Genomic DNA, 121,896 nt, shown 5'->3' with positions numbered 1-121,896 from the left:
GGTCCTGGTGCCATTCTGAGATGCCAGCTACCAGTGGGGAAGAAAGTAGGCACAGGTGGGCTCTCCTTGCAGAACCCACTCAACAGGACCTGGGCTGAGCCTCCTCGTACCCACACAGTCAGACCCAAACACCCAAGCCACCCTGCACACCCAAGCCACCCTGCACATCCAAGCCGCCCTGCACACCCAAGCCGCCCTGGCCCAGGCTCTCTGCCATCCACCGGCTCTCTTGCGTCTCCCCGAGGCGTGCACTCCCACGGTCCATGTCCATTTACTTGCTGCCTGGCACAGGGCCTGGCACACAGTAGACCTTCACCGAATGTGCAAACGAATGAATGAAAGCCTACCATGTACAAGGCCCTGGGGGCCAGAGGGAGCCCCGAAGCGAGGATGATGGAGTGAGGCAGATGATGGATGGGTGATGGCCAGGTCCACAGTGAGATGAGATGCTGTGCTCAGGATGACAGAGGCCAGGTGGAGGTGATGAGAGCCCGAGATGACCGGCCCACGGGGAAGGGTGGGCCGGGACCCAGGACTTACGGCGTACAATAAAGCAGTGCTGGGTGAGGGGAGCCAGGCTGAGGGGCCCATGGTGGCAGACATGCATGCGATGGACCCCAAATACTAGAGGTGGGTGGAGGAGGAACCCAGGACCCACAGACTGGGCCTAGAAATCTCTGAGGCTCAAGATGGGACCGGGAGTGCCAACTAACACCCCTGCCCACCTGCATTAACAGAATACCCATCTTGTACAAAGCTCAGAGAACAACTACCAAGCTGAGAAGCTTGCCAGTGAGGAACAGTGGATGCCCTAGAGTGGGGGCACTCCCCATGAAGGAATTTTGAAAAGCCACCTAATCCCCCCTTCCCCCAGCCCACTTTTAAATTGGCAACAAAGCTTTCGTGTCAAGCTTACAGAGTTGCAGTGATGTGACTTCCTGGGTATCACATAATATTTATGTGATCAAAAAGCACAGAGCTCATTGGATTCATCCACTCTCAACCTCACTGGCAAATCAATCAGACAAAACAGACTTTCATCAGCAAAAGTCTGGCGTTTTTAGCACCTTCAATCCAGACCAATGCAACCCTAAGCATTGCAAAGACAAACATTACCCTTCTGGATTCTGAATCTCAGGTACACGCATCCCCCAGATGAGAAGGGAATGGCGCACCTGGGACAACCAGATGGGAACTGACCTGGATGGAGCAGCCTCTGGGCTGAGTGCCGGGGTTGCAGGCATCGTCCAGGTCCGAGGCTCTGTCGAGGCCGCAGTGCGGTGCCAACATCTGGGTCCAGAGGTCCTGGCCAGCGCCCGTGGGTGGCAGACACCCCAGGCCGTGGCCAGGGAGGCTGAGCAGGCTGCAGACACTGGGCAGGACCCAACATGTCCAGCTCAACACCCTATCCCTCCATCCAGGAGGTGGCTGGACAAATACTGTGAGCTGCTGGGGAAGCTGGGGTCTTGGGGCTGGCCTGGGGGAGCTGATCAGAGTTCCAGGAAGGGAGGAAGGAACTGGGGGGCTGCAGGCGGGGGAGGCCCCACTCGGGAACACAGCTGGTGAGAGGGGGCATCAATAGCTCCTGGGGGCAAGACTGCCAAGGAGAGGCACTGAGGTGGGCTGGGGGGCACGGACCGGGAAGGGTAAGGGGCGAGGACTAAGGATGCCACTCTCATGTTCATGGTGGCAAAGCTCGTTGACAGGTGGGCTGGCGGGGAACTACAGGGGGCTTGTGGCAGGGGGTACTGCAGAGAGTGGGTCTGCGAGGGAATGGATGTGAAGTTCAGATTCAGGGCATCGGAGGCTAGGGAGAGACCCACTGTCTCTCATTTCCAGTCACTCTCCACCGTCTCTCTCGCTCTCTCACACACACATGCACACACACATCTGCACACGTGCACACACCCATGCACACACAGGCAGGCTCAAACACATCCATCCCCCAACCGAGGCTAGGGCCCCCCTGCACCACGAGCACCATCCCCCAGGGTCGGGAGAGCACTCGAGACTAACCTGGGGCAGCCACCCAAGTACCTATCTGATGCTGGGGACAGTGCAGGAGCTGGGGTGAAGGGGTGCAGACTGATCTGAGTCAGGGGTTCCAGGTGGCAGGAAATTTCAGAAACAGCCCCCTTGTAGGTGGCATGAGTCTGGGCTGCATGGGGAGTGTTGGCTAAGACCCTTCAAGGTCACATCCAATTCTAAAGAGGCAAGTTCCAGCTTGGGTCATTAACCCCAGATGACCAGGCAGGGGTGCCCTGGGGGCTTTGCTCCTAGCAGCGTGGCCTGATTCCTGGGCACCGAGGCCCTGGCCAGAGTATCTCAGAAAAGACCGCTCCTGGGCCCAGCGCCCTATGGACACGGGAGTATCTGTCTCTGAGCCCTAAGGTCTCCCCTGTGACATGCGGGGCCCAAGGGGTACCCAGCCCCCAACAGGCACACATCCATCCACTCCTGCCACCATCAACCAACACCAAGCAGACAGATAAAGTGCTTTGTGAAGTGCAGGTATATAGGTAACGTTCCACAACGCCCTGCCAGCCCCCTCCCGGCCCCAACCTCCCCCACTCCCAGGGCCACTCGGAGCCCAGAGAAGCTCTGGCCTTGGAGGCCCCACAGCCGCGGGGAGGCAGCGGACTATGGGCTTCTGGCAAGTACCAGCTACCAAATCAGCCTGATATAAGTCTCCCTGGGGTGGGGCTCCCCCTCCTCCGCCAATCACTTGAGTAACACTTGGCTGGAATTTGGTCTGACTCTAGACCAGCTGGCTGCCGTCTTGCCCCTCACTGCCCTGCCCATCTGTCCTTCCAACCCGCCTCCACCCACCCACGAGTGGGCCCGGCCTCTGTAGAGTCTTTGCCGCTCCTGGGACTGACTTCCCTGAAGGCTCAACCTGGATGCAGGGTGCAGGGCTGAGGGTTAGAGGCCAAACTTTCTCCTGAGAAGTGCTGGGGAGTCGGGGGGTGTCCTGCCTCCCACCGGCCTGTGTGGAGCACACCCCTCCATGTGAAGGGGGCTTGAGAGAAAGCTTTCTGCAGGCTGCTGGCTCCTGTCTCACTCCAGCCCCCCAGCTTCCCCAGCCGCCAGGGCCTCCCAGGGGGCACTAGTGGTAAAGAACCCCCCTGCCAATGCAGGAGACTTAAGAGAGACCCGAGTTCAATCCCTGGGTCAGGAAGATCCCCCGGTGGCGTCCATGGCAGCCCTCTGCAGTATTCTTGCCTGGAGAATCCCATGGACAGTGGAGCCTGGTGGGCTAGGGCCCACAGGGTCACAGAGAGTCAGACACAACTAAAGTGACTTAGCACACACATAGGGTTGCCACAGAACACAGAGGATGCCCAGGTCAACTTGAACTTAGGTAACGAGATGGTGGCCGCCAGTGTGGATAAGAAGGGAAGATTACAGTCATCTGGGGGAAAATGGCAGCCCAGGGCATCTTCTGGGTTATTGCTTCCTCTAAGAGCGGAGCTGGCAGCATCCACAATACCTGGGGCACGAGCCAACCGCTCCTGGGAAGGAAGAAGGCCGTGATTTTCATCTCCCTCAGGGATTGCCTGCCTCCTCGCCATGGAATCCATGTCACCAAGTAGTCAATACTCACTCACCAAAAGTGGGGGCTCCCATTAAAACATTCCTCCAAAAAGGAGGAGGAGGACAGAGTGACTGACGGGATAAACTAAAGCCCCATAGGAGAGTCAGAGACAAACAGTGGCTGAGCCTGGCTCCCTAGATCCCCAGAAGGGGGTCTTCCTGTCCCATCACTCCATCCCGCCGAGTAGCCTCACTCCCTCTGGCCTGGTCTTCCAGTGTGGCGCTGGGGCTGGGGTCCTGGAGCACGGGTGCCGTCACAGTCAATCTGCCCGAGGAGACAGGAGCTCTGGCGCCAAGTCTTCCCACTTCTGCTCTCTTGATGGGCGTCTGTGGGCAATCTGTTCAGCCTTCCGGTCTCTTCCTGAATCTCAGTACAGTCAGAGGCAGTCTGTTGTCTGGAAGATCTGACCTCCAGAGAGAGAGGTCTGGTCTAAATGGACATCGAGTAACCAATCTGTCTCTCAGCCTCAGTGTTTCCATCTGTAAAATGGGAGCTGACTGGGAGACCACCATGGACCTGATCAAAGGGGAGCCCTCTACACTGAGACCACAGCAGCAACAGCACCTGGAATTTAGTCTTTTGCACTTGGAGGGCGGGGACTGAATCAAATCTGTCTCTTTTCCCAGTCTCAGCACAATACCTAGCACACTCCAGAAAACCTTCGACAGTTCGACAGCCTTTCTGGGAGGGGCTGTATCATCATCTTCGACCTGCGTCAAGTCTGGAGGCTCTGCCCCCTGGTCCAGAAGCTCCCTCTGTCCTGACTTCCACCACCTCCGTTCGACTTTGAGCCTTGCTTCCTGCAGCTGAAGATGTCACAGAGCAACTTCACATTTTTTTCACAAACATTATGAGCCCGCTGGCACACCCGTTTCACATTTGGCTTAAGAGACTGTTGTGAGGACTTCTAGGAAATCAGCAAGGAGTGATTCTAATAATTGCCTGTTCTTGGAAATCTCCTAAAATAACTTGGCCCAATGACGGTGAGGGGTGGGGCAGTCCTCTAAGACAACATTTCTCCTCCATTCCAACCCAGGTCTCGAGTTCCAATTACTCATAAAAGAAGCTCTTGTGTGCACAGTTCCAGATTCGAATGAATTTCCAGGAAACATCACCAAAACGATGCTGGCATCGTTAGGATGTGTTTTCCAAGAATGCTCGCTAGCTGCTCCCTTTTCCTGCAGACTCCAACTGCAGAAAATAAGTCAGTTTCTAGGATATATCATTGTAGCTATGTCTGAATGGCATAAATGATGATATCAGATTCTCAGAACCTCCCAGTCTACAGATTTTAAAGTCAGCACATGCAGAATAACACTCAGCATTCTCTTCCCACAATGTTGACACTTTTCATCACTTCGACTGTGTCAGCCCACAACGTTCTTAGGGTTTCTGAGCAAGGCAGTGTTTTTGGCCTCATTTCATTCATTGCCACCCCTCTTTGGTTTAGTGGACAGACTGGGGTCAAGCCAGCGTCCAAGGGATCACGGTGACCATCCAGGTGCTGGGAGTAGGGTCCCAGTTCAAAACACAGCGGCACGTGCAACCATCAAGTCCCTGTGTTGTCTGGGGCCTCCTCTGCTGTCCACGCCATCTTCACCACCCATGGCGATGGCCTGGCCCCCTCGCAGCCCCAACCTCAATAATAAGCTTCCGTTGCTGGAAATAGGCAACCAGATCTGACCAGCCCCAAGGTCTCAGCCTCACGCTGGACTGGCCAGTGGGCGTTTAGCACCTTCCCCCGGGAGAGGAGCTAAGTCAGGGAAACGAGCTTGGGTTACATTCCAGGGTCCAGCCAACTTGGCAGCCCCATGGGTCAAGTCTGGTGCGCAGCCAGCCATGAGTCCAACACGACTGAACAGTGCTCTGCTGCACACTCAGGGGCGGGCTTCGGCAGCAGGACCCACCCACGATCCATGACTTCTGCGGCTGGGCTCGTCCTCGCCTCCTCCGCCGCCAGCAGTCCCTGCTGCACCTCTCTCCTTACGCATCTGGAACCCAGCTTCCTACGGGATGCAAAGGCTACCTCCGGCGCTGCTAGTGAGGAGTCTGCAGGCCACACGTGGAAAGCAGAGTCCCCTCTGCCGCCTCCAGTCCAGTCAAACCTTGGCCACATCAAGTCCTGCCCAGGCAAGCCCACGGCCTTGAGACTTTCTCAGTTCCACCTGTCTGAGCTTTATCGGAAGCTGGAGCTAGGGTCTCGGTTCTGAAATATCAAAGTGGCCCCCATTCTGGATGCCTGAGGTTCACTAGAGGCCAGAGCTGGAGTCTCAGTGCTGGAACATAGACAGGGGTCATTCATCACAGACAATGTGAAGTTCATCAGAGGCTAGAGCTGGGTTCTTAGCTCTAGACATCACAGGGGCCCTCAGTCTGGATGACCAAGGTTCACGGGAAGCCAGTGATGAGGTCTCAGCTCTGGAACATCAAAGAGGTCCCTCATCACAGACAGCTGAGCCTCACTGGAGGGTGGAGCTGGGAATCTCAGCTCTGGAACATCAAGGGGACCTTCCTTCTGGATGTGTGAGCTTCATTGGAGGGTGGAGCTGGGAGTCTCAGCTCGAGAACATCAAGGGGACCTTCCTTCTGGATGTGTGAGCTTCATCCGAGGGTGGAGCTGGGCTCTCGGCTCTGGAACATCAAGGGGACCTTCCTTCCGGATGTGTGAGCTTCATCCGATGGTGGAGCTAGGCTCTCGGCTCTGGAACATCAAGGGGACCTTCCTTCTGGATGTGTGAGCTTCATCAGAGACTGGGACTCTGCCCACTACAAGCAAGACTCTCCTGGACTCTCAGCTCTCGCTTGCCCAGGCATAGACTCATCTGGTGGGCACATTAAGAGGCGGTCTTCTCCTCATCTCAGTGTTGCCTGGACTGTCCACATCCCCTTCAGGGACTGGGGTCAAGCCTCCTTGGCTGAGATATGGCCACAGTCCAGAGGTGGTGCTTTCTCTTTGCAAAGGGGCCACTCTCAGCCCCGTGCAATCACGGTGGGACTTGCCTGTAGTTCTCCTGAGGCACTTCCTCATGAGGAGGGGAGGGGAGGGGGAGGAAAAGGAGGACGGAGAAGAGGAGGAAATGGGGAAGGAGGAGATGGCAGGGCTGGTGGTGGCCTTGGCGCTGCCAGTGGCGGTGCTGGTGGTTTTGGCGTTGACGGAGGCAGTGGCAGTGGGCAGCCCCTCTTTCCCGCTGGGTGAGGGTCCAGATCATCTGCTCCAGCGAAGCCAAGCGTGCTGTCCCAGGACTCCTCGTGGGCTCAGGTCCGAAGCTCCCTAGCACTTGTCCCCCTCTGTCCCCATTCGGCTCCAGCCATATACTGCTGGTCAATAGTCTGACCTTCCTGAGCTGAGCCATGGGGGTGCAAGGGGTGCCCCCCTGCCAGAGGGCAGGGGCTGCAATTCAGGAGCTACTTTTTCGGGCCCTTGAGACCTGCTCAGAAGCCAACTGGTGGGATGAATGTTGGCCCTGGGTCACAGCCCGGCTGGACCGCATGGCAGTCCACTCACCATTGGTTTAAGCATTACGACTGTTCTACCAGGCCCCCTGCCAGGGCCCTGGCGGTGTGTGAGAAATGGGAGGAAGAGTCACAGCCCTGGAGTGGCACCTCCATCTCCTGTCTACATGCCTTTCTAGAAAGAAACCTGGCATCTTCAAACCAGCAGAAGAAGGGGACCAGCCCAGGTTAGTCCATCCCAACATGCATCTGTCTCAGGAGCCCAGCAGGCCAGCTTTGCTTCTGGGCCTCCCATCGCCCCTGAGTGCCCGACGGGCAGGGGACAGGTGGCTTCCCGGGACCCGAGCTGGCTCCCCCACTCCCCCATCACACGGGCCCAAGGTGACAGGAAGCCCCCAGCCAGACAGCATCCCAACATTCACCCCGCCTCAGATTAGTAGCACATCCATCGCTGTTTTTGTTAAGACAAGAAACATATTTATTGAGAGCACAATGGGCCGTGCCAAGCCCCGCCCCCGCCACTGGGGGAGGGTGCTTTCCGACCCTGGCACAGGCTCCTCACAACAGCCCTGTGAGGTAGGTGTCCGAGCCCATTTCTCAGATGTGGACAGCGAGGCCCGGCGCTCTCCCAAGTCTCAGGGTTCGTGAGGGGCAGGGAGGGGGTCCGGCCCGCGTGTCTGACACTCAGATCAGTGAAGTCCATCAGTCAGAGGGAGGGGAGGCGGGGAGGACACGCCCCTCCGCACAGGGGGGTCAGCCCAGGTCCAGAGTCTTTGGGTCCAGCCTGTCCCGTGGGAACGCGTGCAGGTGTCCCCTGTGGCTGTGGAGGCTGAGAGAGACATAGGCGCAGATGAAGGCCATCCACTCCCGGGCTCACAGGCTGACAAGAGTTCTTATGCACACAGGCAGGCAGCAGGCAAGGGGCAGACACATTTAGGAGAAGGGATGCTCGGGGCCTGGACCACACAGGGAGAGGGGAGCACCCAGCCACCAGCTCCTGCCCTCCACCTGGTACCCTTCACATCACCCCCTCCCTGGTCTCCTCCTCCTCTAATTTCCAGAAGCATCACACGCTCCTGCATCAGTAACTCCGATGGTCCTCGCCTAACCAACTGAAATCTAGAAATCTTGGCCTTCGGAGAAACCACCCCAGCTCTCCTGTCTAAGCCATTACCAATTAGACCAGGGCATTTTCTAAACTACCAGCTTCCTCCCCCTCTGAAAGAGAAAGTGTCAGGCACTCAGTCGTGTCCGACTCTTTGCAAACTCATGGACTGTAGCCTGCCAGGTTCCTCTGTCCATGGGATTCTCCAGGCAAGAATACTGGAGTGGGTTGCCATGCTCTTCTCCAGGGGATCTTCCTGACCCAGGGATTAAGCCCGGTTCTCCTGTACTGCAGGCAGATTCTTTCCATCTGAGCCACCTGGAAACCTACTCCTCCTTTGGGAGTTTCTGAAAATTCTCCCTGATTCTGCCTACCTGGACCTCAGTCCCCTCCCCTCTGAACCTGTTACATCTCTGTATTGAAGAGCAAAGCTTCCTGTTCCTCACTGAGTCCCCTAGGCTGGCCGGGTGCTCCCCTGACACCCTCCACTCTGCCCAGCAGTTTCTGGGGCCACCATAGTTCCAGAAAGCACAGGGTTTCTGTGATCAGGACCCACAGGCTGCAGGGCGCTGTGGCCAACCTCAAACAGGAGGCCAGGTAACAAAGCACTGATTTTCACATAAACAACCTCCTCAAACCCAACAATAACCACGCCACGTAGATGTGACTATTTTCAGATTACAGGTGAACAAACCCATCCAGGCCACACACATATAGGTGCTTAGATAGCTTTGAACGTCAGACCTTGATTCTCAGGACCGGTGTACAGGGCCCATCGAGACAGGTTAGCCAGCAGCCCCTGAGCAGACACTGCCATTACGTACTCATTCTACAGAGAGGGGAACCAGGCTTGGGATGGTTCAAGTAACCCCTCAAGGCCACTGCACGGGCAAATACTGCGGCCACACCCAGAACTCCAATGAGTAAGATCCCCACCCCCCAGAGCCCCAGCTTGGGGAGACAAGATAGAGTGAAAGAAAGGAATTAAGGTCTGGGATCCAATCCCCCCTCATTTGCTGGGTGACCAGGCAGCATCTCAGACCAGGCATGTACCTTATAGGCGAAGGTGGTTGGTCACCAGTGGTGAGGATAAAGACTTCTCAGGTCAAAGACCTCCCCTCCCAAGAGCGAGGGCTCCTGAGACCCAGAGCGGGCAAGGGGGTGGCCAGAACACCTCTGCCACTGGGGACCTGCCAAACGCCGCATTAGCAACATTGCCTGGACCACCTACTGCGTGACACAAGGAACCGAATTCAATACCCTGTGATACAATATAGTGGGAAAGAATATGCAAACAGAATATATATGTAACACCAAGTCACTTTGCTGTACAGAAGAAAATAACACAATATTGTGTGTCAACTACATGCCAACAACATTTTTAAAAAATAACTTGGACCACAGCACATAGGAGTACATATTTTAGCCCACACAAAGTTTTATTCTAGATATAAATATTTCCAGAAACAGTCAGAAGACAGCTATTTGCATCCAGAAGCTTCCCCAGGGTGAGCCCCCACTTCAGACAGAGACCCTCAGGGTCTGCCCTGGAGAGTCTTTGCCAAGAAACACCCTCTTTCCTTACAGAGATGCATGCAGAGTCAATGTGTCCATCAGCCAACAGTCAGTTCAGCTTTTCACATCCACTAAAACCCCGCTCGCCCATCAGTGAGCATCTGTTAAGCGCCTACTACACAGGAAGCAGGACCATCAGGGTCAGAGAAGTCTAAGTCTCAGAGTCAGGGAGGGGGTTCTGAGAACCCCGACCCTGACTTGAAATCCTAACCCTCACTGAGGACCCTGACCCTGACTCGAAACCCTAACCCTCACTGAGGACCCTGACCCTGACTCGAAACCCTAACCCTCACTGAGGACCCTGACCCTGACTCAAAACCCTAACCCTCACTGAGGACCCTGACCCTGACTCGAAACCCTAACCCTCAATGAGGACCCTGACCCTGACTCGAAACCCTAACCCTCACTGAGGACCCTGACCCTGACTCGAAACCCTAACCCTCACTGAGCCTCAGTTTTCTCCCCACCCTCTGGAGACAGGGACCCAGGCCTGCCCTGCTCAGGAGGACGAGGCCCTGAAAACACTCCTCACCTCTGGGCACACAGGCCCGAGGACCATCCAGGAGCAGACACCTACACACAGACTCACAGTCCCTTGGGAGGAGGGCCCTAGCCACCTGTCTCTACCTGTGGATCCCCTCGGGAGCTTCAGAAAAGTTCTCAAGGACACAGGGTGGCCACGTGTGGACACAGCCCACTGAGGCTGTCAAAGCCAGAGGCCAAATGAGGGGTCAGGGAGGCTTCTGCAGGGGGAGGGGCCAGAGGAGACCCCCAACTCCAGCCCACCTGGAATGGAATCTGGGGGTGTTCTGCAGAACCCCGCTCTCCACATGTGAGACAAGGGCCAGGAAAGGAATTCCGTGCACTCGTGGAGACCCCTGGATCCACAATGACCCCAAGGGGATGTCTCCTAAGCAGGAAGAGGGGCAATATCTAATTCGGCCAAGTTTCCAGGTCCCACTGAAGCTCCACACGGGCACTGCTAGGCATGTGGTAGGGACAGGGACACCCTGGGGCACATTTGGGCTGGCAGAGACCAGCCGTGGAACTGGGAGGGTTTGCTTTGACTGAGTTGAGAGAGCACCCTCTGGCTTTTCATGGAGGACTGTTCAATCCTGGCTTGGACACAACTCGCTCATCTGTTAAATGGGCCCACATGCCAAATGAGCAGGAGCCTTTTCCCTAAATGGCAGAAGAGGGAGTTTTAGTCCCTAGGATGTTATCCAGAAACCCTTCCTTGGGCTCTCTCTAAACGGTCCTTGCTCCTCCCCCCTAACAAATACCCTTGGGGGACTCACAAAAGTCCCTCCACAGACCTGGCAGGAACAGTCACCTGCGCAAACAGCTGCCCAGGGCGGGAGGCGGGGAGAGGAAAGGAGCCTCCAAGGAAGGAGAAAAGCCATCACTCATTAACTGAGGCAATATTTACTCTGGACCTGCATCACTGAACACTCTCAGGCTACTTGACCTCTGTCTCACACGTCCCAGTGACTGTCGGAAATACAATCTTATTATAAGGTCAAGACCAACTTTTTATTCATTTAGAACTAGCGAAAGCTTCCCTGCTCCCTTCCAGACAGCCGCCAACACATGATCACTTTCAGTGACGGCCAGCATTTAATGAATGCCGTTAAAGTTCACCCAACCCTGAGCTCTCACAACAACCCTGTGAGGTAAGCTTTCCGGTGACCCACGGCTTAGAAAAAAGGAGACCAAAAGAAGACCAATGGTCACAGAGAAGTGCCTTGACCGGCCGTGCACAGTTAGTTACACATCAGCCAGATTCTCGTTTCTAACACAAAACATCGACTCGTTCATCGGACAGCGAAAGTTCCACCAAGTGACATCTGAAACCAGAGTCCTGGTTTCTGAACAACATATATCACACAAAGGTCCATAAGATACAGTAACTGGTTAACAGGTTAATCAGGAGCGGAGGACAATCTCTTAGTCAAGGTTATATACAATCGCTGCTTACACTGGGTTACAATTGTGTTATTCGACCATCTACTCATTCATCCTTCCAACAGAAATGGAAGGCGACCCCTACCACTGGCCTGGTACTGTGTTAGGCACCCAGGCAGCTGACACTTGAGCCCAAATGTTGAGAAGGGGGAGAGGGGACATTGGGCGGTGGGGGGTTGGGGGATGGGGGTGTAGTGTCTTTGACAACCGGTGCCTAATATTTTGCGGGGAGGATACTGCTGGGAGGGGTCACTTGTGGAGGGTAAGTGCCGCCCACAGGCCAGACACAGTGGTAGGCAAGATACAACCTGTTCCAGAGGTGGGTGCGAACGCGTACCCCAGGGGGCCAGGGCATTGCCCAGAGCGATCCCCATTCCCCAGCCTAACCCTAACCCCAAAATTACCCCTACCTACCTTTCAAATGCCATATGAATTCAGCATTCGATCCCATAATACCTGCTGTGTGCTTGCTAGAAAGACTGCCCACTGAGCTGTCCCAATCAGGCTGCCCCTCCCAGCCTGTCACCCCGCCACCCGCCGCCTACTCCCGGGGGCACGCGCACCACCCTACAGGGTCACAGTTCAAAACCTCGGTTACAGCAGATGCGCACAACAGCCCTGAGAGGCGGGCGCCGTGTTCTGCCCAGCAGCCAGAACTCGGCCGTGCCCGTGAGTCTAAACCACATGCTTGTCCAGCTCCAGGGTCCTGGCTTTGTCCACTACACCCACTGTCCAAGGCAGTAAGTCAAACGCAGACTTCCCAGGAGAGCCCCCAAGATCTATGGTGGGAAGCCCCACCTGGCTGGGAACCTGGATCACGGATACATCCCGGGGTTGCCAAGCGTCAGGCAGCCCGGATGCCCTGCTGTGCCAATAGATTGCTCTGTGCAGACCTCACGGTGGGGCATGACCCTCACCATCCAAACCAGCAATCGTCTTCCCCAGTTTTCTCTCAATAGAGCCCAGAATGAACCAATCTCCGAGGGACAGGAAGGACTCTGAAACTCGCCCTTTGTGCAAGATGAAGATGTCCTAATGACTCGAAATCCTGCTCACGGCCAGAATCAGCTGTTTGTTTCAGATCCCCCCCATCCCCACTCCAGCTATCATTCCAGCCTCTTGAGACTCTGGGCTATGATTTCTGAGCACCCAGGGAACACAGCTTGCTGATTACTAATCAACCCAGTTTGCAGAGGAACGAAGTTGGAGAGGGCAATCAAAATTTCGACAGAACTTTGGCCGAGGGGTGGGCACGCTGAACCAAGGATCCCGCCTTGTGACTAGCCCCCAGCAAACACACTCATCTTTTCTTTCGAGAGGGGGTGTCGCAATGCAACCTTGTGACCCAGCTCTAGTATAGCACCAGCTGACCTTTTCGAATGTTTGCGGGCTGGGAGTGGAGTGAATGAAGGGATGAAAGGATGAGTTACAACCGCTGTCATCTGGTAGAGGAAGTGGAGAGGCTGAGGGCAAAGCTCATGGCAGGGGCCATGCACCAGGCAAGGTGGCCTGGGGTGGGGGAGGGGACATCTCCACTCCTGGGTGGGGACAGGGGCCACCCTGGGCCCCCGGGCCCTGGATCCCTCGCAGTGTGTGATGCATGGGAATGCGCCATGGGGAAGGAAGCCGTGTGGGTGATGTGGCAGACGACATCCAGCTGGGACATGCTCAGAGCAGTGACCCCGGAGGAAGAAGCCACAAGTAAGGGCGTTCACTTCATAACCACAGCCCATGGCGCTACACAGCCTGCCCACAAGGAAAAGGTTTGCTTTCAGGAAAGGGAAAGGCCAAAGCACCAGGTTGAGAGGCCAAATGCAATGGATAGATGGATAGATGGATGGATGGATGGATGGATGGATGGATGGATGGATCCAAGTAATGCTGGGAATCATCACTGGCCTCCCAAACATGTGGGTGAGAAATCTGACACGGGCAAACAGCGCTCAGTGCTATAGTAGACGGTCGGTGGGAAGACACGGCCCTCGGCTGCAAGCAGAGGGTATTCTGGAAAGCAGGGGCAAGCTGGGTCACGTGCCCTTCCCAAATGGCCATGATGACTTCTGAGACCTGGCTACCCCTGGGGTGAACCATGAGGGAAGAAGCTCAAGGAGAATATGGGGGCCATTCTACTCTTTGGCTTGTGGAATTGAGTTGCCCCATTTCTGAAGGCAGATTCACTATCTGACCTGATCTGAAATACTTAATTAAACCCCAAAGACCACCATGGAGGCCAGTGGGACAATGGCTCACACATCAGAGGGCACTAGGAACATGAAGGGCAGCAGATTGCCTCAGCTGATTGCCCTGAGAGGTGCCAAGTGGTGATCCAAGGGGTTGTCTTCCTCAAAGTGAAATGGGGGCAGGGGGTGGAGGCAGGAAGGCCACCACTTAACTAACATTCAAGATGGCAGCACAGTTGTCTGGACCTTGGAGGGTCAAAGAGATTCTTGCACCACAAGAGTTACAGAGGGTGAGCTGAGAGTTTATAGATCATAAATGCACAAGCCCACCCAGGAGAAGCAGCCTTAAACGTCACTGGGCTGCCAAAGGGAGAATATCATCCCAATGTGCATTTTCCAGGAAGAGTCAAAGAGACCTGAAGGGTCATCTAGGCCAACCCCACTCCTACTAATTGAATCTCCTTGAAGCTACACTCATCGAGTATCTGCCTGTCCTGTCCCTTGAATGACCCCAGAGATGAAGGGCTCACTACATCCCAAGGACCCTCATTCCACCCTTGGCCAGTCTTACCACAAAGCCATGACCCAGCGGACTTGGACAAACAGTTCACAGAAGATGTAATTTTTTTTAACAAACACAGTAAAATGTTCAACCGTCATTAGTCATCAAAGCAGTGCAAGTTAAAATGACAGAAAAACACTTTTTAACAGAGATAAATTAGCAACATCTTAACAAAATGCTAATACATCCCTGGACATCATAAAATGCTACAAGCCTTCTGAAATTAGTAGTCATACAAAAATTCCTGGCCTTTCCTCAAGAAACTCAACACCAGAAAATTCATTTGTTCATTCACCACTCCAATTTATTCATCCATTCTCCCATCCTCGCCTCCAACAGCCAACCAGGCACTCACTCACACTTTCATCCATCCTCCTATCCTCTCATCTAACATTTATATCTACAACATTTCAGGCATTAGAGATACAAAGATCAATGCAACAAGCTCCTTGCCCTCAAGGGTTCACAGCCTAGCAGGAGAAATTGACATACCACAAAGCAAAGATCACTTCCAGGTGTGGGAAAATAATTCATAAGAATGAAAAAGGGGGGTGTGCTAAGTTATTAGCTGTGGCATAATTTGTAACATTAAAAAAGATGAATTATGCATAGCCAGAGTGATGATTGTAGGTTGATGTGGTGAATGACTGATACAGCCACTCAGTGAGACACAAGGCAGCCAGTGAGGTGATGAAGTATATGGAAGAAAGAAAAATGTTGACAGCGGAATATGGAAAAGGTGGGATGCAAAAATTAAAAAAAAAAAAAAAGTGTATGTGGTGGAGAATAGCAATTAGGTTTAAAAAATGGATGCTCATTTTAAAAAATTAGATGTCCATTAAAAAAACAGTGTGCTTATAAACAGAATCTGAAGGGGAGAAATAAAGATGAGTGATATGTCAAATGATGGGTGATCTGCTCCAAGTCATGTGCTATCCACACCAGTTACAGTCAAGATCACAGCAGGGCCTCTGGCCCATCTGCCCCAGAGACCCAGCCTCCGCCCTCCACCCTCTGGCAGGCCAGCCCCAAGGCCAACCTCCCTGAGTTGGGAGTCATACAGAAATCCAAGGAGACTTGTGGCTCCTGGTACCATCAAGGGAAGGATTTGTGCAAGGGGTGCCTGAAAAGGTCAAAGTCAACAGACAAGATTTGTTCTTTCTTTGAAAAGGGAAAGAGGAAGCACACACTTGAGACAGGCCGTGATCAGAGAGGAGCGCTGAAACCCAACCTTGGACCTCGTGGGTCGGGCACGGACAGAACCAGACAAGGGCCCATGTGGAATTTCCACCCCTGGCTTCTGCGGCCCTGGGAGTCCTGGGCTGAAACCCAGCGTCCCAGAACTGGAGACCTTCAGAAACCCTGACCCAGGGACCCTCAGGCCCCCAGCATTCCTAGGACAGAACTCATCCAATCCCGACCCACCCTCCCCTCGGGACATTCCCCCACCTGCCTATTTCCACCCACATGACCCTGGACAGCCCCTTGGTCCCCGGGAGAAGGCCCCTCTCCTTAGGAGTCTCCTTCTGTTCCTGTCCATCTCCTCTGCGAACTGGGCTGTGATCCCCTCCCATTCTACACCTAACACTTTCTCCACCTTCTAACCCTCAGCTGCCTTTTAAAACAACCACACTCGGGTTCTTCCAAAAGACCCTCCCAGGCTCTTCCTGCCCCAAGCTCCCCTGACCCCCACTCCAGCCCACGCGATGATGCCCGGGCTGCTTGGGGGGCTCTTTGGGGACCCTTCTCTGAGTAGCTGTCTTTGGAGTTAAGAAGTGCGCCACCCCCCACCCCAGGCTTCAGGCAGAACCCGGGCCCCCAGATTCCAAAACAGAAGAGAGCAGAGCCCTGAAGCCCCAGCACCATCTCGGGCCCGTGAAGCCCTGCTCACGTGGCCTGGACACGTGGCACTGGAGGCAGGGAAGGGTAGCTCCTGACACGTGACTCCGCGTCCTCCTCTCCTAAAGGCCACCTGTGTCCACTCAGGGCCCGCGCTAAGAGCACAGAGGTTGGGCCCGGGCCCCTGGCTCCCTCCCTGTACCCTGTCTATAGCTGCGGCTCCTGCTTCTCCGCCTCCCTGCCACCTGACATCCAAGCATGCCTGGGGCATTGCTGGGCTGGACTAGACCCACCGACTCCATCCCACCCCGACCACTCCCTGTCCCCACCCGGGGCCCAGAGTCACTCCTAGCAGAGTAATCAGCCCCTCAGCCCCACCCACCAGGCAACGCTCCAGCCCCACCTCCACCAGATTCCACCCCCGGGGCTCCCCGTGCTCCTAGCCACGAATCCTGGGTCCAGCCAAGTGGGCTCCTCACGTTCAGGGCACTGGTTAGGAATCCAATTTTTTTTTTTTTTTTTTTTAATATCCCAGACTGGAATCGAGAAGTCGAGAGGGACTTTGATCCTTGGATTGATAGACAGACACAGGCACACCACACACAGGTGCACAAATCCTACCAATACAGAGAAAAAGGGACTACACAGAACCAGGGTGTCCCTGGGATTCAAAATGATCAGTACAAACAGCCCCAGCGAGGGGCAGGGCGGGGGCAGGGCGGGAGGAGAGAAGACGCGTTCAACAACACAGCATGCAAAGGCCATTTTTTTTTTTTTTTTTCGCCAAAATACAGAGAGTACATCGCAAAACAATTGAGAAGGTAGCAAGGCCTTGAAACGGGCTCCGGGGATGCCAGGGGGACGGGGGCAGGGTCCTGGGACCACTTCTGCCAACCCCGGGCTGAGATGCACCTGCCCCAGGACACCCCAAGTTGGGAAGGGACAGCAGCCCACCCACGGATGACCCAGCTGGAGGGCTCCCGGACATGTTTCAGAAAGCTGCGGGAACAAGGTTTCTGTGATGAGGCCATGTTGGCCCCCTTCCCACCCGCCTCTCCCTTGCACGGGTCCTGGAGGTGAGGGGGGCCCCCACCCCGCCCCAGGACAGCGCAGCGGGCCCCGGAGGCAGGGGGCACCCCTACCAGGACAACGCTCTACCCAGGGCCCCTTGCTCCCTGACCCTCTGCTGCCCCCTGGCGGGAAAAGCCTCCCCCACAGGTGACCCAGGCCCAGGGAGGGGCCAGGACACCCACCTGGCCCAACACCCCCTGTTCCCGCAACCTTCTGCAGACTCCTGGGGCCCGAGCCCTTCTGCCTCTCCGGGGCTCTAGACGGGGCACTGCCAACAGGCAGGGCAGCATTTGCCCCCACGATCCACCCAAGCAGGGAGCCGATGCCATTCCACGTCTACACACGGAGAAAACAGGACGAGAGCAACGAGGTGAAATGGCCCCACAGCCAGGATGTGACGGTGCCACTCCAGGCAAGGGTCCCCCCGGGCCAGCCCCTCCCCGCCGGAAGTGCACGCCACAAGCACCCCGCATGCCAAGGGCCACCCACTCCACCCAGCTGCTGGGGACCCGGAGGCCCTAGACAGGAAGGCTTCCCCCCGCTCTCCCTTCATTTCCCTTCTTCCTTCGCCTTCTTTCCTCCCTTCCTTCCATGCAGCCATTTCTTCCACTCATTCACTACTGACTTCAACAGCATGACTTGAATCACAGCCTTTGGTTCATGAAGGTCTCCCTTATTTGTTTATACATTATTTCCATTTCTGCTTTCTTGTTTCTCTCACGCTTACTTTCATTCCTTCATTCTTACAAACTCAGGTCAAGAAGGATGAGTCAGGATCCCACATGCAACACCCCTGGTCCAAGCAACACCATCTCATTCATCCACTCAGGCCGTCTCACATCTGCCCTTCCTTTCATTCTCATCCTGGCTTATCCTGCGAAATCATGAGAGCGGTCAAAACTCCACCTCCGAAACAACCATCACAGGCCCATGTGCTTACTTGCCTTTGCAATCTTTCTTCCTCGCCACTAGTCACCTTTTAGATTTTGCTATTTATTCTTTTATTTATGGACCTCCATTGCCTATATTTTATGATATAAAGATAATAAAAGGCTGGAGGTGCAGCCTTGTCTTGGGGCTGGGTATTTGCTCTATTTTTCATTTATTCTTGGAAAGGTGTAATGCGTTTATCTATTTAAGGAGTAGTATGTAAACTAATTATCATTCCTGTTCAGACAACCTCTCTTAACGAACCATTTATCACTTTGGTGGTTGGTTTACTGTCTTTCCTTTCTCTCTCTCTCTCTCTCTCTCTCTTTTTTTTTTTTTTTTTTTTTGCTTCTTCTTTTTTAATCTCTCCATCCTCCTTTGCCTTAGAAGAGGGGACTGGGTGACCTTATCCATCATTAGGGTTGATGAACACCTCACCCCTAATCCTAACAGACCCTTCTCTCCGACACACCCACGTCTTCACTGCCTTTCTGCTGGGCCCCCCACCTTTCTCTTTCACTTAAGTTTCCCTTTTGCCTCGTTTCTTTCTCAGCTTCTCTTTCACTCTTAGGAACCTCAGGTGTCTTGGGTGAGATGAGTGACAATCCCATGGGCCGTCTCAGGCATTCCCATTACTGATTCAGTCATTCGTGGGTCCTTTCATTCATTTTCTCACTCTTCTATTTCAATATTTATTCTTTTATTTATGGACCTCAGGTGCACAGAATTGGATTAACTATCATTTGCAGTTCCTGGAGGCTTCTCGGCACCGGTCCATGTAGGGCCCCTTTGGTTCGTTAACTCCTTGTACTGGTGATTTGCAGGAGGACTTATTTAATTCTCTCAGGAGCCCAGTTTTGAATCACTCACAATTCCTGCTGCATGGTGCCTTCTCATTTTTTTTGTTCTAGCATGGCCCTGTCTCTCGTAATTTATGTACATATTTATTTATTCATTCAATATGCTTTTATTGCTAATATCCTTCTTGTCATAATTGCCTATGCTCCTCCTCCATCCTCACTGGCTCTTTTGGTATTCTTTTATTCTCAAGAGCCTCAGGTGCAGAGGCTAATTCATCAAAGTCCCCTTCCTCATTCACTCATTCACACAGCCATCCCCTTATTTATTCTTTCTTTCTGATGAACTTCAGCTTTTACTAGTTTTTATATTAAATGAATAATATGTTTCTTAAGCACTTATCCAGGAAGTGCCTTTTTCTCTTCCATCCATCCATTTCCATTTCTTCTCCCATACCTTTCTTTCTCCCCGTCTCCCCCTCAATTTTTCAAACTCATTCCACGCCGTCTCGTGGAACGCATGTGTTTATCCCTGCAGGCTTTTATTTATGCTATTGTTCTTTTTACTGTTTATCAACTTTGGGGCAGGAGATCTGAATGAATGTGGATAATCTGTGCTAAACCAGTCCCCTCTCACAGACTTCACTGACATACTTACTATCTTTTTTTACTTCTTTATAGAAACTTTTTATTTTTTTCCCCTCCCATCTTAATTAATTGTTCTTTTCTACCAGTCTTTCAGGCTTTTTTTCTTACTGCCTTTCTTTCTCTTGGAGATTGGGCACCAGGAAACGGCTGCACCCTAACACCCCTCACAACATCAGCTTCATTGATCACTGCAAATTTTTTCTCTCGGGCATTCATGCACCCATCCAGGCTTTCTCTTTGGTAATTGTTTTTACACTTCTAGATGGCAGGGTACCTGACTGGATACATGAGAATCTACAAGCAATGGATCCTCCCGCCCTGGCCTCTCTGAGGTCCTCCCTTACGTATTTCGGCTTGGACCTGCCTCCTGGTTGGGTGGGTGGTGACCCATCTCAGAAGCCCAGATGTGGATCCATCCATGCGCATGGTTCACGTCCCCTCCCATTCTTATTCCTAGAACAACCCTCTCTTATACATGCATTTATCTGTCTATTAGTGTATTCCTTTTGCTATTCGCATCTCTAATCTGGCTTCTGACTTGTCGTTTCTTTCCCATTTTCAGTTTCACTGTTTCTCGCCTTTACTCTCTCTCTCGCATTCTTTGGAGCTCAGGTGCCACGACCTGATGGAGCCTAACGTCACCTGCAAACAGCACCCCCGGGCCCTTCAGCCCCGCCTCTCAGTCACTGGTTCCTTCTGGCTGTCCTTCATTCATTCACTCATGTCAGTCTTCCTTCCTGTTTCTTTTTCTCTTTATTAGGTATTAACTCCTCTACTCATCGAGTGCCTGTTCAGATTTTGACCCATATTGATCCACAGTTTGGATTCTCAGCCTCGCCTGCTTCCAAGGATCTCCTCATTTATCGCCTTCTTTTACTCTCTTTCGTTGCAACTTTCCACGTTTCCTCCTTTCTCACTTTTTCTCACTTGTCTTCTCTCATTTTCCTGGAGCTTTGGCGTGACCACAGCCTCTCCTCCTCACTCCACGCCATCTCTGTCTCTTTAGATGCTCGCTCACTTGTTCACTGAGATATTTATTATATTTTGATAGTCCTGTGGCTTTCAGGGTCGGACTAACCACAGCCCTCGATTCACGACCGCCTATTACTCAACTCCTAGCACTGCCTTCCTCTGTGTGTTGATCTGCTCACCCACTAATATTTTTCTGGACTTCACACCCGTTACTTTTTCTTCCACATTTCTAGATTTTTATTTAGATATGTTATTCTCTTTTTTAATCCCTTCATGGAACAGACCTCAGCTCACAGGACTGGATGACTCAAAACCCTTTCTGCCATGCTCCCTTCAGGATTCAGGTATGTCCACTGCTCACCCATTCGTCCCTTCATTTTTATCTCTTTTTTTTGGACTTTCTTTCATTTCAGTCTTTACGTATGTGTGCCCAGAATTAGAAAACTTTGGGTTAAAGTTAAATCTCATCTCTGGTCCCCTGGGTCTTTTTTCACTTTTAACTGTTCTTTGAGCTCTTCCTCTGGTGTTTTCTCTTTTTTTTTCTGCTGCCAAGAGCACGTATTTGGATTAATCCTAATGCTTGGTTTATAATAACCTGACATAGTCCTCCTTATGGGGAGTATTTTTCTCACCCCCTAATTTTAAAAGCTACCTTATTTTTTACGTATTAATTTGCATCTTTCCATTTCCCTTGCCACTTTCAATCCCTGGTACCCTCTCTGCCATCTTTTCACTTTGACGGGCCCCACCATCCCAGCCTCACCGCTGGCTTACACATCCTGACTCCTTATTCCTCCTTTCTGTCATGTAGGTTTTTCTTCCCTTATGGACAAACGATAGGTGCTATGTATTTGAATTGCTCGTGTGCCTTAGTCCAGGATAACCGGATACTGGTTTCTGCATGGCCCTATTTACATACTGATTCCCTGCTTCATCAACTTATCTATTGATCTCCTATGTATCCAGCTGGATCTCCTTCAGGGTATACTTCTTTACATTACTTATTTGTTTATTCGTTCTTTCACGCCTCCATTCATTTATCCATCCACTCGCTTCTTTGGATGAGGTAACAGAGCCCAGCAAAACAACTTCCCAACCAGAACAGCAGGGCATTCACAGTATCTCTGACCTCCCACCCCCTCTCATCCAGTTGAGCACCAAGGTGCACAAAACCCACAGTCCTTGACACGTAAGCATGGCAGATGCAGGCACAGGCAGAACACACGTGAGTGCAGCGGACGCCGCCCCCCCCCCCCGGGGCCCACACCCGACACAGACAGGGGTCAGACTCCCCAGGCCCGCTGGTGGGGCAGGCGCTTCCCCAAGGACCCCTCTGAATGGTCATCCTTGTGAGAAACCTGTTTCAAGACCCAAGAGTACACAGAGGCACACATGGTATACACAACCTCCCTGGTGGGAGATGACGGACACAGAATTCATCTGAAAGCAGACGGCTTTGTCTATAGTCACACACACAAAAATATATTTTCGCCTTTCGAGGCAAATAAAAAAGGAACTACCCATCACTATTGCTAAGCGTCCCAGTCCCAAACAATGAAAAGCTTGAAGCGGTTTGGCCGGAAGCTTTGAAGACAGAAAGTCTGTCCATTTGGACATTTCAAGGGGGGAGGCAAGCGAAGATTATTGGAGCTCGGAGACGGCTTCAGAGGCTGGTGCCACCGCCTGCGTTTTCTCCTTGGCCCGTCGAAGGGCCCCCCAGCTAGGCCACTTCCATCCTAGTCTGCCCTGCCACACAAGAGCCAAAGTGAGGCTCGGTCATGAAAGGGCCATTCACTTCCTTTGTGAAAGAGGAGGAATTCTGTGCGGGTGCGGCACTTGAGGCCACCTGTAACATCCCTTTGCCACAGAGGTGCCGTGAGGAGGGTGGGGGTGCACCTCTGAACGCGAGCCCCCGAGATTCACACTCAGTTCGGCTCCCTGGGCACCCCTTTCTGGGCGGGGACCTCCGACCAGTGCTCACCCATCCCTCCCCACGAGGCTGTCGGGGCGGCAGCCCGCTTCCCTCAGTGACCAGCCTCAGATGTGGCCCCCACACCCCAACAACTTACGATTATGGAGCTAGAGGGTGCTGGGGTGGCGGGTTCGAGGTCCTGGACCACGGAGGATTCCAGATGATGGCTTCGGCTGGAACGAGAAAGCACTGGGTCACTCAAAGAGAATCTCACCCAACCGAAGCAGAGACGCCCCAACTTCAAGAGTGGAACTGATGAAATCAAGCCTTTCTCTTCTCTTTACACACACTCACGAGTGCTCTCACCTGCCAAGCTCCCCCTTTCCCAGCTCCAAGTATATCTGGAGCTGACAGGGGCTGGCGTGGACATGGCTCCTGACCCCAGGGCCCTCGGGGTGGGTTGGTGCCACCGTGATGCTAGACCTGTTTCACGGAACCCAAAGGTTCGGGGTCACTGCATGAGTGAGAGCTGCAGCTAGCCACACTCAAAGGCTGCACAGACGGCTTCCTGGAAGTGCACTCCGCCAGGGAGAAGGGCGCTGCAGGGCACAGCTGAGCCAGGGCTAGCACGCGCAGGATAGTGCGTGCGTGATGAAAGGCGAGGGCAGCAGGCCCTGGCTGAGACTAGGAAAGTATGCTGTGGACCACACCAGGGTTGTGGGGTCCTGAATGAGCAGCGTGTCCTAAAACCATGAGATGCAAGATGAAGGGACAGGGCTGCCTGGACAAACGGCTTCACCTGAACAATTACCTACGAGTTTTCACCAGCCCCATATAAAAAGCCCTGACCAGGCATGTCAAATCTCTGACGTCAAGTATTTGCCTTAAAGTTTAAAAAGAACGAGCTGAGCAGTGATAGACACGTGCCACGATACATCTGTCAAAACCCACAGACTGTAGGATACAAAGAACAACAGAAACCATGAATTTCAGTTAACAGCTATGTTATCAAGGTCAGCTTGTCAATGGCGACAAGCGCCGCACACTGAGGCCAGATGTTGACCTCGGGGGAAACGGGGGTGGGAGGGCAGGTGATGAGTATGAACTGTACTCGCCACTTACTTTTTCTATAAATCTAAAACTGCTCAGGAAAAAAAAAAAGGTCAGCCATTTTCTAAAACTATTTTAAAGGAGTTGACGTTGAACATATACCCAGGAGGCTCTGGTAGGTAAGTGTGCCCAACAGGTGGTCTGTGATGACTGAGGGAGGTTTGGTGTGTTTTTCTTTTTTTAATTTTTTATTTTATAGTGAAGCATAGTTGATGTTTACAATGTTGTGTTAGTTTCAAGCGTATAGCAAAGTGACTCAGTGATGCAAATACATTTATCTATCCTTTTTCAGATTCTTTTCCATGATAGGTTATCACAGGGTATTCAATAGAGTTCCCTTGGGCTATACAGTAGGTCCCTGTTAATTCTTTTATCTGATGACTGAGGTGAGGAGGCAGCCAAATCAAGGCAAGAATGAGAAATAAAAACTTGAGAAAAGGAAGAAAGAACAAGGAGAGCCCAGTAGCCCTCCAAGGAAACCCAAGGAAGGAAGAGGTCCTCTCCAAGCCCCCTGTCCTGACTTAAGCCATTTGGGTACTTCAACCCCCTTGCCCATGGTTCACTCACTGGGGTGCCCAAGACTTGGCCAGGGCCCCAGGGGGCTCACCTCTTGCTCCCAAGCCTCCTAAGAATTCCTTCCCCTGACCTTGAGCTTCCCAAACACTCTATTCCCCTAACTGGTTGATTTTATAAGCAAGAAACAGGAAGTCTTTTTAAAAAACCAGAGTTAATCAAGCAGTCATCAGCCCATGGGTGATCAGGGTAGACCGGTTATCTAAGGGGGCTCTGGGCCATATTGCAGACCCATCACTCAGGAGAGTTTCCAGCCCTTCCCCAGAGACCCATGAGCACCCAGGGGTGACCCTGTCATCAACACCACGGTCCTAAGAGGACGACCGGGCTCTAGACCCGGAACACACAGCAAGACCACAGCTACCGCCCTTTCCCACAGGACGAAGAGGTAGGAAAGGGCTTTGCTATGTCTTTCCAGTTTGGTTCTCTTTGGTGTCTTTTAACAGGACTGGGGAAATCAGAAGCAGCTCAGGGCATCTGGGTTTTTTACCTGCTTCTGTCCCCAGGGACCGCAGGAGCCCTCAGAGTTTCCCGGTTGTTCATAATCAACTTTCGCACAGACCCCCAGGCTGCGACTAAGGACCCTGCCCCAGCAAAGTCATGCCTTGGTTTCTGAGCTCCGTGTGTCCCAGCCCTGCGACCGTGGTGATGGATTAGCACTGCGGTGCTGGGCTGCAATCATGACAGACGAAGACACTGCAGAGATGAGTCAGTGTCTGGAACCAAAGGAAAACACAAGCTTCCTTCTAGGGTCCAGAGGAACACTTGTCGCAAGCAACTGACCGGAGACCTCATAAACGCACGTGCTGCGCTCACGATGCACACAGGAAGCCCTGCTACCTACTCCAAAATCATCCTCTGGGGCTTACGAGGGTTAGAAAACCCTAGCTCTGCTTCTCAGGAAATGTTTTCTTTCTTTTTCTTTTTACTGAAGTATGGTTGATTAGCAACATTGCTACTTCCTGCGGTGCAGCAAAGAGATACACACATTTAGTTCTTTTCTTAATATTGTTTTCCACTACAGCTTATCATAGGATATATTTTTTTTAATCGGAGGATACCTGCTTTACAATGTTGCGTTAGTCTCTGCTGTTCAACATCATGAATCAGCTACCCGTATACTGCCTCTCAAGATTTTTAAAGTTCCTCTACTTTAGGGGCAAATGGGACCTCCTTGATCTGGTGTCTGGTACAAATCGTTTGTGGATCAGTCATAATTATATGTGTGTGTGTGTGTGTGTGTGTGTGTATATATATGACTGACTTGACTTGTGTTGTAGGGCAGACGCAACACTGTAGCCAACACAACACCGGAAAGCAATTTCCCTCCGATTAAAAAATAGATTTAAAGAAATAAAATTTTAGAATTTTTCCTACTGTAATATATTTATCCTCCCAAACCTTTTACTATTTACTAATTAATCTACTTTTCTTCTATACAATAAATATTGAAATCGAAAAAAATATATATATATCATTTGTGGGTGTTGAGTGCAGGGAAAAGATGGAAAAGGACGATTTTTCATAAAATGGTGATTCTCAGAAATAGAAGCCCGCAGTTTATCCAAACAGTCATCAGCCTCGCCCTCCTACCTGTTGAGGAGAGATCACCCCCTCACAACTTTCCCCAACAGATGCAAGCTCTTGGCGGACCTCATTTCCTGTACCTTTGTGAAGGCCAGGGCCCTGAACATTGCGGGCTCATTTATGAAAATAGGAGAGGTAATTGGGACAGCTTTTGAAATCACGTCCCCCCCACCACCACCAACCTCTCGCCGGCCCCCATCAGTCCTCTGATTTCAGTTGGCCGGGGGATGGGGGCTGTTTACATACGCCTCTTCCTGGAATTTCACTCTTTGCTTCAGGAGTGGGCAATTAGAGAGAATTAGGGCCTATTTGGCGTATGTTTACCGTTAATGGATAGAGTGGCAGAGGCACTTGGGAAGGCAGGCTGCCGGTCTAATTGAAGCTGGCAATTTCCCGATCCCTCATTTCAGCTCGCAGGTATTGTAGCAACCAAGGTCAGCAAACAAAGGCTGTAGCCCACCGTGGTAATCACCGGGTGCAGGCCTGGCCTCGGGTTTGTGCGCTCTTTACTACCGTGCACCGAAGCACAGAGACAGCTAGAGATGTTTGCAAAACTGAGTCTAGGATGGGCAGCCGGGGCAGGCGGCTGATTGCTTTTCCAGAACTTTGCCTCTCTGCCTGATGGCTTTTTTAGGAAGTTCTCCACGGAGCGGGCCAGGGCACCCACAGAGGTGCCGCAGAAGGTCTCCTGACCAAAAGGCCCCAGGGCGAGCCGCACAGGAGGGTGCGGCCTGGCACACCCTCCTGGGACCGCAGCCACGGGCCAGGCTCATTACACGGCCCAGAAAGGTGTTCCAGGCTTGGCTGGCAGCCCACCTGCGTGGAAGAATAGTCCACCGAGCTGCTCTGGGCCACGAGCCTTATTAGGATCTGTGTTCACAAAGAGCTGACCGAAGGGACTGGCTGACGACTGTGAACCCTGCTGCCTGGCCACGGGCGGTGGGCTTCACACCCGGCTCCCTCAGGTCTCTGCTTTCCTTGTCTTGGAAGTAAAAGAGGGTGGAGAGACGAAGACCAGTGATCTCCAGCCCTCTGACTCTCAAGACTCAGCAAACAAACCCCCGAGCAGCTGGAAGGAACCCAGGGCCCCACGGACCCTGAGGTGACCGTGATCCTGCACTGCCCCCATTTCGTAGAGAGGAAAACTGAGGCCCACTGGGGACCAAGGTCATAGTCACAGTGGGAGCTGAGCATAGGCTGGAACCAGGTCCCCAGAGGACCAATGCAGACCTGCTGCCTGACCCTGGGGCACCCAAAGTGCCCAATCTGGACTCTCTCCTTTGACTGACCAGGCCTGAGTAGGAGGGGGTCCCTGCCCCCAGCCAGGAGGCCAGTGGGGGCCCAATTTGAACACCTGGGGACCCCCATCCCCTCCTCTGGTGAAAGAGCCCTTATCTTTCTAGTGCCGACATCCCTGCCTCATTTTACAGATGGGGAAACTGAGGCCCAGAAGCCAGCAGCCACAGAGGCACCAGCAGAGACTCAGAACCAGGACGCTTTCATCCTGTGGCAGGACTCTGCCCTGGGTTCCTCCAGAAGGGCCTGAGTCCTCGGGACAGTTGGGGGCAGCAAGGGTGCCAACTTGATTTTCTCCAGCTCAGAGGGTCCCCTTGCTCAGGGTGGCCCCGACCCTGAGCCCCCTGCTGACTGCCTGCCTCTCTCACCTTTCCTAAGTGCAAGCATCAGCCCCACGGATCTTGGAGCCACAGAAGCCCCAGTTTCCTAACCCGAAGGAATGACTTGATCCCCCGCTCCACGGAGCGGCCCAGGGAAAGAGCTGGAAGGATCAGCACGGCTGTGAGTCTGCACGGCCAGCACAGACGTGTGGTCAGTCTCTGCCCCGCCACCGACCAGCCTCCTCCCCAACTTTCCACCCTGGACTTCTGTCTCCTTCGGCTGTTTCTCGGGCATTGGGCCCGGTTTGATCAGATTCTTGTTTACAGGCAGGGCGACTCTGCTTCCCCCTCCTGAGAAACTCGCAAAGAGAAAGGCCAGGGTCGGGGGAGTCCGGGCTGGTCTGGGGTCGCACCGCCGGGGCGGCTGGTTGGACATGCTTTGTACGGCCTCTCGTCTATGCGCCTCGGAGCCCCCGCCATGCACACAAGGGCGAGGGGCCCTGCCGCAGCCCCCGGAGGGAACACACGCACACGCACACAGTTTCAGGGGGAGGTAATTGAGGTTTCCTCTTTTCATGTGAAGAAAGGGCACCTTCTATTGAGAGAATGTATTCACAGAACCTGGGAAAACTCATCTGCGCTGGGCCTCCCAATTATCCCCAGGTGGCTGTTCTCCGTGGGGGGCTCCCCACATTCCTTCTGCGAGGCCTTTGTCTCCATCTGCACCGCCCTGGGAGCTCCCAGGCTAAGTCCCCTCCTTAAACCCCTGCCAAAGACCCTATTCACTCTGCAAAGAGACGCCCGGCAGAAGGTGGTGGGCAGCCTTCCTCCCCCGCCACCCTGGCCCCCCGACTCCCAGGAAGGAGGACTTAAGAACCCTCCATCTGGATTTTTGTTGAAGCCCAAAGAAATTGGAGAGCAATTAGGAGAGTCATGACTACACCCTCCACCACTCTCCTCTCCCTTAATTAATTCTTCTCTCTCTCACACACACACACACACACACGCACACACACACACACACACACACCCTTCCCAAGTTGGGGCCTGCCCCGGCCTCGGCCGCCCCGCACCTGCTCTGCCTGCAGGCCCCTCACGACTGCCAAGGCCCTCGGTGAGTTCCCCAAAGGCAGGGATAAGGGGCCAAGTATCTAAAATCTGGAAGGCACGAGGAATTCGAGGATGTGTGGGCATTCAGAAATGAGCCTCTTGGGCACTGCTAGCATGTCGCCCGGGCACTGAGGAGGGGACCCTCGACCTCTGCTGGATCCAAGTGACCTTGAGACCCCTCCTGCTGCAGCTGCATGTGGTGTGGGGGGTGTGCCTGGCAGTGGACACTGTAGGGGGCTGACCTCCTCCCGGTGGATTTCCAAGAGTCCCTTCATTCTCTCCCCTCCTGGCCCCAAAACTCTGACTCATGAGACGCCGATAACAGAGTGCTACCTCAGCTTAACTCCTGCCTTAGACACTCCCCCCCCCAAAAATGGCCATAGGCAGGCAGCTGGGACTTGGGGCTGCCCATTGGAACTGTTGGGGGGGTGCCCCAGAGTGAAAGCCTCCACTCTCCCCTACAGACCATTCTCTTCCTTTCAACATGGGGATCCCATGCTTCAGATGGCCTCATTTGGAAAGCTGTAACTAACTCTTTTCCAGAATTTTCCATCTGTTCAAACCGGGGATGGGAGACCAAGGTAGTCAGACCCCTTTAAGTCCTTCTTTAGGACAAGGGGCAGAGCTCAAAGCCGCAGATGGAAAAAGGAACCAGTTCTTGGGGCTTATTTGCAACTTGTTAAATGTCAGTCTTCTAAAAAGAAAATGCTCCCAGCACCCCAGACCTTCTGATTCAGCTCACAATGGCGGTTTCTACATTGTCCACTGCCCTTTAACCCTTTGGGGCCTTAATTTGTTTCCCTCCACACCCCCTTCTGTGTAAAGCTGCCTTCCTCTTTTCAAGGAAAAATTCATTAGCAAGCTCATTAAAGACGGGTGATTTTTTTTCTTTCTGGAAGTCAGATTGGTCATTAAAAAAAAAACCACATTTAAGTTCCTTCATGTAAATGAATGAATAAGAAACACATGCCTCCCGTTGCCCTTAAGTCTTGCCAGTTTTTGACATTATTTGGAGAAATACGTTTGGGGTTTGAGTCATGAGTTAGGAGACACAAGGTCAGGGGCCCTGAAAGCTGCCATCAGCCCCACAAGCAACGTGCAGGTGGGAGACTGAAGGGTAAGGAAGGGGGCATTTTCTTCCTTTCCAGACGCGCGGGGGCGCAGCGATGCTCTCAGCCCCCTTCCCCATCCCCCCTCCACCATGGGGGAAGCAGGTGGGGCCCAAGGACCAGCTTTCCAGCAAGACCACCATCTCTTCCTGATACCTGCGCGCACCGGGAAGCATCCAGCTAGAGGCGGCCCTGAGGACCGGCCCAGCACCACCACAAACGGCCAGGGAACCCCTCCCACCTGTCTGGCTGGCTGGCTAGGGCCTCATTTTCACCGCTTACTGCTCAGGGATGGGCCAATCCACCAAAAAAGAATTTTCCTGAAAATGATCCTTTCTTTCAACACTGGACGATGGCAGATGGATGATGCTACGTTTCAACTTCTTTAAATGAAGAACTTGACCTATTATACCTATTACTCTATTTTCTGTGTGAAAAGTGTCCAGCTCTTTGCTGGACTCTACGGTCCCCGTAATTCTCCAGGCCAGAATACTGGAGTGGGTAGCCTCTTCCTTTTCCAGGGGATCTTCCTGATGCAGGAATCGAACCAGGATCTCCTGCATTGCAGGAGGATTCTTTACCAACTGAGCTATCAGGGAAGCCCCCATTTTCTGCATGCTGTTGCCGCCAACTCACATCAGTCGTGTCCGACTCTGTGTGACCCCAGAGACGGTAGCCCACCAGGCTCCCCCGTCCCTGGGATTCTCCAGGCAAGAACACTGGGGTGGGTTGCCATTTCCTTCTCTAATGCATGAAAGTGAAAAGTGAAAGTGAAGTCGCTCAGACAAGCCCGACTCCTAGCGACCCCATGGACTGCAGCCTACCAGGCTCCTCTGTCCGTGGGATTTTCCAGGCAAGAGTACTGGAGTAGGGTGCCATTGCCTTCTCCAATTTTCTGCATAATGACACACAAAATCCAAAATATGTGTTTGCCTGAGACTGAGCATTCACCAAAGCCTCTAAAATTCAACACAGCCCAAAGAGAGGCATCCTGAATACCGAGGAGAAGGGGCGGGGGTCTGGCAAAGTCCGGGACTGGCTGGGGATCGGCCTCCATCCTGACTCTGCCCATCAGCCCAGCCCACCTGGAGGGGGCTCCCGAAATGTCCCTGAGGAGGGAGGCATCCAGGAACCGTGGGCATTTGGCTCCGACGAATCACATAGATCTTTCTGGTAAGCTCCGGATACAACATCCCGGAGCCCGGATCCTGCCCTTTGTAAAGATCCCCTCCCGGGCTCCGTTCCACATCATCATGTTTGCAGGTGGCAAATGCCAGCCTCGGAGTAAATGTCAAGGGGCGGAGCCCGCCTGGTGCCCCCTCCCTGGAATCAGGCCTGGGCACACGCTCTCCACCTCTCTACAACCTCTCTGGGGAGTGGAAACAAGTGCACAAAGGGGTCAGCCCCCTGTATGAATACTTCTTCCCTTCTCGCCTGCTCAAAATAACATCCCCAGCCCATTCCCCATTCAGGGAAGGAGGGCAGGACTGTGGAAGAGCTGTCCCCCAAATCTGGTTGATGCAAGAGCCTTACAGAAGCTGCTGGAAACCGGAGACCCCTGGGGAGTACTGGGGTCCAGCCCTTCTGCTCACTGGGCTACAGGGCTCATAAGGGCGGGCGCACCCCAAGACAGGGCCCCCAGTTCCAACGTGGCCCCCGTTTCCTCTCACAGAGACCTGTGTGGAGCATCGAGGCACCAGGACAGGGACAGGACTGGGCCCACTTGAGCCTCCATAAACAGCAGGCGAGTTGAGTCAACTCTCACCCCATCATCCAAGCCATCCCGGCCATTTAAGTGCCTTCATTCATTCACCCCAGTGGCTACCCCGAACGTCTCAGACATGCACACAGAGCCAGCCACCTTCCACTGAGCTGCTGGCTGTGAAAACACCCCCAAGGCCCCTCCAGGAGCCCTGCCGTGGGCTCAGCTGCTGCGACCACAGAAAGCTAGGCGCCCTCGGGGGAGCCCCCCACCCCTGTCCACCGGACCTGGATGCCACACAGGCCACATCACCATACAGGACCCGCCCAGGCATCCAACTAGACCCTCTGGTCCTAAAGGCAAAGCTGGCCTCAGGCCCCTGGAGAAGAGCCCCATCCCCAGGCCCCCAAGGCTCCATTAACGCTTCTTGAATAAATGAAGGTCCCATAAACAAGTGTTGGGCCCAGAGAGCCTTGTAGAGCTTAACCCCAGCTTTCTTGTGTTCCACCATTACTGATTTTATTTAAACACACAAAAACATTCCCATCCCCGCTGCAATGTCAGGGGTGAGGAGACGAGGCCAAGGGAAGAACTCCCTCAAAAACCACTGTTTGATTAAAGGACATTATCAAAGCCTCGCACGGGAGAACCCAGCATTCTCACAGCCACTGATGTTTCCATGGTGTGTGGGCAGAAACGCCTTTCCAGCTCCAGGCGGACAGGCATGGCTGTTTTTGCATCTCCAAAGGGGCCCAGTAGCTGGGCTTTAGGCGGAGGGCAAATGTCCTGCTATTCATTTCGTTACCATGCTCAGCAAAGCTCTGTGAGGACCTACTATGTGTGTGCCTGGCCCACGCTGGTTCTCAGGAGCCCAGACCCGAGGGCATGCTCCCCACTTACCGTGCTGGTGCAGAAGGGTCTCAGCTCCTGGCGGCTTCCAGAACACCCAGCCCCACGGTCGGGGTGGCAGAGAACTTGCCCTTGGAAGTGACCCCCTCCCAAGGTTTGCATGTGGACCTCCTCGAACTGAGACATGTTTGAGTAAGCCTGATGAAATCGTGGTGTCTCAAAAAAGCACGCAACTCACCCCAATCCAGGCAGCAGCATCGCGGCTCGGGGCGGGCGCGAGACGCCGGGTGACCCTCCGGAAGACGTACTGCTCCAGGGTAGCTCCTCCACCTCCTCCGTCCAGGCGTTCACGATCCGGGGCCGCCGGGGCTCCTTGGTTGGGGAGGAACAGGCAGACGTCAGAAGGACAGCAAGGTGAGCCCCCCAGAAAAGCCACACATACATAAGACCCAGAAAAGGCAGAGAGCCTGGTCTCACCTGCCGAATGGTTTTTGGTGGAGGGAGGTGGCTCTTGGGGGTGGCAAGGACGGGAAGAGGTGTGGGAAGTGACAAGCCAGGGGGCAGCCCAGACGGGCCACAAGGCCTGGGGGGCGGGGGCGCCGAGCCTGGGATTCACCAGGACACAGCGCTTGGACAGTCAGGCCTGGCAGGATGTGATGGCAAGGGGGTCTGGGGGGATTAGGGTGGGGAGAAGAGGACAGGGCAAAAGCCTGGCTGCAGCCCAGGGTCACTCAGAGCTTGAGAGGCCAGGCCCACAGGAGGAGGTACCTGAGGATGCTAGGGGGAGGTCGCCTGCCGGGTTTTGGGGGGCTTGCGCCCTGGCCACTGGAGACCCACTGGAAACTTGAGTCACCCTGAGGGGGAAGGCCTTCTTGCACTGGGGGAGACAGGGAAAAGGCACACAGGTGAGAGGTGGGCTGGGCAGCACGCAGGCAACCACAGGTGCGGGCTCAGTGAGGAAACCATCATGTTAAGCAGAGAGTGGACGGCCGAGAAGCACAGGGTCCTGAACCCAGAGAAAGGGGCACAGGGAAGGGCACACAGATCGGATCTGGCCAGCAGAGCCGGGGGGTAGGGTGAAGCCAGAGGAGGAGCCGCCAGATAGAGGAGGAGCTGCCAGATAGAGGAGGAGCCCGGTGGGCAGCTGGGAAAGGTGAGGCCTGAAGGTCCCCTGGAGGTTCCCAGCCAGGGCCCTTGGCGGTGGGCAGGTGCCCGCCCACAAAGTGGGGGCGGCGAGCTGGATATAGTCCCAGGAGGAGGAGGGCATCCTGGAGGGAGGGGTCCAGCCTGCGGACCCCCAGCTCAAGAGGGAGACCCGGTGGAGCCAGAGCCCAAGGGGACACACGCCACGGCTGCCCTGGTCCCCTCTTCAGTCCTGAACTTCAGGGCTGGGGGCCCAGGACGACCATGCGCACTTAGCCACAGGACAGGCAGGGAGGCTGGGCGAGCAGGAGGGGCTGGCCAGCTGGGACCTGCAGCTGAGCCCTGGAGAAGGGTAGGTTCGGGGCCCCCTCCCCAGGCTTCGGATTCAAAGGGGGCCACCCGACCACAGCAAGGCAAAGCAGGCCTGCCCCTCGCACCCCCCCGCCCCGGCCTGCCTTCTCTACAGAGCATAAGCATGCTGCTCCAGCGCCTGGGAGCCGACAGGGCACCCTGGGCAGAAGCAACCCCCCGGCCCCCTACCCTGGGGAGGCAGAGGCCATCAAGGGACGCGCTAGGGTGGCAGGTGCCCAGTCCGGGGCCGAGCTATGGGCTTGCTCAGTAAGGATCAACTGTTGGATGACGGGATGGATGCGTGAGTCCAGGAAGGGGTGAGACTGGTGGGGCCCCGCTCAAAGGGGGCTGGGGGTGGGGCAACACCCACCGCCCTGTTAGCGGACGTCCACCCTCCACCCTTTAGACCTGACACTTCCTGCACTCCCAGTGACTCCCACCTAGCAGTTTGACAGTCAAGTTCCTTCATTGACTCACCTGTCCAAACAGACATCCCACATACTCTTACTGAGCCCCATTTTGTGCCAGGCTGGTTCTGGGACACCCAAAGGAGGAGTGGACTGGCCTAGGACGCCCCCCTGAGGACCAGATGAGGAAATGGGAGTCAGGGAGAGAAGACGGATGGATCACAGAAGGGGGCAGTGAAAGCAGAAAAAACTGGAATAATCAGAAGAACTGGGGGGAGCCTCCAGGATTGACTGAATGATGGCTGAGCCCGTTGGGGCCCGGGGCCCACACAGGAAGACCGGCAGGACCCCCAGGCTGCAGGAGTGGGGGGCAGGTGTCCCGCGCGCACAGGGAGCTGGGAGCTGTTTCAGTTCAGCTGCAGAAGGGGGGAGGGGGGCCGCAGAAACAAGGACACAGGTTAAAGCAGTCACCGTCCACTCAGGAGTCATGAACACAGACACCTCCCTGCCAGTGGCCTCAGAAGATGAGCTCAGTTGCCTTCCACCTCCTCCCTGGGTTCTCAAATGCTAAAATATTAACGACTCTGGGGCAGATGTTTTAATTATTGGTATGTATTTGAGGGTATGAAGGGTTCTATGGATTTTCCTTTTCCTACTTAAAATGAATCCTTCTAGAAACATCAGGAGCTCCCCTGTAAGTTTACTCTCCACAAACTGCACAGAAGAGGGCAGGTTTTGGTGGGACCCCCTATTCTCAGAAGTGCCCACCCCATCCAGTCCCCAAGTCTGGGCAACATCTGGGGTCACCACCACCAAAAGCGATGGAGTGGGCCCAGCTGGCCATCTGGGCAGCCGTCCACACTGTCATCTAGTGAACTGGATGGGAGGTGGTTCTGCTGACTCAGGAAGTGTCTAAATCTCATCCACCAACACCAGGGGACCTTTAGCCAAGAGGTAAGTTGAGGAAGGGAGGACCAGAAGTTTTCAACTAATCAAGTTTTCTTGCTCCAAACACTGCACTTCTCCACACCCCACTCCTTTTTCCACCCCTCCACCCGCCCCCCCCATCTGGGGGAAGGTCTGGCTGGAGTCTGAGGTTTAACTGGAGTGATCTAATCGTGATTGATTTGCCTTCAAGTGAGGTTAAGTTTCTGACTCAGGCACACCTTCCCTAAAGACATGAAAGGGCTCCAGGGATTTTAAGAATGAGGGCAGAGAGGACTGACAGGTGGGGCGGGGCGCAGGACATGGGAACCGTTAGGGGGTGAAGTGGGTGATGCCGGGTTCTGGAACTGGATCTGAGTGGTCCTGACAGATCGCTGGGGTCTCTCATCATATGAGGGGCTGAGTGTGAGCCCCCAGCTCTGCCCTTCTACGAGGATGGGGCTGTGCTGGGGTACCAATACCCATACACTTCCTGACCTGAGAGGGGCGTTCCAGACGCTGGCTCGGCTACAGGTGCAGCCTTACTTTTCCAGCCTTTGGAAGTCTTATAGGTTTAACACCCAGGAACCCTAAGAATGAGTCCGGGGTGAGCCTGACCCGCATCTCTGTCTCTCTGCTCCTGGAAAACTGACCCCAGAGGCCTGAGTCACCCTGGCCCATGGCTGGTCTGCACACAGGGTCGAACAAAGAACTGTTCTGCAGAGCAACCCTCATCTGTGGCCCAAAGCTGCCTGCAACTTTCTACTTCACTCCATGCACCGTGACCTGGGACAGAAGCAAAGACTTGAATGGGGAGCAGAATAAGTCCCTGGGCTCCAGCACCAAAATTAGAAGTGTGGCTTCAGACCCTCTTCGCCCCTGCCCTGCAGCCGCTGTTCACCTCATTATGATAATCAGTGTGTCTTTCCTTCTCAGACAAAGAAGGCTCCTTATGAGATGAATATTGGAATCCAGCAGCTACCTCATTAAGGTCTACAGCCTCTTCCTTGACAAGGCCCAAGATTAGCCCTGTGTTCATTAAGGGAAAAGGGCAGAAAGTGGAATAAAACTGAAAAACACAGCTGGGGGGAGGGGGAGGGCTCTTTCTGCTGGCCATTCATTCACTGAAAGGCTCCATGTACCTTCAGGATTTAATCACCAGCGAGGGGGCCAGGAGAAGGGTTTAACCAGGATGCGGGAGGTAAAGAGGTTAAACCCGATAGAAGGAGTTAAAAACCTCAAATGGGGCAATTTGATTTGAAAGCTTCCTGGGACTTGTCACTGGGATAATCAATTGAAACCTTTTTCCTGTTTACTTTCTTTTTGCCTAACCCCAGAAGGAACCTTTCTCTGGATGTGTTTTTGGGGGGTGGGTTTTCGTATTTTCTAAGTCTCCCCTTGCTTTTTTTTTTTTCCCCTTAGGGGCCCTTTTCTAGTCTTTGCTTCTTTCTCGCCCCCCTTCCCCTCACTTCTTTCTTCTCCTTTGCGCTCCTTCCTGTGGGAACTTAACCTACAAGAAAATCGGAGGGCAACCTTTGCTGTATTTTCTCATGAACACTTGACTGAATTTACTTCAAGTTCCTCGAATAGTGGGGATGTGAGGTTTTACCTGTACGATAGCCCACCTGACCTGCCAGGTAAAGATAACTCGTCTGCAACTGAGAGAAAGGTGGAAAGGCTTGGAAACACTGAGCTACCTCGAGGCCTCGGCTCTAGGTGGTTAGGACTCCAACTCAGAGAAGATGCCAAGAGGCAGGTTCTGGAAGGTTCTGGAAGGGCTGGATACTCTTCTAGGAGAGGTTAAGAAGGAGGGCCAGAGGCAGGTGACTCTGTACCATCTACATACAGGTCAGGGGGTGGAGGGGAGAGGGCTGTCTGTCAACACCAGAGACCAGGAGCTGGGAAGGCTGTGAGAGAAACACTGAATACACGTCCGTGCGTCCGGGAGCCGAAAACGTGTCCGGAATTTTAAGCTCCAGAAAAGTCATTACCTTAGAGCTGGTGGAGTTCAATGGACCTGAGGAGACCACGAAGCGGTGGGTTGGAGGGGAAACGGAAGGTGAGGAAGGAAGACAGCGGATGTAGATAGGCTGTACAGGAGGCGGGGCTGCGGAAGGAAAGAGACAGAGGCTGGAAAGGAGGCCAGGAGAGGCCCGGAGGCTCAGAAGCTGCAGAGAAAGCAAAGTTAGGAATTCGGAGGGACTCGTTTGCGGCCGAAGGGCCAGGTCTGAGACTGGAGGGGCTGGGGTGGGGGGCCTCCGCTCCCTTTACCATGTCAGACACCTCAGATGCCCTCATCTGAAGGCCGCTTGACAGCCTCTGTTCCCCGAGGAGGTGCAGGCCAGCCCGGGGTCCGGACAGGGAGTTGTGAGGTTCACATGAATTGATGGTTGCCAAAAGGCCTTTGCCAACTGCGAAGGGAGACATAAATGTCCCCTATAATTACTCACTGGTAGCAGGACGCTCAATTTTACAGCCCACTCAGATCTCACTGGGGCCTGAGTTTTCACTGACCATGAATTATGCGTCCTTACATTAAGGATGTAAAACCCAGTGGTGAAAGCTCCTGCCAGCCTTTGGAAGACAAAAGGTCCCTCCTAATAGCCTGGATTAACTCACAGCAGATCTCCGCCCACTTCATTTGCCACCTCCCAAGTCATCTTTCCACCTTCATTTGCCACATAATCCAATCAGCCCCTTTCAGAAGCCCGGGAGCTATTGTCTACACCAAGCCGGGTTTCTCTAAAGCGGCCCGAGTTGTTTTTGTCTCGTCCGGACAAAACTGGTTGGCTTAAAAGGGGACGAAAGAAAGTGCTGGTCAAACGAGGACCCCAATTAGCTTCCAAGAGACTTGTTTTCATCATCTTTGTATCACATTCCAGGCCTGGTGTGCGGGGCATATTGTAGGCAGTCCAGAAAATGTTTGTTGAATTAATTCTGTTTTTATTTCTTCTGGAATTTATTTATTGAGTGCAAACACACAGCACCTAGTGGGTGCTAGCTGTTATTACTGTGGGGGGGGGCGTTGGGGGAGACAAGGCTGGGCATGTGATAATGAGGGACAGCCTCCTGGTGTTAAGTATCTCGCAATTTCCACAGCAATTTACAAAGCACTTTCATAGTGGTTACATCATTTGGCCTTCAAAAGCGCCATGTGGGGTAGATAAATGCGGGTGTTTTTTGTGTTGCTTTTTTTTCCCCCCCTAATCCCCATTTAGGCCATGAAAAGAGCTGAGACTCAGAGAAGTTAAGCAACGCATTTAAGGTCACACCGTTATTGAGAGGTGGGACCAGCACATGGTACCAGCAGTGGGGCCACCCAAGACCCCCAAGACCACCCCAGGCAGCTGGGATTCCAAACAGGCTGTCCCATTGTCAAACGTTGGAGTGGAAATCAAAAGGCTCTTGGTAGGACTCTGGGGCGGAGGCGGGGGTAAGGGGCAGCCCCTGATGGCACCCAGGGTCCAACTCTGACCCCTTCTCTTGCCAGGAACGGGACAAAACGCTCACACTCCTCCAGCCTCAGCGACCTCACTCTAAGTGTGGGTCACTCCCATCCCACAGGGAGGGGTGCTCAGTTCTGTCTTCTTGTCCTCCACCTTTTAAAATTACTCAAATCGAGGCCACATTCTTTCTCATTTGTAAATGAGGCGGCCTCGCTCACATGGACATCTGACATAGCAACGACATAGGCTCAGAACATACACAGTGCTCGGAAATGACTCAGGGCCTGACTCAGGTCAGCCCTGGCTGAGTACGGCCCCTACCTGGTACACCGAGAGCCCTGCGGACTGGGGTTGTCCGGAGCGCTGTGGGAGAATAAACGAGAAGCGTGAGACAGGTGAGAGGGGCGAGGGGGACGTGGTCGACCAACCTGTTTGGGAAAAAACATTTACTGACCGCCTCGTCTATGCCCGGCCTTACCGGCTTCCCAGAATCGGACCAACACTCACAACACCCTGGGAGGCTGCTTTTCTCGATCCCGTTCCCCAGAAAGGATGAGGAGATCTGGAGGAGGTGGGGATGCCCCTGGCAGTTCAGTAGCATGGCCTCTGGAATCATGCTCCTTCCAGAAGCCCACCCTGGGCCTTGGAATTGCCAGGGAGATGCTGGTCGAGCCCTTGGCCCAGGTCTCCCTCCTGAGAAGTTCCCAAAGGGACCCTTCCTTTCAGACCATCCTGGGAGTAATGGCGGGGTGGACTGAGAAAGACTGACACCTCCCTGGGGATGGTGAAACCTCCAGGTTGATGGAAGGTTAACAGAAGCAGACACACATAGAAAAGCAAAGCACTGAGGCAGAAGCACATCGAAAGTCCAAGGTTAACCAGCGCCCCCTCACTAGGGCGCTGGTTTCAACACTTAGCCAAGAGGGACAGCGGGCTGGTCAGTTCGAGTCCTCTTCATCCTTCGGCGGCCTGGGGGGGGCGGTCACTGCCCGGTGGTTGCCTTGTTTGCTGGTGGGATCCAGGAACCCCTGCTCCTGGCGACCTCTGCAACAGATCAAAGGTTAGAAGGCCAAGTCTAGGTGTTAAAGTTGAAATGAATTGATTACAGCTAAACCTAATTAGTTAACATTTTAAATTGCCTTTTAATTGCTAATGGGCATGGGGGTGCTGCAAGCAGGGTGGCAGGGGTGGGGGGTCTGCCCACCGTATTGGGTCTCAATTGCCACTAGGATGGGTTGAGGTACCATACGACGGAGGTGAGCAGCAAGCACCTGGGCATCAGCTCGTCATCCACAGGTGGTCCTTGGTGGCAGGAAGGCAGACGGAAGGCGTCATCCTTGAAGACAGACCCTGGGGCAGGGGAAGGGGGACACAATTAGAAACCGTCTTGATGACCTCTAACGGCCGGCACTGGAACAGCAGAGGGAGGGAGGGGGCAGCCCGAGGGAGAGGGAGGAGGGAGTGAACAAAGAGGAGGAGGGAGGAGGAGGGAGAAGGGGGAGGAGGGAGGAAGAGGGAGGGGGAACGGGAAGGGGGAAAGAAGGGGGAGGAGGGAGGAAGGGGGAGGAGGAACGGAAAGGGGGAAAGAAGGGGGAGGAGGGGGGAGGGGGAACGGGGAGGGGGGAGGGGGGAAGAGGGGAGGGGGAAGGGGAGGGGAGAGGGAATGAGAGAGAGGAAGGGGGGAAAGGAGGGGTGACGCAAATGGGAGGGGCTGGGGAATGGGAGGGGGAGGAAGGAAAGGGGAGGGGGAGGAAGGAAAAGGGAGGGGGAGGAAGGAAAGGGGAGGGGGAGGAGGGAGAGGAGCGGAAACGGGAGGAGGGAAAAGAGCGGAAAGGGGAGGAGGGAGAGAAGTGGGAGGGGGTAAGGAAGATTTGATTGACAGGGCACAAATGATCGCGGTGTGCGCGTGCGCAACCTGAAGCCTTGGTTAGCGGGCCGAGAGCCATTTGCAGACACCGACCGCTAGGGGGCGCGCGGCCAGCACCCAGAAGCCGAGAGCAGACACCTGCGCGCACCCCAGCCTCCCGCCCGCGCCCGGCCCGCAGCTGCCAGGGGCACAGCTGGCATAAGGTGGAGGGGGCGCCCAACAGGTCTCAGGCCTAAGAAAGTGGGGGGGCAGAGCCTACCCCAGCCAATCGCGCAGGGCCGCTGGGTCCCCTAAACGCCACGCCGGCCGACACCAGCCAGAATCCACCTGTGGATTCTATGGGGGGGGCGCTCGCCCCCCCCCATTCAGGTCCTGAGCTCCTTCTGTGCCCCTCAACTGCGGGAGTCAATCTGGCACCAGAAAGAGCTGAGCATTTCAAGGGGACAGTCGCCATAGGGGTCTTTCCAGAACAAGATTCCACTTTTGATGGGTAAAAACACCGTAATCTTGGCGCCAACCTCAAGAAAATGCAATTACACACCCATTAATTAAAATTATAAAGGCCCAGTTTTCAATACACTATTTTCACACACTTATGTGTCTCTGGACACATGATACAGATACGGTACCGCTAGGAAATAAAATAAAAGTAGCCAAAACCGCCTAAAATTACCCAGACCACTACCGAGCCCCCCACCCCACCCCAAATCTCGTCTCCTTTTCTCCGCCACAGTAAGAATCTCAAGACCCCCGCACGATGGCGCCTAATTAACCGTTTTACGGCTTCTCCATCCTACTCAGATGAGCCACACCTTTTCAGACCCTCAAAACCCAAACCGGCCGAAATAAACTCATCTGTGTCCACGCTCTTCCACGACGCCCTAGGTCACGCAATCAGTGCCGACCACGGCATCGCGACCCAGCGCGAAATCCTGCAACCGCTCCCCAGGTTCCCTGGGGGTCTTAAAACATTTCTTCCCTAGGTAGATGCACCCAGAACTCTCCAGGAAATCCCGCGCCCGACCCCCTCCAGCAGGAGAACAAAGGCCACCTCCCCTCCCCGCCCCCCCAAATTCCGCAGTGCCGCGGGCGCCCTCTGGCGGCCAGCGAGAGAACCTTCCAGAAACCTGCCACGTAGCAACCCGCTCGAGCTCCCCCTCCCCAAGCCCGCCGGCCCACCGTGGGGGGGGGGCAGCGTGGAGGGGGGGGTGCTTGACAGGGACAAAGGAAATGGCAAGAGGCGGTTCGATCAAAAATCAAAAGCCCACAACACGTCAGAACCTTCCAGGGACCATCGCGCAACACCGAGAAGACCCCCCGATCCCTCAGTTCTCCGCTCCCGGAGCCCAGAACTCCCCCAACACGCCCCCCTTTTCCGTATTTCTCTCTTCCCTTTTGACCAGCCCCTCCAGACCCAAGGACACAGCCTTCCCTCCACCTCAACCCACCCCTTGCCTCTATTCTGCATGTACCCCTAATCACTTGACCCGCCCCCCCCAGCCGCCCTTATGCACGGAACCCGTCCAGGGGTGGGGGGGCTTCTGGAAGGTTTGCACTTGGGCGCCATATCTCTCCACTATTTTAATAAACCAGATGATATCAGGTAGCAATGCTACTGTCTGAATTTTGGCTGGAGTAGGCTTTGCACTAACCTGTGTACTTGGATTTGGAACCCCTAGCGGATAAGTACCTCCACTCCTGATGCCTACGGCCACCAAGAACCTGGCCAAAACTAGCGGGAAAATATGCCCGGGAGACTCTGGCTTTTGGGGTGCTCCCCCCATTTCTTAGGGAATGTGGAATGCATCCACCACCACGTCTCTCACCACTCACGATTCTCAAGGTGGCTTCAAACCCAGAAAATCTCGGTTTTGGACCGCGGTGACTGCGGCACACTGGCCTCTGACAAGGGGTTGATCTCATATTCCTCCCACTCCGTAACTGAAGCTGCGACCACCCAGCCTGCCCTCAGTGACCAGACTGGAAAGGGGCCCTGTGATTCTTTTTTTTTTCCCCCGTCCTCCAGGAAAATGTGCCTCGAGACTTTCCTTCACGACCCGATTCCGTCGCCGATGCTCGGGGACCAGGCTAAGTGGTCGCCTTCAGGAGACGGTCTCGGGTATCTATCTCGCGGCAGGTCCAGTAGGACGGAGCCCAGCCCAGAAGGGGGTGTCGTCTTCCTTTCGCACATCCTTTCGGGCAAAGGATGGCCAACCACTCACCGGGTAGGGAGGTTCTCGCGTGGGCGCCCGGGCTCTCCGGAGGAGCCGCGGCCCAGGCCAGCGGGCCAAGGCGCGCTCCATCCCAGCTCTCCGCCGTCTGCGCTAGGGGCTGGCTGGGTGGGGTTTATATGGAAGCGCAGAAGGGGTGGTCTCTGACGTCAGTGCATTCTGCTGCAATGCGCTCATTTCTCCAAAAGTGATTGGCCGGAAAAATGAGCCCCCCAGATTCTATGACAAATTGCTCTAGCCGCACCCAGATTGCAGCAAAGAAGGGAGGGAAAAATCTGCCGCAGTGCCCCTCGCCGCCATGACCAACACCCTGAGCCCGCCGGGGCTTTTTCCCTCCACGAGCCCGCGCGCCGAGCGGGGGAGATTTCTGTGCACGATTTGCTGGGAGACCTGGACAAGGGGTGGTTGTCTTCGGGCGGGCGGAGAGCAAAGCTGGGGCGCTGAGGGCGGCAGATCGCACACCTGGCTATTTCGGAACCTCTATCAGAGGATGCAGCTTAGGGAAAGAAAATGATGCTTTCTGCTTATTGTCCTGGGAAATAAAATGCCCTAGGCAAGACAAGCGGCACCCAAACGTAAGTCGGCGGCTGTCACCTCCTTCTAGCCTACTCGTCCCTTTCTGATCAGGAGACTCCATAGTGCACCTCCGAGTCAGAAAAACCGGGTTGTGAGTTCCCGGCTCTGCCGCTTACAGCCTGGGTACCCAGAACCCTGCAATGTCCCCCTCCTCTGCGAAGAGGTCCGTTTCCTCCACTTTAAAGAAAAGCGGGGGTACCCCTAAGAAAAGGAGTTGTCGTAGTCTAGACACGAGATGTGTCCCTATAGGGAAAGTACTTTTCAAGGAGGTCCGTGTCCCACCAGGAGATCCATAGGGCACCCCCCTCCAAATTTGAGATCACTTCCCCACACATACAACTTTGAACCACCACCACCACCACCCCCTCGCCCCCGGGGAAACAGGCAGCGACACATGTTGCCGCAGACCAGAGCTTCACGGCCTCGGACTCCGGGACTTGGCACATGAGATTTAATCCTTAACAGGTGCCGCCTTCGGCAGCTCTGCCGGGCACCGAGCGGCAGAGTGGGCAGAACCGTCAATCAAATGTCCTCTCGCAAAGGTCAAAATGCTGTTGAAAGGGACTAAGGATCTATCTTAGGGCGACAGGTGGGTGGCAGCCGGGAGGACAAGGATGAAGCGCCTAGTGACAGAAGAGGGGTAAGAATGAGTGATGGGTCCCTAAGGGGAAAGACAGAGTGGCTCCGCAGGAGGTATCAAGTTAGAAAGAGCTCCCATGCTCTTGTGGGGAGCTTCAGAGGCGCTTCAGAGCCAACAACACCCTCGCCCCCTCGCCCTCTCCCCGCGCGGTGGCTAGCGATCCTGTAGGTGACTATAAAACTGTCGGGAGATTCCTGGGCAGGAAAGAAGGGACTGAGCTATTTGTAAGCCCACCACAAGAGACAGGGAAGTGAAAATGGACCACCCAGTCGCACGAGACACCGAGCCTTGGGCAGGGGGCTCATTTACAGGCGGGCTGTTGGGCAGATGAAGATAAAGTGGCCTTTGGGGTCCATGGCGAGGAGCTACCTAAAAGTGTCAGATAACGTAAGAGGGGGACGAGAACCCCCTTTATAGCCTGGTTGAGAGCATGCAAGGTGCCCCAGAGACTAGAGCCCCGGCCGCAGGACTTGCAAAACAGAAAGGCCCGCACCAACCGCGGGTGTCAAGAAAGCTTCAAAAAATCATGGCTCCGAGCATCCTCGTCAACAGGAGAGCGTTTATTAGCCACGGTATTAATAGCTAGGAAACAGCCGGAGCCAGCAGGGACCAATCAGCGGCCAGGAGCCCCTGTCGTCAAGCCGGCGCGGCCAATCAGACACCCGCAGGCCCAGTTGCTAGCCTCTCGGGGGCAGAGGCGAGAGGGGTGCGCATTGTCATGGGGGCGCCAGCTCACCCTCCGCGCGCGTGGGAAGTCTGCGTGGGAGCGGAGGCGGCCACCAGAGAGCGTCAGTAGTTACGCACTAGGGGTCCCTGGAGGCTGTTCCAGAGACGGCCTCCTGGCGTCATTCCTGCAGCCCCGAATGGACATGAGCGATGCTCTGGGAGGAGCCCCCAGCTCTGGTTGGGGTGCCTCCGAGAGGCCCTGGAAAGAGAAACTCCAGATGGCCAATGCGCATCTCCGTCCTCGAGGCCTGGCCCCCGGGAGGAGAGGTGGGCCTCCCGGCGCAGAATCCGCCTCTCTGCTTTTTTTTCCTGGCTCCTTGGCCTGCTGCTCAGAGCTTCACAGTAAATCCCACTCCTCTTTTTCAAGGTCTCAGTGACAGGCCAAGGTAAAAGACCCTGGAAAGCCTGTGTTTCCGACAAAAGTGCCGCGGGTTTGAATCCTAGCTCTGCTCCCTCTTTAACTGGGCGGCTGCTGTCCAGGCCTTTCACTCTGGGCCCCTATTTCCTCATCTGGAAAAAGGAAAGAGTTGGACAAGATGGTCCCCAAGGAGCCTTCCAGTCCTGCTCTGCTTGATTTGAATGTATACATCAGGCGAGTCAAATGTCTTCCAGAACATTCTGCATGACAGTAATTAGTATCAGGTGTATCCTGCCGTCCATGTGGTTACTTCATCATGCTGCTTTTCTTTCCATTGTATTTTATTTTAAACAGAACTCCATGGCAACGTGTTTATCCTTCTGGCTTCCTAAAAGAAAGAAAGAAAGAAAGAGATAGAAGGGGAAAAAGGCAGAGAGAAAGACAGACTGCTGTAAACTAATCTCTACTGTGCTTGGTTTAACCACACACACACACACACACACACACACACACACACACACACACACACAGAGTCCATATGTTTAAATGTTTTTCCTGGCTTTTCTGGAGCTCAGAACCTAACTTTTTAAATATTTGTTGGTCCAAAGCAAAAAAAAAAAAAAAAAAGAACTTGAAAGAGCTAACTCTATGGTAATATTTGGATCCAAACTGCTTCTCAATCTGAACAATGTCATGTAAGCTTTACTTGCTGGAAAAGAGACATATGAAGGCTCAGATCATATCGATAGGGCAAAACAGACAAGGAAATCCAAGTTTGAGAAATGGCTCACTTTCTTTTTGTACATGCTAAAACCCAACTCTCCTGAAGATCCCTGGAGGAGAGCCAGTGGCCCAGACACACAGTTCAGCCTGCTGCCTCATTCTCTTTCTCTTTTTTCACGTAGATCTAATTCAAAACATACATTTTTCTTCTTTTTTAAATTCATTCTTGGGAGCCCTCAAAAGCCATGTGAGCAGTCTCCTATCCACATGTACATACTTGTGGGCAAGTAGACAAACGTCCTAAGATTCAGCCAGGAAATGAAGACAAGCTCCTCCCATAGCCATCTTCCAGGCGTGGGTAAATGTGTTCCCTTATTCAAAACCACGCTCAGGCTTCTACTGCTCAGTGACCCCTGAGTGCCTGCCCCTCTAAGCTGACCTTCTCAGTCTTCCAGGTAAAATGCTAGTGTTCCCCAGAAATCTCTCCCCGGAGCTGTCTTCCTTCCACACATCCTGAGGCTGGCCACAGTGACGGCTGATGCTTCTGCCTTCTTGATGCCAGGACCAGTGCCAGCCTCTGGCAATTCAAAACCCCCCAAATCACACATCCCTGAACCACCCTCACTCCCCCTAGACCTCATCCCAAGGCAAAGAAGCAGAAGGGCACACAGAGGGTCTTCCTATGAACCTGCTTTGTGGTGGGGGAGACTGGAATTATCAGATACCACCTCTGTGCCTCCTGTAAAGTACAAAACTGGGCATCAAGGATTCAGGGAGAATGATCTAACACAATCCTGTCTTCTGGGATGCTGGAATTGACAGTAACTCTTCTAGAACAATGGCAACCCACTCCAGTATTCTTGGCTGGAGAAATCCATGGACAAAGGAGCCTGGCAGGCTATAGTCCATGGGGTCCCAAAGAGAAGGACACGACTGAGCGACTATCACTCACTTCTAGAACACACACTCATCTGTGACTCCTACACTAACCACCTTTCGAGAACTTGATTTTGCCCTCAACACAAAGCCTGAACACTTGAAATTGGCATTTAAGGACTTATAGGAGGGATTCCCTTTTTTCGTTCTGCTCTCACTTATCCAAACACAATTCCTACGCACACGCCCTGCGAGTCAGAGTCTTGGTGGTCCCTGTGGTGTGTCGTGATCCTGTGGTTGGTAAGCAGGGAGCCTCATGGCTTCTTGATCACATGTGGATTTTCTACCCACGACCCCAATGTCAGGAGCATGCTGCTCCCTGGAAACCTGAGCTCCGGGTGCAGCCCCAACCTTTGCATAGAAGAGTTTGCCAAACTGTAGATATTAAAAGACAAATAAAATGCAGCGCCTTTCATGAAAGGCCACGGATAAAGCTGACTTCCCAGTAGACTCCTGGCCTTCCAGGCAGTGTGTTGTGTTTGACTCTGGGGTGTGTAGTGTGGGGGAGAGAGGGTGGGCTGCTCTTTAGAGATCCTTTTCATGATTAGAGCCAATGAAAAGGAGTTGGAAGGTAATACCTCCAAATTACCCCCAAACCATTAGCTGTTCTGGGCGAATAAATTCTGAGTGGTTTGTCTTCTTTACACTTTTATGGATTTCTCTACTGACATGTATTGCTTTTATTTTTCTTTGAAAATGCAGCAATCCAAGAAGACTGACCATTTGAGCCTCTTTCTGACAGGCCTCAAATAGGAAATATTTTTCTAGTAAGTAAATAAAAATCACGAGACTCAGGACTCCCCCTCCTGAGTAGTTCAAGGCACTGTCCTCGGATGGAGACATTTGGGCATGGGATGGGAGTGAGGGGTCTGGGGGCAGCCCCACAGCCACACTTGATACCTGGAAAGTCTCTCTTGATCCCATCACGGAGGTGAACAAATTCCAAGCTGATAACAGTAAAAGAAATGGAATGTCCGTGAGTACCCGTGCACAGAGGGACCTAAGGAAATCCACTTACTAGGGGACGAGGCAGGCCAAGAATGGGGTCTTGGCGAGGAAGCCCACCACCACAGGGTGGATTTTAGAAGTCACATCCTGACACCAAGAGAAGGTGGCCACGTTGCCCAGCCACGCCCCCACCCAGTCCCCCTGGCTCTGGGTGTGGGCCAGCCCGGATTCAAGCAAGGGGTTTTTTTGGCCCAACTCCATGGAAATATTTCCTTCGGTGGAGCAAAGAACTGCTTCATTCAACTGCCTGCGGCTAGGGAGGGGGCTGGCTTTGCAATGTTGACAGAACTGCAGAGGCCTGGGGAGGGGCCCCCAAGGAGAAAATGTATTCCAGGTAGAACAGGACTGGAAAGTTTGCTTTTTTTTTTTTTTTTTAAACTGAAAGGTTGCTGACAGTTGAAAAACTGCCACCCCACCCAAGAGGCCCCAGGAGAAGACATCTGTGCTAGATTTCAGTGAGGTCCGTCGCAAAGACCTGTCTCCTTAACAGCCAAGGAAAGAGGACCATTTGCAGACTCACTTTTCACTTTCAGCTTAAACATTCAAGGTCTGGATCCTTCCAAAGCCCACGGTTGGCTTCCCCGGGCCAAGTCTGCTGATACCTGAGTCTCCGAGCTCACCCAGAAGCCACTAGCTCACTAGTAGAGTCAAGGGCACCCAGAGGACCCTGTAGTTGGAGCCCGTGTGACCTCAGAGGTTGACTTCCGGGGCACACACCATCCTCCTTGGCTGACCCTAGGTGTACTGATGTCCGTGGCCTCAGAGAGATCACCCAGAAACAGAGACTCCCGCCCCTTCACCAAAAAGCCAGAAGGAACCATACTTATATGACTCCTGCCTGAGAGCAGAGCTCAGAAGCTCATCTGCAACAGTCTCCAGGGGAGAGGTGTGCCTGCCACCCACGGTGCTCCTAGGGGTGAAAGGAGATCAGAAACCAGCGGAGGGCAGAGAGCGACGTGCAGGCGGGGACCACTCTGAGCAGGGGCCGCCCTACGTTGAGTTGGTGACACTGGCCGCCTGAACTGAGGGGGCTGTGCTGTGCCACGCTCAGCTGCTTCAGTCCTGTCCGACTCTTTGCAACCCCATGAGCTGTAGCCCACCAGGCTCCTCTGTCCGTGGGATTTTCCGGCAAGAATACTGGAGCGGATTGCCCATGCTGTCCTCCAAGGGATCTTCCTGACGCAGGGATCAAACCCATCTCTCCTGCGTCTCCTGCATTGCAGGCAGATTCTTTACCACCGAGCCCCCAGGGAAGCCCAAATGAAAGGGCTGAGACCCTGTAATCACGGTGCTGATTGCTAGTGTTTGGTCCCAGCTCTTGGGTAGACCAGTAGTCTTGCCAGTGGGTGAGAGTTTGGGCTCTGAGTTTAGACTTCAGAGGCAAGTTCACTCGCTTGCTACCCACATACCTTAAGTTAGTTGTTTAACCTCGTTTTCAGAGTCTGTAGATTGGAGAGTAAATGTCTCCTTCAGGAGGGAAGATTAAGTGGACAGAAAAAACAAAACAAAAAAAAAACATACGCTGTATCACCATGTGTTTCCAATCCGTATGACACCAAGGGTGCAGATGGCAATTAGAAATCTTGTTTTCTATGTTATTTGCTTTTACTGTATAAGAAGCATGCATTTATTCTGTACTTTACAAAAATTAAATCCAACGTACGTGCTAGAAGTGAGCCAAGGTCTGTGCTGTGTGCCTCATTGCCCTGCCATGGACACAGAGATGCCCTTCCTACGTGGGTGGACAACCTTGACTCCTGTTGTCTCAAAAATGCCTGAGAGCTTGGTTGCTGCTCCTCAAAGCATGAGGAATGGGCTCTGCTGGTCCCCACAATCAGCCGGAGAGGAAAACGAAACATGCCCCCGCAACTTCAGCCTCTTTGCTGAACCCCGTGGGTTCTCTGCGGACCAGGCTGGCCACCTTGGTGCAGCCACCCGGCCCAGCACCCTCTGTCCCCACCACCAAGAGCCCCGTCTCCTCCTCAACAGGACCCCCATCCCAAAGATGACAATGTGAGATACAGTCCACAAGCTTGGTGGGAAAGAGATCGTCCAGATAAAAATATCCCCACAGCACTTGGTCTGCTTCCTCCCCCTCTTCCTGTTCTCCTGTCCCTGGTAGGACTCAGGCCCTCTGGGGTCAACATGAAACATTTGTCAAGGAGGCAGCCTTGACAGCCAAGGAAGAGGTGGGTGAGAATGCAGGCTCTGACGTCAGGCCCGACTCAAACCTGATACCATCTGTTGCTCGTAACTTGACCTCGAGGGAAGGTCTCATGCCCCTCTGTCTCTCAGTTTCCTTATCTGTAAAATGGGGACAACCATCGTGCCAGCCCCCACCCCCCAAGGGTTGTTGAGACGGAGGAGGGAGGTGTACGTGTGAAGGCCTCAGAGCAGCGCCTGAGTACCCAGTGGTGCCCTGGTAACTGAGGTGGCATCCTCCCCACCCCCACACAGACAGCCGTGCTGTCCCAGAGAGAGTTGATCTCACAAGGCCATCCTTCCCATGGGGACGCAGAGCGAGAAACCTTGGCCACAGTCTCCTGGTTCAGGAGAAATAGCTCTGGGCCTGGCAGATGAGAGCTATAAGCTTCTCCATCCTGGGAATTGTGGGGTAGGGACAGAGGCAAAGATTCTAAGGGTGACCAGTTACCCTTTATGCCAGCCCCTGCTGCGTGCCCTTCCTCAAGCCAGAGTGCAGAAACATCTTGAGGCCTCAGTTTCGCCAAAAGCTCCCCCCACCACACCACAAAGGGAGCTCCACCACCAGGTGGCTGGGGGTGACCACAGGTCACAGAGGGCCATCTCTGAGCACCACAGGTCCCCTGTTCATTGCCCTTGTCTACCCAGTTGCTCAGGCTTACGGCTCTGCAAACGCTTGGCCCTCGGAGACACGGGCTCAAATGTTCAACATACCCTTTAGGTGTTTGCGGAAAGGATGAGCTTAAAGGCGCCTGCCTTTAGGTAAACAGAGCTGCCCTTGCACATTTGATGATAAAGAAAAGCAAACAAAGGCCACCTTTCAAAGCCTGCTCCAACCTGAAGACAGCGACGCCTTTGTGATCCGGTGGGGGCCAGTGGGGGCAGAGGGCTTCGGGAAGGCTCTGGGGAGCCCAGGCCCTTTGAGTAGAGTGTTGCCCACTCACCCCACTGAGCTCTGGTTTCCTCTGCAAAAATATGGAAATCAGGGATTCACACCCCAGGTGGGCCCAGAACACAGAATGCTAAGAACTGCTAAGAACAGAGTGCTAAGAACCAAAATGCCTCCCGCTTTATTAGGAGGGTCAATGGCCACGAGGGTCAATGGCCATGCCCAGAGGTGGACCATCTGAGTCAGTCACCCGATAGGTAGGACACGTGCAGCGGAGCCCGGACACCCAGCACTGCCTGCCCCCAAGATGCACCCACCGAGGGCCCGCATCTTTAGCCAGTGCCTTGTTAACTTTGAAAGATGAATTCCAGACAGTTTGGTTGATGCATTCATTCATTCATTTATTCACCCCTTTCAAGAAACACCGATTGGATGCCTAAGGCTGGCACTGTTTCAAGTGCTGGGGGGTAGGACAGCCAGTGACGGGCACGCTCCCTGCCTCTGGGACTCACGGAGCTGAGCCTTGCACCAACTGTGCACCAGGCTCGGCTCTGGCCACCTCTGCTCCCATCTCGGATGGACCGTGTGCTCAGCCCAGGCCCTGAAAGCAAGTGAGCACCTCCCACCCTCCCTGGAAGGAGGAATCAGCAAGGGGCAGCTTTATCATTTAACTAAAAGAGAGAGAGCCCCTTAGGGGCCAGGACACCCGGGGGAAAGCTGCCATCTCTCTGCCGGGTCTGACTATCAGGAATTCTGAGCCCACGTCCTTTCCCGACAGTCTGGCGTCATGTACATTTCCCAGAAATTCTCCCTGTTTACTCTGAGGGGCCTCCCTACAACAGAAGTCGTTCAAATCCTGCTCTCGACCGTTAGTCCCTTTCCTGCTGGCTTGGGGCACCCACGTCTCAGAGCAGTATACGTATGGCCATGTGGCAGCCCCAGAGATCCAAGCAAAACTGTCTGGCTGCCTGGCCTGAGCTGACCCCGGAAGGCCTCAGTGTACCCCCCAGACCCCTGCTTCAAGGGTTCCCACAGGACCCTCACACGCTGTGAACAGACAGTGCAGACCCAGGCCCGGATTTGGGTTGGTTTCCACACCCCAACTCAAAGCCCTGATTGGGAGAAACCCCAGTGCAATTAGACAAGGGGGGATGGGAGTGCCAGGAAGAAACTGCGGATGTGTGTAAACTGCCATCTCCCACCAAGCTGGAGAGGGAGCCTGAAATACGGGGGGGAGGGGGGGGGAGCAGAATGTGGAGGAGAGAGGAAGATGGGGGTGGAATGGGCAGGGGGCCCAGGTGACTGGGTGCTCTCTGGCAAGGCCCCTCAAAGTCCCTTCTCCGGGTGAGGTTTCCACAGGGGAAGAGCATGTCCACAGCAAACCAGAAGGCTCCACCCTGCCCTGTCCCAGGACCTTATCTTTATAAAGGATGTGCTGGCCAGTCCCGCCCAGGAACAACTGTGGCAGAAGAAATATAGACAGCGAGGGGCCAGCAGGAAGGCCCTGACTCCCGAGGGAAGCCCCTCTGTTTCCCGCATCCTATTCCTGTAGTCTCAGAATAAAACATCCGCATTGAGTTCCCGCAGTCCAGCTCACCGGAGAGCAGAGGCTCAAAACAAACAGCCCTGTGATGACCGAGGCAGAAGGTGGGGCAGGGGCCCAGAGCCTGGTGGAGACACTGCCCCTCTCTGCCTAGCGAGCAACCTGAGCTGGGAGGAATGGGGGAGTCCCAAGTCTGGAGTCGTACACCCCAACAAGAGGCTGACCTGGCTCCCAGAAAGGGGAGCCCCCAACCCACACAGCTGGAGGAACCTGGGAGGCAGCCCCTGGTCGCTTAGCCCTGCCCCAGGGTCCTTGCACATCCTGTGAGTGAAGAGAAAGATTGGGGGTCCAGGAAGGCAGCCGAAAAGGCAGGGCATCTTGTGCCCAGCCTGCTCACAAGGGCAATGCCCAGACCACAGGAAGCAATTCACCCTGCTGCCTTTCAGGAGCACTCCTACCCTCCCCTACCCCCCGACCTTGTGGCAGGTCCCAGGAGGGGGCTAGGCCCTTGGCAAAAGTTGTTGCCACTTCCCATGTGGTGAAGGCAGCGCTATGCCTCCTTTTTGAACCGAACGGAGAGACAGGCTATGTGAGGGACTTGAACGTCTGCTCCCGGGGTCGGGGGATCCTGACCCCGAAGGCTGGGGCGGGGGTCTCTGAACCAGGGACTGGGGCTCAGGCTACCACGCAGCCCCCCGCGAGGCGTCTGTGCTGAGCAGAGCCTGGGTGCCAAGCTGCGTTCCCCTAGATCAGGATTCACACTTGAACCCATGTTCCCCCTAAAAAAAGTGCAAAAACCTGTCTCATCCTTTGCTCTAGGCAAAACTGTGTTCCAAGGCCACGTCGGTTTTGTGACTCTCCAGCATCCCTCGCCCCCACCTGCAGCCAGCAGAGATGGCCAGGGAGACTCTGGATCCCAGGCCAGCATTGCCCCAAGGGGGCTGCAAAGCGAAAAGGGCAATGCCTGATTTGGACCAGGCAGACTGTCTCCACAGGACTTCTGTTTGTTTAAGATCTACATTCTTTTACTAAACTATTTGGAATATTCATCATAAAATGCCACCCACCCCGTACACACACACACACACACACACACACACACACACACGCACAGGCACACACGCAGTTTCCCTCATCAACTTGTTACCACACCTGCCATCTAAATGGGCACAACTTTTCTGGAAAGCCCTCTGGCAGAAGAGAGCCGCCAACATTTAAGTGCGCAAGAGTCTGAGCCCTGCCACTTCCTCTAGAATCGATTCTCGCGGAAATGATTGTGCAGGGTGCGGAGACGCAGAGCCGCATGGGGCTGTCAGCAGGCAAACGGAAAACAATGCCGACCATGTGCTCTGCCCGGCGGGTTCTCTGAGTGCCTGTTTACTATTTAATAGCTCTTTAACCTTCACCCCTGCATTTCATCATGCCTGTCTGCAGATATGGAAACTGAGGCACAGAGAAACAGCTAGTGAGGAGCCACCCTGGGGTTCCTGCCACAAGGCGCTTCTCTCTGTTGCGCTGCAATCACCTTTCCCCACACCCCCCACCTTGCCCACCGGGAGGCACAGAACACGCCAAGGTTCAAGCCGTGGAACTCTGGTCTTGGCCATGCCGGTGACAAGGAATCCCTGGGGGAGATCCTCTGGGCAGGACGTTCCAGTTTGGGGGTTATGCCTTCTCCTCCAGCTGTGATAAGACCCTCATTCATCCTGGGGAGTGGGGCATCACTGAGCCTGGTGTGAGGATACCACACAGAAACCAGTTTGAGCTAACCCTCCACAGAGAACCTGGGGTCTTTGGGCTTCCTGGTTTCCCTAGCTGGGGAGAACGGCCTGTCGCAGTTCCCACCACGACTCCAGCAAATGCCACGAGGGCCACACAGTGGCCCCGAGGTCACTGCCCGAGCCGCCATGCCGCGTGCTGCAGAGAGTGCGGTGAAGGAGGACCCCAGCCCCGCCATCCCGGGGCTCCCTGCACTGCCAGCCGAGTGAGCCGCGGTGCTGCACACGGCGGCCCCGTGGCCAGGGGAACAGGTGTCCGTGTGTCGCCCACCGGGGGCCTCAGAGGCCGTGGGGCCCAGGAGAAGCTCGCTGAGCCGAAGCACAGCAGCCCAGGGTAACTGGCCAGGCGCACGTACCAGCCAAGGATTCTGGCCTCTTGTGGGAACACAAACAGTTCAAAACCACTGGTGTGGAGCCCATAGCATTTAAACTATCGTATTTTCCAGGCCACCAAGCAGCCCAGGCGCACACCGGCGCTTCCCAAAGTCTCGTTTGCATTTACTCCACAGGTAAATATTACTAGTAATTGCCTAAGGGGCTTCGGAAGTCTCGGGTGAAACCTGCAGGTGTCACGCCTCCTCTGAGACTCCTTGACCCTAAAGCCCTTTCCTTGGTCCCCAAGACTGAGCAGGAGGAGGGGGGAAGGGCCACTTCACTCCTCCCCCCACCACAGACCCGGTCATTTGCAAACTAGCCAGACCAGGCTGGGGGCCTGAAACTTCCAGCAGGAGAGTTCTTCCCCTTCTTAAAGGAACAGAGCATCCCCAGCTGGGAGCAGCCCCTGGACCAAAGACCACCTCCCCTGAGAAAATTCGTTTTCTTTCCCTTCCCAGGCTCAGCGGCACTATCCACGCTCCAGGCTCCGGGAGGTAACCCAGAGATCCCGTCCGTGGGCAGTTTTCATGCCAGAGCCTGGGATGGGGGTGGGGCGCTCTTTCTGGGTCCCTGCGGAACCAGTTAGGCATCTCCTTACAATGGATCGTGACTTGGGGGATCGTGCTATGACCTATGTTCCTATTTGTGCCTCCAAATCCTGCCCACTCTTCCCTTTCATAAAAGCCTCCGCTGAGGTTCCCGGCAGCCCAGAGATTCATTTGAGCTCCCCAGCTCCGATTTGGTAACTCTAAGATGAGGGCCAGACTGTCGTGGGAGAGGCTTCTGGAAAAGCAGGACCTGGGGCTCTGCTCAGTGCTAGGGAGCAAAACTGCTGCTTCTCAGAGTAACGGGGCTGGAGGCCCCCCATCTTTGGAACTAGGAAGCAGTCTAAGGCCACTTCCTGTGGATGGAGCTGGCCCAGACATACGTGTGCATGTGGCGGGTGTGGGCGTGAGGCAGATTGTAGCACATGATACCGCTCAGACTTACGCCTGGAGGAGTGTGATGCCCAGCTCGGCATCACCTCTAAGCACGTCTGGGACCCCCCAGGACTCAACCACTTCTAGACCACCTCTGGACTCGACTCCAACAGCCTAGAAGGCTGAAGTCTTCAGGCAGCAGGAGATGACCATCCCCCACCATAGGTGAATAATTCCCTGGGAACCAAGAGCCTTGGGGGAGGGAGGGTCGCCTAAGAGTCAAGTATCAGTCCTTCTAGAAAAGCGGAGTTTCAGATGGGGGAGGTGCAGGACCAGGGCCCGGAGCAATTTGGCTGTAGCCTTTCCCCTAAAGACTGGAGACTACGCGCAAAGTGGCCCGAAGACTGGATAACGCGCTGCATGGAGAATCACCGAGACCCGTGAAATCACCAACCATGGCGAATGATGGTGAATCACGGGAAGCTGTGCTGAAGGGAGATGCATCTGGGCAAAGAAGCGCCTGGAAGCCCAGGGGTCAAGGCAAAGCGGTGTGCCGTTTACAGCATCAGGCTGGCAAGTGCTGTCTCCTCTCAGACCCATGACTTCTTAGCAATCCCCGATTGAGTCTGGGGCTTGCATACTGCCCTGGCCCCCGGGCTGCCCCACAGCCTCCCCTCAGTGCACCAGAGCTGTGGTCTCTTCGCTCGAAGAGTGGAGCTATAGGGACCAAATCTGCAAAACTCAACAGTTTAGATCCCGGGCCTGAAAGAGGCGGATGTGCCGATCTCCTTCTAGGAGCATCAGGCTGCCCCCACCCCAACAGTTCAGCCCTGCAGGGGAGAGACATTTGCAAAACAGCAGGCTAGGTTGGGGGCCACCCCACCTCTGGAGTCAGGAAGTATGTAAGTCTTTACCCCTCTTTCTCTTCTTAAAGTAGCAGGGTGTCCCCAGTTGGGCGGCAAGGAACAGCTTCTAAGGATGAAATATAAGGGGTTCACCTCGGCAGGAGGTCAGCTACTGCCACAGCCTAGGCAAAGCCTTTCTGTCAACACTGTTTTTCCCCAGATGTGGAGAGAAGCCAGCGTGGTCACCCACATGTTGTGGTTCTTGAGGGCGTTGATTCTTCTGGCATGCTCACACAATTCACAGTATTTTCAGGAACCACAGTACAACGCTTATTTCATTTATTTACCACAACAATGAGAGGAAATGGGTCTTTTGTCTTCCAGTTTGGGAGAATCCCAAATTGGCTTCTCTCATTCACCAGGTGGGGGGCCAGAACCACACAAACTGTCCGAGGAAAGACAGAGTTACAGACAGGCTCTCAGCAGGAGAATTGGATCTTTGGAGCCGCCCCCCACTCAATGGTTTCCCTAAGTAGGAAGAAGGGTCCATCTCCACAGCAGAATTTCAGCACATCCTCAAGAGGATGCCCAGAGTTGCCCGAGAATCACTGGGGTTGGCGCTATGTCGTGTGTACCTTGAAATGAGAACCTGAAAATCACAGAGGTGTGGGAAGTCCCAAACAAGGGTGAATAGCAGTTAAATCACAGAGAAGCCAAGAAAGGCTGGGACCCCTAGGGCATCAGGGCAGATCTGATGAGGCAATTACAACGCTGCGGGAAGACAGCTCAGTGGGCCTCGGGCCACTGGCGGATCTTGGGCAACTGATGGACTGGGGGCAACTGGCGAACCGCGGGCAACTGGCAGACCACGCGCAACTGGCGGACTGGGGGCGACTGATGGACTGCAGGCATCTGGCAGGTCACGGGCGTCTGAGGGGTCTCAGGCTGCCAGAGGACCGTGGGCAACTGGCGGGTCATGGAGTACTGGTGGGCCGCGGGCAACTAGTGAACTGCGGGCAACTGGCGGGTCTCGGGCCTCTGGCGGACCACGGGCCACTGGCAGACTGGGGGCAACTGATAGACTGCGGGCAACTGGCGGATCTTGGGCATCTGGTCGGTCACGGGCATCTGGTGGGACTCACCCTCCAGAGGACCGTGGGCAACTGGCGGGTCATGGAGTACTGGTGGACCGCGGGCAACTAGTGAACCGCGGGCGACTAGTGAACCGCGGGCAACTAGTGAACCGTGGGCAACTGGCGGGTCTCAGGGAACTGGCAGACTGCAGGGAGCGGGTGGATCATGGGCAACTGGTGGGTCTTGGGCATCTGGCCAGTCACGGGCATCTGGCCAGGCATGGGCATCTGGCAGAGGACCGCGGGCAACTTGCAAGTCTCGGGCAACTGGCAGGTCACAGGTATCTGGCGGGTTCTGAGCAACTGGCAGACGCGAACAGTTGGCAGACATTGGGAAACTGGCAAGTTGTGGGTATCTGGCAATCCATGGAATACTGGCAGAACTGGGGAATTAGCGGGCCAGGGGCAACTGATGGACTGCAGGCAACTGTGAGCCGTGGGCAACCGGCAGAGCCTGGTTCAAACTGTGCTCCTTTTGGCCAAAGGAATAGCTAATGATTTTGGAGTGACGCTGCAGGTGCCAAACCTCCCCGAAGACCCTGGACTCATTTCCTTAGACCCGGGGACTCAAAGAGAAAGATGCCGCCAGTCTCTGTGGTAGCCCCGCCGCGGGCTAAGTGAGCCATTTGCAAAACAGTAAGGGGTGTGTGAGCCTCCCTCAGAATTCTGTAGGCGTTCGAGTTCCCTCTTAAAGAAACAGGTCACACGTAACAGGCTTTCAGGAGCTGCCCAAAGGGTGACATTCAAGTTGTCCTAGAGAGGTTTTTAGCCCCTACATTGAGATCCCTTTTCCCCAGGTGGGAGAGGCAGAGTGTACCCCCAGACCTTTTGGTCCCCCAGACCCCGGGAGTAATCGCATGCCACTTAGAGCATCAGAGAGCTGAGCAAATGTTATGAAACCTGGCAAATCATGGTGAACTGTGGGCACAGATCATGGTCTGGCAGGGGTGGAGCAGGGAGGCCAGAGGAACCGTGGTGAGCCTCAGCATCTGTGCAGGATTACGGGGCCGGATGCAGCCTGACCACGGGCCACTGGCAAACCACGACCCAGAGGAAGTTGCCTCTCACAGCCCGGCAAATTTTGCAACCCCTATTTAGGGTCTGCGGCATGGAAATCCTCTTCACTTCCTAGCCACTGGCAGTGCCTGGGCTGGGCATTCTAGATCACAGGGGAACCCAGCAGGGGCAAACCACACCTGGAATCCCAGAGCTCAGTTCTATAGCCCCCAGGGCTGAAAAAAGAGAGTTGTGCTCTCTTTAACCTAGGGCTGGGTTTGTTCCCACTCTTTGGGGGGGTTTGTCCTTCCCCGCATGCAGGCCTCCGGGAGACTGGGCCATTACAAAGCAGCAGGAGGGCAGTCCAGAGATAGAGAATATGGTAATTCCTTTGGCTCTTTCCTCTTTTCCTACACTGTGGGTCTTCTCTTAAAGGGGAAGAGGATCTCTAGGCAGGCTTAAAGGGGTAGTTCAAGTTGGGAAATTACCTAGTTCAGCTGGGAGCTGAGGACAGCAGCAGGGTGTGAGCATGTGTGTGTGTGAGCACGTTCATATTCTACCACCTCCCTGGTGGGGACTCACGGAGTTGTATCCAAAGATGTTGGGAGTGCCAGCCATTCTGAAACCTTTCAAGGGCCCTCCTGGGTACAAAAGCCTTTCCTTGTCTTCTGTTTCTGGTTTGTGGGGAAAAAGGGTTTAGTTTCCTGAACTTTCCCAGAGTTTCAAAGTACAGATTCAAGCAATTACTGATTAGGGAAGTAAGAGAATGCAGAAACAAAGGAAAAGCAGTCAAGAAACAAGTACAGCCGTAGAGCAGAGTCCTAGCAGCTCCTCAAGGGACGTACAGAACAACCTGGCACACATCTTTGAGTTGTTTTGCAGGAACTAAGGCCCCCACCCAGGTCACTACCTGCTGAGGCCTCAGACTGGTCCGAACCAGAAGGTTGACGGTTAACATTCCTGGAACACCGTGTTACCTCAGAAGACAACCATGCCCCTGAAGTCATCACCCCAAATTTTGCTTTTAAAAATTCTTCCTTGAAGATCACTGGAGAGTTCAGGTATTTCAATCGTGAGCTGCCTGTTCTATTTGTTTGGCCTTGCAATAAACCTTTTTTTGCTCCGAACTCCAAAGTTTCTATTTGTTTGGCCTCACTGTGCAGCGGGCATATGTACTTGCATTTGACAACAGTTCTGGCTAAATCATCCTTTCCTTATATCTGGGGAGAAGCTAGTGTCATTTTCCTTCCTACACTCCATTCCGTGTATCAGATTTGGGAAAATCTAGAAGGTGAGGGTTCTGCCCACTTACCATGTATAGTGCTTTATTGGACCTTAGCATTTACTTAACACAACAAACCTAGGAAATGGGTCTTCTAACTTCCAGTTTTGTATTGGGTTGGCCAGAAAGTTTGTTCAAGTTTTTCTGGTACATCTTATAGAAAACCCAAATGAACTTTTTGGCCAACCCAATAAAACCGCAAACTGCTCTGTCTCAGGCTTGTGGAAGACCAGACCACACAAACCTAGGAGCAGCCATGAGAAGTCACAGTCAGGCTCTGCTGGGAATGGATTTAGGACAAAATTTTAATTAGTAAATACCAAACACACTTTACATTGATAACTGTAACACTGAAATTGTGGCATTTTAAATAGTTTCCTCAAAACAGGAAATTTTCTTTTTCCTGGGAAACATGAAAATCCAATAATGAGCATTGATGTGGCCAGTCTAGGTCACTATGCTTTAGTTAAAGCTAACATCTAAGCAAGTATTCGTATTTCATGTTTACAATAAGGTGGTAAAGAATCTGCCTGCAATGCAGGAGACACAAGTTTGATCTCTGGGAGGGGAAGATCCCCTGAAGAAAGAAATGGCAATCCACTCCAGTATTCTTGCCTGGGAAATAACATAGACAGAGGAGCCTGGTGGGCTACAGTCCTTGGGGTCGCAAAAGGGTAGAAGACGACTTAGTGACTAAAACAACAAAAACAGACTGTGAGCTACTTGCATTGCTGAATTTTAGCCAAAATTCCATGAGATAATTTAGAGCAATGTCAAATTGTTGAAGTTCAAACTCATAAAACTGTACATTGGGATCACTTTTTTTTTTTTTTTTTTTTGCTTCAGTTGCATCTTATTTGAGAATACAGGCAGTTTTTCTTTTCTAATTCCTTGGGAAAATATTTCTCCATAAGTCTTATGTCTTTTTTACTATGGGTTGTTTTTAAGAAAAATTACCAGCTCTGTGGTTAGTTTCCCACAGTTGATAAAAATCTATCAAAAACACTATAATATATAATTAGCAAGGAAAAAAGTTATTTTTCTAAAGCTGCAGGACAGGAAAGAAATAGCACTTCTTATTTGTATAAGCACAAACACTTTTAAAACCTAGTCCTACTGCAAGTAAATCCTAGTATTCAAAAGTTTTATAAAAATGAGCAAAAGGTACATATTTACACCCATTGCTCCAAGAGTTCAACGTTAGATCTATATGAAAGTTTGCTGGTCCGATTTAAGAGTTCAAAGTTCTTTCTGTTATTCGGCCCAACCATGTCCATATCCTTCCCTGGTGGCTCAGTGGTGAAAAATTTGCCTGCCAAGCAGGAGACCAGGGTTCGATCCCTGGGTCGTGAAGATTCCCTGGAGAAGGAAATGGCTACCTATTCCAATATCCTCGCCTGGAAAACCTCATGGACAGAGGAACCTGGTGGGTTACAGTCATGGGGTCGCAAAGAGTCGGACACGACTTAGCAACTAAACAACAAAATGTCCATATCCTAGGTAAATTCAGTCCAGAAAACGGAAATTAGGGCAAAGACTCCACATAGCAAACCCTCCCCCTACCTATCCCCAGCCTTCATAAGGCATTGAAGGAGCTTCTGCTAGGAGTTCAAGGTCACAATGGACCACAAGCCTGCGTGGAGAGCCAGTGATGGAGTGCCAGGCAGCCATAGCACCGTGAACGATGGCAGGACAGCCTTTGAGCTGAGCAGCGTGGCCCATGACCAGCACAGGGACCACGGCAAGACTTGGCCCCACCAGGAGCTGTCCCCTCTCACAGCCTCGCTAACAACTGAAATCGTGGACTAGCAGCCAGGCACCTTCAGTGCATTTTAACACCCGCCTTACGCCCCAGCCCTTCTCTGGTGGCTCAGCCGGTAAAGAATCCGCCCACAATGCGGGAGACCTGGGTGTGATCCCTGGGTTGGGAAGATCCCCTGGAGAAGGGAACGGCTACCCACTCCAGTATTCTGGCCTGGAGAATTCCATGGACTGTATAGTCCGTGGGGTCACAAAGAGTCAGACATGACCGAGTGACTTTCATTTACCCCTCCAACCATCAGGAAGCCCCACCACACATTTGGGCATTAGGACTCCCTCTGTTTGCTCCGGAAGGTAAGCATGTGGCCAAGAAGCACCCAAGTGGCTTGGGTAATTCTGGGGTGGCCCTTGCAGGTACCTAAAGGCCCGATTCCCCTTGCTTGGAGCTTCACTGGTCTCCAGTCCTTCCCCCTACCCCCTCAACTTCCCCGTCCCCTAGTTCTCTGGCATTTTCAAGCTAGCACCACTGCGCTGGGGGCCAGATAATGTGGATTTTGCTTATTGGAAGCACGAGGGTGGGGGTGGGAAGAAGGGGAATTGTTTCCCTTCTTAAATGAGCAGCTGGAGAACCTCTGAAGATCCCCCCACCTGGGGGTCTTTGCTCCGTCCTCTCCCCTTGCCTCATGCTGGGAGAGGGGAGCCGCCGGACTCCAGGCTCAGATCTGAGCAGTTTCCCTGCTGCCTTCTGGGGCCCAGGGCCCACACTCCCTCCCCACTGCAACTCTGCTGGGACCCCAGGCGTCTGGTTGCTGCCTACTCTTCACTTAGCTGCGATCTCCAGAGTCTTTACTCGGCATTTATTTGATCGAATCCTCACGACTGTCCCTGGAGGTGTGTTTTCTGTTCTTCTACATTACAGATGCCTAAACTCCAGATGTGAAGGCACTTGACTGTCTGCATTCACTGCGCTAAAACGGTTGGATTGCAGTCTTGTGACTCAAGGCCTATGTCCTGCCCAGAAGGCCAAGATGGGGGCACAGGACCCCCCGCCCCCGCCACCACCCCACAGCACAGGATCTTGGAGCAGGGATTCGGGCGGGCAGCGGCCAGGAGCCGTGTCCAGGCGGTTGGCTTTGGAATCCACGCCCTGGCTGGAGAGGTGAGCCTGGATGGGAGCATGGCAGGTCTGAAGGGGTTGAATATTCTAATAAGAATTGTGCCCTGAAAGTTCTTTATGACTGAAAATGCCACTCAAAGACTTAAGTGTGCCAGTAAGATGCAAGGCCTCCCTGGAGAACCTGTAGGAGAAGCTGTCACATGCAAGATGCCAGTAGCCAGGGTTTGATGAGTGACAAGCCTCGGGTACCAAACAGCTCCCCACAGACAGCAGAGGCAAAGGAGCCTGGTGGCAGAAGGGCCGTTCTTTTTCCTGCACAGTTGGAAAGCTCCAGAAAGCCACTCTGATGTTCCCTGGAGCCTTATCTCATTTAATTCTTCCAACAGCCCAATCAGGGAACTGTCATAATATTTTAACCTTTAAGACAATTATGGGAATGATTCTTGTTTCTCAGTTGCTTTCTTTTTTTTTTTAAATAAGAACAAACCACACAAAACAAAAACCCAAGCAGGCAGTGGTGTGTGACTCTGGTTCCCATCGTAAACTCCCGCCCCAGCCGCCTGAGGTTCGGGGGGGATCCTGATCCAGGTGGGTTTCTGGGATTCCAGGTATGCTGGGGATGGGAGGGTGGATGTGGACAGAAGAGTTTATTCTCCATAGAGTCCCTGTTATCACTAGAGGGTCAGAGGGCACACTGGGTTTTAGAAGGAGCCAAGGGGAGGGTGGGGGGAGATGCTGGCCGATCAGAGGGCCCCTCTGTGTCTTGTGAAGGCAGCCAGCCCTCGCAGATCAGCTCTGCTGAGAGTTTGGGGTGGAGGGTGAACCCCAAAAGGCTTAGAAGGGGAGGGACATCGCTGACTTAGGGAGATGCAAGTTAGGAATCCCTTCCTTCCTGCAACCTTCTCCCTCTAGAAATGCAAACAGAAGGATGAATTCTTGATGGGCCCTCCTGGGCTGGGAACTGTAGGGGATGGTTTCCAGGGGGAGGTCGGGGGGGATGGGGAGGGCAGCTGTAGCTTCACAATGTCCAGGGAGTGGGCTTGCAGGTTCTCCTTTAACCAAGGAGGAAATGAGAGGCAACTGGGGTCAGTGGAAATCACTCAGCTGAACAAAGATCCAGAGCCTGGGGGAGTCTGCTCTTCCCTTCCCCTCGGCCAGGTGTCCGCGGCTGGACTGTATATCTCCTTCCTCCTGGGGCTCACTTTTCAGCTCTCCCTCACTCCCCTCCGCCCCGACCCCAGACCCAGCACCTCCCTGTCCCCTCCCTCTCCGGGGGAAAGCGGGGCCCCAGACAGTCCCAGACCCTCATTCCCAGGGCTCTGTTACGGGGTGAGCAGGGAGTCGGATGAAACTAATGAGATGGCCGCCCTCCATCCGCTCTGCTTACTGACCCAGGGCAGGAAGCTCGGTGCCCCCGGAGCCCTCAGGAGGCGGGCCCCCCCACCCCCGCCCCTCTGCTGTCCCTGAGTCTCTAGGGAAAGCTTGGCGGCCGCCGGCTGACCGCCATAATTCATCTGCCCCCATCCACCAGGGCCCGCCGCTCAGGGCCTGGGTGACGTCGGTGTGGCGGCCTGGACTGGGGCCTCCTGGGGCTGGATGGAGGGAGTGGGATGCTGGCGGCCAAGGCCGGGCTCCAACGATCCCCTTCTGGACAGCGAGCCCTGGTGGCCCAGGAATCCAGCAGCAACCCAGAGAAGGCCGTCCCGGGGCCCAGAACCGCAGGGCCCCAGCGCCTTCCCTCCCAGCAGTCTGCGGCTGGGCCAGGCTGGGAAAATAGGAGCCGCTTCTCCGCTTCCCACCTGGGCTCGTCTCTTCTGACCTTCCTCAACGGCAGAGATCTGTACACATCTGCTTTTCAATCGGAAGGCCAAGGTCAGGGCTTGTGTCCAGGGCTCAGCGTTGGCCTGGACAGCATGGACAACACCAGAACACCATCTCTGACCTCCTACACCACTGGCTGACATCCTCTGAGAATAAAAGAAGGAGGCAGTAGAGGGGATACTTGTTCAGGGCTTCTCAGAATAGGAGTAGGCCATGGGGCAGCTGTCAAAGGGAAGACCCTCACCCCAGCAGTGAGATGCCAGCGGAGAGGAGACCCCAAGGCCAGCCCAGGAGCCACTGTGACCTCCGGGCCCTGTGCAGAGAGACAGGCTTGAGTCTGGCGGGGGGTGGGGGCCTCTACCTGGGGCCCACGGAGGTCGCATCCCCACCCTACTCATTTCTTGCCTGTGTCAGGAGCATCCCTGATGTCCTTCCCCCTGGTAACCCAGCCAGAAGGAAGGGGAGACATACCATGCTGACAATGACCCATCCCCAGGATGGAATCATCTCCCACTTAGGCCTCTGTTGCAGGGTCCAGTGAAGATGCCAGAAAGAATCACAGGGTTGGAGGCATCCAAAAATATGATCAATTTCAATTTGTGAGTCACGCGGCTTTACCGAATCCAACCTGAACACAGCACAGGTTAGTCAACGTAGGGAAAGGAGGAAAGGGGCCATGAGTCACCGCAGAGAGAAACGCAGGGAGGAGGCGTCTCGGCAGGAGGCAGGAGCGGTGGTGCCGGTCCAGCAAGCGGCCCCCCGACAAGCCTGAGTAGGAAGTCTCCCCCTGCTCTGCCAGAGCCTCGGGAGCGTCCATCTGGAACGGCTCTGGGCCGCGGGGCCCTATCAGTTACTTCTGTTCCAGTGAAGTCTTGCCGCGGACGCTGCCAAATGAATTCCTTATCTAAAGCAACACTCTTATCACCCTAAGACACCCGCAGTCCTATACCGGACGTTTCGAAACAACGAACATGAAGTTCGCATTGGCGGTGGTGACTCCGTTTTCAGCTCTGTCACGTCCCTTAAATCCTATACGTCTCACATGAGATGGGTTGGGATCATAACACAAAGGAAATCACGTCATAATAGCCGCACGGTAGCTGTGCAATGTTAATTTACAGTTTACAAACATCATTCTTCCTGGGTCCTTAAGAAACTGAAATGGTGGAGAAGCTGGTGGGTAAAAAGCGAAAATAGCTGCAAAGTGGAATGTTCCGGGCATGACGACCGCTGGTGACGGATGTTTATTGGCCTGTGCCTGGGAAGAAAGGGAGGGCGTTCTGGGGCCAGCAAAGGCCTACTGTTTTTCATCTGTTCGAGGGTCTTGGGACAAGCTTAGAGAGCCAGGCACGGGGTTCTCTAGAAGTTTCCCTTTCTCAACTGGGATGGCCTCTACCCACAGGGATATCTGGGGGCAAATGCTCTATAAAGCCTTTCAGAGCATTCCCAGGCAAAATTGAATTTAAAAGCCACATGGATGGAGGGTGTGGAGTGTTTCTGAGACCTTCTGTGTCATAGCCGCACACTACCTCATCCTGACCCTCCATCACTCAAACCACTGAGGTGTTTCCCCAGAAGTGGGGCCCATCCCCCGGTGAACCCACACTTAGCCAGCCCTCAGCAAGGAAGGGCACAGCGAACGGTCCAGAGTTCCCAGTCCTGCTATAAAATTACTGGAGGCAAGCAAGGCTCTTTCAAGTCGAAGTTGCCAGAAGTTTCCTTCCCACCCTGAAATCTTGGAGACCCCTTCACCTCCACCCTAGTTAATCACACCGAAGAAGACAAGATATTGTTGTTTTTGTTGTTCAGTTGCTCAGTTGTATCCAACTCTTTGAGACCCCGTGGACTGCAGCACACCAGGCTTCTCTGTCTTCACTATCTCCTGGAGTTTGCTCAAACTCACGTCCATTGAGTCAATGATGCCATCCAACCACCTCATCCTCTGCTGCCCCCTTATCCTCTTGCCCTCAAGATAGTTTTACCTCCGTAAAAATATGTGTACATGTGACCAGGTGGCTCGGTGGTAAAGAATCCACCTGCCAATGCCAGAAGACACAGATTTGATCCTGGACTGGGAAGATCCCCTGGAGAAGGAAATGGCTGCTCACTCCAGAATTCTTGCCTGGGAAATCCTATGGACAGAGGAGCCTGGTAGGCTATATAGTTCATGGTGTCACAGAAGGGTCAGGCGCAACTTACTGACTCAACAACAACAAAATACACGCATATGTGACATACAATAAACTGAATATATTTAAATTGTGCACAATAATGTTTTAACATGTATACCACCATGAAGCCATCAGAACAATTAAGCTCATGAATGCAGCCGTTATGATCCAAAATTTCCAAACATCCCCTTTGTAGTTCCTCCCTGCCAGCCTCCTCTTCCCCAGGCAAGCCCTCACCTGCCTTCTGTCTCTGTAGATTAGTTTGCATTTTACAGAGTTCTATAAAGATGGAATCATCATATGCGATTCTTTGGGCCTGGCTTCTCTCATTCACCATGATTATTTTGAGAATCACACATACAGTTGCCACTATGAATAGAGGATTCCTTTTTTATTGCTGAGTAGTATTTCGTGGTAGGGAAGCAACCCAAGTTTCTCCGCACAGTTTGTCCATTTACCTATTGATGGACATATGAATTGTTTCCAGTTTGGGGCTATTACAAATAAAGCTCCTATGAACATCCATGTGCAAATCTCTGAGTGAACATATGCTTCCTTTTCTTGGGGGTGATGCGTGTGTAGGAGTGGAGTGATTAAGGTGCCTGTCTTCCACTTTTTAAAACAGTCAAGCTGTTTTTCAAAGTGTCTGAGCCATTTTACATTCCCTGCAATAAACGAAAGATCCAGTTTCTCACTATAACTTGTTATGATCAGGCTATAATTTTTGCCTTTTTAATAGCTTTGTGGCATTGGAGAAGGAAATGACCACCCACTCCAGTGTTCTTGCCTGGAGAATCCCAGGGACGGGGGAGCCTGATGGGCTGCCGTCTATGGGGTCGCACAGAGTCGGACACGACTGAAGCGACTTAGCAGCAGCAGCAGCATCTTATAATGATTTTTTTAAAAAACATTTTTAAAATGTTTTACTTAGAGGATAATTGCTTTACAGTATTGTGATGGTTTTTGCATACATCATCATGGATCAGCCATAGCATATATCTGTCCCCTCCCTCTTGAAACCCCTCCCACTGCTCCCCCAATCCCATCACTCACAGAGCACCAGCTTTGGGTTCCAGCATCATATATCAAATTCCCCCGGCTATCTAGTTTACATATGGTGTTGTATAGGTTTCAATGCTATTCTCTCAAATCACCCCACCCTCTCTTTCCCCTACTATGTCCAAAAGTCTGTTCTTTATGTCTCTGCCTTCTTTGCTTTCCTGCAGGTAAGATCATCAGTACTGTCTTTCCAGATCCCATGGATATGCATTAATACACAATGTTTGTCTTTCTCTTTTTGTCTTATATCACTCTGTACAATAGATTCTAGGTTCATCCACCGCATTATCATTATGGCATTAACTGGCATTTTTCTAACAGTATTGATGAACAGATTTTTGTCAAAAGCAGGTCTCCATATACACGTGCTCTGTTTTTGGAGTTTCTGTTTTGTTCCATTGATCTATCTTGTCTCTCTCTTAAGCCATATTTCATGGTTTTAATTACTATAGCTTTATCATGAGCCTTGGACCCAGGTAACATTAACCTACCAACTTTATTCTTCTTTTTCAGAGTTGATTTGGCTATTCTCGATCTTTTGCATTACTGAATGAATTTGAGAAACAGCTTAGAACGAATTTACCAGCTACTATTTTTAAATATCTGACTGGGATTTTCACTGAGATTGTGTTGATCTATTGATTAATCTCTGGAGAAGGAAATGGCAACCCACTCCAGTATTCTTGCCTGGAAAATCCCATGGACAGAGGAGCCTGGAGGGTAATTCGGGGAGAAATAAAATCTTAACAACGGTGAGTCTTCCAGTCCATGAACAAGGTATATCTTCATTTTTTTACATCTTTAATGTCTGTCAACAGTTTTATGGTTTTCATTGAACAGATCTTTCACGTCTTTCGATCAACCTATTAGTGTTTAATATATTTGATGTTATTGTAAATGGTGTTTCCATATCAATTTCTTTGTTCGTTTTGTTTTTGGTGGGCCAGGCAGGATCTTAGTTCCCTGACCGGGGATGGAACCTGTGCTCCCTGCAATGGAAGCTCCAGGCAAGTTCCTCATTTCAATTTCTGATTGTTGCTAGTGTATAAAAAAATTTGATTTTTTTTCTTATATTGCTCTTGTCATCTGCAGTCTTGCTAAACATACTTATTATTCTACTAGCCTTGTACTCCATTCCATGAGATTTCTGACAGAGATGATCACCTCTTCCTTTCCAATCTGAATTCCTTTTCTTTTTTCTTTTCCCCTTCTCTCCCTCCCTCGCTCTCTTTCCCTCTCTCTCTTTTCCTTTCTTTCTAATGGAGACGCTAGTGGAAAGATGAGATCCCCTGGTACACACAGTGAAAACAGACATTCTTGTCTGATTCCTGTCCTCTGAAGAGAAGTATTCAGTCTTTCCCGACTAGCTGTGGGCAGGATTTTGGCAGGCCCTCTTTGTCACATTGAAGAAGTCTTCTCCTGTTCCTAGTTTACTGGGAGTTGTTTTATAATAAATGGATGTTGAATTTGATTAAGTGCTTTTTCTGTGTCTATTAAAATGTCCTTATGGCTTTTCTGTTTTTAGTGTGTTAATACGGTGAATAAAACTGATTGATTTTCAAATGTTAAATTCTGCGTTCCTGGAATAAGCTCCATTAAGCGGTGAATATTTGCTTTTTATATATTTACTGTTTGATTGAATTTGCTAAAGTTTTGCATCTGTGTTAATAAGGGATTTTAGTGTACAGTTCTCTTTTCTTGTAATATCTTTATCCAGTTTACATGTGAGGTTAATGCTGGCCTCATAGAATAAGGTAGGCTATATTCCTTCCTTTTGAATTTTCTCAAGATTTTGTGTAGAACTAATGTTATTTCTTCCTTAAATGTTTGGTGGAGTTCTCTGGTAAAGTCACTGGGCTTGGGGTTTTCTCTGCAGGAAAGTCTTTAACTACAAAGTCAATGTCTTTAATACATGCTGCTGCTGCTGCCAAGTCGCTTCAGTCGTGTCCGACTCTGTGCGACCCCATAGACGGCAGCCCATCAGGCTCCCCCGACCCTGGGATTCTCCAGGCAAGAACACTGGAGTGGGTTGCCATTTCCTTCTCCAATGCATGAAAGTGAAAAGGGAAAGTGAAGTCGCTCAGTCATGTCCAACTCTCAGCGACCCCATGGACTGCAGCCTACCAGGTTCCTCCATCCACGGGACTTTCCAGGCAAGAGTACTGGAGTGGGATGCCGTTGCCTTCTCTTTAATACACATACAAGGCTAATTTGGTTATCTATTTCTTCTTGAATAAACTCTGATAGTTTGTTTCTTACAAAGAATTTTTCCATACCATATAACTTGCAGAATTTATAGGCACAGAGGTATTCATAAAATTACCTTATTATCATATTAATACCAGTAGCTGTGTAGTGATAGCATTTCTTTCGTTTCTGATACTGGTGATTTTTATTTTCTCTCTTTTTGTCCTGGTCAGCCTGGCAAGAAGTTTATCAGTTTTACTAATCTTCCAAAGAACCAGCTTTTGGTTTCATTGATTTTTCTCTATCAATTTTCTGCTATATGGTTCACTGATTTCTGTTTTGATGTTAATTATTTCCTCTTTTCTGCTTGCCGTGAGTTTAATATGCTGAGGGGTTTTTTTTTGGTAGTTTATTAATTTATAAATGGAGGCATTGATTTGAGACCTTTTTAATACAGGCATTTGGTGCTATTAATTTCTGCTTGAGAGATAGCCCACAAATTCTGATAAATTGTATTTTAATTTTCATTCAGTTCAAAATACTTTCAACTTTCTCTTTTTATTTCTCTTTGACTCAGGAGTTATTTAGAAATGTGTTATTTAGTTACCAAAGTGCTGGGGAATTTTCCGGAGATCTTTCTGTTGTTGATTTCTAATTTGATATCACCATGGTCAGAGAATATACTATGTATGACTTGTATCCCTTTAAACGTACTGATGCTCGTTTTATGGCCCAGAATATGATCTGTCTTTGTAAACGTTCCATGTCCACTTGAACAGAATGTGTATCTGTGGTCACTGGCTGGAGTGTTCCGTAAATGTCAGTCATGTCAAGCTGGCTGTTTTTGCAGCTGAAGTCCACTCTGTACTGATTTTCTGCCTACTGCCTTTCTGTCTATTAATTGTTCTATCAATTCCTGAGAAAAGGATATTGAAATAGCCAATTCACACTGCAGACCTGGCTGTCTCCTCTTGTACAAGTAGCTCTCAGTCTTTGTTTCACGTATTTTTAAGCACCTTTTACTGATATTCATCTTTGGCTGGATTGTTGTTGCAGTGAGCAGGGGCCACTCTCCAGCGGCAGTGAGAGGGCTTCTCATGGAGGAGCTTTCTCTTGCTGTGGAGCGTGGGTTCTAGGGACACGTGAGCTTCAGCAGCTGTGGCTCCCATGCTCGAGAGCACAGGCTCAGTAGTTGTGGCTCATGGGCTTATTTTCTCTGTGACATGTGGGATCTTCCCGGAGCTGGGACTGAACCCACATCTCCTGCCTTGGCAGGTGGATCCTGTACCACTGAGCCAACAGGGAATCCCTTGTTTCACGTATTTTTAAGCTCTGTTACTCCAGGTATAAACGTTTGGGATGATTCTGTCCTCTCCATCCATGACGCTATGATCACTACAAAATGAACATCTTTTTTTAGCTCTGGTGATGCCCTTTCCTCCGCATCCACTTGTCTGATATTAATATAACCACTTGAGATTTCTTCTGATTAGTGGCAGCATGGCATATCTTTTTCCACCCTTTTCCTTTTAATAACCTGTCTCTGTCTTTATACTCAAGGTGTGTTTGTCATGAGCAACATGAAATCTTGCTTGTCCATTAATCGGGGTGCTTGGATCGCTCACATTTAATATCATTATGGGTTTTACTGGCGTTTAAGCCTATCCTCTCACTATTTGCTCTCGATTTGATCTTTGTTCCCATTTGCCTCTTTTTCTGGATTCTTGAGACTACTCATTAGGTTTTATTACTCCAGTCTATCTTCTTTGTGGGCTTATTAGCCGTAACTCTGGGTTTTGCTCTGTTAGTCATTATTTAGGGTTTCTAGTTCTCAAGGTAACTTAGCACTGCCTGCCTTCAAATCGTGTCATCTCACAGTACCTTGTGTAAGAAGCTTGCATCCTGGGCTTCCATCGCTCCAATCCCAACCCCCGTGAGACTGCTGTCATAAATTTTACATACCTTGTAAACCCTACAAAGCATGGTTAATATTGTTGTTCTAACTGTCAACTCTCTTTCAAAGAATGAAAACCAACCTTGACTATTTGCCCACGTAGGAATCATTTGGGGTGTTTCTCTCATTTGTGTAGATCCGCATTTCCAATCCCATTTTCTTTATGCCCGAATGACTTCTCTTGACATTTCTGTGGGTGCGGATCTGCTAGTGATGCATTTCTTTCAGCTTTTGTATACCTTGAGAAAGGTTTTATTTTGCCTTTGTTCTTGCAAGATAGCTCCACCAGGTACATCAGTGAAGGTATTCCAGGTTGACAGTTTTGCCTTTCTTTCAGAGCTTTAAAGATTGTTGCTCTGTTGGCCTCTGGTTTTCATTGTTTCTAATAAGAACTCTGCATTCATCCTGTTTCTTCTTCCTCTGGACTAACATGTCTTTTCTCTATTGACTGTGTTGAAGAGGTTTTTTTTTCTTTTCTTTATTACTGGTTTTGAGCAATTTGATGATAATGTGCTTTGGTATTGTTTTTGCCTTGTTCTTGCGCTTAGGGTCATTGAGCTCCTTGGATCTGAGGGTTTATTATTTTCATTGAATCTGGGGGAAAAATTTGTGGGTTGGTTTTTCAAATATTTTTTTGTGCTCTCCTCCTTCTTTTCGAGTTTTCAGTTCCTGTGTATTGTCCGTTGTTGTTCAGTCGCTCAGTCGTGTCCAACTCTTTGTGACCCCCGTGGACTATAGCCAGCCAGGCTCCTCTGTCCAGGGTATTTCCCAGGCAAGAATACTGGAGTGGGCTGCCATTTCCTTCTCCAGGGGATCTTCTTGACCCTGGGATCGAACCTGCATCCCTTACATCTGCATTGCAGGCAATTCCTTACCGTGGCGTCACCTGTGGCTTGAAATCATACTATGATTCACTGACACTGTTTTAATGCTTTGGATTGTTTTCTCTGGTGTTTCATTTTGGATAGTTTCTGATACTGAACCCTCAAATCTTTTACCTTTTTATTTTTCCTGCATTGTTTAATCTGCTAATAATCTCACCCAGTGTAATTTCCATCTTGCACATTGCGATTTTCATCCCTTAAAGTTCAATTCGGTTCTTTCTGTGTGTGTCTTCCATGTCTCTACTTAACCTTTTGAACATATTGGTTGTAGTTATAATAACACTTTCAATGTTCTTTTTTTGCTAATTCTAACATCTGTGTAAATTCTGGGTCAGTTCCGGTTAATTAATGAGCCTCCTCATTGAAGGCTGCATATTCTTGCCTCTTTGAGTGCCTGGTAAAGTTTGATTGGATGCCAGATATTATGAGTTTTGCCCACTCGTGTGCAGTGTATCTGTATATTCCTAAAAATAGTCTGAGCATTTGGTCAAGTTACTTGGAAACAGTCTGATCCTTTCTGCTCTTGTTTTTATAATTTACCAGGCAGGTTCAAAGCAGCATTTAGTCCAAAGCTAATTATTTCCCACTGTTGGGGCCATATCTTCGGGAGAATTCCACTCAATACCCTTTGAATATGAATTTTTCCAGGCCGGTGGGGGGAAATTGACACTATTCCCAGTCCGACATGAGTGCTGAGCTTGTTTCCACTAATCTTTTTGAGTGGTTTAAGGGTTGTTTTGTTTTTTTAATCCTTGGATTTGTGCAAGATGGGGCTTCCCAGGTGGCTCGGTGGTAAAGAATCCACCTGCTATGCAGGAGACTCCAGAGACCTGGGTTCAATCCCTGGATCAGGAAGGTCCCTGGAGAAGGAAATGGCAACCCACTCTAGTATTCTTGCCTGGGAAATCCCACAGACAGAGGAGCTGGTGGGCTACCAACCACGGGTTCGCAAAGAGTCAGACACGACTGAGCGACTGAGCGTGAACGCTTGAGCAGGATGGTTTTCCAGCCTCAGGTAGATTCCTCCAGGTGGGCACTGCTCAGCCCTCTGGTGGGTCCTCTGGGGGTCCCCATGCAGACCTCCAGGCTTTCTCTCCTTAAGCGTCTTACTCAGCCCTTAGTGTTCTGGCTGACTTGGTCTCCCCAGCCCCTCAGCTCCTTCTCCTGGACTCAGGGACCCTCTGGGTGCAACCTCCGTTTGCCTCCCTGCTGGCACTCTGGGAAATCTCCCAAGGAAGTAAGCCGGGGCAATCGTAGGACTCACTCCATTCATATCCCAACTTTCAGCATTGTCTAGTGTCTTGAAAAGGCCTCGTTGTACCTTGGGTTAGCCAAAAAGTTCATTCAGGTTTTTCTGTAGGACGTTATGGAAAAAAACGAAAGCAAAATTTGGGGCCAGCCCAATATATTCTGCCTGGTGCTTTTGATGGTTTCACTGGGGAGAGTAAATCTATACCCCGTCTCTCTGTCCTGACCCAAAGGGAAGGCTCGGCAGAACATGGTTGAGCTATCTCCTGACCTCCCCAGGATCCACCCTGCCTAGCATCCCCACCGCTCCGATTATCTGGATTCCACTCAGCCTGATGAGAAGGATGAAACCTACCAGTGGGATCACCCACTGGTTAGCTGTGAAAACCACCCCCTACTTTCTCCAGAAAATCAAGAAACTATCTGGGCCTGGATGAACTTAAGGACACCAGCCCAGCAGCACTGCTGAAGGGGTCAGCAAATAATAGTCATGTCATTTGAGACCAGATAAATGGAAGGGTGGAGCATCCAATGGTATTGGAAAGATGGTGGTTATTAACCCTGGGGGGTGGGCGCAATGCCCACTAAAGATTTTCCCCAATGTGGGAGGCAGCCACTCTGTAGGTGGGAACTGATGGGGAGGGTGAAGAGAAGCTGTTTCTGCCACGTAGTAGGACTGTTTACACCAACCACTTAAAAAAATTTTTTTTTGTATTGGGGTATAGCCAGTTAACAAACAATGTTGTGATAGGGCCAGGGGAACAGTGAAGGGACTCAGCTGTACGTATCTATGTATCCTTTTTCTCCCCGACTCCCCTCCCATCCAGGCTGCTGCAAAACACTGAACAGAGTCCCATGTGCTACACAGTGGGTCCTTGTTGTCCACCAACCACTTTTATCTCCAGCCAGGAAGGGGGACCGGGGCTTGGCGAGGAGCAGGAGGGGCCCAGTTCCCCCGGGGAAAATTCCTTCCTATAGGTCTGTCTTGCTGCTGAGCAGCGCTGAGGCCTGGAATGCCCTCCACACTCCCCCGCCTGATTCCACCCCACTGGAGCCCGGCAGGATAGAAGAGCCTGTCCAGGGCTTCAGCAGGACAGGCCGGGGCCTCACACATCCTGGAGCCTCACTGCTCCAGCCTGGGGAGCTGCCAGAAGATCAGTTAATCCCCTCAAGAGGCCGGCAAGGGTGGGTTCTTGGCCCCATTTTACAGATAAAGAGCCAGAGTTCCCGAGTGACTCAGCAGACGGACAAACCGAAAGGCCGGCCTGAACGAAGCCTTCCATGCTCCAGCCCTGTGTGTTCCCTTCACTGCCCTTGAGCACTCAGAAGCTCTGCTCCCCAAATTCCCTGGTGGGGGTGGCGTCCAGGGGTGCACTGGACCCCCAGACCCTCACTCCTGGCCCGCCACGGTATGCCTGTGCAGGGTGCTGCGCTGACGGGCTCTCGGTTGCCCTCCAGGCCTTGTGAGTAAAATGAAGCCGGCTGCCTGCTGGCAGGAGAGACGGTTAATGAAAGATTGAGGGGATGTTGGCCGGGATCTGGGGCAAGGGTCTGTTTGGTCCTAAATAGGTCCTCTCGAGCCCCAGCAGGATACTCCGTGTCCCGGAGCTGGAGACGTGCAGCTCTAAAATTGGAAGGCTTGGAGGTGGCCTTGACTTTTTCCGGCCCTGGATCACCCACACCCTGCCTTCAGCTGGGGAAAGGATCTGACAGGTGGTCCCAGCCCTCGGGCCCCTTCGCCTGGATTCCTGCGCTCTCAGCAGAGGCCCGAAAATAGACCAGGACACGATGATTCCCCACGTCCACAGCATCTGGCCTCTCTGAGCAGCCTCGGGGTCTCCTGGCAGCCTCCTGGGGGCTACCTCCTCGGTCGCCCACGCCTACTGCAGGTGTGGGCAAACCCGGCCCCGTGTCTCTGCTCTGCTGCTGGTCACCTGTGGTTTTGGGGGAAAGTCACCCGGATGCTTCTGGGTTCACGTTTTCTCTGTCCTTTCAATCCACAGGGGCCTTGGGACCCGCCCTTCTCCCGAGCGCCTCCATTTGCCATCTTTCCCCTTCCCAAAGCCCCACAGACATCACCCAGGTTCTTCCATCCTCCCAGAACACCCAGACACTGCCCTGTACCCATTCACCCTGCTCTGTGAAGCCTGTAATTTACTTCTGTCTAAGGCTGCCGTCCTCCATTGGATTTCCAGCCTCCCCAGCTGCTAGAGGCAGCCAGAGCCGAGGCCTCCTGCTTCTGGCAGAGCTCACGAACTGTCTTCTTGGACAAAGGGCTCGGGGGCTGGGCCTCGACCTGAAGGGAAGCCAGGCACGGCCTTTGTCGGTTGCAGACTGCATGTGTACAAGAGAGCTCGCCATTTCACTGTGGCGGAGCCTGCGGCTGGGAGCAAGGGCCTAGCATTCTCGAGCCCACAAGGCCAGGAGCAATCAGATGTGACCTTTGTACCCATCCAGAATGCCTGCTCTTCCCCTCCAAGGCCTTCGATGCTGCTAATAATGGTTCCTTATTCCCAGCCTGGAGCCACCAGCTGCCGAGATGTTGAACAAGAGCTTCCTGGCGCCGTGTCCCCTGCCCCAGGCTATTTTGGGTGCCAGGAATTCGTGCACAGTTAGCATGTGACCAGGACTACTGAAGGCCTCTCTGGGTTTGCCAACGCACCTCTGCCCACCCAAAGACCCCCTGTAGTTCCCTGGTGGTGGGGACAGGAGGCTGAGGGTCTTCGCCTGTAAACCCCTGGTCCTGGAGAAAGTCAAGTGGCCCGAACCCTGGGGTCCGTGGACGCTCTCTGACCTTCTGTCCATGGCCCATAACCTCTGGACAGCTCCAGGAGCTTTCTCTGAAGTGGTGGCTTCCTTTAGACCACGGGAGCCAGCCAAGTAGCTGATCCTCTGTCTCGGAAGCCTAATGGCTTTTGCTCTGCCCTGGTGTGACTCTTTGGGCTCGCAATCAACCTGCGGTTTCTAAGCAGGACCTCGCTGGGCCTGAGTTCAGGCTGGGGCAGCAGGGGTGGCGGGGATGGGGCCTTGGCCCCTGGGGCCGCGGGCGGCTGTGCACTGTCACCGCTCGATCCTCGCTCGCGCGTTTTACCCCCAGCCAGGGAGGAGAGGGAGGGTCCTGGGGCCCCCGGGAGCTCGGCAGTGCCCACATTCTTTCCACTCAGGCCCACCCCTCTCTCTAAAACCCTCTCTCTGGGGTTTCAGAAGTGTCCGCCTTTCCAACCCTCCACCGAAACCACCTCCCAGCAGACGGTCAAGGGCAGCACCGACGTGGAGTGCCATGTCTCCAGCTATTTTCAGGCCCTGCTTGGGTTACAGGCATCCGAGCTCTTCCAACAGGTGGCAGGACCACCCAAATGTCCCCCTGCCCCAGAGGAGCAGGCGCCACGGGGGCCGACGGAGCCGGATCGGAATGCGTGCCCGCCGGGAGTCTGGTTTCAGTGCCGCCTTCCTTGGTGGAACCCACGTTATTGTTTTTTTAATAACTGGCCGGCGCTGGACCCAACAGAATTGCTCGTTGCTGCAGATTTTCCCAGTTCCCCATCAGAAGCTCTAGGGGGGCACAGTGTCAGAGTGGGGGAGCTCTGAGGGGCGTCACCCAGGCCCAGTGGTCTCTGCAAAGGCGTCTTTGCACATGGCGAGTCTTTATAAATGGCAGGATTCTCCTGGGGAGGGGTGGGTTTGGGAATGGAAGGATTTTGGAGAGTTGAGGTCAAGGGGGACGGAAGGCCACTAGCCCCTTGCTCCACGTGGGAGCGTGGGATGAAGGTCTACCCTGGGGGCAGCCTGTCCAGGAAGGCAAGGCCTCCCTTCGGATTTCCTGCAGCATTCTGGACCTGGTCTCACCTTCCCTGCAGGACCATCTACGTTCCACCTGCCAGATCCTAGCTGGGCACCACCCCGCCCCCCAGTGAAAGGAACCTGAGGCCATCAGCTCTGGGGTCCCTCAGACTTCCACATGCCACCCTCTGGATGCTGGGGGACAGTGGTGGCAGGGCTGTGGGGCGTCTGGACTACTTGGGAGAGAGCCCTAGCTCCAGGGCAGGGGCACTGGCCTACGAGCCAGGCCAGGCTTCAGGTGAGGGCCACCCACGCGCGTGGGCACTGAGCGCCCATCCGCCATCCCCCTCAGGCCGCGGGGCAGGCGGGGGCCATGCCTCCCTCCAAGTGGCCGCCTGACTTGCACAGGGCCTGGCAGGCGGCCTCCAGCAAACCCCTTCTCTTGCCATCCATGGCTGTCAGAGTGCCAGGCCCGAGGGCGACGTTTTCACACACACACACACACACACACACACACACACACACACACACACACGGCCATTGAGCTGCCACTTGTTTCATCCTTGGTTTTCAAGAGAAACGAGATTTGTTGTATCTTCCAGTAAAGATGACTTGGCCACTGCTGCTTCCAGGGGCTAAGAGCCCCAGGGGGGAGCCCCCAGGACCACGGGATGCTGTGGGGAGGCTGGGAGGCCTGCTCCAGGCGGAGAGCAGGACGGGGCGGCGGCCCAGTGTGATTGGCCGAGGCCTTCAGGCCATATGGAGGCCCCACCTCCAGACGTGCCTGGCTTGGGTTTCCCGGCCTTTGGCGCTGGGAGGCCACACAAAGATGGTATTCATGGTGAGGCCCTAGATTCTCTCCGGAATGAGGCAGGGTTTAAATAAATACATAAGAAAGTTGGATCCTAGGGCCGGACTGGGCTTGCCCTGGGGGGTGGGTGCTCTTAATGCTACAAGAGAGAAGGCACCCCTCCCCCGACACACACGTTCCTGCTAAATTAGTCAAAATACTTCTATTGTCAATCATTGTGGAACTCCCACGCACACCCAATTGGGGACAGTCAGAAAAGACTCAAGTTTGTTGATGGCGCTAGTGATCGAGACATTCACTCCCGTGTGTTCTAGGAGTTTACTCTCGAGGTCAGTAGGCCCTGGGGGCCCTTTCTTTCCACTCTGGGTGATGGAGGGGCCTGGAGGAGGTGTTGGGGTGGAGGCTCTGAGACGTGCAAGTTCTGTGCCGCCGCTCAGGTCAGGGTGACGAACAGTTAGAAAGGGAGATGCAGGGAGCTTCCCTGGTGGGCCCATGGTTGAAACTCCTGTGCTTTCAATGTGTGTGGAGGGGTTTGACCCCTGGTCGGGGACCTAAGATCCCACATGCCCTGCAGTGCAGTAAAATAAAATTTTTATTTTAATTAAAAAAAAATTTTTTTTTAAGATGTCTGCTCCAGAGTCTGGCCTGGGGACCCATTTGAAAACCCCCTGTTCCTACACCAGCTGCTCATTACTTACCTTGGGATGAAATCCCAGATCCCAACTAGATGAAACTGGCATCGTGAGTTCCATTTTCTAGGTGAGGAAACTGAGGCAGGGAGCGTGAGGAACTCGAGCTAAGATGTGGAGACTAAGCTCTTCTTCCTAGCAGAAGAACATTTGGGGGCCAAGCATGTGCATAGGGGTGCTGAACCCGCCATCAGAAGATTCTGCTGTCTGAGGGCCAGCCTGCCTCACCAGTCCAGACTAGCACGATGGGGCCTCTGGGTGGAGCAGTCCAGGGCAGGGGGCCCTGGGGACCCTTTGCTTGAAGCCAAGTGCCTAGCTTTAATGGGCTGTGAGGATGCCCAGAGCGCAGAGACTTTGCCCTGTGTGGCCACATTGCTGCGTGTCTGAGTCTGGGCCAGGCTGTGCTTTCTGATCAGGTCTGCCAGCTAGAGAAAATGCAGACGCTTCTTCCTGCCCCTTCAGGGGTTCGACTCCCACCTAAAGAGGGGGAGTGGAAAGAGCCGGGAGCCTATCCCCCAGGACCTGTCTCAGAAGTGGGGGTGGCAGCGGGGAGGAAACTCGGAGGAAAGTTTTGGTGTCTTTTCTCAGAATGATAGAAGCATTTCCCCTTAGAGGTGGAATCGTGTCTCAGAAGCATTTCCTCTTAGAGGTGGAACCGTGTCTCCCCGAACCTCAGGCACCGTTACATCACTTGAAAAAGGACTTTTAAGAAATTCAATAAATCACTCAATGGGGTCAGCCCTACATAGTGTTGATAAATGAGGAGTCAGAGGGCCAGCCAGGACCCTCTGACATGGACAGATGGGTAGCCATGGCCGCCCCTGGAGTTATTATAGCCCAGAGTGGAGCCGGGCCCCCCTTAGAACCTCCGAGGGCTCCGGGGCAGGGTTGAGGGGAGGCGGTGAAAGAGGCAATGTGCCTCCCACCAAATCCGGAATGAAGTTTAAAAAACAGTGAAAAAAAAAAGAAATGTATATGAATTTTGCTTTGTGTGCCATTCTATAGCTTCAAACATTTTTGAAAATCACGTGTTATTATTGGGTGTAGATAGGTACAACCCTTTTAGAGGCAATATGTCAAAAGTGCTTTTGTTGAGTTCCACTGAAATAGGGGGTTTAGGACTTCCTCCCGCCCCCCTCCCCACACTATTTATAATTGTAAAAAATTGCAGTGACCTCTTTGCCCATCATTAGAGAAATGACTGGATGAACCACGGGGACATCCACTTAAGGAACACTATTTACTGTTCGCTTGATGGACAGGACGAAGCAGAGCGACACGCACAGACCTGGGGAGAGCTGTCAAAAGCTAAGACAAGAAGAAGAACTGTATGGGTGGCTGATCCCATCTGTTATATTAAAAAAGAAGAAGAAGAAGGGCGTAAAGGTATATATTTAGTTAAATGACTATATATGCCTAAAAATATTTGGAAGTCACAGTGACCAGTTTAACAGTGATTACTTTGGGGCAAAGTGCATTCTTCTGTGTTTGAACCTGTTACAAGTCAGTTCCACTTCTGCCAGAAGAGAGATGAGAAACACACAACTTACCTTGGGATAAAATCCCAGATCCTGGGAAATGCCCCTGTGTACACTGTGGGTTCTGGCCACACGCCCATCACTACCACATCTGTGTGTTCAGGTTCAGAAGTACATTCCTGATGAGCTGTCTGGCCACTGGATGGCTGGCAGCAGGGGGTGGGAGGTCCCCTGAGTGCCCACCGTGCTGGACACAGACTCGGGCCTTCACCTGCCGGCCTGACCGGGCACCAGAGACGACACTGTCCAGTGAGGACTTTGGTTTAGATTGGTCGAGCCTCTCGTTCTTTCTGGAAGTGGGAACCACAGGTGCCTCTGAAAGCACCCCCAGAGGGAGATAATGAACCCTATTGTCTGTGGCTAGGGGGATGCCAGTCCACACACCCTTTAAGTCTCATTCAGGGATCCAAAGGGGCTCTGATTACGACAAAGATGCACAATACAGGGAAGATTCACTGCCTGAATCTCCTCCTCCCTTCTGACTTAAGAAATTCACATCCAACCACCTCCAATTTCTGCAAAAAAAAACCCCAAAAAACCCAAAGGGAGATAGTACCGACATCCACTCTGGGCTATGCCAAGGGTAGAGGAGGGTCATTGGTGAAGACCCTGTCACGATGAGCTGGGCACTCCCGCGCCTGGGGCTGGGGGTGTGCTGGAGGAGGGGAGAGTGACCAGGATCTCCAGGAGTGCCTTGCTGTACCCTGGGAGAGGACAGAAGACGCAGCCATCCACACGTCCCAGGTGCTCCCAGGTTTTAGAGGGAAAGGAATTTAATTACTACCAGGACAAGCGAGGAACAGAGTGAGCTGGTTGTGGCTGACTGTGCTGACTCGCCACCTGGCACACACAAAAGGCCATGAACAGAAGCCCTGGCCAGTCCCAGCAGCAGTGAAGGGCAGGGCACACTGGGGCTGGAGGCCAGGGGCGAGGAGGGTCAGGGAGGAGGGAGCTTCAAGGAGGCCAGAGGGGTGGTGGCACCCGAGCCTGCAGAGGCCTTCACCGTGACCAGGACTGAGCATTTCCCCCAGAAAGGACACAGAGCCTAAGATTATTGTCGGGGGAAATGGAGAGTTGAGGCCATCTGGGGAAATGGTTGAGGGGTGCCGACCCCACCTAGGAGAGGGTAACAGCTGGAGGAGCCTAAGTCTTGAAGGGTCTCCAGTGTATCTGCAGGTCAGGAGAAGGGGGCTGCACGAGGGGTGGAGGATGGGGTAACAAGGTCCGGGGGCATGATGAACATGGAGGCGTCAGGGGACAGGGGGTGCCCCATCTGGACCAGCAAGCGTGCTGGGGGCCGGAAGGGCAAGAAGAAAAAGTGTGAGGTCTGTGAGTTCTGCATGGCAGTTCTGCCCCAGGGTATAGGGCTGAGGTGGCATGAAATGAGAAGACCAGGAAACAGCAAGGAGATGGACAGGGAGAAATAAACTCTGCAGTGCAATATGGGCCAATGTGTCCCATTGTGCAACTGTGGGCCACACCACTTCTAGCAGTCTGAATTGTGCAGTGCACAACCTGCCCAACTGTGCACGCCAGCCCTTTGTAGGAGCAGGATGCGCCACTCACGCGGCTGTGAATTCTGGAGAACGGTACTGTGGGCTGGACCCCCCTAATAGCCAGACGCTGCTGTGTACACAGGAAGGGGGCTCAAGATGGCTGAGAAGGCAGTACTATCCACAAGAGGGGCCTTGAAGGAGAAATTTCTCCAGGGAGTGAACAAGGAGCTGCAGGGCTGGTGGACAAGGCCAGCTGCTCAAGCTGCAGCCAAACAAGGGAGGTGAGAGCAAGGGCAGCCTCCCCAGCAGTCTAAGGGACAGTAGCAGCACACGCTTAGGGCTATGCCCAGAGCTGGACCCAGCAGTGCCGGTCTCAGCTAGACAGATGCGGAGGCTCCAGCAGGTTAAACGCTCACCCAAAGGTGGAGCCAGGGTTAGGACCCAGGCGTGGACAAGGCCAGCGTCTTCCTAGACCTCAGGCAGCTCTCATGTCTGAGTCGAGTGCCCGGTCCACTTGCAACCGCTGATGGTGGGATGGATGGGGCCTGCTGAGGTCTCCAGCAAAAATAGAGAAATCAAGTCAGTCTTAATTAAGTCCCACACAGGGACCGGGGGTCCAGAGGGGCCGCGCCACCTGCCCGCAGCCCTCATTGTGCACAGCTAATCCCGTCCAGGTGTCTGCTGGCAGCCCCTGATCAATTAGTCACTGCGATTGAAGCTGAGTGTAATTAATTATTCAATTTTGAGCTGTTCCAGCTTAATGCGTCTGAAATGACATCATGCATCCTGGGTGTTCTGCAGGCGGGTACAAAAGGCAAACAGGTCTGAACAAAGCCCCCCGTGCACCTGACCCGCTCTGAATGGGCACTAATCCTCTGACACCCAGAGTGCCTGCTCACCTCCATGCCTGCCACCCGCACCACCGCTCTGAGCAGGTGCCCAGGCCTCCACAGGGGAGCCTGGACCTCGGGTCATGGATCTGCAACTTCCAGTGTGTGCTGTCTCCATCCCATCTCCCCAGCCCCACCGGGGGCCTGGCTCTGGGGCTTCCGTCGCATCTCCAACTGCACTGGGAGCAACCCCCATCGCCTTTGTCCCATCGCCCCTGCCCCATCCCAGGCAGAGAAGGAAGCCTGGGGCCCCGCTGCCCCCGGGGAGATGGACAGGCCCTTTGTGGGGGCTGCAGCTTGCTTCTGATCAGTGCTTTCTCCCCTGCACAGGGCCCCCATCTGCCTCAGAGATGCAGTCAAGGGCTGCAAGCAGTGGGCAGGAGGCCTTCCTACCCTCAAGGGGAGGCGGTGGACCCCTTGAGCCCCCCTGACCTGCACCGCTGAGGTTAGAGGGCTTCCAGGTGCCTCTCCTGCCCTGTCCACCGCCCCCCAGCTCCTCTCCACTAGACCATTCACAGGCCTGGACCCTAGCATGAGCGTCCACCCAAAGTGACAGTGTTCTTGTTACAGCAGTCCATGGTTCCCGATCACTGTGGTCAAGTGCAAACCCTCAGCCTGGCTGCAAGGCCTCTGTAGTGCCACCCTCTCCCCTCTCTGCCCTCCTTCTCCTCATACGCAGGCACCCTCGCTGCTGGACGTTGGGGCCTAGCACGGCCTTCCCAGGCCCCCAGCGCCCCTACCTCTGCCTCCTCAGCAAGCCCCATTCTTCCCTCTGTCTCTCCAGGCCAGCCACAGGCCCCCAGTGGCTGTATCTCAGGGCAGTTACACATGTGCCTACACGGCAGCTCCAACCAGGGGGCTGGGGGGCAGGGGCCTCTCGCCCTTGGCTGTGCTTTCCAGGTACCCAGCACAGTGCTTAGCACATAATGGACCCTCTAGAAATGTTTGCTGAACTCATGAAGGGAAAAATCATTAAACCAGCCAGACTGAACTCATTCTCTCCCCTCTTGCTCCTGGCTAACAAGGGAGGCCTCACACCCTGCATCTGCGATAACGGTGTCATTAGCAGACACTCAGCCCGCCCCACCACAGGTGGGCCATTTCACCCTCTCCTCTCGTCACTGCCCAGGGCCATTATATCTATCCGGGCTGCCTCAAAAGAGACCCCCCAGTCCTTCATTTTCCCTCCCCTCCCCCCGGCCTAGCTCAGGCCTCATGGTCTCTGCCCAACCTCCACCCTGGGGGCCCTGCCTCCAGTGTCCTCTGACCTCCAAGAGGGCCCCCAACTGGACTTTCCGAAGTGCAAACTGGACATGAGCGTCTGTGCTCTAAAATGCTAGGTGTATGGCACAATTTTTGCAATTAGTGGATATTGTCTACTTGTAGAAAGACAATAGGCAATTTGATAAACTTAGATTTTACATATATAATAAAATTTCTAAATATAGTTAAGTGTGTAGCTGGCAAATGAGAATAAACAACATATTCTTCAAAACAAAAAAGTTACACGTAAAAGATGGTTATTTTGAGACATTAGTCTGCCATCTTCTTGGCCTACCAGCTTTCTGAATAAAGTCATTATTCCTTGCCTCAAGAAAAAAAAAAAAAGCAATAATATAAAATAAAATGCTAGGTGTACACCCAAAGGAATTGAAAGCAGGGACTTAAATAGGTATTTGTAAACCCATGTTGACATCGTTCACCATAGTCAAAATGTGGAAATCAAGTGTCTATCAATGGGCGAAAGGGTAAGGAAATGTGAGATGTATGTACCATGAAACAGTACTGTCTTCAAAAGAAATTCTGATGCCTGCGGTAACATAGGTAAGCAAAATGGTCATGAAAGGTCAAATTCCATGGGATTCCATCTACACGAGGTTCCTGGAGAAGTCAGATGGGTGCTGGGGGCTGGGGGAACAGGAAGTGAGCGGTCCACGGGTGCAGAGCCTGGGTTTGGGAAGACGAAAAAGTTCTGACAGACGGATACTGGTGATGTTGTACAACAAGGTGACTGTACTTAAAGCCGCTGAACCATAGACTTCAAAATGGTTACGAGCACAGTTTTTTAAAATTTTATTCATGTTTAATTGAAAGATACTTGCTTTACAATATTGCGTCGGTTTCTGCCATACACCCACATGAATCAGTCATAGGTATACATACGTCCCCTCCCTCTTGAACCTCCTTCACACCTCCCACCCCATCCCACCCCTCTAGGCTATCCCAGAGCATAAGACTGAGCTCCCTGAGTCATACAGCAAACTCTTACCAGCTATCTGTTTCATGTCCTGTAATGTATATGTTTTCATGTCACTTTCTCCATTCGTCCTGCCCTCTCCTTCCCCCACTGTGGGCACAAGTCTGCTCTCTATGTCTGCGTTTCCACTGCTGCCTTGCAAATAGGTTCATCAGTACCATCTTTCTAGATTCCAAAATATATGGGTTAATATACAATATAAAATGGCAATTAAAAAAAATTTGATTTCTTTTTGGCTGCACGGGGTCTTTGTTGCTGCGGGTGGGCTGCTTTCTGACGTGCCTCACGGGCTCTAGAGTGCTGGCTCAGTAGCTGTCACACACAAGCTCAGTTTCTTCACGGCACGTGGACTCTCCCCAGACCAGGGATCAAACCCCTGTCCATTGGCAGGCAGATTCTTAGCCACTGGACCACCAGGAAAGTCCCCAAATGGCAGTTTTTTTGTTAGGCATATTTATTTTGCTGCAATTCTTAAAAAATCTTTAAAAAATAAAGATTTCTTTAAAATGCTCACTTGCATCATTTCCTCAGAGCTCCCCCTACCAGCCCTGCACAGCCTCCCTCCTCAGGCCTCCACCTCTGCCCTGACTCCTCCGCCCTGGCCTGCGTGTGATTCCCCATCCGCTCACCAGTCTCCCGTCAAGTTCCCTACCTCTGCCCAGGCTGTTCTACTGGCCCCCCACAACCTACATATGACTTCCCTGCTTTTATTACTTCCTGTTCCCCAGAACTCACACACCCACCCTGCCAAGTCTCACAAGGGGAGGTGGTCAAGTGAACCAGAGATGGAAAGCGCGGCCCTGTAATGCCCTCCAAGCAGCAGGCCCCCATGGCCATGGGCTCTGGGCAGTGGGACGGTGGTCCTGAGGTTGGAGGGAGCCAGCAGAGACCCCCAGGCTTCGGCCACACACACCCCACCCAATGGGCCACCCATTCCCAGGGTCCCTCCGGGGAAGAGGGAGTGTCTTACATCACCCAGAAAAGAAAATGGAAAAAAAGAAGTAACAAAAGGCTCTGGGGCTGGGTTGGTCCCATCACATGTCCCTGACTTTTTGCTCTTTGTTCAGAGTGAGAGCCACTTTGGGGTCAGATGGATGGAGCCTCAGTTTCCCCCTTTGTAAAGTGGGGGCTGCCCATCTACTGTGACCAGGGGTGACAACAGCAAGGGCTACAGCGTGCCAGGCTCTGCCCCCAGCGAGCGCCGTGGAGCGCGGCAGGCTCCAGCCCCAAGGGAGCCCACACAGCTCGGGGTCACGGGCAGAGATGGAAAGGAGGCAAGCAGCTTCAGCATGAATTCTGCTGCGAAACCAGTGAGGAGCCACGGGAGGACCATTTCAGCAGGCATTTGGACACACTCACTCAACAAGCGTCCACCGAGAGATACGGACTCCGCATCCCTGGACACAGCCCAGGGGGGCGCTGGAGGAGGTGGTCCCACCTCACGCGTGGATGAGTGCGTCCCATCCACTCTGGCAGCTGCATGACAGGGCCCGTGGGTTGGGAGAGCACGGGGCATGATTCACTTTTGGAAAAAACACACACACACAAGTGAGCTGTGGATTCAGTTGATTCACACGGTCAGACCTGGGAATGTGGTTACCTGGGGCAGATGAGAGGCGGCAGGTTGTTTGCCACTAGGCAGAGCATGGGAGGGCTTCCGAGGTGCAGAAACGTACCTGAGCTGGGATGGGCCACACAGTGTGTTCATTTGAGAAGAGGCATCGGCACACTTAAAATATGTCCCTTTTTTGGTGTGTATATTATGCTTTAATAAAAAGAAGGAAGAGGAGCTTTATGTCTGTTTTGTATTTGAAAGCTCCTAGTTTGCAAACTGTTGCTATTAAGCACGAGAAACTCTTATTAAATACTAGCAAAGAAAAGAGAAGGAAGAAAAGCAGAAGGGAGGGAAGGAGAGGGGAGAAGAGGGAAGAGGACCTCTAGCCACACGCGCAGGCCCTTCACAAAGTCTGGCTGAGGCTGAGGGTGGGGGAGGTCTTTCTCAGGAGGGGACACTGAAACTTTGCCTGAATCTTGGGGAAGAGCAGGGGAAAGGGGGTGAGCTGCCAGGGAGGCCCAGCTCTCTCGAGGGTGCTGGAAGGGGCTGGTGTGGCCTACAGAGCGCAGTCTTTTTGCTGGAAGCCTCTAATTAAGTGGGGTTTGCCGATAACATCCGATCCAGCAATCCCACTCCTGGGCACATATCCAGAGAAAATCATAATTCAAAAATAGGCCTGCACCCCTACGTTCAAAGTAGCACTATTTATTGTGCCCAGGACATAGATGCAACCCAAGTGTCCGTCAACAAATGAATGGATGAAGAAGTGGCACAGATATGCAGCAGAACATTATTCAGCCAGAAAAAAGAAGGAAACAGTGCCTTTGCCATGAATGGATCTCGAGCTTATCATGTGAAGTGCAGTAAACCCGAGAAAGACAAATACCGTGCGATTTCACTTATATGTGAAACCTTAGAAAAAAACACCACAGATGAATTCATTTACAAAACACAAACAGACTCAGACACAGAAAAGACACTTACAGCTACCAGAGAAAGTAGGAGGGGGATAAATTTGGAGGTTGAGATGAACATATACACACTTTTCTCTGTAAAACAGATGAACAGCAAGGACCTAGTGTATACAGCACACAGAGCCATACTCAATATCTTATCATAACTTATAATGGAAGAGGATATTAAAAAGTTATAGATATATATGTAATAACTTGTGTTTGTGTGCTAAGTCGCTTCAGTCATGTCCAACTCTGTGACCCCGTGGACTGTAGCCTGCCAGGCTCCTCTGTCCATGGGTTTCTCCAGGCAAGAATACTGGAGTAGGTTGCCGTGCTCCCCTCCAGGGGATCTTCCTGACCCAGGGATCGAACCCACGTCTCCTGTGGCTCCTGCACTGAGAATTAGGAGCCACAGAGCATGGGAGGGCTTCCGAGGTAAGGGCTTCCTTACCTCTAATACCACCTGGTAAGTCTATATACATGTATATATATACATATATATAACTGAGAGCTTCCCAGGTGGCTCACAGGTAAGGAATCCACCTGCAAGGCAGGAGCTACAGGAGACGTGGGTTCGATCATTGGGCTGGGAAGATCCCCTGGAGGAGGGCAAGGCAACCCACGGCAGTATTCTTGCCTGGAGAATCCCGCGGACAGTGGAGCCTGGCAGGCTACAGTCCACGGGGTCGCAGAGAGTCGGACACGCCTGAACCACATGAGCACTCACACGTGTGTGCATAATGGAATCACTATTCCTGAAACTAACACAACACCACAAATCAACTGTATTTCAATAAAATTTTTTTCAAAACAAGTGGGACTTGCTGGGCCTAGAGTGTCTGACTCCCAGCCGGAAGCCAAGAGGGGAGTGGGGTGGGGCAGTCACAGGGCTGACTGTCTGCTCCACGTGGGAGGCAGGATCGGCAGGTAGACTGCTGTGGTGGCCGGAGCCCTGGAGCTGGCCTTGGGCACGGCCTTGGCTGAGCAGAGGCAAAGGGCAGGGAAAAGAAGGCCAAGGTTCCAGGCTGAAACATCCTCTTGGCACAGGTGCTCATGCTCCCGGGGACGGAACATTCTGGCGTGGTCAAGGCTCACTTCCTCCGCCTTCGGCATGGTGGGGATGGGGTTCCATACCCAGGACCCCCGAATCTGGAAGCAGGGGGAGTGGTGGTGAGCACAGACCCCACTGCTCGGCGCAGTCTGAGCTTGTCCAGGAGGGCCCAGTGCTGGCTCGCCGGCTAAAGGCGGCCCAGGGTGACTCTGGTCTGGCACTGCTCCCCACACGGTCATGTCTAATTGCCATTGCGGCCTTGCTGATTAGCACAGTTACCACCAGCCTCAGGAAGGAGGTGGACTTCAGAGCGCCAGAAATTAAGCCAAGACTTTGCAAGTTCATGCCTTCGCCCGTCCCAGCTAGCAATGTGGGTCCTCGTGGGCAGAGCCGGGCCTTATCCAAACTTGGCTCAGATGCCCTCATCTGTTGATTAAACCAGGGTCAGGAAAAGGCAAAGCAACCCCTGAGGGGGGGGTTGATTCCTGCTCCCCGGCCCTCTCAGTGGGGCCCCCAGGATCCCCACTCCCCCCAGAAGCAGTCCGAGAAGGGGAGCCCGGCCGCTGTGCATCCGGGAACACCAAGCCTGTGGCTTTCGAAGAAAGGAGTTTGGCCAACGCCCGTGGCAACAGCCTGACCACATGGCTTGGCCACAATGAGTCTGTCTGTGTGGGGTTCTCCAGGAATCGTTTGTCTGGGAGGATGTGGTCAGAAATGGAGGGAGGAGCTGGAAGGCCTGACTGCAGAGTTCTGGGTTGTGGAGGACAAACCCAGGGGAATCGCAGACATTCACGTGGGTGGAGGGGAAGCCAGGACCAAGGATTCTTTTTTGCTTTCACTTTTTAATGATGAAAAGTAGTAATGGCCCCAAAGGTGGGGAGAAGGCCAAACAAGCCTCCTTAGAACCTTCGCCCAGATTCAACAGCCTAAGGGTTTGCACGCTTGGAGGCCAGCTTGAAACCCAGGGCAGGACCAAGAGCATCCCCTGGCCCACGCAAGCAGACCCATCTGACACGCTTTCTCTACCCTGGTCAGCTCTCCGTGAACAGCTTTCTCAACACCCTAAGCCTGTGCCCTTGGGAAGTCCTCTGTTCAGACAAGACCCCCTCCAACCCACCCAAATGGGCCCTCTGGAAAGTCCCTCCAAGCCTCCTGAGGTAGCCCCGGAACAGGTGGCACCGGAGGGCCAGAGTTACTTGGGGCACCACGAGATGGCAGAGGCCACCTGACGCTGTCAGAGCCCCAGCACCCGTGATAAATGTGCTCAGCTCTGAAATAGGCTTCAAAGCGAGTGCCCCAGGCGGTCCCAAAGCCCCGCGCCCCGGGGCGATTGGGTTTCATGGTTTTCTCTTGCAGCCTTGGTTACGGGCTAGCATGAATCTTCTCGCCCCTTAATTATAGTTCTGGCATTCAAAAAACACACCAACACCTCTCCCTCCCTTGGCACCCTTGCCTCATTCCTCCCCGCTCCTGAACGCTCCGAGAGCCTGAGATAATCCCCAGGCCGTTTAGGACCGGCCCTGTCCCCTGTCCCCAAGGTGCTGAGCACACCCTCGCTGGCCCAGCCCTCTGGGCTGCCTTACAAGGAAACTGTGCCCGCCAGGAGACGCTACTTTGGGAAGAGTCGAGGGGACAGAAAATGTCAGGATCTTTTTTTATGCTCTGAGCCAAGCCATTCTGGGGGCTGCCGGGAACAGGCAGGTTCTGTACCCGAGACAACATGAACACACGCTCGCTCCCCAGGGAGACAGCAGGGGGTGGGGGTGGGAAAAATAAGTCCATGGCCTCTTTGCCTGGAGTCGGATGGAGCAAATTAAAACATTGAGGAATTTTCCCCTTCCAGCGGCAGATCTGTTTCAGGTCTGATGTCCGTCAACCAAATTAAAACAGATGGAAGGCAGCCTCAACTGTGTCTCCGGGTGGAGAGGGTCACAACCTTCGTGATGAGGATGGTGACCTTGTTCTGGGCTGCCTCCCTAATTGATTGCATCCAGCCCTCTTGCCCCGCCCCACGCCCCTGCTCGTGCTTGGAGGGGACACGGCAGGAAAGTCAGAGGAAACTCTGGGGTGACTGGAAGTCCTTTGGAGGCAAAGAAAGAGATGGCAGGGGAAACCATGAAGCCCACGGAGCGGTGTGGTGGGGAGGGACGTGCACAGCCTGCACGTTTTCAGGGACTGCGAGTTTAGCACGGGTCTGCAGGCTGGGCGGAGGGGACAGGGTGGTGTGTCCACCACATGGGAGGGACAGACGCACAAGGTCTCACCCTGCTCCACCGCCTCCGGGACCCCCAAGTTGTCAGAGGAAAATGGACCATTTGGCAGTTTTCAGCTGGATAGTGAGAAGGACTCGGAGAAATGGAAAGATGAGTGCAGGCATCCCAGGTGGCTCTAGCGCTAATGCAGGAGACATAAGATGCGGGTTTGATCCCTGGGTCGGGAAGATCCCCTGGAGGAGGGCATGGCAGCCCACTCCAGTATTCTTGCCTGGAGAAGCCCATGGACAGAAGAGCCTGCCGGGCTGCAGTCCACGCTGTCGCAAAGAGTCGGATAGGACGGAAGTGACCTAGCACGCTCTCACAGAGGCAACCAGAAGCGCCAAGCTGGGAAGTGGACACGGCCGGGCAGCCAGGAGGGGCAGAAGGAGGGCCTGGGGTGGTACGAAGGCCCCAGCGGCTCGGACACCGCACAGGGCACCTTTGAAGACTCAGCCCCTGGACACTGTTTAAACACATCAGACACAGTGGAAACGGCAGTGAATTTCCAACGCTGCCTCACCCTCCAGCCTTGCCTGGCATTGTCAAGAAAACAGAAATCACTCCAGGAGAGGTGGGGAGCAGGTGAGGGAGAGGCCCCCTAAGAGGAGGCTCCAGAGAACACACACCCTGGCTGGGAAACCCCCAAAGAGGCACTGAGCACCCCATGCCAGCACCCTCATGCACTCCTCTGCCCCATTGGAGGGTCAAAGGTGCCCTGCTTTTGCTGCAAAGCAGCAGAGAAGGGAACCAAGGTGGCCTCTCCCTCAGGGATGTCCTGCACCCGTCCCCCTGCCCCAGGTCCCCCCAAGTCCAAGCCCCCAGGGCCTGCTGGCTGTCCCTCCTCGGGCTGCAGTGAGCACAGGGCCGTTGAGGGGGGTGCACTCCACTCAGGAAAAAAAGACGCAGAACATTTCCAAGGGGCTTGGCGTTCCAGCGCCAGCTGCCACCCTCTCCCTTCCCTCCAGCCCTGGGCTGGGCCTGCACTCAGGTCAGACCACCCGCTGCCCTTCCCGTGAGATCACTGCACAGAATCAGTGGCATTTGCTGCCCCAGCACATGGCCGTAACCAGATCATCCAGGAGCCCCTGCCCTTCTCCCGCCTGGCCCCGCCGGCCCCCGAAAATAGCCTGGATGTATGTACGGCATCCCCTGGAACAGACCGACCCGATCATGTAGACATTCCCGGCGTCTCACGTATGCACGGTCGTTATCAATAAGGCAGGTGGGGCTCCCGGGGCTCATTCCTGGGGGGCCCCAGCTCAGCGGTGCACATGTCTGCCGTGGCTGGGGGCTGAAGTCAGTGCCCACATGGGCCGGGGCTTGATGGATGGCCTTGCTCATGCTGACACGGGTAATTCTAGGCGAGGCGTTGGGACGGGCAGGGGCCCGCAGCAGGCCTCGACCCCAGCCACCTCCTTTCATGGAGAGGGACACTGGGCCCAGAAAAGGGTAGAGCTGCACGGCAGTTGAGGGCCCCAGTGCCCCAGTGCCAAGTCCACGGGCCCATCTCCAGGCTCAACAGAAGAGGGGGTAGAGAGTCAGGGTGATCTGAGCACCACCGGCTGGGAAGAAAGCCTTGTGCTCAGTTTGGCCTGATGGGACATGCCTTCGGTCCCCGAGAACGGGCCCCCAAAGAGGAAAAGAGGCTCAGAGCACAGGAGAGATGCGCCAACTAAGCCCTCAGTGTGTCCTGGAAGGGCCTGGATGCCTGCCGTGAGCCCCTCTTTCTGTCTGGGCAGCAGGCTGTCTGAATCCGGCCACTATTAACTCTGGGGCCTGAACCACTCTGGGCTTCCCACCTCCCCATGCAGTGTGGGACTCCGAGCCCCACCCTGGGCCTCTCCTGCCTCGTGCCAGTAGCATCCAGCTGCCACAATCACAAACATCTCCAGACTTTGTCCGGAGTCCCCCTGGGGCAGCTCGAGAGACAGGACTGTGCTTGGTGGTCTCCCGGTCCCTGGCTGGCCTGAGAAAAGCGCCTGTGCTCCCCGCTGCCATCTCCCGCCCAGGCCCCATTGCGCCTGCAGGCTCTGGGGTCAAGTCACTTGACCCGATGGAAGTGAAGGCTGAGGAAGGTTCCGGCCTTGATGCTGGTCCCAAGGGAGTGGGGACTTGCTCACAGCGGGAGGAGAGGGTGGGCGGAGGGAATTGAGGGCAGAAAGCATGCGCATGAAGGCAGAGAAACGACAAAGTGGATGAGGGCAGATCACTGCCCAAGGGTCCCAGAGGGGATGTTCCTGGTGGGCACTGAGGAGGTGAGAAGGGAGCCGCAGAGGACAGTGTGCACCCTGCAAGGGTCTGGGCTGCACAGGGGACCTTGGAGAGCTGGCCCTGGTCAGCTCCCACCTTCCAGGGGGGCTCTCTGACCTGCAGCTGGATCCATCCATGTTTCCTGGATGGGGTCTCTCCAGGGCACTGTCTTAGGGGGAACATCCGTCCACTGGGTCCCTCAGGCCCAAGACTGGCCTTGGGAGGGCAGGGTCAGGCCAGCCTGGGGCCCCAGCGGAGCCTGTGGGAGCCCCCAGTCTCCACGCACCCCACTGCTTACTCTGGGGGCTGCCCTCACTGCAGGTGGACTACACACCAAGGGCCTGGGGTCCAAGGGATGCTGGTGGGCCCGGGGAGAGCCAGGTGATGCAGGGAGATGCGATGTGAAGGCTTCTCAGGCAGCTCCTGGGACGGCATCTCGGGGGCGGCTGCTGCAGAAAGCGGGAAGCAGGGCCAGGGAGCTGAAGGAGGCGCTGGGTCCCGGCCCAGAGCAGGCGGCCCAGCGAGCTTCAGTGCCAGGCTGCTGCCACCATGTGGGGCCCAGCCTGGAACGCCCGCACGCGAGAGGCACCCCCAGGCCCCACTGGGACCCTCCCCGGCCAGGACGCCTCTGGGCCCAGGCTCCAAGTCTAACTGGGCCCAGACAGCCTTGGCAGAGGGGGCTGACTGGTCTGCTGTACCAGGGGCCCCAGAGCCCCGCCAGGGGTGGGGAGGGCAGGCTGGGGGGTAGTCGACGGGTTTAAACGGACGCATCTACCAGGGCCATTCAGAGATGATTGACAGTGGGCGGAGCCAGGAAGGCAGCCTGGCCTGGAGGCCAGACGAAGGCCTGGCTGGCTTGGTTTTGCAGCCCGTGGAGCCTCAGCCCTGCCCTGTTTCCTGGCTCTTCCCGGAAGGATGCTCGCCTCTGGGGACACAGAATGCCTTCCCCCAAGTTGCAGGCCCTCAGCTTGGCCCCTCCCCTCCTGCAGTGCCCATCACAGACAGCGGGTTTTGAGGAGATTCCTCTTGTTGGCCTCGGACCTGGCCCGCTGTCTGAGCAGCCGCTTCAACGCAGCATGCCCCCTCCCATACCCTGGTCCCCGCCCGGAGTTGTCTGCCCCACCAGTGCCCCCCTCTCTCCCCGTCCTGCCCACCGTCCACCTCATTAAACACTGCAGCCGTTGGCTCAGTCGGGGTCCTACAGCAAGCAGATGTACCCTTGAGGAAAGGGACCCCTTAGGAAGGCGTGGAGAGAAATAAGGTGGGAGCCCACCCCACCTGGGGTGCGACCCCGGGAGCGGGCTCCTCCTGGGTCCACAGGGCCAGGAGGGAACCCCTCCAGGGCTGGGCTGCACGGTGTGGACCCTGCAGGGAGGGATAGACAGGTCAGCCTCAGGAGGCTCCTCCGGGCCCTGGGGTCACAGGGCAGGGTGAGGAGAGAAGGGGTGGAGGAGGGCAGTCTCCCCCAACGTGGGTGTACATCAGCGGGGGCACCCTGAGCGCTGGGTGCCTGGGCTGACGCTTCTCCCACAACAGCAGGCGTATCGACAAGCCCCGGAGCAGCCCTTCTCATCCAGGATGGGCACTCTGAAGACGACCGCAGCAGAAAGACAGACGGGCTGTGGATGGGAGGTGGCTGACGCTCTGTCCTGGCCACCCTTCCTGGCCCTGCCGCCTGTTCCCTGCCCTGGGGCAGACCCCTGGACCCTGGGTCGCCTGGTCTCCTGCCTCCTGTCCTGGGGGGGACGGCTCCTGGTGGAGGTGCCGGCTGGAGACAGGCGGGCAGGGCAGGGAGTCAGGGGTATTCTTTCCCTGCTCCTGGTCCAGCTCTCCAGCCTGTGGGGCGGGGTCTTCCCCCTTCCTGCAGGTGCTCCTGCGCAGGAGGTGCTGCGACACCCCTGGATGGCCGCCTCAGCATCTTCTGAATCGTGCCTCTGTCTGCTCTCCTCATCTGAAGCACCTGAGCATGACGGCAGGACCCTGGTGACTTCCAAGCACTCACGCCCACGCCTGTCCTCCCCAGACGCTTTCATTCCACGCTCAGTGACACGCAACTGCTGCCTTCGCACCGGCTTGCCTGTCTTGCCACCAGACCCCTTCCCGCCTGTCCTGCACGTGGAAGTTGCCTCGGGCTCCCTCCTCGACCAGCTCCCCCGTCCCACCCAGATCTCAGCACAGCTCTGAAAACCATCCATCAGAGCATGTCGCACCCCTGCGTCACCCCCGGGGACAAAGTCCCAACCGGCTGGCAAGACCCCACGTGATCTGGCTTCTGCAGCCTGGTTCAATCCAGGTGGGCCCCTCTGCCCTCCTCCTGGGCTCACCTTGGGGGACGTCCCCTCTGGCCTCCTCTCCCGGCTGCCCTACCACCACCACTGACTCTGCCGCCTCCTATCTTCCTCCTCCTCCTCGGAGACACCATTCTTCATGGCCTCCTGTTCCTTTCCTTCTGGAAGGTTCTTTCCCTGTCCCTGTACTCAGGCCCCTCCTGAGTCCCTGGCCTGTGCCCTCCCATCTCTCTCATGGAGCCAGGAAGAAAACCCACCACCCTGCCTGCAGGGTCCATGAGGGTCCTGGAGCCCCACTCCTGGGCCATCTAGGCCACGCCTGTCCGGAGCCTGGAGGGTAGTGGAAAGTTCCTCCTTCCCGAGAAGGTTCTGGATGATCTCTGGTAGTGGCTGATTGCAAATTCAGGGAAATGTCTGCAGCGTCTCCTGGCAAGCCCAGCGGAGGGTGATTAAAATAAAATGACCTAATAAACACCCCTAGAAGCCTTTGCACACACGTCCTTACAAGGGACGCTTAAGAAAATTAAGGGCTGAATTGATTTTTTTTTCCTCCCCAGCAAGAAAGATTGGGCCACTTAATTTAGAGCTCTCCTTAATCTTGGACAAACTAGGTCTAATTTCTTCAAATTATTCCACATTTCACTAATTTTGCCCACCCCCTTTTTTTTTACTCAAGAGTGTCTGAGCAGAAGTACTCCACACAATTTTAAAAGCCTGGATGTAAAGCCTGTCTCATTTTGCTCTGATGTGAACAGAGCATCTGGGTGCTTGTTATTTGCAGCTGGGAGAGAAACCCTGGCAAGTGGGGCTGGGGGAGTTTCGGGTGCCCGCGCCCCCACCTGGCGCAGAGGCTCGCAGCGGGGGCTTCATTAGCACCGGTTGCTGGCTGTCTTGACAAGGACCAGGATGTGGCACGCACCCAGCATGACGGACGGAGCCTCAGACATGACAGGTGCGTCAGGCAGAAAGCGGCGGCAGGTCCCCGAAGAGAGGGGAGCTGCCGCGGGGCCCCCGGACCCCCCTCACCACCGGTAACACATTTGGAAATCTCATTCGCTCTCCCCTCTCCTCTTCTTTTCAAGCACAAAACAAAGCAAAAATAAAAAAATCTCGAAGAGGGAAGAAAGAATGGAGGAGCCATGGTCCAGCACCAACTGTGTGGCTGCAGCGCAGGATTGAGACGTAGCCCTGAGGCCTCAGCAGGGGCGGCCACGGCCTGTCGGGCGGCTGGGGACACTGAGGCTCTGAACTCGGGCCTGCGGGCATGGGGGGTGGGATGGGAGGTGCGCTGGCGCAGCTCCAGAGACCGCATGCGTCCTGTTCCACTGCGTGTCTGCCCCAGAAAGCCTGGGGGCTCCCTCTGTCGCACCGCATGGGGGCTGGGAGGTGGTGCTGCATGGATCCTCGAGGGGCGTCCGAGCTCCAGGGACCCGGGGCACCATCACTCGGCTTTCCGCCCTCAGCACTGCCCTCCTTCCTCCTGCAGGCAGCCCTTCCATCGTCCTTTGCGGATTCAGCCCTCCCCACTGAGCCCTCCAGGCTGGGGCGCAAACCCCCGATTCAACAAGGAGCCGAGAACACCCCTCCCCTGGCCAGCGGGAGAGGTCCAGCCCAGCTCAGCAACCCACTGTCCGTCCCCGAGAAGCAGGCGCCACCCCAGGTCTGAACTTGAAGCTAGAAGGCTCTGTGCCCAGAGTTTCAGGGGGCCCAGGGGAGAGACTCTAGAAATAAAGGCACCAGGGGTGAGAAGGTCTAAAGGAGAGACGGCTCCCAGCTCAGCCAGCCCTGGGATCTCGGGTAGGTGGGTCACTCGGTCCCCTTTCTTTTTACTCTGGCCATTCACGTTGGGTTTCTCCATCAGCAAAGGGTCCTGACATTACAGACCTCCGAGACAGACAGCCCAAGTCCTCTGCCTCGAACAAGCATCCAACGCAAATAGTTTGTAGAATTCCAGGGAGCACGGGTAGGGAATGAGGACTGAGGAGAGGAGGAGCGTCTGTAACAAAGCTGGGTGAGCAGGTTCCCCTGAGGCCGAGGGGACTCCGTCCTGCTGGGAGACTCCCATAGCATAGAATCTGCCTCTGTGGTCCACTGGGGACACAAGGAGGGCTACTCTGGGGGGCGTTCATCCCCTAGCACTTCTGGCCTTCCCCCAGGCCCCCCAATAATCAGAAGACATGTCTGGCAGAGTCACAGTGTGTGCAGTGGAGAGCCTTATGGTCAGTGTCCATGGAGGCAGCAAGAACCAAGGGATATAGACTAAAGGAGCATTGTCAGCGCCACCTCCCCATTTAATAGGGGAGGGTAGGAAGGCCCGGGACAGGGCAGGGTGTGAGAGGCAGCCCCGGGTCCACTCGCCCCCCACAGCCGCCCTAGCATACAGCATCCTCCCTTCTATATCCATATCTGCCCACTGGGGACACTGCTGAACCGCAGGCTGCCCATGCCAGTGACTACATCTCAACCGCTCAGATCAGTCTGAAAGCTTCAGATGAGTACCTGCTCCATGCTGAGCCCCTGGGCTTTGGCGACTGGAAGCCCAGTCCTTAGGAGCTGAGGGCACAGAAGGTGTGGTGAGCAAGGGGTCCAGTTTCACAGGTGAGATTAGTAATTCACTATCAGCAGCAGTGAAAGGTCCTACATGGACAGCATCGTTCAAGGCATTTTCCCATCCATCACATCGAAAAGAAATCTCACAGAGCCTGTGTCCTCTGTAAAGGGAGACGAATGCATCAGAGACCTCACCCCACAGGGCCAAGGGTCCCTGTGCCCTGGAGTTCTTGGTGAACTGGGAAGTGTGTGTCATACACGGAGTCAACAGCTGGCAGCAGCTGCTGACCTGCTGAGATGCCTCAGGACCCTCTGGAGTGCAAGCAACAGAGACGCAATTCAAACCAGCTTACGAAAGAACATATTCAGAACTTGACAGAGTTGTGAAACCTAGTGGCTCAAGCACAATTTCTTCCCTCCCTCTTCCACTCTCTCCCCTTTCTTTCTCTCCTGGTCTCCCCAGTTTCTTCCTCATACTACAGACACAGCCTCTAGGAATCCTCCACTGGTATCACACCACATTTACACTGCTGGAAAGGTCTGTTTTCTCCCCACTTTTGTGTATAAACACAAGGGAAGGGCCTGGATTGTCCCGGTTTAGGACATGTGCCCACCCCTTAAACCATTCCTGGGAGGTGGTTGTTGTTCCATTGCTAAGTCGTGTCCAACTCTTTTCCACCCCATGGACTGCAGCACGCCAGGCTACCATTACTGTCCATTACTACCTCCAGGAGCTTGCTCAAACTCCTGTCCATTGAGTCAAAGATGCCATCCAACCATCTCATCCTCTGTCACCCTCTTCTCCTCCTGCTCTCACTTTTTCCCAGCATCAGAGTCTTTTCCAATCAGTCAGCTCTTCACATCAGGTGGCCAAGGTATTGGAGCTTCAGCTTCAGCATCAGTCCTTCCAAGATATTCAGGGTTGATTTCCTTTAAGATTGATGGGTTTGATCTCCTTGCTGTCCAGGGGATTTTCAAGAGTCTTCTCCAGCACCACAGTTCAAAAGCATCAGTTCTTTGGCAGTCAGCTTTCGTTATGATCCAACTTTCACAACCATACATGATTACTGGAAAAACCATAGCTTTGACGATACAGGTCTTTTCTGGGAAAGTAATGTCTCTGCTTTTAAATACCCTGTCTAGGTTTGTCATAGCTTTCCTTCCAAGGAACAAACATCTTTTAATTTCATGGCTGCAGTCACTATCCATAGTGATTTTGGAGCCTAAGAAAATAAAGTCTGTCACTGTTTCCACTTTTTCCCCATCTATTTGCTGAGAAGTGATGGGACTGGAAGCCGTGTTCTTAGTTTTTTGAATGTTGAGTTTCAAGCCAGCTTTTTCGCTCTCCTCGTTAACCTTCATTTCTTGGTGGTGGGGGTGGGGTATAGTATTGTAAGATTGTCCAAGTGGAGAGGGAGCAGAGTCCATGGTTGTCAGTTCCACAAATACCTCACCCAGCAGTTCCCCCAAGGCAAGGGCGTTTGGTTGTCAAATCTCCTCCCAGGAAGCATATTTTCAACTCACAGTACAATGTCTGGAATGGGGTACATGCTTACAAGTGCTGACTAATAACACATGAATGTACATAGAATTTGATAAATGCAATGGGTGCAGTGTTACTTTTTAAAAGAACACACTGGTTTCTTTTTTGCCTTAGGTAGCCAGGAATATGGGGCTTCGAGACTTGCTTTTCTCAGCATTGAAAATAAGTCACAGCTTTTAACCCTGCACACTTCACTCTTTCAGAACATGGCACATATAGCCTGTGAAGATGGATTACCAAGATGGCGGTTTTTTCCTAGAATTTCTAGGAAGTTATCCAGAGATATCATAGGTCTCTATCCTAGAGTCCACGTTTGGGTTTTCAGTCTATAACCCAGATAGCCCATGAGAAAAGAATCCACCTGTCAGTACAGGAGCCGCAGGAGACACGGGTTTGATCCCTGGGTTGGGAAGATCCGCTGGAGGAGGAAATAGCAACCCACTCCAGGATTCTTACTGGGACAATCCCATGGACAGAGGATCCTGGCGGGCTACAGTCCATGGGGTTGCAAAAAGTCGGACATGACCGAGCAACCTAGCATGAGCAGATGCCTAGAGAAGGCGCGCCCTGGATGTGTCAACAGACGCTGCAGTACACTGCCCAGACTCACTCTCCACCAGCCCAGCCCTGGGGCACTCATTCCCCAGCTACTCAGAGGGTTTTCAGCAAAACATCTCTTTCCTGAATCCTCTCAGGGGATTGCCTCCATCCAAAAAACTGCCTCACTCAAGATTACTCCCCCTCACCAGGCAGAGGTAAGCTGTATGCAATGACCAGTTGGTATGGAGACCAGAAGGCTTTCCCTAAGCTTGGACAGCTCTAACAAGCTATCCCAGTGCCCAGGACCCTGGGGGATCAGCTGAAGTCTTCGCTTCGACCGTCCTGCAGTTCGCCTTCCTCTGCCTCATCTCACATTTTTCAGCCTCCCTCCCATTAGGGTGGACCCAGGGACTCTCCCCAATCAAACCTTCATCTCAGAAGCTAGATGCCAGGGAAACTGACCTGCAACAGATGGTACCAGGGGGTGGTCCAAGGATCTCTCAAGTGGGATTTTGGAGCTGGCTCAGCCACCAGATGGCTGGCAGTGAGGACCCTATCACGGGCGATAGGGAAACATAGGTATGGCATGAGGTGGAGGTGCAATCAAGACCCGAAGAAAGGAAAGCCCAGGAGGGTATGGTCCATGCAGTATCTGGAAATGACCCGGGAAACCGTCATCCTACCGACTCCAGAATTGGATGGCTGTTGCTGGGGGCAGCTTGAGGCCCCGGAGGAGGAGAAGCAAAGTCTGAGGGTGGTTAATCACCAATTAAAGGCTAATTAAGATAAGCAGAGGGTCTCCTTAACACCATACAAATTAGAGACTCTCATTTCTTGCAGCTGGAGGCAGAAAGAGCCGACGATCTGGCCAAGGACTTAATTACAAGGATTGCCAAGCTCTGAAAGAGGCTGAATTCTCCAACCAGGCAGATCCAGTGCATCGGGGCCAGGGCAGGGAGCTGGAATCACCTGCAGGTTCTCGCACAGAGGTGTCCCACACCTGGGCTGGGGAGGCAACGGGCTGGTGGTCAGGAGAATCGGTGCTCCTTGGGTCTGTCTACCTCGGTGAGTCTCTCTCCATGTGGTCTGTCCGCCAAGAGTAGCTGGATTTCTTACATGATGGCAGTGGGATTCAGAGCAAGCGTCCCAGGAGAGAGAGGCAGGCAGAGGCTAATACTGCTAATACAACCCTTTATGACTGATCCCCATCTCTCAGTTAATGAGGGCTGAGGGGGAATCCTCCCACAGACAGGGCTTCCAGTGGGGCACGACGTGTTCCACTTTGTATGGAAGGAAGAGAATCCATAAGTATGGAAAGGTTAGGACACCTGTTGATTCTTGAGCAGCACCCAATGGTTTGACTGGTTCCTTGGGGACCAAGAAAGAGAAGGATTAGAAGATGAGGAATGAGAAAAGGTCTGATGATAAGGCAAAAGTGCAGCTTTTAGAAAATATGTCAGTCCCTGGGTTGGGAGGGTCCCCTGGAGGAGGGCATGGTAGCCCACTCCAGTATTCTTGCCTGGAGAAGTCCATGGACAGAGGAGCCTGGTGGACCACATTGCATAGGGCCACGAAGAGTCAGATATGGCTGACGTGGCTTAGCATGCATGCCTGATGTAGGAAGGTCTCTGGGTTAGGTGGACATCACCTGATCTACAACGGATGAAGCAAGACATACCCGAGAGGCAAGATGACAGGGTTGGCTGATGTCAGCACACGACCAGAGTAGCCATTAGCCCAGAAGCATGGCCTCCCACTGGCCGAGGTTGAATGTCCAACCTATCGGCCACAGACTCCAACACTGAGCTCCTGCTGTGACACGTTGTTTTCAGGAGATCAACCAGCCACGTGGGGGCAAACTGAATATGCAGCCATTCATCGTGGGAAATGGCGCGTCCAGTGTATTAATCAGGGTTCTCCAGCAAACAGAACCAATAGGATATGTGCAGCTACAGAAAGAGATTTGTTATAAGAAACTGGCTCACGTGATCATGGAGACTAGCGTCCGCATTCACAGTGTAGACCAGCAGGCTCAAGACCTAGGACATCCAGTGGGGCAGTTCCAGTCTAGAGGGGCAGCCTGGAGATCCCGGAGATCTGATGGACAGATGAAGCCTGAAGGCAGTCTGCTGGAAATTTCCTCTTGCTCCAGGAGGCTGATCTTTTCATTCAATTCACGCCTTCAACTGATTGGATGAGTCCCACCCACATCGCGGAGAGTAATCTCCTTCACTTGGAATCGGCCGATTGAATGTTGACCTCATCCAAAACAACTTCCAAGCTGACACATAGAATTAAACATCACATCCTGGGATTTGCCTTTCCTGGCCCCCAAACTTCAACCAACCCCCTACTCACCTCATCTGAAGATTTAGAGAGTGTTTGATCCATCAACACAGAAGCCTGCATAAAATCCCAGCAATGGAGGTATGGCCAAGTGAACCCACTGCTAACACAGACTGAACCATCCAAACACGAGGACACACATAGTAGGGTGGCTTTTTGACAACACAGCTGAGATGCTGGCTTGAAGACGGCTGTCCTCAAGGACGTATATGCTCTACATGAAAGGCCATTATATGGTGTTTTGCCCCCAGATGGAAAAACATATGAGTCCCGGAACCAAGGGCAGAAATAGGAAAGGCCCTGCTTCTAATCACTCCCTGTGGCTCTTCTGGGGAATTTTGGTCCATCCTACGACTCAGTGCCCTGTGATTATAGAGGTCCCAGGTCTCAAAGGGGGATCCTTCTGCCAGGGAAAAGAAAGAGTCCCAACAAACTTTAGCAGCATCCTCGCTTCATTGAAATTCACCCATTTTAAGTATGCATATCAACAGTTTTCAATAAATTTGCTTTATTGTGCAACCATCAACATAATCCAGTTTTAGACCAGCTCCATCAACTCAGTAAGATCTCTCACCCTCATTTACAGTTAATTTCCGTTTCAACCCACAGTCCAGACAACCGCAAATCTACTTTCCGCCTGTATGGATTTGCCTTGTCTGCACAATTCATATAAACAAAATCATACAATAGGTAATCGTCTGTGTCTGGCTTCCCTTGCTTAAGGTGTTTTTGACGTTCATCCACGATGCGCATCCGTACTTCATTCCTTTTTATTGATGAACAGTATTCCATGGTATGGATAAACTGCATTTTGTTTGTCCATTCATCGGTTAATTGACGTCAGGGTTATTTCTACCATTTGGCTGTTAGAAATTAAATTGTTATGGGTTTTTACGTGCCAGTTTTGCACAGACTTGTGTTTTTATCCCCCTTGGGTAGATACCTAGTTGTGGAATTGTAGAGTCATTTAGTAAATTTATGTTTCACTTTTTAAGAAAAGAAAAGGCCAAACCATTGTCCAGAGTAGCTGGACCATTTTATATTTCTATCAGCCGTGTTTGAGGGCGCCCATTTCTCTCTTTAACATTTGTTATTGTGTATATTTATAATTATAGCCATTCTGGTGTGTGTGTGAAGTGGTATCTCACTGTGCTTTTAATTTGCATTTCCCTGATGACTAATGATGTTGAGCACCATTTCAAGTACTTATTCACCGTTTGTTCATCTTCTTTGGTGAAATGTCTATTCAAGGCTTTTGCCCCTTTTTATACTGAATGTTTGTCATTTCATTGGGTTCTCTCTATATCCTAGATACAAGTCACTTATCAGATATATGATTTGCAGCTATTTTCTCTCAGTCTACAGCTTGTCTTTTCATTTTCCTATTAATGACTTTGAAGGTGCAAATGTGTTAATTTTGATGAAGTCCAATTTGTCAATTTTTTCTGTTAGGTTGTGCTTTGGATGTTGAATCTAGGAAAGCTTTGCCTAACCTAAGGTTATGAAGACTTTCTGTTAAGCATTCTTCTAAAAGTTTTATAGCTTTACTACTTACATTTATGTCTGCAACCCCTTTAGAGTTAATGTGTCTGTGTGGTGTGATGATCCAAGTTCATCTTTCTGCATGTGGCTATTCAACTGTCCCAGCATCCTTTGTTGAAAAGCTTATCCTTTTTCCATTGAACTGTCTTGGCATCATTATAAAAAATCCATTGACCGTAAATGCAAGAACTTCTTGCTGGGCTCTTAGCTCTGTTCCGTGGATCCACACATCCATTCTTATCCTGGTTCAACACTGTCTCCATTACTGAAGCTTTTTAGGAAACTCTGGAATTGGGCAGTGAAAGTCCTCCCACTTTGTTCTTTTTCAGGATGGCTTTTGCTACTCTGGATTTTTTTGTTTCCATGTAAACTGTAAGATCTGCTTGTCGGTGTCTATGAAACAGACTGCTGGGATTTTGATAGGGATGACGTTGACTCAATAGATTAACTCGCGGGGGTGGGGGGGATTGCCATCTTAACAGTATTGATTCTTCTGATCTGTGAACAGGAAATGTCTCTGCTAACTTAGACATTCTCTAATTTCCCTCAGCAAAGTTTTGTAGTTTTCAGTGTGCAAGTTTCATACTCCTTTTTTGAGTTTATTCCTAAGGATTGTATTCTTTTGCGCGTTAGTGCTCAGGCACTTCAGTCGTGTCCGACTCTTTGCAACCCCATGGACCACAGCCCACCAGTCTCCTCTGTCCTTGGGATTCTCCAGGCAAGAGTGCTGGAGGTTGCATGCCCTCCTCCAGGGGATCTTCCCAACTCAGGGATCAAACCCACATCTCTGTGTCTCCTGTACCAATAGGCAGATTCTTTAGCACTAGTACCATCTGGGGCACCTTTTACTTTTTTGGATGCTACTAAATGGAATTGTTTTCTTCATTTCATTTTCAGATTGTTCATTGCCAATATATAAAAATGCAAAGGATTTGTGGATGTTGATCTTGTATCCCATATCGTAGCTGAATTTATCTACTATAGTAGGATTTTTGTTGAGTCCTTTGGACTTTCAACGTATAAAAACATGCCATCTGGAATAAAGACAGTTTTCCAATACTTCTTTCTTCTTAATCTAGACTGTCTTTTCTTTCTTTCCCTGGAGAAGAGAATGGCTACCCACTCCAGCATTCTTGCCTGGAGAATCCCATGGACTGAGGAGCCTGGCAGACTATGGTCCATGGGGCCACAAAGAGTCAGATATGACTAAGCAACTAACAGTTTTTATTTCTTTATTATATCTGATTGCGCTGGCCAAAACTTCCAGTAAAACAATGAATAGAACTGCCAAGAGAATCTGCCTTGTTCCTGATCTTAGACAGAATGCATTTATTCTTTCATCATTTACATATGACCTTATCTATACGATTCAGATAGGTGCCTTTTACCAGTTTGTTGAAGTTTCTGTCTATTCCAAGTTTGGCAGGAATGAGTTTTGTTTTTTTTTTTTTTTAATCATGAATGCATGCTGAATTTTGTTAAATGATTTCTGTATCTATTGAAATGGTCATATGAGTTTTGTTTCTTATTTATTAATATACTGTATTATATTAATGGATTTGGGGAATGTTCATCCAGCCTTGCATTCCTGGGATTAATCTCATTTGGCCATAATATGTAATCCTTTTTCTATCTTTCTGAATTCGCTTGGCTAGTATTTGGTTGAAGATTATGGTATCTATATTCATGAGGGTTATTGGTCTGTCATTTAATTTCCTTGGCGATGTCTTTGTCTGCATTTGGCACTGGGTGATACTGGCCTCAAAGAAGGAGCTGAGAAGGGTCCCATCCTCTTCTGGAAGAGTTCATAGAATGTCAGTGTTATTTCCTCTTTAAGCATTTGATAGAATTCACCAGTAAAAGTTGTCCAGGAATTCTTTTGTGCAAAAGCTTTTGATTGCTAATAATTTTTTTATTTTGCATCTTATAAGTGTATTCAGATTTCCTATTTTTGTCTGGAATGAATTGGGGTGGTTTATGTCTTTTCAGGAATTTCTCCTTTTCCTCACTTGCCTAACACTGATATAGAGCTGTTCACAGTATTCCCATATACTTTTGTTTTTTGCTTGTTTGTTTTCTATTGTGGCTGTACCATTTGGCAAGTGAGGTTTTCCCCTAACCCGGGATTGAACCCAGGCCTCTGCAGTCAAAGTGATGAAGCCTAACCATTAGGCCACCTGGGAACTCCCCTGTGTAATCCTTTTAAAGCCTGTAGGATCAGATGTCCCTCTTGCAGTAATAATTTTGGTGCTCTGCGTATTCTCCCTTTCTTTCTTGATCAAATTAGCTAAAAATTTGCCTATTGAGATGTTCTTTTCAAAGGACCAACTAATGTTTTCATTGATTTTCTCTGTTCGGCATTTCAGGCTTCCCCGCTAGCTCAGTCGGCACAGAATCCAGCTGCAATGCAAGAGGTCGCCTCCAGCACAGGAGACACGGATTCTACCCCTGAGTCTGGAAGAGCCCCTGGAGGAGGAAATGGCACCCCACTGCAGTATTCCCGCCTGGAAAATCCCAGGGACAGAGGAGCCTGGTGGGCTACACTCCATGGGGCCTAAGAGTCAGACGCGACTTTGTGATTAAACCACATTGTTCACGTCTCTTCTACAATTCTTATTTCCATTCTAATCTTTTTCATTGCCTTCTTTCTGCTTGCCCTGGGTTTGGTTCGCTCTTCTTATTCTAAATTCTTCAGGCAAAAGATCAGATCAATGATCTGAGCTCATCCTTTTGCTCTGACGCAGGCATCTAGGCTATACCTTCTCCTTTAAGCACCACTTTCTCTGCATCTGATAGATTTTGATATATTTTTGATATAAACAATTTTTTAATATTTTGATTTCCTATAGGATTGACTGATTTGATCTTCTTGCTGTTCAAGGAGCTCTCAAGAGTCTTCTCCAGCACCACAGTCCATTTTCATTCGTTTCAAAATACTTAAGATTTCCCAAATCTCTGTCTATTTTTTTCTAATTCAGTTTTGTTGTGATTGGAGAACCTGTCTATGAGTTCAATTTTTAAAAATTTAAAGATGTATTATGGCCTAGAACACAGTGTATCTTTGAGAAAATCTCACAGACAGCGTAGAGAATGTGCATTCTGCTATTGCTGGTAGACGTCATATAGACGTCAGCTTGCTGTGTTGTCCAGTTGCTAAGTCCCGTCTGACTGTTGGCCCCTCATGGACTGCAGAACACCAGGCTCCCCTGTCCTTCACCGTCTCCCGGAGTTTGCTCAGATTCATGTCCATCGATTCAGTGACGCTATCTAACCATTTCATCCTCTATTGCCCCCTTCTCCTCCTGCCCTCAATCTTTCCCAGCATCAGAGTCTTTTCCAATGAATCAGCTCTTCGCATCGGATGGCTAAAGTATTGGAGCTTCAGTATCAGTCCTTCCAATGAAAGTTCAGCATTGTTTTCCTATAGGATTGACTGATTTGGTCTCCTTGCTTTTCAAGGGACTCTCAAGAGTCTTCTCCAGCATCATAATCCAAAAGTATCAATTCTTTAGTGCTCACTCAGCCTTCTTTATGGTCCAACTCTCACATCCTTACATGACTACTGGGAAAACCATAGCTTTGACTATAGGGACCTTTGTTGGCAAAGAGGTGTCACTGCTTTTTATTTTATTTATTTATTTTTTTGGTCACTGCTTTTTAATACGCTGTTTAGGTTTGTCATAGCTTGCTTTCTAAGGAGCAAGTGTCTTCTAATTTCACGGCTGCAGTCACCATCTACAGATTCTGGAGCCCAAGAAAATAAAATATGTCACTGCTTCCACTTTTTACCTTCCTATGTGTCATGAAGTGATGGGACCAGATGCCATGATCTTAGTTTTCTGAATGTTGAATTCCAAGCCAGCTTTTTCACGCTCCTCTTTCCCTTTCATTAAGAGGCTCTTCAGTTCCTCTTCATTTTCTGCCATTAGAGTGGTATCTTCTGCACATCTGAGGTTTTTGATAATTCTCCTGGCAATCTTGATTTCAGCTTGTGTTTCCTCCAGCCATTTTGCATGATGTACTCTGCAAATAAGTTAAATATGCAGGATGAAAATATATAGCCTTATCATACTCCTGTCCCAATTTTAAAGTAGTCCATTGTTCCATTTTCCACTTCTAACTGTTGCTTCTTGATCTGCATTCAGGTTTCTCAGGGGACAGGTAAGGTGGTCTGGTATTTCCATCTCTAAGAATTTTCCACAGTTTGTTGTGATCCACACAGTCAAAGGCTTTAGCGGAGTCAGTGAAGCAGAAGTAGATGTTTTTTGGAATTCCCTTGCTGTCTCTATGATCCAACAAATGTTGGCAATTTGATCTCTGGTTCCCCTGCCTTTTCTAAACCCAGCTTGTACATCTAGAAGTTCTTGGTTCACGTACTGCTAGAGCCTGGCTTGAAGGATTTTGAGCATAACCTTACTAGCGTGTGAAATGAACGTAACTGTACAGTAATTTGAACACTTTTTGGCATTGCTCTTCTTTGGCATTGGAATGAAAACTGACCTTGTCCAGATGCCAGTTAGGTTAAGCCACTTGATAGGTAGTTCAAAGCTTCTACATCCTTGCTGATTTTCGATTTTCCCTAGTAATTATTTTATAAAAGAGGTGTTGAAATTGTGCACCTCAAGTGCAAAGGTATCAGCTTTTATTTCATGTATTTTGAAACTGTTACGAGGCACAAGCAAGTTTAGGATCATTGTATCCTCTTGATTAATTGATCCTTTTACATTATAAAATATATATATTTTTTGTCTCTAGTAACTTTTTTTGTCTTAAAGGCCTGTTTTTCTAATAATATAGCCACTTCGGTTCTCTTATGGTGACTGTTTTCTTGGTAGAGGCAGACCGCAGAGACAGACCGTGTGGGTTTGGTTCCAGACCACCACGATAAAGCGAATAGCACAATAAAGTGAGACACACGAATGTTTTGGTTTCCCGTTGCATAGAAAATGTTTGTGCTATACTGGAGGCTGTGAGTATGCAATAGCGTTATGTCTTTAAAAATGAACGTACCTGATTTCAAAAATTCTTTCTTGCTGGAACTCTCTTGGTGGTCCAGCAGTTCACAGTCTGTGCTCCCAGAGCATGGGGCCCGGGTTCAGTCCCTGGTCAGACCCTGCAAGCCGAAACTGAAAAAAAAAAAAAAAAAAACGAAAAGAAGATCCCACGTGCCACAAATATAAATACCCCACATGCCTCAAGGAAGAGCCTGCCTGCTCAGCTAAGACCGTGTGTATGTGTGCGCGCATGCTCAGTCACTTCAGTCATGTCCAACTCTTTGTGACCCGTGGACTGTAGCCCACCAGGCTCCTCTGTCCATGGCATTCTCCAGGCAAGAACACTGGAGAAGGGTGCCGTGCCCTCCTCCAGGGGATCTTCCCCACCCAGGAATTGAACCCGTATCTCCTATATTGTAGGCGGTTTCTTTACCGCTGAGCCACCAGGGAATCCCCCTAAGACCAGGTGCAGCCAAATAAATAAACAAAAAAAAAAAATTAAAAATTCTTTATTGCCACAAATTCTTTCTTGCCACAAATTCTGGGCCTTCTGTGAGTCATAACAGTCGAATCACTGATCACAGGTCGCCATAACAGATATTATAATAATAATTATGAAAAAGTTTGAAATATTGTGAGAATTACCAAAATGTGACACCAAGACGTGAAGTAAGCAAGCGCTGTTTGAAAAAGTGATGCCGACAGATTCTCTCAATTCAGCGTTGCCATAAACTTCCAATTTGTAAAAATCTCGGTATCTACAAAGCGCAATCAAAGGAAGCTCAGTAAAATGAGGTGTGCCTTTTACTTTTTACTTTCAGTTTATTCTGTCTTTGTGTTTACTGTAAAGAGTGTAAAATTGGATCCTGGCTGTTGCTGTTGTTTTTAACATTCTGACAGTCTCTGCTTTTTGAGTTTTTATTTGTTTAATGTCATGATTGGCATGGTTCAACATACATTTGCTATTTTGTTATTTGTTTCGTATATTGTCGATCAGTTGCTCAGTCAGGTCCAGCTCTTTGCAACCCTATGGACGGCAGCACGGCTGCCCTTCACCACCTCCCTGAGTTTGCTCGGACTCATGCCCATTGAATCGGTGATGCCATCCAACCATCTCATCCTCTGTTGCCCTCTTCTCCTCCCGCCTTCAGTCTTTCCCCAAATCAGGGTCTTTTTCCAATGAGTCAGCTCTTGGCATCAGATGGCCAAAGTATTGGAGCTTCAGTTTCAGCATCAGTCCTTCCAATGAATATTCAGGGTTGATTTCCTTTAGGATGGACTGATTTGATCTCCTTGGAGTCCAAGGGACTCTCAAGAGTCTTCTCCAGCACCACAGTTCAAAGGCATCAATTCTTCGGCCCTCAGCCTTTTTTATTGTCCAGCTCTCACATCTGTACGTGACTACCGGAAATTCCATAGCTTTGACTATATGGACCTTTGTTGGTGAAGTAATCTTTCTGTTTTTTAATATTCTGTCTATGTTTGTCATTGCTTTTCTTCCAAGCAGCAAGTGTCCTTTAATTTCATGGCTGCAGTCACTGCCCACAGTGGTGTCTAAGGCCTTTTTATTCATCTAGTCCTCTGTTATTTCAATTTTGTTTGGTGTTAAATGGATATTTCCTAGTGTACTATTGCCATTCTTTTTTTAACCTACATTTAAAAAATTATTTTCCTAGTGATTGTTGTAGGAATTATAATGAGCAGCTTAACTTAAAAAATTTGTTTAGCATTGATACTAACTAAATTACAATGGTACACAGAAAGTTGGCTCCAATATATCTCCCTTCCCTTCCCTCTCCTTTGTGCTAATATTGCCACATAAACATACAACTCTATGTTATAAGCCTAACCATAGAGTTTTGTGATTCTCACCGTATGCAGTTGGGTTGGCCAAAAAGTTCTTTTCGATTTCCCACACCATCCTATGGAAACACCTGGACAAACTTTTTGGCCAACCCAAAACCTCAATGAAGAGCAGAAAAGATTAAAAATATATCGACTGTGTCTTTTATATTTACTTACACGATTACCTTTGTGGGTGCTCTTTATTTCTTCCTGTAGGTTCTTGTCCCCAGATTGTTTCTTCTTAGCCTGGAGAACATACTTCAGTGTTTTTTTATAAGGCAGGTTTGCTAGCAATGAATTCTTTCAGCCTTTGCTTATCTGGGTGTGTCTGTATTTCTCCTCATATTTGAAGGATAATTTTGCTAGATGCAGAAAATTCAACTGTTTTTTTTCTTTTAGCACTTTGACGATGACAACCTGCTACCTTCTGGTTTCCATTATTTCTAAAGATAATCCGATCGAGGTTTTCTTGTACTTGATGAGTCATCTTACTGCTGATGCTTTCAAGACTTTGTCTTTGATGACATATATGATAGTCATAACCTTTGACTATGATACGTGTAGGTGGGATTTTTTTTTTTTAGTTTATCCTCTGACATTTGTTGAGTTTATTGCAGGCATATATTGATGGATATTTTTTTTAAACCAAGTTTGGGAAAAATTCAGCTCTTATTTCTTAAAAAAATAATTCTGTGCCTTTCACCGATGGTCTCGCAAAATTCTGAAGCTCTGTTTGTGTTATACATTCTTCTTCCCTTCTGTTCTTTAGACAGTTTCTATCGCTTTATCTCCAAGTTTGTTGAGTCTTTTTCTGTAGAGCTCAAATCCATCCTTGAGCCCCTCTGATGAATTTTTCATTTCAGTTTTACTTTTCAACTCCAGAATTTCTATTTGGTTCTTTGTTATGCAGGCAGACCTGGGAGAAATCACAGGTTCGGTTCCAGGCCATCGCAGTAAAGCAAATATTGCAATAAAATGAGTCACACTTTATTTTTTGGTTCCCCAGTGCATGTAAAAGTCATTTACACACACTATAATCTAAGACTGTGTAATATATTGTATCTAAAAAACAATGTAAGTGCCTTATTTTTAAATTTCTTTATTGCTTTCTTAGATATGCTAACCATTATCTGACAATGCAGGATTGTCGCAAACTTCAATCTGTTTTCTTAAAAAAAGGCAATATCTGCAAAGCTGAGTGCAATAAAACAAAGATGCCTCTGCTTTGGATCTTCTTGTTGGTATTCTCTGATTGATGAGTCAAATTTATCAGGCTTTTCTGTTTTGTCTTCTCCCAGTTTTATCGAGATATAACTGATATACGGCACTGTATAAGTTTAAGAGGCACAGCAAAATGATCTGACCTACATACACCATGAGATAATGACCATGATAAGTTCAGGTGCATCCAGCATCTCACGTAGATACAAATAAGAGAAAAAATATTTTTGCTTGTGATGAGAACACCTAAGATCTACCCTCTTAATCACTTTCACTTAAGACATAAAGCAGAGTTGATTATATTCATCCTGTTGTATACACTACGCTCCTAATACTTATTTATCTTGTACCTGGAAGTCTGCATCTTCCAACCACCTTCATCCAAACTTCGCCCTCACCTGCCACCTCTGGTGGCCTCAGGTCTGGTCTCTTTCTCTATGATTTTGTTTGCTTGCCTATTTTTGACTTACAACCCCCTCAGTTTCTGGTGTATGACACAACGATCTGATGTTTCTGTACGTTATGAGATGGTCACCATGATAAGCCTTGTCACCAGCTGTCGCCATACAAAGATGGTGCATTATTCTTGACTGCCTTCCCCATGCTGCACATTTCTTCCCGTGACTCATTTGTTTTGTAACTGGAGGTATGTACCTGTGATTAAGCTCACCTGTCTCATCCTCCTCCTCCCCCTGTTCCCTCCAACAGCACCCTCTTTGTTTTCTGTACCTGGGACTCTATTTCTGTTTTTTCTTTTTTAGATTCCAATTATTAGTGAAATCATACAGCATTTTTCTTCTTCTGTCTGACGTATTTTACTTTTTCTGTCTGACTTATTTTACTATGCCTAATACTCTCTAGGTCCACCCATGATGTCACAAAAGGTGACATTTCATTCTTTTTTTTAAATAGCTGAGTAACACATATGTGTATATGTATACGTATATGTGTGTGTGTGTGTGTGTGTGTGTGTGTATGGGGCTTCCCAGGTGGCTCAGTGGTAAAGCATCCATTTGCCAATGCAGATGATATGAGTTCGATCCCTAAGTTTGGAAGATCCCCTGAAGAAGGGAATGGCAACACACTCCAGTATTCTTGCCTGGAAAATTCCATGGGAAGAGGGTCCTGGTGGACTACAGTCCGTGGGATTTCCCAGGCAAGAATACTATATATATATATATATACACACACACACACACACATATATAATGTGTATGTGTGTATGTGTGTGTGTGTGTGTATATATATATATATATAGAGAGAGAGAGAGAGAGAGAGTACACACACACACGTATTCATCCATTCATCTATCGATGGGCACTTAGGTTGCTTCCAAATGCTGGCTATTGTGTATAATACTTCAGTGAGCCTTGGGTGCATGTTTCTTTTCTAATTAGTGTTTTTATTTTCTTTGGGAAAACACCCAGAAGTGGAGTTGCTGGACCCTATGGTAGCTCCATTTTTCTGTTAGTGTTATTGAAACGTAGTTGATTCACAGTGTGGCGTTGGCTTCAGGTGCACAGCAAAGTGATTCGATTAGACACGCGCATGCATCTATTCTCCTGTTAGGTTCTCTTCTGGTATGGATTATCACGAGACACTGAGAACAGTCTCCTGTGCTGCGCGGCAGGCCCTTTTGGTTATTTGTCATTTTATTTTTGATTTTTGGAGGAGCCTCCATACTATTTTCCATAGTGGCTGCACCAATTTACATTGCCACCAACAGTGCACAATAGTTCTCTTTTCTCAACATCCTTGCCAAACTGGTTATTTGTTGTCTTTTTAATAACAGCCATTCTGACGGGTGTGAGGTGGTATTTCATCGTGGTTTTGAGTTGCGTTTCCCTGCTGACTAGCGATGCTGAGCGTCTTTCATGCGCTGGCTGGCCATCTGTAATGTCTTCTTTGGAAAATGTCTATTCGGGTCCTCTGCCTAGCTTTGATCAGGTTGGCTGCTGTCTTACGTTGTGCTGTGTGAGTCTTTCGTGTTTTCTGGCTATTAACCCCTTGTTGGATATATTTCCTGCAAACGTCTCCTCTCATTTGGTAGACTGCCTTTTCATTTTGTTGATAGCTTCCTTTACTTCGTAATTCTTTTAAAAACAATTTCCTATAGGTCTTTGAACTTATGCTGGTTTTAAGGCTTGGCCTACCAAGTCCAACACCTAGGGTTCCTCAGAGACACTTCCTACCAACTGCTTCTTTCCTGCGTGTGACTGTGTATTCCTCTTTGCATGTTTCACAATTTTTGTTAGAAACTGGACATTTTGGATAATTCATTATAGCAAATCTGGATCCTGGTTCACTTCCCCAGGGGGTGTTGCTGCATTTGTTTGTTTGTTTAGGGAATAGTCTGGATAAAGTATTTAGAGACTAACTCCTCTCCTGTGTGCAAACACTAATGTCGGTGCTTTAAAAAAAAAAAAAAAAAAAATCTTGGCTTCATCTTTAGCCTGACTTCCTAGAAACTGATCTGGGTAAGCATAGCTTCACAGTCAGCCAATAGCTAGTTGGAGTTTTTGCTTAAACTCCCTGAGCCAGTAAGGTTTCCCCTCCTCTTGCTATGGTCAGGCATGCGTTCAAAGCCCAGGCAGTTTACAAGCCTGTCCTGGCTTTCTGTGCCTGCACAGTCAGCCAGAGCCAAGTAGATAAGCAGGCTCTCTCCCCTTTCTCCTGAGTACCCTCCCGTACACAGCCTCCCAGGTCCTCAGAAATGTGTGCAACCTTATCAAAGCCCCCGATGGCTGTCCCAGCTGCCCCCCCTCCCAGGTCTCTCCTTAAACATTCTGGCTGGTCTGCTGCTGCCCAGAATCAGTATTACAGCCCTTGGGCAGCTGTGATATTGGCCTTTCTTGATTGTTTTCTGCAGGAATGGCAATTGCTTTCGACAGTGCCCCCAGAGAAGGGGCTTTTCTCTGGAGCTCCAAATTAAATCAACACTCTCCTGCAGCAGGAAGACTGCTGGTCTTCATGCTGCCACATCCATTCAGGGAGATGGGAGCAGCCCGGCCAACGTGGCAGGGATTCCCCCCATTGTCAACCAAGGTTAAGTAGCTTCTCTGGAATCAATGTCATTCAATTTGTCAAAGGCCTCTGGTTAATTTCCAGGGTTTCTAAGATGGTTGTTTGGACCACAGTGTCCAATCTTCTCCTTGCTTCTCCAGAGACAGGCTTCACTGGGATCCCTCTGCGGCTGCCCCCACTAAACTTCAAGTTCAGTTGTTGCCCAGTCGTGTCCAGCTCTCTGTGAACAGAGAGCTGTGGACAAGGAAAGACATCAGAAACTGACGCTGATAAGGAGGAGGAAACGAGGCTTTGGTGAAATGATGGGGACAGGAGGGAGCAGTCTAGGCACCCAGGTGATTTTTCTGGACCCTTCTCAGTAGACCTCTGCCCAGTTTGGTGGTGAACAGACCAGTGCAGAACCATGGCTTGAGCAGTGCGTAGTGACCAAGGTTTCATATTTCTTGGGACTGAGGGTCGTGTACCCCTCCTTGTGGGCCACCTACACTGTGGGCGGTACCACCTTCCTGCAACAACGAGAGGACTCCTACTGGGTAGCAAAAAGCCGGAGACACTCACTGAGTGGCTTCAAGATCAGCTGCACTTTCCAGGCAGTAGGTTGAGCCCATGACGTTCCTCCTGTGAGGTTTCCTCAGGGAAAAAGGCCTCTCAGTCCTGGAGGAATCACTCTCAGGAGTTACATGGAGCACGTGGGAGCCCGGGGCACCAAGGCTGGACTGTTTCAGCTAGGCTCGGGGACTGGCAGGGTCGCGCTGACAGCGCCCTGCTGAGTCCCAACCCCCTACTCCTAGCATTGGCCTTGTCTGCAGAGGGCCTCCTTCCCCAAAATCAAAGCCCTCTTCTCGGGGCAATCTATTTCCAATGGCTGGTCTATACAGGGGTAAAAGGACCTAGCTTCCTTCCCCTACTGTGGAACAATGTTTTTTTGTTTGTTTGTTTTAACTTTTGGCCACATCATGTGGCTTGCGGGATCTTAGTTCCCAACCAGGGATTGAACCTGGGCTCTCAGCAGTGAAAGTGTGAAGTCTTAACCATCGCACCACCAGGGAATTCCCAGTGTGGGCCAACACTGAAGAGCCGTCACAGCTCCCAAACCCCACACAGGATTATCTGAAGCCCTTGTGGCCACTTGACAGCCCACCCCATCCCACCCCACCATGCCCTCCTGGCTTACCGATTCTCCCCACCTCCACCACCACCGTGCACCACGGGTGTCAATCTCGTGAACGTTTCAACAAATGTCCCCTTCATAAATCTCCTTAGAGTATATTTCCAGGGGAATCCAACCTGCAACAATTGGTGTTTCACTCTTGATTTAATCGTACACAATTAAGCCCAGCATTTATCATGAATCAATTCTCCCCTCTCCATTTTCCTTGCAGCTGGTAAGGAGAGAGGGGTGGCAGAAAAACAAAACAAACCAAACCAAACATAAGCCTAAATGACAGATGTTAAGAAATGAGGGCAACTCTTCCGTGAATGGGTAATTGCACCGTTTTTGGACGCCAATCTCTAAAACGATGAAAAATCATGATTGCACAAGGCTGGGACCTCTGGGGACTTTGACAGTGACTTCTAGGGCACCTGAGTTGGAAACACCTTCAGACCATGGATTGAGCAGGGTACATTCTCCACACGGGGCACTGCCCTCTGAGAAGTCTATGACCCATAGGCCTACTGAACGAGGCTAAAACTCTTGGATTCAATCCTAAGAGTTGAACCACTCCAAGGGAAGGGGCAGAGAGCAGGGAGGGGGACAGCTCTGACCTTGCACAACTGTGGAGCCTGGTAAGCAGTCTCTGCAGACTTTCTGATACTGGAGCTGGAAGAACACAGGGCAGGCAGTTGGGGAGATAAGAGGAAAGAGAGGAGGGTCGGGGATCAAAAATCCATAAGCCGAGCTGGAACCCCACAAGGATAAACAGACTGAGGTCACTCCTCATTGCCTGTGAAGCTGGTGATATGAGCATCCTGCAAAATCCCAGACCTTCCCCACGAAGCTAAACACACACGTCCGGCCATCACTCGGGGATGGGCCTCCTCTTAAGTCCTGCAACTTAAATATTGAGATAGGAAGTTGGACTAGTGCCATGTCATAAGCTAGATGATAAGGACATGAGAGACTGGAAGAAAGCAGAAATAATGAGCATATAAATACATAGACATATTTACAAGAAGGAAGAGCTACTCGTAATTCTTACAGTCATTCCGACAACTGGCTCCATCATTGTAACTGATGTTTATAACTATCTTCTTCCCATGCCTGCTTCATATTTCCGTTGCCTTTAGCAAACCCTTCAACTACTCATGGCTCTTTGCCTTGCAGAGTGGCCCAAGCATTTACGTGTGGAGCGTCTGGGCTGTTGGAGGTTCTACCTGAATTGAGTCATTGGAAGAAAAGCTATGACAAACCTAGACAGCGTTTTAAAAAGCAGAAGCATCACTTTGCCAACAAAGATTGGAATTGTCAAAGCTATGGCTCTTCCAGTAGTCATGCATGGATGTGAGACTTGGACCGTAAAGAAAGCAGAGCGCTAAAGAACTGATGCTTACAAACTGTGGTGCTGGAGAAGACGCTTGAGAGTCCTCTGGTCTGCAAGGAGATCACACCAGTCAATCCTAAAGGAAATCAATCCTGAATATTCCTTGGAAGGACTGAAGCTGAAGCTGAAGCTCCAATACTTTGGCCACCTGAAGCAAAGAACTGACTCATTAGAAAAGACCCTAATGCTGGGAAAGGTTGAAGGCAGGAGGAGAAGGGGGTGACAGAGGATGAGATGGTTGGATAGCATCATCAGCTCAATGGACATGAGTCTGAGCAAACTCCAGGAGTTGGTAAAGAAGAGGAAGTCTGTTGTGCTGCAGTCCATGGAATGCCAAGAGTCAAAGGCGACTGAGCGACTGAACAACAGCAAAGCTTTCCGCTGACTTTAATCGCAGGACCCGGGAGTAATAAGAAACTGCAAGGTGACCTTCTGCATCCCACATTTCCCCAAATGTGTGGTGGCAACCCACTTTCTCCTTGATAGTCAGCATCAATCGCTCCAGCCAGTCCAGTTACCTTCTTTACTTGCTGATTCAGCACCATGGGGAATTCAAGGGGCCAGTGGCAGTCTCGACAGACTGCTCAGTAGAATCACTGTTGTGTCAGTGAGGAAAGTGTGTATTCTGTAGATCCACAGATGCTCGTTCTGGCAGAGGCATTGAGGGCAGGAAAGGCAAATTCACATCCAAATAAATACCTGTCCTGGTAAGAACACAGTGCTCCCTGCTCTGGAAGGAATGAGTCCAATGTAATGAATCCCCTCCCAGACGCCCCCACCCCCACCCCAGGGAAGAGCGCTGTATCAGGACCCAGTGCTGGGCCCTGCTGTTGGCAAATCGGACCCCCACCAGAGGCTGGAGGTGACCTGCCTTGGAGCATGGACATGAGGGGTGCTGGGACCACGCACAAGCTTCTAACAAAGCTGCTTGTTCCCGAGCCCAAGCAGCAATGCCAATGTGGCTGAACACGAGAACTGTCCGATATCCACAAAACAGGCTAGTTACCTGGTTAACTCAACCTCCCTCTATCGAGGTCACCCTTTGGAAAGCTTGGTGACAATTCCCATGGGACGCAAATACCTTCACACTCTGAGCCCATTTGCAGGGGTCTAGCCACTGAGCTCTCCCTCAAACCTTCTCGTCACCAATTTTGTGACTGTATTTCTTCCAATACTCTGACCACCCAGCCAAACCGTTAGCCACAGCCCATCAGTCAGCACAGGCCCATATGTCTCTGGCCGTATCTCCTTTCAGACAAAACAGACTACCGAGATTCCGTCCATCGGTAGGATTCTCCCTGCATCACTGACCTTCGGGGCTGTCCCAGAGCAGGGCTATGGTTCTGCAGTTATCCAGTTTGGTACCATTGTCTAATGCAGAGCTGTCTATAAACCTATTTTTCTTCCTCACTTAGCTGGGAGTTTATGGGAACTCCCCATGAAGCTTTCTCCCCATGACAGAGAAAAGGCAGAGACCCGGGGCCGTGGGTCTCCAGATCACATTCCCCTCGGATTCACTCTTGCCTTAAGATCTTGCTTGAACCTGAACTAAAGTGGAGTGCCGCTTCTGTCTGAAGAGGAGGTGCCTCTGTGTGGCCCTGAGCAAGGTTGGGGGGTCAGCACATACCTAGTCCACAAAGGGTGACTTGGCCGCCCTCAGGTCAGAGTTCAGCCTCTACAGATAGCCCATTGGTAAGTCAAAAATGGTTTCTCAGCTACCCTCAGATGGAGAGCAGCCAGCCGAAGAAGATGGCAGGAACTGGCTCCAATATTCTAGTGGTCTGCACCGGGGCTCACCTCGGACGGGCTGCCAGAGGCTCCAAGCAGCATCCTCTATGCCACTGACACTTTCGGCGTGCTTGGACTCTCTGGATCACGTGGCCCAAAAGGCAGAGCTGCTCAGATGGCAGCCTGGGCTCTGATTCTGGGCCTCCACTCAAAACCAGCAGACTTTCAGGTCTCTCAGTAAAAGGGATATATATATATAGGGTATATGTTGTCTACAAAATCCAAAAAGATTCACTAGACATTGTGCTCCTTTCATTTTTTTAAATTAAATTTTTTATGATGTATTTTCTCTTTCTCTGGGGCCTCGCCGCTGTGTGGGGGCTTTCTGTAGGTGCAGCGAGCAGGGGCTGCTCTCCACTGCGGGGTGCGAGCTTCTCATCCCGGTGGCTTCTCCTGTTACAGAGCACGGACTCTGGGGCGCGCCGGCTTCAGTTGTTGCGGCACAGGGGCTTAGCTGGCCCCCGGCATGCGATCTTCCCGGACCAGGAATCAAACCTGTGTCTCCTGCATTGGCAGGTACATGCTTAGCCACTGGGTCACCCGGAAATCCATGTCCCTTTCATACTGATAGGAGGTGGCAGATGAAGCAACTTGTCCTTCACCTTGGAAAGTATATATCCACATGCTCCCCCCCCCCCCGCCAAATTACTGAGCATCTAGAATTTTTCACTGAGGTGGAGGACCCCTGAATTTTGTGGGATTTATTTCCCACTCTCTGGCTGCAGGCATTTTCCCTGCTCGCCAGGTCCAATCAGTGGAATATCATCAATGTGATGAACCAGTGTGGTGTCCTGGTAAGGGAAAGACAAGCAAAATCCCTGGGGAGTCGATTATGAAAGTGCTGGAGAATTGACAGGCCCCGGGAAGGACAGCAGTGATGTATTGCTGGCCTTGCCAACTGGCTGGTAGTTTTACTCGCAGGTATAAAGAAGGAAGCGTGCACTGGCACACTGGCTGCGTAGCAGACGCCAACAGGTGATGTGTAGATTTGCTCCAGCTATGAAGCCACAGCTAGAAAAGCAGCTGCAGATCAGACTCACCACTTGATTCGTTTGTAATAATTTACTGTCTTTCTTCTAGATCCATCTATTTCTTCTCAGACCAGATAAAGGAGTCAAAAGGAAAGACTGGAGGAATTCTGTACCTTTCACGCCTCTTATGGTGGCACTGATCTCGAGCAGTCCCTCCAAGGAGACCGTATTATTCTTGGTGCACGATTTTCATAGAAACAGGTGCTTCCGGTGGCTTCTATTTTGTCTTCCCTACCACTGTAGCCACCCCTCCATAAATCAGATAACCAACATGGGTCTTCTGTGGTTGAGGATGTCTCTTTTCATTATGAACTCCATATAACCACAGGGTGGGTTCAGAAACCCACAATGGCACAGACCTAAGTAAGGCTTCACTGCCCATCTGACTTCCAATGCTCTGACTGGTGAACCACAATAATGCTTTGGTCCAGAGAAATTAGTATTAATTCAGAGCCAGTGTCCAGGAGTCCCTGAACAGTCTGAGAAGATAAAAATGAAAGGCTTTTGCAGGGACATGGATGGGCCTACAGACGATCATACTAACTGAAGTGAGTCAGACAGAGAAAGACAAACACCATATGACCTCACCTGTACATGGGATCTAATTTTTTTTAAATGATGCTACAGATGAACTGATTTACAAAAGAGAAACAGAATCACAGATCTTGAAATCAAACTTATGGTTACCAAAGGGGAAATGTCGGAGGAAAGTGATAAATTAGGAGATAAGGATTAACATACAATATTTACTATATTGAAAATAAGTAACTAACAAGTAACTGACTAACTACAGGGCTTCCCTGATAGCTTAGTTGGTAAAGAATCCGCCTGCAAGGCAGGAGACCCTGGCTCGATTCCTGAGTCAGGAAGATCCACTGGAGAAGGGAAAGGCTGCCCACTCCCATATTCTTGGGCTTCCTTGGGGCTCAGCTGGTAAAGAATCTCCTCACAATGTGGGATACCTGGGTTTGATCCCTGGGTTGGGAAGATCCCTTGGAGAAGGAAAAGGCTACCCACTCCAGTATTCTGGCCTGGAGAATTCCATGGACTGAATAGTCCATGGGGTCACAAAGAGTCGGATACGACTGAGCGACTTTCACTTTCAGTGTATAGTGCAGGGAACTCTACTCAATAATCTGTAATAACCTACATGGGAAAAGAATCTGAAAAAAATAAATATATATATTATATATATATATAGTTGTTTACAGTTGTTTTTCAGTTGCTAAGTCATGTCCAACTTGTTGTGACCCCATAAACTGAAGCACGCCAGGCTCCTCTGTCCTCTACTATGTCCTGGAGTTTGCTCAAATTCCTGTCCATTGAGTCACTGATGCTATCCAGCCATTAAC

The 121,896-nt window shown here is 51.9% G+C and overlaps 1 long non-coding RNA gene and 1 other non-coding gene across 16 annotated transcripts; both read right to left on the bottom strand.

Annotated features, from left to right (window-relative positions):
* Positions 1–266: 266 nt before the first annotated feature.
* Positions 267–381, bottom strand: MIR493 (microRNA mir-493). Its single transcript, NR_107884.1, has one exon. It is a non-coding gene; the product is annotated as a microRNA mir-493 (primary transcript).
* Positions 382–7,502: 7,121 nt separating this feature from the next.
* On the bottom strand, positions 7,503–42,721 carry GTL2 (WAS/WASL-interacting protein family member 2). Of its 15 annotated transcripts, none has more exons than XR_003585778.3 (8): positions 42,621–42,721; positions 39,736–39,881; positions 38,853–39,575; positions 37,077–37,192; positions 33,029–33,137; positions 32,499–32,632; positions 22,762–22,837; positions 7,503–22,438 (listed from the first exon to the last, which is right to left on the bottom strand). It is a non-coding gene; the product is annotated as a WAS/WASL-interacting protein family member 2 (long non-coding RNA). The 15 variants fall into 15 exon arrangements; XR_001022322.5 differs by having other exon boundaries at positions 39,803–39,881; XR_003585775.2 differs by having other exon boundaries at positions 7,503–7,877; positions 39,803–39,881.
* Positions 42,722–121,896: the final 79,175 nt, after the last annotated feature.

Source organism: Ovis aries, chromosome 18 (assembly GCF_016772045.2).
Source record: "Ovis aries strain OAR_USU_Benz2616 breed Rambouillet chromosome 18, ARS-UI_Ramb_v3.0, whole genome shotgun sequence".
NCBI lineage: Eukaryota > Metazoa > Chordata > Mammalia > Artiodactyla > Bovidae > Ovis > Ovis aries.
The sequence above is the reverse complement of the archived record's forward strand: the minus strand, read 5'-3'. Positions and strand labels throughout refer to the sequence as shown.